The following is a 144,179-nucleotide window of genomic DNA, read 5'->3' on the forward strand; positions in this document are numbered from 1 at the left end:
TCTGTGGCCTGCAGCTGGTGCTGCTTTAAGATCCAATGACTTTGAACCTTTGCTTAGAATATAGTCCTCTTCCCCATGTTGTGGATCTCTGGGTACTTGGTAGGTCCAGATCTCTGCTGGATAGGGAAGATGGAAGATACAGTCTTGGCCTTATCTCCCCCCCCCCTTTCTGTTGGATTTTCCTTAGGCAGCGTGGGCTATATGTAAATAAAATTATTCAACTTTACAAGTTGCACCAGCTTTAGAAAGTGAACACTCTGATCATTGGCCTAGGACTTCGCTTCTCAAAGTTTTGATTTCAAATGCCTAAAACAGATCTTGGTATAAAGACACGACGCTAGATAATGCTCACTTAAAAGTTCAGAGGCAGAGAAATTGCTGTGTAAAATGTCTGATTCTTGCAAGTCTTTTGTCACTTCACTATTTGCAAAACAAAATATGCAAATAGTTAACACTGAAGAATATATCACACTAACAAAAGTGTATAACAGACTAAATTTGCAATTTATATAAGTAACAATAGTTTGGGCTGCCTAGATAATTTTATTTTTCAATTTCAGTAAACTGATGCCAATCAGTGTGTCTTGCTGAACATATTCTTTGTGATACTTTTCCTACTTAAATCCCTCCAAAAAATTTTTACTATTTAACATTCCTGTCAATAAAGGAGCCGGTGCAACTGACCGCGGCTGGTTGCACGCAATGAAAATAAAACCCCTCATATTCCCAGCAGATTGTAGCATCTATTTAAAATGGGAGCATGATGCTCTTGTTAGGTGACAGATACGCATTCCCAAAAATAAATATGAAAAATTGTCCCAAAGTTTCCTGTTTCACACCACAGTGATCCCAATTCTGCAACTCTTTCTTTTAAAAAGGTAGAATGAAGGGCTGTTTCAGGCGTACAGATAATTAAGCAAGGCTGTTGGACTGTGAAGGCTGAACTGACCACTTAGCATCAACAGCAGCTTCCATACAGCATGTCTTGGTTGGACTTCCTTTTATGCAATGTTTTAAGTTCCAGTTGAGAAAACAGCTCCTTAACCATCATACAGTTCACCTATAAAACACATTAGTTTGCCAACCAGATATTTGAAGCTGACCTGGAAGGTTGAGTGATCTGCATTCTCACTTGGAAACCAAACAGAATTCCTGTGGAGATATGGGGGGGGGGGGTTTCCCCTTTCCCCTTTCCCCCAAGGAAACAGAAAATGTCTTGTGTGGAAGGAGTAGAGATGGCTTTAGATAAACTCTTCCTATAAAAGGTGGGTTCAACTCCAAGAGGCAGAGCAGGAACAGTATATGCTTGGTGGGTGCTATAGAGAATCACAGAGAAGACCTTGGAGAAGGAATATCACAGTTAGCAAAACAGAAGGAAACTTAAAAGTGACCCCACCTTGACTCTGGTATAAGAGGAAGGGAGGGAAAATACTGATAGGCTTTCAAGAATCTTCTACTGTAGTTTACATCAGTGTTTCACAACCTTAGCAACTTTAAGATATCTGGACTTCAACTCCCAGAATTCCCCAGCCAGCATGCTGGCTGGGGAATTCTGGGAGTTGAAGTCCAGACATCTTAAAGTTGTCAAGGTTGAGAACCAGTGGTCTACGTCAATAATTCCAGTATTTGTGGAGTCTGGTTTCTGACCTGATCTACCTCAAAGGGCTGACATCTATCTAGAAAGCCTGTCACATTCCTTCTCCAAAGTCATCTTGTGGTTCTCTGCAGGCATGTGGATTAAATTTTCCTCTGTGATGGCTGCAGGTAGATGCTGAGAAGTGTCTTTACCTGCAGAGTAGGCTTTACACAGATGGCCCAACAATTCAGTATAATGCAACTTCCTAGTCAAAGTTTTTGGTGCCTTTCCAAATTTTGACTCCTTCAACTAGACTGGAATTACATTTCCCAGAATTTGCAAGTAGGAAAAGAAAGGGTTATTCCAACCTCCCCTGTATGTTGGATGAACAAAATTGAGAATATTTTCTCTAAATGCATAAGCATGGATGATGGGTTGAGATAAGCTAGGAGTGGGGCCATTGTGTTCATCTGCTTAAATATTTGCTAAAATGCCAACCTAAGGGACAAGGAAAAAATCTTGGCCTGTTCACATTCAACAGGCAAGCCATCTAGGTGAGATTTGATGACTCAAGTGAGATTTTCCACTGTTTTTTGTTCTCTCAAGGAACGACAAGGGACTTCTCACACCAACAGTGCCTACCCATCCTTAAATGTCCAGTAGTTAACTTTTGAATCTATGTCCATCCACAAAACAGAATAGGATTTTGCATAATCTAGTTACAGAGATGGGAAAATGGAGTCCTTCTCAACATAGTACATGCAGTTTTCCTTCTGTGATGCAGTTAGTAAACTTAAAGAAGCCTGGCTCAGCTCTAGTAGAGATCTTAGGATGTTAAATACTGTTTTCTTTTTACTATTGCAGCCAGAATAGTCGCAGAATAACAGTATGCTGTAACCGGAGGGTTGCCGCTAAACATGCGCTTGGTTAGACCATTGGTACTTTGCTACTTGCATTGATTTCCCTGTTCTAATCAGTAAAGTGTGTGACCTATTCAGAAAAAAAAAGTGTTCTCAAAAGGCAAGTGTGTCAGGAGCTAACAGAGCAGTATACCCACCCGGACTTACCATTACACAGACTGCAGATCCTTACTTTTGTGGATGGGCTGATCTAGTTTCCTCTTCTAATGCAAAAGCTCATACAGCCAACAGTTGAAACTGAAAAGAGAGATCAATGGAGCAAGAGCTGGTACTAAGTGGAGGGTATTGCCCACTTAATGGCACTTACATGGGTCTGAAGGTGCCAGGAGGAGTAATTACCGTTCTGTGCAATAGTGTCTGATTTGTATGGGCCTGTCTGTAGCATGTACATTCCTCCTTTATGGCAGGAGAGCAATGATCAAAGTTCTGACCACTTCAATTTTCATTCATTCTAAGTTCTGCAAGAAGAGAATAAGTTACTATGTAGTTAAAGGAAATTTAAAATGTACATGCAATAAATTCTAGCTTCAGGATAGACCATCTAGACCAGTGTTTCTCAACCTTGGCAACTTTTTGATGGGTGGACTTCAGCTCCCAGAATTCCCCAGCCAGTATGCTGGCTGGGGAATTCTGGGAGCTGAAGTCCACCTATCTTCAAGCTGCCAAGGTTGAGAAACACTGCTCTGGAGGGTCAGCAAACATTTAGTTTTCTGCAAAAGAGCCCTTCTGATAACCAAGGGTGAGGTCTTGTAAGTCTGGTTGGGAAATCTGGGTTTTTGCACATACAGTGCATTAGTGTATTTTTACAAGTGAATCCACAGCTGTACATGTTTATGCAAACTCCTACTGAAACTACACATTGCATTAAGTCTGCAGCTGCGGCTACTAAAAGATGCATTTCCTTGGATATAGAGTCTAGGAGATGAAATTAATTATATAGCTTGCTTGGAATGACTGGATTTTTCTTTCCCAAAGTCCTCAGGGAGCGGACAATCGAGATTGAGACCAAAGATAGGTGTAGAAGTCTACAAAGGTAATGTGATTCTTGTATTCAGTTGGCCCCTAAAAATAACACATCTGTGTCCTAACATGGAGCCCGGTAAGCAAATAGTCATAATCAGGTTCAATTGTTCAGTGTGTAACTTGGCTAATGACATAGTAAATCCACTTCTTCCCTGTAATGTGATATAAACCATGCAATGATCTTTCTCACCCCTGCAAGCAGTTATCATGAGCTTGGACGCTGTGGGGAGAAATCTGATCTTTTGCATTCCACAGGAGATTTCTCCCATGCTAAACATTGGGAAATTTACCTGCAGGACTGAGATGTGGAATCATTTATTTTTTCTCCAGGAAGGTGCAAGATAAACAGAAAGGTTGATAATCTGAATGGGAAAGTGCTGAGCAGAGGAATTCTAACTGCAGTTGCAGCAAATGGGATCAATTTTACAGGAATGGACCAATTTGCTCTACGGGGATCTGGCCCCACTAAGCTGTTGGTTTAAAGTAGCCCATTTCTGTTATCCAGTGCTTTTCAGTTGCTTGTAAATAAAGTAGAGTACAGAGTTCCAGGGTCTGATCACATTCCAAAAGAAATTGATCTCCAGAGAGTTTCCTTCCTCAGAAGTCGAATGCACACAACATTTTGGCCCATCTTTATAGACATGCCAGCCAGAATATGATTGAAATGACTGTGGTAGTTTTGGGGAAGCTGCTATGGTTCAGATTTTGAGGAATGGGAATTCCAAGAGTATCAGTTCTTGTAGCTATACCTCTTGGCCTGAGACTTCTGCAAAGAGTCACCTTGTGCCCAAAATGTATATGCTGAAATGCTGAATGCACTATGACTTCTGTGGATTGGCACCATTGCTGCCGAAAATTTAATTTTCCTAAGTCCTAGAAAATATACATCTCTTAAACGACTGAGTTACCACTTTTGCTGATATTGTTTCAAATAAAGCCAGTTAATGCTGCTGAGACAGGGGATCTTAATATTACAATGACCAGGCTTGTATTATAGCATCCAGGATACTGGAATAATTACCAAAGGAATGATCCATAATCCAAAACCAGAGAAAGGATAAGAATTTCCAAACTCTATTCAGATCGCCAGTACTCCTAGAAAGAAGTTGAGGTGCAGATGTATCCGTTAATTCCTGGCTGGAATGCTGGTGTGTGTACAATGCAAAGAGATGTGCTTATGTTGCGAACCTGCTCAAGACCATTTAGCTTGTAGAAAAATCCCTGGGATGGTTTTATAGGTGAATTAGAGAATATTACTAGTACAGGTGGAAAGAGGGTGATCTGAACACAGGGATGTGTGTGTGTACATGCATGTGCACAGGTGAACAGTGCACGCTTTGGAGACCTGAAAACAGTAAATTCTAGAGCTCAACTTTTAACTCATTATGGTAATCATTTACATTAAGAAAACAATATGCAACTTTAATAAAGGACATACAGTTGAAATCATGGAAAGTTGTATTGCTTGAAAGCGAAAAGCCCGTTTATATTTGGAACAGTCCCCCTGCAAGTAGCCTCAGCTGGTTCTTGGCCTCCTTCTAAATTGCTTCACCTCTGCTGGTCCTAGACAGTGGTAAATGGCCAGAAGATAGAACGTAAGACATTGGGAAGCAGAGTCACTAACCAAGTTGAGGATGAAAGAGATGCTGTGTTGGGGAGGCCAACGTTGTAGTAACAAAAATACACCAAAAGTGATGGCAGGAGAAACCAAAACTACCTGTAGGACATAATGAAGCCCACTTTAGAGAGTAAGTATTCTGTAGATTCTTACATTCTTCAAAGGATTGGACCTTTCAAATGAAAGGTCTGGCATCTGTAAGTCTAGAAAGCAAATTAAAGGAAAAAGTTGTGCTGTGGCTATAAAATAAGCTAAAAGAATCTGGGATCTACATTTGTCGGAGACCAGATGGGAAAGGGGAGGTATCCCTAACTATGACGAGTCTGTGATAGCAAACAGTTTCCAGGGTTAGTTATGTTCTACGGCCAAGTTACTGAACAGCTCTACTTATAGGCGTGTGGTGACCTGTTCCTCCTGCCCATCGTTCCATTGGTTCCTAAACATGTCACAAGCATCTCCCCATGAGTCAAAAACATCCTCCGAGGAGTCTATGAGTTTGGAATTTGAGGAACAGATGCTGGAAGCACAGTGAAGGGAGCTGGCGCAAACCACAGGGCATTGGCTCTGTCCTGTATGCCTGATATTTCTACTGTAGTCTACCTCATTGAGGCTAATTTCACTTTTGGAGCAGTTATCTCGTTCTTTTGTCATCTGAGAATATTTAATGTCTTGCCACATGTAATGCGGCTGGATGACCCCATCCGAAATGGTGTACATGGGCTCTTGACTGGGTTCTGCAAGATGACCGTTCATCCTGGAGAAGAGGAGACCCAGCCTCTTGAAGGACTCCTTTTTGGAGCTAGACAGCCTTTGGACTCTGTTCCCATTGCGAACAAAGGAGCGCTTGTTTATCCCGTTGCTTTTCGGTTTTTCATTCACTGTTTCAACGCCAGACATGGTCTTAATGAGCGCGGACACATTGAAGTCTTTCTTTTTGTTGGCAACACCAAAGGAGACACTCTTTGCTTTGGATGTTTCTCCAGTGCACTCCTCAGGGGCATCCTCCTTTTGGGAGACCTCCGTGCTGCTGGTGGAGTAACTTCTTCTCTGAGGTTTCCGGTTACCCAGGAGGTCAAGAACTTCATAGCGGAAACTGGAAATATCTTGTTTTAACTCCTAAGGTGAGAGAAGTGGCAGGAGATGATTGAGACCTTAAGGTAGGGTTCTTCAACCTCAGCAACTTTAAGATGGGTGGACTTCAACTCCCAGAATTCCCCAGCCAGCATGGGGAATTCTGGGAATTGAAGTCCACACCTCTTAAGGTTGCCAAGTTTGAGAGATGCTGCAAGAGATGGAGAGTGGCAGCTGGGTGCTAATTCCACCCCACACTCATGCTTCTAGTGTGACACACCTGTCTTTTAAGGACACTCGGGTGATCTGGGCAAGTGTAACGATTTACCGGGCAACCAAATCTTTCTGCATACATGTGCTTAGCTAAGACTGTATTTTGCTACTACCACCCCACTATAAAGAAATTGTTAAAAAATTAAACACTTAAAGTTCTGCCCACTTTGGCCATTCTGGGAGTTGAAGTCCACCCCTCTTAAAGTTGCTGAGGTTGAGGAACCCTGCTTTAAGGCACTCAGGGTGCGTTGCTTTGAACACGTTTCACAGAAGAGGACCAACGCATTGCAAGAATTGCAAATTATTTAGCACCAGAAAAAGGTTACTAATTCTAGTTCTTTTTTTATATATATAAAGTGGCAGAAAACACTGCTGGGCGGGATAGTTCTACTGAACAGACCCCCGGGAAGCAGCACACAATGGTCCTCAGCTAAACCTTTCCACAAGAAGAACTTTACACTCAAAATGTGCAGACTGGGACATGGGAAGTGCCTTAAACTTCCCCTCTCCCACAAATCAGGTACATAATGGTAATTAAATGTTTGCCCAGAAGCATAAGGAAAGAAATATCCCCAACTTTTTCCCCACCTCATTACATTGCCTATGTTTTTAGAAGAGCAGAATGGGAACTGGTATAATTTTGCACTAATCTTGATAAATAAAAAATATTTAATAGAAGTGAGATTATTCTTGGATATAGAATGGGTTCACCCGACCCACCAGCCCACCCACCCCAGCCAAAGTCATGCACATTATAATTTAGCGTGTTGTATGAAGCCAGCTAATGGTGATTTATTTAGCAAAAATATAATTAAACAATGGCTTAGCACAATGTGTGAACTATATCAATGTAATGGATAAACCATGACTTAGCTGAGTTCAACTAATTGTGGTTATCAATAAGCATGGTTAAACCCAATTATAAATAATTGGTAAGTGAACCCACTTATAAAATAATATTTTTAGTATTGGCTCAATTGGATAGAGCCCAAGATATTTTATCCAGGAGAAAACATTTGCAGGATAAGGTTTTTTTAAGTGACAGTGTTTCTCATTGGGCCCCCTTATTATAGTCAACTGCTTAATAACAAGAAAAGTGTTCTAGCTGCTAAATTCATGTAAGACAGATGCACAAATGGAGCAGGAACTGACTGTGTTTTTCATTAAGGGTCACAATCTTTTGGAGCTTATCTATTGCAGATGGTGTGAGTGGGGAGAATGAAGGAAGACATTGAAATCAGAGCTGAAAATTTGTAGGGACAACCTGCTCCCTAATACAGCATGCTTAATCTTTGATAGCCTCTTTTCTTTCTTTTTTTCTGACACCCTTGACTCTTATCTCAGCTGCAGGGAAGGGAGCGGAAGTATTTATCCCTGGAATTAGATCAAAGGATGCAAAGAACAATAACATGGAAAGTCGCCCACCCTGGGTCTAAAGTGAGGTGCAGAAATCAATGACATCCCCTTTAGGCTGAAGTACCTCAGCAGCTGCATCAGAACATGGGAGCCTCTAACTCAGTGTTACCTTTAATGATACCACCTATTTTTCCAAGGTGTTTGACAGGATTTTTACTCAACCCCAACCAAAAGACGCCAAACAACTCTCAAGAGTGGGCTTGTCCCCTTTCTCCTAGAACTATAACAACACTTCCCAAATGGAGCTATCCACCTTAAAATTTTGGTCCAAGGACAAAGAATTGCTTAATATGCTAATAAAATATATACGTATATGAAGCTCAGATGTGTGGAAGCTCTTGCTGTTTGCTGTGTTTCTCTGTCTGTCTGTCTGTCTGTCTGTCTGTCTGTCCTATCTATCTATCTATCTATCTATCTATCTATCTATCTATCTATCTATCTATCTATCTATCAAATTTGTCACCACCCATCTCGTGAAATGACTCTGGGCAGTTTACAACAAGATAAAAATCCATTAAAATAAAACAAAATTTTTAAATGACATCATTTGGACCAAATGGTGCGGATGCCATGAAGGTAAGACAGTATAAAAATCTAAGTACTAGAAAAGAGAGGAAGCCCAGATCTTCCACAAAAGCAGCATTAGTGGCAATTATAAATTAGACTTAAGGATACACTGTTTTCTACTTGATCAAAATGCTGAGGGTTATTTTGAGATGGTGAAACATCAAGGAGGTATGCAAAGGAAAAGCTCTTGTAATGATTGGGAAATTCATTTACCCTCCCATAGATGGATGCATTCGTGTTTAGGCCATGGCACATTTCTAAATACCCTTAGAACAGGAATCGGGGGGATAATCCTAATTTTAATTCTAAATAGTTACGATCTACAGCAGTGTTTCTCAACGTTGTCCATTTTAAGATGTGTGGACTTCAACTCCCAGAATTCCCCAGCCAGCATGCTGGCTGGGGAATTCTGGGAGTTCAAGTCCACACATCTTAAAATGGACAACATTGAGAAACAATGATCTAGAGCAAGATACAAGTATTGTGGAAACTAAAGGAAATAGCATTAACAGTACTATTGCATTTAGCATACATTGAAGTGGAAAACTGCCAGTTGGCTCCAACTAAGTCACTTTTAAATCAGAAGAGAAGCTTCTCAAGAATGGGAGGTGGGTGAAAAAGACATTGAAAGGAAAATTCAAAAGGGCCACATTTCTTCATAATCTCAGAAGGCTATGAAGAAAGGATTCACCAAGTCAAGAAAAAAAAAAAAACAGGGCTACTAAGTGGTGTCCAGGGAATTGTAAAAGTTAAGAAAGAACTTTTTCCTTCATTTCATTTCCTTCCAATGGAAAATTTGCCCTAATGAGAAGAAAAGAAGTAAAGAAGTAACTCCAGAAAAGATTTAAAGTGTTGATATTGTGGGAAATTTTAGGCTGATTGGCTTCAGGCTGGATCGAGTTGGGTCACAGCCTATGCAAAAGGGCAATTCTTACATTTCTAGTGAGCAGGACATAGAAGCATCAACCCCCCCGCCCCATTCAGACATTACCTTAAAGTTTTCTTCAGTTAAACCTTCATTGGTTTTTGAATTCCTTATCATTGCAGCAACATATCTCTTCACCAGATTTCTGATCACTTCCTGAAATGATAGGCAGAAGAAAGTTAACATTCTTCCAAGTCACCACAATATTCAGTCAAGGCAAGAACTACAGACCATACATGAATATTTGCTTTTCCTCTGAAATTATTTGAAAGCAAATTCTGTTATGTTAAACTGAATGAGAAAGATGGAGATATTTACCAATAAAAGAAAGAAAATGCAAGAGGCTTTTTGAGAATAGCACAACAGTGATGCCTTCTCTCTCTTTTTTTTAACGTAAAATACTACTCTATTGTAATTTGTTGTTGTTTAAAAAAGCATACTTCTTGCCACCTGACTCTTTTTGTAAGATGTACAGCTGAATCCTTAAAGGATTGTAGGCACCTCTCTAGAAACGCTTCAGGGAATGAGAGAATGCCTGGGCTGCAACATACTGAAATTATACAAATTCAGAGGGTCTAAAATAGAATTTAAAAATTGATGCATTTTACACATCTCCAGAGAGGCCATTGATTATCCTGTTAACTCGAGATATTACCAATAAATTAACTGAAAAGTTATTCAGAAGCAAAGAGTAAATTATATCTACAGAATTAATAGAATGGCTGTGAGTCAGAAACCCTGACTGATCTGGGAGCGTGCTAAGAATGCACTGAATGCAGTGGGGAAAATTAATTCCATAAGCAGAAAACAATTCTGATATTAGAGTGAATTAAGTGATTAGCTAATTAGGCATAAATGACAAATGAAACTACTCCAGTTGTATATAAAATGGATTCCTTCCTTGAAACAGGTTTACTTCATCAAATGACTCTACAACCTGAACTAAATTGTGTAATTTCCCTGATAACATTATTTACGGTGTATTAAAGCAAAGGGTTATTAAGCAAATTAAGAATGAAGCCCTCACAAAGTAGGCTTCAGGAAATCAGTGGGAATGCATGCAACAGAAAGTAAATACAGAACATAAGAATGGTGTTCCATGATTAAACTAATAGGCAGATAATCCAGCAGCAGCTGAATTGATACAAAACTCTGCATTGGTTGATATACTATGTTTGTTCATTTATACCTGTGGCTGTATAGATGTTTTTGGATTCCAGTTGGGATCCTTAACAACCTGGGATAATGGCGGTCATTCCAACAACATGTAGAAGGTTGCATGCCTCTTAAGCCTGAAATAGTGTCTAAAATGTCATCCTATGAGAGTCAATTTCATACATAAATCACTGCATGAAATTGTTCTTTCTGTTTTTGGACATAAGGACAAATTTAGTCCTAGTCTTCTTCATTGAGGAGCTGGGACATAGGGTTGAAAGTGAGGACGTTGGTTTTTCTCAAAATATTTGGAGGAACAAAATAAACCTTGGGAAGATTCCACACTTCCATTTCAGGATTCAGGGTCTGCTAGATAAACATTGCATTCCATTATCAGAATTCAGACTCCAGCATAAAAAATCAAGCTAAACTACAGAGGCCTATGCAGGCCACAGAGACTTCCCTTCCCTTCTGAACATCAATTCACCCAACTCACATCTCAGGGCTTCCAGATTGGGGCTGCAAAAATCCAGAGGCCCACTAGAAGGCAGCAGAAACGCAGAGAACCATAGTTGTCCAGTGTAATTTTTTTTTTTAATTACTTACTTTCAAAGAAAATAATCCTTTTTTTTTTTATTCTTCTTTCTGCAGATTTTAATCCAGGGAAAGTTGCTATTTGAGATTGAAATGTGATGGGAATAGAACTCCTGGTTTTGCTTCTACGGAAATTAATGCTTCATTTCTACCTCTCTGTCTCTCTCTCCCTATTCTTCACAGTTTGCTATCTGGCAAACAGATGGAGGTGTTTCCTCACAAATTATTCCTGTTTTGCTGTTTGATCAATGAACCTTTGAAATAGCATCAAACACAAGAACAGATCAAGCAAGATAATTACTCTTCTACTTTGTCCTGCTGTAAAAATCCCCGCTAGAAATGGTATTGGAGCATCTTGTATTTTGCCTTGCGGTTTTAAAGGCATTAAGATAATGCAGTGGAATTATTGGCACAGTAAATTCTTTAATCTTGGTCAATCTCTTAATTGGAAGTTAAACAGGTTGGGAATAGGACTCATGAGTTGCATGAAAATACAACAGGAGTTGTTCATCTGGTCTGAATTTTCTTACATGGGCTGGGGCTAGATGAATTCTCCTTTAGAAAAAGCACTTATAAAGTGTTGTAGGACTTGAAATGTCATTTCTGTAAACCATTGTTTCCCAGTTTCAACCACTTCAAGACGTGTTGAAGTCAACACACGAACTTGGGAAACACTGTTATAAGTTGTCTCTTAAGAGCCGTATTTCAACCCAACCCAACCAGATGTGTGTCGATGATGCTCAATAATTTAGGAATAATATGAAAACAAAAACCAGAAGTCAGAGTTTCACTTTTTTGGGCACTAGGACAATGGGTGGAATCCTCTTTCTCTGCCAAGCAAATAAGGGGTTAATGAGGCTTCCTGTGAATCACTATTTGTGAGATTTTGGCCACTCCCAAATCAGACAGCTAAAACAAGAATCAAACCACTTTATGAATAGTCCCCCCTCTTTTTTTTTTTTTTTAATGAAGCTCTGACATCAGCCTAATGGTTTAAGTGGTTAGATTGTTCTGAAGGAGAGTTTGCATTTTAATTAAAATTTGGAATATTGCATTTGATCTCGTGAGATTCAAGGGTCAGCTGCTATCATTGGGCCCTGAATAAAAACCTGTGATGGAATGGAATTATGAAGGCCAGGCTCAGGGAGATAAGCGTGTTCTTAGTTCACCGGAGGAGCGTGGGAAGTTCAAGAGGATGAGGCTGGCACCTCCTTGAGGAATTCACGGTGTTGTGGCTGGCTGGCTTGGGAACTAGGGTTCAGTCTGGGGAGATTTTCTGTCTAGAGGTTGTAGCTAATAAACACAGTAGAACTGAATTTGCATTGTCTCTTGGAGTTCTTTGGGCTAAACCTGACATAACCAGTGTGTATATTCATAATTCTTAATCCCTGTTGCACGCAACATGCTGTGTGCTAAAGCGTCAAATCCAGTTCAAGGTATAACGTGGAGGCAGCGGCATCTGCAGCAGGGACCTACGTAAAAAGGGCACAAGGCTTTGACATAAGGTTGCAGCTGCCATCTTGACTTTTTTGACAACCTCTTGTGGACACCCCTGTTTGGTATGGAGTCAAGTCATGCAGAAGTCCTTTTTTAAAATGAAGTAAGTGAGCTGAAACTAGGATGGGAAACCAGATTCACCAGAAAGGCAGATTACAAGTATATCATATAAATAGTTAATGGATCGCTTTCAAATTCAGCCCATAGCAGAGCCTTCCCCACCCAGGCGCCTTCAATGTGAAGGACTACAACTCCCATCACTCTCCAAAGCCAGTGGGGATGATGAGGATTGTAGCTTCACCTTATCAAGGGCACCAGATTAGAGAAGATTCCCACAGAAGATCCAAGGACATTTGACAAAGCTGTTTAAAGAATGAAATTGTTTACCTGGTAATGTTGATTCTGAATCAAGTTGTCCGCATGACGTTCCTGAAATGAAAAATGGAATCCATATATAGAGATGAAACACGCAGCCATTAGATTTTCAGTTCTCTCACTATAAAAAGCTGCTTATGAATAATAATTAAAAAAAAACTGTACTGCTGTCTTAGAACGGGTCATCTTGTGGAGATAAACTGCTTTTGAACCCGTCTGTGTGCACTCTCTCTTCTTCCCAAGTCACCAGATGCATCTTGTGGTGATGAATTCCATAGCCAGATAATCTGTACATTACTAGCACTTACAATCTATTAGCAAAGAGCTACAATCTAATAGATAAATAAGATTCATATTGATAATGCTCTTAACCCTTGCACTTCCCCTCACACTGGTCCAATGAACTCATAACCATAGATTCCTCCCCATCATCCTGGGATTCTGTATTGGGAATGGGTGTTCCTCTTCCATAACTTCACCCATCTTGGCTATCCATTTCCCACTTCCGTTCCCTGCCTTCAGCACACATGATGTACTTCCACATGACATCAGTTCTGATTGCCGTCAACATTCGTGAGATTTATGTCTGAACCACTTTTAACTTGTAATTCCCCTTTTGGCTCAAATGGGAAACCTGGTTAGCCTTCATGCTAGTTAGTACAGGTGGAAGTATAACTTTAAACCTCTTTCAACAGAGAAGGGAGCTTTTGTACAAGTGAAAAGAAGATGATGATGAAAGAAGGAAACATTCCTAATTGGCCAACCAAGGTTTTTAGAGAACCATTGTGATCTCTGCTTTGGGTCATGAATGCCATTCTGAAATCTGCTTTGCAAGCTTTATTCTCAGGATGGTGTGACAATTTCTGTTAAATATTTCTTGTCTGGAATTTCTGAGCTGACTTTCAGGTTAGAACTGGTGGATAAGGCTACTATTGCTGTTGTATCCTGCACCATGTGATCCTTGCTGTTCACACTTCTTAATCTCTCTCTCACACACACACACACACACCAGGAGAAGTTCCCTTGGTTTGAATGGACTCATCAGGAAAATGTCTGGAGAGGGAACCATTGAAAGAAAGACAGGATGTGACTCACACCCTTGACCACCATGCATTAAATAAGTGCAGGAGTATCACACCCACCCAGCAACATTCTTTTCTCCTTGGAAAGACATTTCAAAAGCAAATTCACTGTCATCAAATTGAATGAAGTTGGTTGGAAGAAAATGCAGAATTTTCCAGGATGGCACTAGTTAAAGTCAGATCTCCTGACTCTGCATTTCATGTGATGAGGCAGAGGAAAGGAGTCAAGCTGCTGAGCTGGCAGGACCAAAGTAGTTATGCATGATCGTTCAGTGGCTTTGCAAGCTTATGGAAATAAGCTATCAATTACAGATCTGAGTTCTTGTAAATTAGACCCTGAGATCATCTGGCAGGAGGTAGTAAGGGAGCAAAGTAATGAATTAAATGAACTGCTTAGGCGTAGTACACTCCAAATGCTTTTGATTTCCTCTGTATGATATGTACTTTGATAATGAAAAGCAACCCATTTATGCTCACCTCAGCATCACTTCGTTGTCCCCTAAGATTAGGGTACTGGACTTCTTTGATGGCATTGCTGCAATCACTGCCAGTTGATTAAGCTTCTCTGATGCTCTGTTGGACTAAGAAGCCTAGTGCCAAGCATCAGAACGCCAAGTGGGAACTGAAGATATTAGAATACCAAGTCCTACAGGCCCTGAACTTCACAACCGTGCCCACGTTTTGTCATGGAGAATTTCAAATAGTTTGAGAGTGGCTTTTTATGATGAAAACAGGCAGATGTTTATGTCAACCTATCTAGCCTATTTGGGTTTCCATATGTGGCAAGGAGAAGGAGAAGATGGAGACCTAGGATCAAGAAGGATCCTAATGCCTTCCATTCTCCTTTGATTACTGGCCATCTGATCTTGGACTGATGGGAACTGGGTCCAACGAAGATGGCAGGCCAGAGATTCACCCTGCCTTCCAAAAGCAAGAATGGGAGAGCAATCCCTGGAGTTAGTGAAAGCCACCCTGCTCCTCACCGTGAAAGTCTTCAGGTTCTCATGCTTTTGTTCATTCTCTGGGTCCCGGGATGGGCACAGACGCTTGTGGACCCACTTGCAAAGGTACCAGAATGACTTAGGGCTAGGGATAATGTTAAAAGGAGGTGGTAGTGTACCCCCTTCATCAAAGTAACTCATCCAGAGCTTTGTGCGTGCAAACTTCCATTCTATGTCAGCATGGTCCTGGAGGGGAGAGAGGGGAAAGAAAAGAACAAAAGATAAGTAATCTTTTGGCCACAGCAAACTGCCATGAAGAACATCTGTGTCTTAAAAATACTTTTGGATCATAGGGGCCATATTAAGGCAAAGGTAGGCATAATGGTTGGATAGAGTAAAACTGTTTACTGTGTCTGGAACAGAGATAAAGATACAAATCCCTAATATCCAGATTTCTGCATCTTGAGTACCCTTCAGGTGGACTACAGTTCCAGTGCTCCCCATTAGTATGACCATTGTTCATGCCCTGAGATGTTCCTGTGCTGAAGGTGGACTTGAACCCATGCTCCCCAGTTCTAATCCAGCACCTTAATTGCTACATCGCTCTGACATTTTAATTTCTAATAGGAGTGAATATGTGTAGCTCAGAGTTTTGTGGCTGCAAAACAATACCCTAATCAAGGAACTACCAGAGGAAAAAAACAAAACAAAACCCCCACCCCCATCCCCACCAACACTGGCAGGGCGTGCCCCTGTATATAAACAGAGAGCAAACCCCATTCCACTCTAGCACTGAAGATGTGACCTAGCCGGGTAATGAAACGTTTGCAAGAAAACAGCCAAACTCAGAGAACCCCAAGGACTCCACACTTTAATTTCTCCTTGTTTCTCAGAGCCTGTTTCAGCCCCCCGCCCTCTTAGCATCCCACCACCCTGAACAGTATATGAAGAACTCCCAAAGTTTGTTGAAGCCATTTATTCTCCCCACCTAGCAGCTGCAGCCTAACTCAGTTCACAGCTATCCTTTCTCTGATAGAAGAGTATTTCTTCCATTCCTTTATCCAGCCAAGCGTAAAGAAAATGAACCCAAGGATTTTTCATTTTCACTGTTTTCCGATTGTCTGGCAGATACTGCAACTATTCTAAGAATTCTGTGGAATCTACACTAGTACAGACCCTGATTAGAATTATTTAATTAATTACATTTGCATTTCTTGGCAACAAGACAAAAATGGTTCACAATTGCCTTCTTCTTGGGTTGTTTTTCAACTTCTCCATCTAGCCTACTGCCTTGGAATATCTTAGTGGTCACCTATCCAAGGTCCACTTAGATATTCAAGATTAGCCTAGATCAGCCAGGGGCTGCAAAACGTACTCTTAATCCATCACTAAGCTCCCTATGCAGTTGGCCTGACTCAAAAGAGTTGTCACAAACTGTTTCATTCATTCAATACATCAGTGTCATATGCATCAAGGACAATGCTGTGGCTGGGTTCACATGTACACCCTCCACCCCCAATGTTTACTCCAGCCAGATAAAAATGCAGCACACTATTTAGGGATCTTATGAATGAATGAAATTAAAATGGTGTGATCAATAGATAAAATCTATCAACGGTTAACGATAACAATGGTGGTGGTAACAAGAAGAATATTGTCCAGCAAGAACTTCGTCAAGTAAATATTCATCTCTCCTTTTGCAGCTGTATTCTTAAAGGAAGAAGAACGTTGGAGATACTTGGAATATTTTTTAAAAATCTGCTGAGGGCTTTGCTATGTTGACAGTCTGGATAATATGCATTGGCTAATTAAAGCCTATATTCCTTTGTGCTCAGCAGATTCTGAGTTATTTGGGTTATGCATGAAATAGCTTTCATCTCTTAAAGCCCATGAAAGAATGTCAAGGAAAATGTGGGGCCTTTCAACATTTTCTGAAGTGGAGAAAGCACAATTTCTGTTTGGTTTTAATCTTTTTTTAAAAAAAACGCCTATTTATGCAAAGACACAAATACTCAGCTCTTTACTTTGGTTTGTGCAAATCCAGTTCAGATGTGTCCTGTTTATTTAGATTTTAATACCCAGGTAAGTCAGAACATCCTGCTGGGGAGTTGAAGAAGAGTGGGAACTCCAAGGAAAAAAAATGGCGATCCATACTTTGTGTGTGGGGGGTGTCATTTTACAGAAATAATTGCTGATGTTCTAAAAGCAGGAGGAGGAAAGAGATAGGTGTAAATGGCACATTTTTAATGGCAAATTTTTGTTCCTTCTTTTGCTGCTTAACAATTCCTTATGGCAAGATGGCAGCCAATTTGTACCCTTGAACATTCTTGTCTTCAGAAATGAAGTTACTGGCCAAATTTTGCAAGCTCCGTTGATTCTTCAGGCCCGACATCATTACATTCCTGATAAGCATCATCAGTAATAGCTGATGTAGATTATGTCGCATATAAATTATTTTTAGCTTTTCTTTTAGAAGTTGGCTACCTTCCCAGGCAAGTCTTTTTAATGATGTGTGTCCAATTTGGTGGAGAGGGGGGTCAAAAGAGAAAGGGGTGACCGAAAATGGAAGAGGGATGTGTATCTTATTCTGGGTAATTAATTCAGCAGCCAGGGCTAACATAAATTGTGCTTGTTGGGTCTGAATTAAGGATGAAGGCCAGCCCAGAGCTGGCAACACCATTGCCTCTTTCAAATGATTTTGTTTCCTTTGCAAGCTACGTGCACACACACATGCGCGCACATGCAAGACTCTTGATGGTTGCAGCTGGAAAAGGAAAAAATTTCTGTCCTGTCCTTGGTTGCTGAGGAACATCTCCTGGATCCCACAGCTTCATTCCATTTTAACCTGAAGAATGTCTAGACGTAATTCTCATTCAAGTTTTGCATGCTCCACAATTTCCCCCCGCTTAACCCATAAATGCCAAATAACACTGGTCTACTCCCCCCCCCAAAAAAATAGCTTCAGCAATGCGGGTTCCATTAAGTTACCGCTTCCTGACTGGTTTTGATATATTGTTGTAGTAATTCCCCTACACCCTTCTAATGCTTCCATCCCTCCTTTGAGATTCTCATTTTTAAAATATCTTTTATACCTTCCATATTTCACACAACACACACAATGTATAAGGCTGTTATATAGCTATGATATTTTTAGGTTTCTTCTTAATGACCGTGCCCCATCCTCTTTTGCTGGTCTCTGACCTTAATAGATTGATTTGACTTGATCTGTTATACTAATATGTAGAAGTTCATGAGCACATCCCTAAAAATGCCACACACTTTTTTTTAGCAGTGTTTTATCAAAACGAATGGGAGCAACATCAAAGCAATATGAGAGCTGAGGGTCCCAGATCAGTTGAGCACATCTGGAGAGCTGCTATGAGTTTCACTAGCCTGGTGGTGCACAAAGTCTAGATGTTTAAGAAAAGGATAAGTCCCCATCACTGCTATCCCTATTGTCAGCCCCACTGAGTAAACCAGACCAGAAAATCAATGCCACAGGAAGGCTAAAATAACGTCTATTGAAAGTAGCTTTAATAACAGAATCTTGCAAGTCTGATTGTGCTGGACCTACTCCAGTGAATCAGGGCAGTGTCTGACTGAGTTTCTTCTGAATATGATCTTGTTTCTCAGAGCTTAAGAAATGTTTCAGCCCCTTTTGCAGAAGCAACAGTTCTTGCATATTTCCAGCAAGATCATCGTCCCTACTTTCTATACTACTTATTTGCTGGCTTTCTAGACACAATTGACGCCTACATCTCAGTAGAGGAAAACGAGATGTGTGGAGTGGTGCAACGTCTCTTCTCTCTCAAGGAACAAATGGGACAAGTCCAGCAACTGTTCAGCAGCCCTTTGCAAGAAAGTGGCATTTGGTCCTTCCTTGTAGCATCACTTGCTGTCATTCTCCAGCCTTCTGGTGAATGAGCAGACAGCAGCAGAGGGTTCAAGGAGGAGAAATAGGAAAGGAAGCTGGGCGAAGAGGACCATTGGAAGCAGAACAGCTTATTCTGTTACATTCACATTTTCATGGGTATTACTTGATTCATACTTTCTGAGGATATATATGAACTGAACTGCATCTGCCCTTTTCTGATGCTTGCTATGCTATTTTCTGGATCAAAATTTGCCTAGGAAAAAAACATCTGCTGGTAGAATTCCAAAAAGGACAAACTCAATTATGCAAAGGAAAACAGCACTCCAAAAGAGTGTCTGAGAAACAGAGCTGAGGACATTAAGGGAAATGTACCCAGAAATGCAAATCAATTTTCACAGCACTTGTTTTTATCATTGTAAGCTAATGAGAGACTGTTACAAAATATGGGAGGGGTGGGGTGAAGCAAAGCTGAGTAAAGCCAAACTGCAGTGATTCGTCCATCCTTACCTAGAAGCAGTGCCAAATACTAATAAAATGCTATTAATCATTTGTTGGCTTTGCAAGGAGAGAGAAAGAAAAGTTGCATATTTAATTATTCCTGAGACTTAAGCAAAACATAGCCAGAACGTAGCAGCTGGATCCATTTGAAAGCCCGGCCAACAGCTCATGAATATTAAAGCTGTAGTTCAAGTCCGCAGGTAAGTTATAATTAGGCCAAGGCTAGCAAAAAAGAAAATGGAGTTTTGCTGTCCCCAGGCATTCCTTATTTGCTTATTCTCGGAAACAATTAAACTTCCTTCCACTCCAGTGAGATTCTGTGCAAAAGTTGATTGAATGCAGTGGGTTGGGATAGAGTTTGACACATGCTAGAAGCTTTGGGTTGGTTGGGTTGGTTGGGGGTGGACGGTATCCTGCCCAAGCCAGATGCATTGAAGCTTCTGAGTTGCAATGAGCACCACGCAGAAAAATGCTCCTGCTTTTTTCTCCTATCAACCTTCTTTCATTTGATGGAAGAGCATTTATTTCTTTCTAGTCATTTTATTTGCTTTTGAAGGTTTGTTCAATGGAAAACAGCGTTTCTGTGAAATTCTCATGGGTGTAGCATGGAATGGTTCTCTCTCTATGGGCCTGCAGCTTCTTTGATTTCCCTGGCTTTTGCTAAACTCAGTCACAAGCAAATCTTTCACTCCGGAAACTATGAGCAGCCAGGGAGGTTTCAGAGAGAGTTAAAGAAAGGCCGGAGTAAGGAAGAACAGAAGTAATTTTGACTGCCACGTCAAACAAACTCATTCCCAAATCAAGAGGAACAGAAAGATATTTTGCTCCCTGAGCACAAGGTACAAGACAAAACACTTCTTTTGTAGGGGAGGAAGATACTAAGAAATTGTAAGGCAGATTTTGGTAAAGCAGAGAGAATTCAAGCCATTCAAGACAAGGTCCCCTTACATAACTCAAGGGCAGAGGGTCTGGTGAGAAAGAGGAGTTTTAGTAGGAAAGCATCTGTTATTGCCATCTTTTCCCAGTAATAATGCTACTTAACCATTACGTGGTATCTTCAAGGACTCCATACCAAAGCCTTGGAGAAAAGGGCTGTTTTGTTGTCTCCAACTGGCAAGCTCATGGTAGAGTTGAAGTTCGAATCCAGGGCTTCACATCCTGACCAAGGCTGTCTCATTTTTAATGCTACTCCATAATCATGTTAGAGGATAGGTGAGGTGGTAAGGCCAGTTCTGTCCAAAACTCTCTTTTGTATCCTAGATAATCTAATCTATGCCCCATTTAAAGACAACTCAAGGTGTCCATCAGCAGGCAAGTAGGTCCCTTGTTCATTGTCCTCCCTGCTTGTGTGAAATGAGGATACTCATACACATTTGCAAGTATGAAACACATTTGTACCTCCTCTTGGTTATGCATTTCAATTTGGGGGATACTGGAAATGCTGAAATTCCTGTCAGCTGCCTTTCAGAAATCCCCACAAATTTTCCAAAAAGAGGTTGTCTTAAAAAGAAAAAGTCCACATCATAGCTACTATGTTTATATAATCTACTAAATCCTGGTTACCAAAACAGAACACACTCTGCTTGAGCCAGTAAACCATAGTATTGTCTAACACGATTGTCTTGGTATAAGAACCAGATTTGGCTGAGTTTCCCATGACACACTGAACCACAGACTACCAAGACCATTTTAGCTTGAAGGTGTGCAAAATCAGCTCCTGATCCCAGTCTACCACCATTCATACTTACAGTTCTTAGTGAAATGAGTACGGTACGTCCTACAGGGCTACAGCTTTCTTTTTCCACTAAAAAACAAAACAGTAGACCATCTCTATTTGATATATAGCACAGTTTCTCGTGGTGCATCCAAGAAAGTCAGTTTTCTGAGTAGAATGCCATGCTTACTATACTGAAACTTTCTAAAACCATTAAAAACTCAGAAAACCAAAATAATAAAAGTGATGATAAACCAATAAGTATGACATGAAATGATATAAAGCACATACACAACTCAGTGAAGCTAGTGGCCCATCTAGGTCACCAACCATGTGCCTTCAGAAAACTCAGGAACTATGACAAGAGGGAGGCATCTCTCTTCCACTGTTGCTCGGTATTCAGATGATGCTACCTCTGATTCTTGAAGAAGCACAAATGTATCAAGACTAGTAGCCATGCGAAGCATGATCTCCCATGAATTTGTCCAATCCCTTTTTAAAAATTATAAATTGATGGCTACCGCCTCCTCTAAAATTCACTATTCCAGTGTACATCAAGTAGCTTAAATTAAGCTGAGTACAAATTATAGAAACATATAGCCTGTGCGAGCTGGGCAAAGCATCATTCTTCTGCAGGAAACCAAACTGGGCATTTTAAAACTTGCCTGATTTCCTGATGCCATGGCAGACTCATCTCTTTTCCCTCCAAATGGCCAAAAAAAAAAAAACCCTCCAGAAGGCCCATGTCATTATAAAATTGCTCAAGTAATGACAAAGGGAGAAATTGGCAAATTGGCAAGAGGGGTCAACATCATGACCAACACTGTGGCTTTAAGCCACTGATGAGCATTGCTCAGCCTTGGCCTCATGGAGATGGATCAGCTGCCCATTTTAGTCATGATGCCATATTCCATCTGCATTCATAAAGCCAAGATATTTCTGTGGCATTTTGAATGATAACTAGATGAGGAAATCTATCCAGGCAGAAAGCCCCACTGAGCAAATGTTCAGGGAAGTATATTATATGACATAATCTCTACTGATGGTCTAAGCAGAGTCTGTTGACATTTTGAACTGAATTGGTAGTGAGTTTCTGACTGTTAGTTGGATGCCCTGATTCTGAAGATAGAAGGTTATCTCTATATGGGCACCGTAAGAGATTCCAAAATGCAAGTTAATGCAACAGACAGTCTATCATATAATGCCTGGAAATGTCCTGCAGAAGTAGAAGTAGGCAGAATAAAACACCATTTCAGTACCTTGGAAGAGTCATGCAGGAAGTAACAAGTTGCAAACTCTCAGCAGTGATCATTCTCACAACCCCTGACTGAGCTCAACTGAGGCCTTAAAAAGGCTGAAGAGTCAGATAATTCCTTACCTCCACCCCTGATGGTTGCTAACTCTGGACTTAAAGTGCCCCATGCTCTTTGGGATGCCTTCCACACCTGAATAGTTGACAAATTGCAGAATCTACAGATCCCAACCTGAGCTTTCAGTTGATGGAGGCTTACATACTCAGGTTGTAAAAAGAGGTGCTAAGAGTTGAAGTAAGGTGTCCTGAGCTTCATTGTCCTCTGCATCCTCAGCAGAAACCTGCCGGGCTCCTGACCCTGGACACTTCCTTAGGACAAGAAAGCATTACAATGAGCCCAACAATTCACAGTATGGCTGATGTCCAAACGATAAAGAAGCAGAGAAGGCAGCTGATCCTGTGCTGCAAAAGGCCATCATGGACCCACCAAGGTTACCGTGAAAGAAAGAGCCATGCAGGCAGTGCTGAACCTCCCTAGCGGCCAACTCTCTCTGATGAAGACTCGCTTTCCTTTTTTCAAAGCTACTTTAGAAACTCTCTGTAAGATTGAAATCCTTTAGAATCGGTCTGTACATCAACCTCCTGGGTTCAATAAACCAAAGAAAGATGCTTTTTCCAGCATGAACAGAGGGAGAGAAGGAATGTTCTCGCTCTTGCTTTTCTTGAAGTCTTACCAAACACCCAAGGATACCACGAGGCTGAAAGGTCATGTCAAACTATATTTAGGCATTCAAGCAAGCAGACTGGGACTAAAACAGGCACAGAGTTTGAAGGCACATTGCGCTCAATAATTCCCTAACTGGTTTCTTTTCTCTTCAGTTTCCATTGAACTTCCTTGGGGACTGTCATGAAAGACTTACTTACCCTTATCTATCTGATGTATTTTTACTTTAAATAGCTCCCACAGAACAATTGTAAGACAACTCCTGAGCTTAAGTTCTACAAGACGTGACACAGAAGAAAAGGAGTTAAGGGCACAACAGACGCCAGGTCAAGCACCAGGCCCTAAAGTTATAGCTTGCATCATAGTCCATTTGGCTGTGAATAGTTCCTGTGGCCCGATGAAATAGTTGCAAGCTAAGAGTCAACTGGGGCAAGCCAAAAGGCCACTTCTCTTCCAGCAGGGATGATAGAATAACGCGGCTTCTCCTCTTTTCACTGTTCCACAGTCTGATAGAATCAAAGTCCTATTTATTATAATAGACTAGGTGTGAAATATAGCTAAAAACAGATTTTAAGATAGCATTTTAGAGCACAGAAACTGCTCCGATCAATCTCAGCAATCCTTACAATCCAATCATGCAGATACTGTAGGTCTGCATTATTAATCCCATATTGTAGATGGGAAGACTGGAGCTCATCTCCAGTCTAAAGACCATCTAAAGATCATCTCATATGACCAGAACCAAGTGAAAATATGGCCATGCTCAAGTGAGATGGTCTTAAGCAAACCTCACCCATGTAAGGTGGTATAGTGGTGAAGTAGTTGGGCTAGGTCATAGGAGACCCAAGTTCATGTCCATTCTCAGCCTGGAATCTAGGGCCAGTTTCTTTCTCTCAGTGCTACCTACCTCACTGAGCTGTTTTCATGGAAATAAAATGAAAGATGATACCTATGTAGTTTCTTTGAGATCCTGGGAAAAGGCAGGATAGAAATCTGAACAGCTTAATCCCCTTGTCATTGCACTGCATTTGTTCTTCAACTGAGCAAGGAGATTGGAAAATATGAAAACCCATTTACAGGAAGAAGGAAGAATCAGCGTAATTCAATGCAAGTTATTAGATTCAGATAAGAGAGCCAGGTTTAACTCTATGCTCATCGGGTGATTTGGAACTGGTCACTATATTTTAGCTTCATCTTCCCCACTGTTCAGGTGGGGATATTGATGGAGGATGGCATATGAGGAGGGTCATCATGAACTCTATAGCTATAGCTCCCCCAATTCCATCACTTCAATTTCCATAATTTCCATCTCCATCTATTTATCCCTAGGATTGAATCCCAAAAAGCAATATTTCCACATTACTCCAAGGCGGTAGGAGAAACTAACTGCAAACTGCAATGACTGGATGGCTTCCTGTGATGTCACCAAGAAATACACACATACATACATACCTATACATACACACATATACTGAAACTGGAGTTTTCAAAATGTAATGAAATCCTTTTTCTTTTCTTAACTTAATAAAGTGATAAATGAATGGCAAACATTCATTTTGGTACTTTTAAAAAGGAGCCAACTGTATGAAACAAGGGTAGGTTCTAGAGGAAGCACTTTTTAATTTCATTTTATTGTCATTTCCAGTTTTGTTATTCCCCAATTTTTCAGTAGGTTTGTTTTGGGGTAAGTAGAAAGGTACATTGAAGCTTAACTCTATTTTACCTCTCCCTAAAAAAGCTTGAGAAACTGCACCCCTGAAAAGCATCAATTTGCCAGTAAATTTTACGTATAAATTTTATGTATAATCTTGGGAGGCTCTGGAGTCTGCAAAATATTGGTGGAATTTGTATGCAGACTTTTTTTTTTTTTTTTTTGCGCCTTCGAGTCAGCTTTTGACTTCTGATGACTGCCTGGACAAGTCCATGCAGTTTTCTTGGCAAGGTTTTTCAGAAATGGTTTGCCCTGGCCTTCTCCTTCCTAGGGCTAAGAGAGAAGAACTAGCCCAAGGTCACCCAGCTGGCTTCCTGCCTAAGGTGGGACTAGAACTCAAAGTCTCCTGGTTTCTAACCTGAAGCTTAACCACTACACCAAACTGTCTCTCTGTATGCAAACTATTGGTCCACAAAATGCCCATAAACATAGCAGAGGACAAGACTTCCTGGCAGATATTTGAGGTCTATAGCATGCCTTGATTTAGTGGTGGATTTAGTGTTTTGCAATATACAGTCCCATCAGGGTAAGATGCCCTAATGGATGATGCAATGGTCTCAAGGTTAAAGTTCTTCTTTTTCTCCCTTGTGGGCCAAAATCAGGTTCAGTATCACAGGAAGCTTCATGCTTAATTAAAACACCCACCACACAGCTATAAATATATAAAAGAGCAGAAACATTAAACAGGGGAGAAGAAGCATATTGGGCATTCCTAGAGTTGTTTTTGTATGGTGTGGCCTGGTGACTCTACGTGTGCCAAGGTGGAGGGATCTGCAGTTGGAGACCAGCAAGAGCAAGCAGGATCCGAGAGAAGTCCACTGGTGGAAAAGGCAACAGTTTTTGGAGAACAGATCAGGGGCCACCGAGGACAGCTGGAGCAAGGAGCTGGAATCCAAGAAACTTCCAGAAACAAGTTATTTTTCCCTCTTCTTGCTCTCCTGCCTGGGAGAGAATTCAGCCCAGAAGTGAAAGAACAGAAAGATGCTATGTGAGTGACAGAGAGAAGGAGGGAGGGCAACAGGTAAGATGCTATAAAAAGCTCCATTTGAAAGTGTATGTATAGAATTGTATATAAAGTTTGTTAATATCCCTGTAAACACAGAAGAACTCTCTTTCTGTGTGTGTGTGTGTGTGTAAAGTTCCTGTCCCATTTCCCCGCCCTCCGGCCCTGACCACAAATTGTCAGCCATATTACCATCGTTAAGTAGTCTTAACAACCAGTACCACCTGAGAACTCAAATTTGCTGCATAGATAGACATGTCTACTAGCTCCAGACACACATCTAACTGAATGCATAATTCAAAGGCAAGGGGAAGGGACACCAATATGTTAACTCACTGCTATCAGCTGGTAGGAATTGTTCATCATTGCAATGAGCATATTTAGCAAAACCACCAGGGAGATGACATTGTACGTGCCAAACATGGTAGCCCCAACAAATTCTGTGAATTCATGCCTGGCTTTGACATTCGTGACGTAGAGATTCAGCAGACCAAACACGGACCAGAAGAGAGACTGAAGAGTTTCAAAGAGTCTGTAAAAAAAAAGAAAAAAGATAAATGATTTTTTAATTGATTGGATTGGATCTAGGAGAACAGATACACCCTTTGTCTTTCTCACTGAGATGGTGCTTCCAAAGGTTTTGGACCTCCGTCTTCTCACTTCCCAGCCAGTACGTCTTCCTGTATGCTGTCAGTTCATCACTGATGTTTTGGGTAGTGTGAGATTTCTCCCTTAGCTTGGCACTTGGAAAACCAGGACACAAATCAAGAGACGCTACTGAGCATTTAGCCCATGTGAATACATTTCTGAAAATCTATAGTAGGAAGTCTACATCTGCTAAGCTGGCAGAGAATCCAAACTTGCAGGAGAGGGGAGGAAAACCAGTATCAAACAGCAGCTGCTTTCTAAAGATATCTTTCGACAGCATAGCTGTTTCTACTTTCTAGTGTCTGCAACAAAATCCATCCCAGATATCATTCAAGAATCACTAGATAAGATGACAGAATTTCTGTTCCCATGACAGGAATGACACTACAAAAATCAAGGGGGAGGGAGAGAGGAGAGAATGGGAAGTGTGGATCTGAGAAGTGTGTTCTGCTTTCCACATGCAAACAATTCTAGAAAAGGGGAGTAATTTTTCCAAGTAGGAGATGCTTGTCCATGCTTGCTCATTTTTGTATCATCTACAGTCTGATTCCTGTCCATTCATAAATATTATTCAACCAATCTCCACCAGTTGGTGCCCTCTAGTGTGCTTGGACTACAATCCCCATGTTGTCTGGGACTGATTTAGCAGCATCCCTAAAGTGACAATGACGATATTCTCCTGGATAATCTGTCAATCCAAATAAATGAACTACAAGTATGGAGGCCTCCATTTGATATAATGTATTGGCAACCTAGACCTCTGGGTTTTAAAAAAATGATCTCCCACCATCTACTAACTCATTGGAGAGTTTTTGCACCTGAGAATTGTCTAGATACCCACTCCCTGCCTTTGCTCTTGAGAATGAATTCCCAAAAATTATTTTTGGGCCTTGTAATTAGGCCAAGCTTAGACACAGAAATAAGGCCTTCTTGCATATGGTTATCTGTGGAAAAGACATTCTTAGCCAAGAAACTGCAGTCTGAACATCTCTCCAAGATTCATTCTTTTATCATCCCTGTCAACCAAGGACATGATAAGAAGGACTGACTCAGATTGGTTAGCAATTACCAACACCAACTAGTGAAAAATGAAATCACTTCTCTTTTGATTGTGGATGTGTAAGGACAAAGAACGGGCTGGTTGTCACAGATTCAGCCTACAGAGAGAACCCTAATGAAGTCCTTACTAGAGTGTTCTCCAACAGAAAACATTGTGTAAGTCCAAAGTAGAAGATAAAAAGAATGCCTTAAAAACTATTCGGCAACAACTGATAACAGCAGTGAGAATTAATGAGTCTGCAGGGTTTTGGAGATTATCTGCACTATGACTGAATCTTGAGCTGTCTCCTCTTGTTGGCAACATCACAGGTTTTCGCAGACTTTATTTGGAAGAAAAAAAAATCATTCTTCCTCTTGGGAGACAGACACAGACTGTCTGCCTATCTGGTCTTCTGTTTTGAGGGCTGAGACATTAAATTGATCAACCAGCTAAGAAGTAGAGAATTGGAAAGACATTTAGCTATGACTCTATTCACCCTTGATTGCTGGGTGCCCGTACTGGCTACGCTTTACATCCACATTGACCAAGCTTCCCCAATCTCTAAAGAGTGGGTCTAGCCATTATAAAACCCACTTTAAGAATAGTAGGAAGGAACATTCAATCACTTTCTTAATCTTTATTAGCTTTCTACCTGGCATTTCTACTGCAAATTGGTTGGCTGATGAACAAGTTGGCTTTGCACTCAGATGTTTGATACTGGACCAGGATTTGGTCTTTGGTAAAGAAATATATACATAAACCAGAATCAGTCCTATTTGCAGCATCTACGGATTTCAAGCAGGCCTTTGATTCAGTCTCCAGGGAGAATCTTTGGCAGAAGTTTAAGACCACCCTCTTTGATAGACCATCAAATGCTTATCTTCATAAATAAACTACACACTACATATCAGACAGGAAGACATAAGAGGAACACCTCTTGGAAGCCATACAAAATAACAGGGTAAAGCTAGAGTATATTCTTCTCCCTGCTGCTATTTTAATTATTACATACTACATCAATTCCATACTGAGATATTTCGATAAACTAGAGTGCCTTTCCCCAGTGAAAAACACAGAGTTGTTGATACAGTCATTCTGGCATAGCTTCCAAGGGGGTTAAGGAGAACATTGAACACATTCTTCCTCTGATGCAAAGATCACTTGCTGCAGCTTAGCTCTGATCAAGACCATGACGTCTGGGAGATCAAATATATTAGTCAGGAGCATTGATAAGCATAAAACTGAGCAAGTGCTGCTTTAAATACTAGACGGCTTTGCCACAGATTTGCAGCACCCATACATCTCAGGACTCTTAGAATGACCAAAGGAAGGAAGGAAGGAAGGAAGGAAGGAAGGAAGGAAGGAAGGAAGGAAGGAAGGAAGGCAGGCAGGAAGGAAGGAAGGAAGGAAGGAAGGGAAGGAAGGAAGGAAGGAAGGAAGGAAGGAAGGAAGGAAGGAAGGGAAGGAAGGAAGGCAGGCAGGCAGAGAGAGGGAAGGAAGGAAGGAAGGAAGGAAGGAAGGAAGGAAGGAAGGAAGGAATGGAAGGAAGGAAAGGAAGGAATGGAATGGAATGGAAGGAAGGAAGGAAGGAAAGGAATGGAATGGAATGGAATGGAATGGAATGGAATGGAATGGAATGGAATGGAATGGAATGGAACGCAATGGAATGGAATCTTCCGGAATGGAATGGAATGGAATGGAATGAATGGAATGAATGAATGGAATGGAATGGAATGGAATGGAATGGAATGAAGGAAGGACTGGAATGGAATGGAATGGAATGGAATGGAATGGAATGGAATGGACTGGAATGGAATGGAATGGAATGGAATGGAATGGAATGGAATGGAATGGAATGGAATGGAATGGAATGGAATGGAATGGAAGAGATGGAATGGAATGGAATGGAATGGAATGGAATGGAATGGAATGGAATGGAATGGAATGGAATACTAAGAAGAGGAATGGAATGGAATGGAACGCAATGGAATGGAATCTTCCGGAATGGAATGGAATGAAATGGAATGGAAGGGAATGGAATGGAATGGAATGAAATCAACCCGAGTGGAATGGAACGGAATGGAATGGAATGGAAACGAATGAATGGAATGGAATGGTATGGAATGGAATGGAATGGAATAGAATGGAAACTACAGGAATGGAATGGAAATAAACCGAGTGGAATGGAATGCAATGGAATGGAATGGAATGGAATGGAATGGAATGGAATAGAATGGAATGGAACGAAATGGAATGGCATGGAATGGAATGGAATGGAATGGAATGGAATGGAATGAAATGAATGAATGAATGGAATGGAATGGAATGGAATGGAATGGAATACATGGAATGGATTGGAAAGGACTGGAATGGAATGGAATGGAATGGAATCAACTCGATTGTAATGGAATGGAATGGAATGGAATGGAAAGGAAAGGAATGGAATGTAATGGAATGCAATGGTATGGAATGGAATGGAATGGAATGGAATGGAATGGAATGGAATGAATGAATGGAATGAATGAATGGAATGGAATGGAATGGAATGGAATGGAATGGAATGGAATGGAATGGAATGGAATGAATGAATGGAATGGAATGGAATGGAATGGAATGGAATGGAATGGAATGGAATGGAATGGAATGGAATGGAATGGAATGGAATGGAATGGAATGGAATGGAATGGAATGGAATGGAATGGAATGGAATGGAATGGAATGGAATGGAATGGAATGGAATGGAATGGAATGGAATGGAATGGAATGGAATGGAATGGAATGGAATGGAATGGAATGGAATGGAATGGAATGGAATGGAATGGAATGGAATGGAATGGAATGGAATGGAATGGAATGGAATGGAATGGAATGGAATGGAATGGAATGGAATGGAATGGAATGGAATGGAATGGAATGGAATGGAATGGAATGGAATGGAATGGAATGGAATGGAATGGAATGGAATGGAATGGAATGGAATGGAACGGAACGGAATGGAATGGATTGGAATGGAATGGAATGGAATGGAATGGAACGGAAAGGAATGGAATGAAATGGAATGGAATGGAATGGAATGGAATGAACATACAGATATACAAGATGGAATGGAATGGAATGAATGAATGGAATGGAATGGAATGGAATGGAATGGAATGGAATGGAATGGAATGGAATGGAATGGAATGGAATGGAATGGAATGGAATGGAATGGAATGGAATATAATGGAATGGAATGGAATGAAATGAATGTTATACATACATACAGAATGGAATGGAATGGAATTGAATGGAATGGAATGGAATGGAATGGAATGGAATGGAATGGATTGGAATGGAATGGAATGGAATGGAATGCAATGGAATGGAATGGAATCAACTCGATTGCAATCGAATGGAATGGAATGAAATTAACCTGAATAGAATGGAATGGAATGGAATGGAACGGAACGGAATGGACTGGAATGGAATGGAATGGAATGGAATGGAATGGAATGGAATGGAATGGAATGGAATGGAATGGAAGGAAGGAAGGAAGGAAGGAAGGAAGGAAGGAAGGAAGGAAGGAAAGGAAGGAAGGAAGGCAGGCAGGCAGGCAGGCAGGCTGGCTGGCTGGCTGGCTGGCTGGCTGGCTGCTACAGGAGCTAAATATGTCATCTCTTGATAAAGCTCTTTGTGGCCAAAGAGTGGTTTCAATACAGGATCTACCTAAGTCTAGGCACCCATCTTACTAGGAGGCCATTTAATCTAAATTTTGGGGGGAAACCGCTGCAGTTACACCTCCAGGGTATATAACGTGGCTGTCTTCTTTTAATTTTTATTACAAAAGATTTTTAAAAATTTATTACAAAGATTTTTAAAAACAATAGAAACATAGAAGAAATAGACAAAGAAAGAGATTATAAAAGGGTAAAAGAAAAAGTGAAGAATAACAAAAAAGCAAGAAAAAGATATCTAAAGAAGTGACTTCCAATCTTTTTTGTAGCACTTACAGACGTAGTAATTACCATTTCCACCCTCCCATATTGCATATCATAGTTCCCTTCTTCCCTTAAGCAAACCTTTTTAATCAATAAATCCTCAGATCAGCAGTTCATTTTTATCATTTCAGCAAAAAGTCTATAAAGGGTTTCCAGTCTTTTATAAAAATAATTGTAGTTCCCTCCTTGATCAAAGAAGTCAATTTAGAATGTGGCTGTCTACACTGAGGTGGGGCTTGACCCAGGCTGAGATGAGGACATGGCTTATAATTTTTATATTTGGTTAATCTTATTTTTCACCCACAAAGGTTGGGCCCTTAATCTTGGCAGGTTAGACTCTGCTTAGATGTGGAGAGCTGAAGATCCTGTGGGCCCTCTCTTGAGGCACTGCTGAGTGATGATCAGGCTTAGGAAGACTTAAACACAGGGAACCAGCTGAATGGTCCAAACCAGCTAAGTCCCTGGATCAACTTCTTTTAAAATTTGTTTGTGTTGGTATCAAGCTTCAATATTTAACCCCCAAGAGTTCTCAAAGGTCAATTTAGCATGATTTCTGATGCCCTAAAATTATGCTCTGATAGTAATGGAGCAGTTGCATCACTGGGCTGTATTTTATTCTACCAATGTTTCTATAGAAACTCATTCCCACGCCTCTTCATTACCCTTCCCCCTCCCCCCCGGGGAAATCAGAAAAATTTTACGTACATCATATTTTTCTCCAACTGAGATGACCACTGAGTCTATTGCAATCAACTTCTAACAGCCCTCAGAACGACACCTAAACCGGACTCTTCTTGCAAACTGTTTATTTGGCTGGACCAGAAGATCACCAGGATATTTTAAGTTGCAAAAGGTAAACTGACTTGTAGCCTATTGCTTATGCCCTAACTTGTGCCAGTACATCTCTGTAATTATTTTCTGTAATGTTGGTCAGTGACCATAATAATAAAATATTTGTAATTCAAATACCTCTGGAGGACTCCAGATTGCAAATGGCTATATTAAGCAATGGCCAATTCTTTCATCTCCTCGCAGCACCCTGCAGCTACTGCTGATTGCCAACGGATGCTAAAGCCACACGTCGGGGTGGGGGCCAGCGGGGGAACTCAGATGTGACATGAATATTTCTGGCAAGCCTCCAGATCTGTTGACTGTTTCCCCCCTGTGACTCCCCTGTAAAAATATTTTCCAGATAGGACATCCACGGCAAAGATGGTTTGCCAAGAACAGGGAGAGAAAGCATTAGAAAATGAATTATTAACAGATTGACCCTTCACTTGTCAGTAAAGTATATGGCTGTTCAAGGAGCTGGACTTTTTCAGAAAAAAAGATGAAGGCTAACCTTGAGATGGAATAAGGAACAGCATGTAAGTGCTGTATTTTAAGCAACCCTCAGCACATCCACAGGAATGCAGTCCAGAGGCCTTAGCTCTGATCAGGCTGCTGCTTTTCTGAGATGTTTTTAATGACAGGAAAAAAACAGAAGCATTGCTCTCTCTTAAGGGTGACTTCAGCGTAGCAAGCTCAAAATGGCATTTGGGGGCTGGCGGCAACTTGAATGTGATGCCGGTCCTTCTCCCCGGCCCACAGACATAATTTCTTGTTTTGCAGGTAGCCCATTCTTAGCACGTCATTCATGCTGCGTGTCTGTTCAAAGTGCAAAATGTCACTTGGAACCAGGGGTGTTAATCATGACTGTTTCAGCTTTCAAGGCAGTTAGAAAGAACTTCAGAAATGAAAATGCCATTGCTGTGCATTTGCTCTGCCTTCAAACGGGCCCCTGCTGCTTCTTTGTTTCCTATAATACTTCCCCCCCTTCCAATGTTAAGCCCCCTCACATTGCATTGTATATGACAGGGTTGGTTCCCCCTCTGCACTGATGAAGTTTTACCTGTGCTCATGTTCAAACACTGGTCAGATCACTGAATGCCACAGCTGCCAAGAGTCCCCCCCCCCCAATCATTGGGCATCACCAAGACACTGATTTTAACTGCAGTTATGACAACGGTTGGGTTCTGGTTGCACAATGACAGTCGGAGATGAGCTTCAGGGTGAGATCTGCAAAGCTGCCACTGTTTTCTCTCCAGCTACAGCTCTCCTCTCTGTGAAAGAAACGGGAGCTGTTTCTGTTCTTCCTTTCCCCAAGGAAGGCCACCTGAGGAATTAGATGTTTCAGCCAGAGATCAGACCATGCAGTTTATGAGTGCGTAAACTGTGAAGGTGACGTCCTTCATTAAACTCTAACTCAGGGGTGACTTTAGGTGAGCTGCTATCGACCATCCCAGCTTCAGTCTGGAATAGGAAGATAAAGCTGCTTGCCTGACATTCAGAGGTTGGGTGACCCAATTATTCTGGATGGGTTTATTCTACAGTTTTGCCTGACAAGCATGAGACGTGACAAGGGATTTAATCAAAGGATGGGCTGTTCCTGAGTCTTGAGTCTTTGAAACATGAGATCCCTTCTGCATCTGGATAGGTGACAGCACCTAGTTAATCTCATCTAAGCTTGGAAGCTAAGCTGGGCTGGACCTGGTTAGTTCTCAGATAGGAGGCACCATGAAATCCCTGGGACCAGATTGGGAGTTGATTTTTTTTAAAGATCATAGAATGAAGCAAGAGGAAATTGCTTGTGTATTACTGACAAGAAAGCAAGACGGATGTGTCCATCTAATAGAAGCAGGGAAATAAGTAGTGGAATTGGAGTGAGTTTATTAGAATTTACATGGAGGAAATAAGAGGGAACCAGCAGTGTTGTAGAAAGGGGTCAAAACTGGCAAGTTGGACATCACTGGAGAAAGCAAGCATTTACTAAGAAAGGGCTTAGGCTAGGAAAACATGGCACCACGTCCATATAACATGTACAGGGCAAAGTACGTGCACTAATACAAATGATAATTTTAACAGAAACATCATTCATTCCACCACCCTGCTCAGTCCGGTATCCAAATGTCGTTGATTGCAATGGCAAACCCTTATTTTCACTTCTTGCAGTTCTTGATCAACTAGGTAGACTTGGATTATACAACCCTTCAAAGAAGAAGACATTTTTAGAGAAAAGACTACTACTTCTGACAAGCCTTCTAATGGAGGACTGCCTTCTATAAAACAGGTCACATAGCCACATTATCTTAAATAACACTGAAAGTGTTTGTTTAGAATGTGCTAACATTTGGGGAAGATTATGTAGAATTAGTTGCTTGCTTTTAGGAGCAATTAATTCCCGTCGCCTCTGCTTTTTGGTCTGCAAGTTCACAGAGGTTTCAAAGAAATGAAAGCTTCTCCTTTCACCCAATGCAGGAAACCAATCCTGCTTTTCACATCGCCAAAGGAAGTGCATAAACATATTTTACAAGGCTATGGAGTTCCACTGAATGTGATTCAATGATGGAACGTTACAGACAAAATATGGGCCTGTACAATTTCATACTTAATCTTCCTTAATCCTGATATTCTTCAGATGTATTGACCAGTTCCTGTAATACACCCACACCCTGCAAAGTCTTTGGCCATGCTGGCTACTATTATGGAACTCAAAGCCAATAGACCCAAAAGACTGTTCCAAGAAACAGTGTCCTGCAGCACCAGCTCCTTCCATTCCTAACTATCTGATATTCAATTTTGATAAAAGTCTTAAATATTCGAAATATGGTTATTCTTTTTAAATCAAAATTGGCAGTCATTGTTTCAGATCTTAAATGCTCCTGATTTAAAATAACATCAGAACGCAACACAGACCATTCTATTGAAATCTTTCTTCCTATTCACTTAAAAATGACTCCGTGGCCATCTGTCCAATTCATCAAGTTAACATCTGCCTTTTCTTTGTTATATAAAAAAAGAACAATTCAAGGATAAGAGTTTTTGATATTAAAGGTTACATATTAAATGTGTGTATCCATGTCTATAAATCAAAGAAGAAACTCATTTTCTAGGCACGGGAAAGCTCTCTTGTCAATTTTTGTTCCTGAAGTTTTGGGAAATAAGCTGGAATGTATATAGCCATTCATTTATTTTGGGGCAGGGGGAAGGGAAGAGGTCTCTAAAGATGGCAGAAGGGCAAATATTGGTGAAAATCAGATTAGGAAGGTGTTTAACCCTCCCATAGGCATTCAAGCAAGTTTTTGAAGCCAGGATGATGATGAGAGAAACATCTAGTGAACATGGGGCTTTACCAACATGTAAAGTTCAGGATTATATTCACATAATCCTCCACATCACAAAAACAAACAACAAATAAAATATCCTCGAGCCCCTCCCCATTTCAAAAAGAGTAGAAAACTCTTCAACTTTTTCTGAAGCTAATAGACAAGGCCCAACACTTATCTTTCAGGTGAGCGCTCAGCACATTTCACTTGCGCTGGATTCTTACGATTTGAATGGTCAGATGTTTGGGGTCAGGATTATGACTGTGCATATTTAGAGATTAGCCTGCCCCAACCTGGAACTTTCCAGACGATTTGGTGCACTCATCCCAATACAACACAAGGGTATTCTTTTAGAAAAAAGATGCTGTAGTTCTGAAGTAGTCAACCCTGCAGATGTCTTTACAACTACTCCCAGAATTGCTTGCTGTTGGCTAGGCCAGCTGGCTGATAGCAGTTGAAGTCTACATCACCTAGAAGACATTAGGTTGCCTGTCCCACTTATAGATAAACCAGAGAGGTAGAAACTAAGACTTGAAATTGTCCCTCTTGCCTGGGGGCTGAGATCCCATAATCTTGACCTAAGCTAGTCCATCCTGTAATGTAAGATCTGCAATTTAATTGCCACCACTATGGTTGGTGAACTTATACTCCATCTGTAAGAGGCCTACTTCCCTACACATTTTTTCCCTACTGCTGCTACTGAGATAATGGCCAGAAGTCAAATTAATACAATTATTTGCGAACAGAAAAGACAGCAACATATTGTCAACCCCACTAGGTAGACCAGACCAGGAAATCAACTCCACAGGAAGGCTAAGATTGCTTTTATTGAGTTTGGCTCTAATAACAGCATCTTGCAAGTCTGACTGTTCTGTACTTCCTCCCCCTTCTTATACTCCAGTGAATTAGGGAGGGGTCTGTCTGAGCCACTTCTGAATGTTATCTCCTTGCTCTGGACTTAAAAAATGTTTCAGCCCCTTTTGCCTGGGTAACGGTTCTTGCATCTTTCTGTCAAGGTCATTTTCCTTACTCTCTACACCCATAAAACACATTTTTAAAAATTCTATTGACTGTTTCTCCTGTAACTGAACTCTTAATACCAACTCTACAATGCAGAAAAAGAATATCTGTAGTCCTGTTCCTTCATTTTGTTCTGTGATTGGATCTGCATATTGTGTTAAGTCATGGTTTGTTGACTGAGCCTCAGATAGTTGGATTCAACAACATGCTAAACCAAAAACTAAATCTCCTTGTGAAGATCCACATGAAACTATTTCCCACGTTTGATTTAATTATACTCGGTTAATCCAATTAACTTTCTGGATCTGCCTGTTGCACTGACCCTTTCTAACATGCTTAACTGATTTAGAGATAATGTGCCATGTGATCAGATAAACCCAGTCTTGAGAGGGGAGAGGTTAGAGGTAGTAGTTTTAGCACCAAACAGTTGGGATTATTTTGTAATGAAAGTAAAATCATTCTGGTTAGGAGTATCAGTTGACTGACAGAAGAATCACTCCTATCCAATTGACAAACAGAAACAAAGTCCTAGAATGGCCCAAAGAATATAATAGCTCCAGTCATTCTGCCTCTATGTCTTTTCTACTCCCCACTGACCCCATGGTTACACAGGTATGCTGACAAAAAGCAGAAAGAGTTAGGATGGGTAAACCCTCCTCAAACCTGACTTATGGTAGTCTTGACTCTGACTGGGCCACTACGAAGTTTAAACATTTTATTTCACTCTGGGAGGGGGAAAAAGTCAGGTGTCCCCTTGGCTGAGAGGATAATCAAAAGCAACTGATTATGGGCACTGCCGGTGCATGGAGTGGGGTGTAAGTCACTTGCCCAATCATGGTATGCAAACAGAGCCCCGAATCTTAAACTAATCACACCAGCTTTGCTCATGCAACTTGCCAGAGTAAGCCTAAATATGGAGCAGTCCACGCAATCTATTGAGAGCAGCAGGAATAGAGTGGTGCTTGCTTAGCTATGGACATGGAGGTGTATTTAGGTTGGATTTGCTTTGTCTGAGACTTCTCCCCCATGTCACTATAATCTGCCAGTCCTCTGACTTGGCTCCTTTCCATTTCATTTTCCTGATCCTTCGGCTTTGAGAATGATCTCCAGTCAGGTCAATATTCCCTCCTCCGATGCTTTCAAAACAATTAACGCAAAGGGTCAATGCAAACCCTGCAGGCAGTAACTGCTACCCTGTTTCAGATCTCAGCACTTGTTCAGGTTGGTCGTCCTGCTCAAAACTGGACCCAGAGAATGACTCCTCCCTGAGGTTTGGCCAGCACAGCAGAACTCCATTTCCAGGCCAACCTTCTCATCGACATCTTAGAGAGCTGTTCTGCCAGCCAACTCAGCAAGCGATGCTAAGATTAGTATTACAACCCACAGGGGAGAATCTCTCTTCTCTAGGCCTAGCATGCAGAAGAACACAAATACTCTAAATACTCCACTTCAGCATCCAATGAGTCTCAGCACCAAAGCATCGGACTACGGAGATATGGCTAACATCTGAAGAGTCTGGAATCCTGCTGTAATGTTTGTCTTGTCTGATTAGAGACAGTAACTACTTTTATTAGTGACTGGAAATCCTTTATGGACTTTTTGCTGGGAAAAAAATCCGAACTTGTGATTTATGGGTTTGATGATTAGAAAGGGTAGGCTGACTATGGAAAGAAGGAAATTACGCTAAAGAAATTTGCCTTTAGAGGGAGAGGGTAAAATATAAATGTAGTTGTAACTGCTGTTAAGAAGATTGGAAGCTGATTCTTTATAACTTTTCCCTTCCCTTCCCTTCCCTTCCCTTCCCTTCCCTTCCCTTCCCTTCCCTTCCCTTCCCTTCCCTTCCCTTCCCTTCCCTTCCCTTTTCTCCCTTCCTTCCTTCCTTCCTTCCTTCCTTCCTTCCTTCCTTCCTTCCTTCCTTCCTCCCTTCCTCCCTTCCTCCCTTCCTCCCTTCCTCCCTTCCTTCCTCTGCACCATCCTTTCCTTTCCTTTCCTTTCCTTTCCTTTCCTTTCCTTTCCTTTCCTTTCCTTTCCTTTCCTTTCCTTTCCTTTCCTTTCCTTTCCTTTCCTTTTTTTTAATCTGCACTCAGTCGTTACCGACTCTGCAGTGACTGCTTTTGGATGAGTCCTTTGCAGTTTTCAAGGCAAGGTGTTTGGGAAGTGGTTTGCCAGAGCCTCCTTCCTAGAGCAGAACCCAACTGGCGAGCGCAGGAGGCGGGGTTTCCGTTGCTTTGTGCCTTTTTCGGGCGAGCGTGGCTTCCGCGCTACCGGCAACTGCTCCTGACTCCTTTTGCAAGGCACCGCCAGCATTTTTCCTCCCACCGGAGTGAGAGTCCCCATTTATCTACTCATGTAAGTTTTCAAACTGTTGGGTTGACAGGAAGTGGGGGAGGGAGCAGGAACTCACTCTGCTGCGCGAAGGCTGGACTCGAACCGCTGAAGTGTCGACCATTTCTGGCCAGCAACTTTCAGCGTCATAACCCTAACCCTAACCCTAACTCTTTATACATTTTTAAACCTACTTATTACTTTTTCTTTATTTTCTTTATTTTTTTCTTTCAAAATTTGTATTGTTTTTATTCTCTTAAAATTTTTCTTTAATAGAAATGATATATAATGAAAAGGAAACCTGCTGTAATATTAATTATTGTCTGTATGGATGTGTGTGTGTGTCCATGCGCATAGGGGGAGAGAAAGAGAGAGAAAATGCCACATGGACAACCTATCTGGAAACGGAACTAAGGGGCTATACCATCTCACCATCTATGATAGGATATTGAAAGGCCAAAGAAGTTAGCAACTGGTGTGACCTTTCCTAAAATCTCTGCCCTGGCTTCTTAGCTTTTTAGTGATCTTCCCCCACTCAAGATACCAGCATGCCTTTTTACTCGCCCAACTAACACGCCACCTTCTGCCAGGGTAAATTTGCAGATGTCCCATATTCAGAATGGCGACATCCTTATCCTTCAGGGTCTCTTGAGTCAATGTTTGGTTTTTTTTGCTTGTTTCTTTTTATAAGCATTCCCAGAATCTACTAATAACCCCTCTTTTAAATAAGTATCCAAGTAGATGAGACACACTTTACATCACTCTCCTCTCTTCTGACTCAAATCCAGAGATTACCTTTAAGGCCATTCCTTTTTGGGACCGTGCTTCCTACGAAACAAATGGTATCACAGGTGATATAAAGCTTGCCCCATACTATAATCTACATGTTAAATTGTATAGTTTCTTTTATGCATTTCACTGTTGTGGTGTTTGTACTGTTTTCTTTTTATTCCCTCCCCCCCCCCGCCACACACACAAATATTCCTCCAATGCTAACATGTTTGAATTGGTGGTTGTTGTTGTGAGTCTATTGAAGTTACTTGCTTTTTTCTTGCTGACTTTCAGTGGAAATTTCCAGGGATGTCATGAAGTTTTGTTTTATTTCAATTGCAGTTAGCTCTGAGTTTGATTCTTATGCTGGTTAAGTGTGCTGATCTTTATTTTCATTCCCTCCCCTCCCCCTCCCCCTTCCCTTCCCTTCCGTTCCCTTCCCACCCCACCCCACTTCACCCCACTTCACCCCACTTCACCCCACTTCACCCCACCCCACCCCACCCTACCCTACCCTACCCTACCCTACCCTACCCTACTCAATCCATTCCCATCCCATCCTATCCCAATAGAGAATTGTTAGAATATTATCACTCATTTCCCTCTATAACCTGTTTCTTCTTGTGCACTGATTTTTGGTCTCTGACTGGAAATTAATAAAGTTGAAGTTAAACCTAAAAGAGGGAGAGATCATATGATGACCCCCCCCCAATAATTAGTTCGCCTTTCAATCAGGGAGACAGGGTGGCCAAGAACCCCATTTAACGTTTCTGTAGCAAGGGAAGGGTGAAAAGTGAGTGGGGCTACTTCCGACACATGAGCAAGGCCAGGATATTCTGTTCTCCCCTTGATTTAGGGGAAACCATTTTTCTTCTTTGTTCAGTTAACTATGTTGCCCTAATTTATGGCTCTATTTTCTGCCTCAGAACAACAGGGAGGTGTTCCATCAGTTTTTAGCAGTCGTGGCCCAGAAGTCTTAGGATCTGCAAAAAGGAGTCTTGGGAACTACAGGTGGTCCTGGGATCACAGCTTTCCCACCATCTGCTGTCCCTGCCAAACAAACAAACAAACAAACAAACAAACAAAAATGCAGAGTGTCTGCAGAGTATGGTCCAAAAAATGAAGATGGTGGCCATGATGGTGTCATCAGAGCTTCACCCGCTTTCTCGGTGTGATGTGCATAAAAGGCAGCACTTCAACAGCACTGTTGTGGCCACCATCTTGACATTTTGGACCATACCCTGCGGACAGCCCTGAAGGAATGGTAGAAATAAAGTGGTTCATGTCAGGTTCAGCCCAAGAACAGCAACGGGGCAATCCAGTCCAGTCCAGTTCCTTCATTAGCTGGCACCTAATAGACAGAATCTCGCCAGACTCAACCTATGCTAAAGCGGCTAATGGCTATACCCCGTGAGACTCTAAGGAGGGGCCAGCCTCATCCTCTTCGTCTTCCCACACTCTTGTTGTGGGCTGAGGAGGCGCTTGCTCTGGAATGCCTCTCCCCCTCCTGACAACCTTGAACTTCCATTCCAGAATCTTCCCCGCTCATGCCATCCATTACAGTTCATTTAAGTCAGGGTCCCTCAACCTCAGCAACTTTAAGATGGGTGGACTTCAACTCCCAGAATTCCCAGCCAGCATGGCTGGCTGGGGAATTCTGGGAATTGAAGTCCACCCATCTTAAAGTTGCTGAGGTTGAGGGACCCTGATCTAAGTAATCACTCTGTCCCTTTTTCAAGTAGGGGTTAGGGATGAGGTCTGAGTTTTGCAGACAAAGGAGAACATTTCTCATTTTTCGTTTTGGAAAGATGTTATGGGTTCACAAGGAACTTTACTTAGACCTAGCAGGATCTTGCTTCTTATCAGTACATTATAAAATCTAGCTTTAAAACACACACATACACATACACACTGAGCTAGAAAAAACAGAGCCACAGGATCCCTGGTAAGAAAACAGAGGCTGTGTTTCTTAAATGGCAACTTCTGCTGAGCTTCTAAGCCTTTCTGCATTTTGGATGGGTTTGGGGTTTTATTTTGGCACGGTCCAGTCACAGAAGCATTTCTTGTTTCTAGGGCTCTAACCTCAGTGAAGAGCTGCCCTGAAAACAGCCAGCTTAGGACAGTCCGTTCTTTGAGACCAACTCCTTTTTTTTTTAAGTCTAATAACTGGAATGCCAGAATGTCTAGCTGTTGTCAAATGCTGGAGTTCAGCTTTGCCCTTTGCAATATGTTCGTCTGAGATAACTCACACCTTGACAATTGAGACTGACACTCACCTAGGGACAAAATAAGGCATGTTTGCTCTCCCTGGTGCTGTGGCAACATGTCAGGACTATGCAAGAGAGACAGACAGACAGACAGACAGACATTCAACATTCAAGGGTTGGATGCAACAAGGAAATCCAGATGAGGGAGCCTTACGTGGAAAAGGCGTTGTTTTGCTTCTCACAACGGATCCCTTTGCAATGGTTGGGTTCTTCAGAGGCACTCGTCTCATAATAGAAATAAAGCTGGTTGAGTCCATTGGCAAAAGCTAGGAGCACCAGGCAGTAAATAAAGAGGAATTTGAGGATGTCTAGCAGCATACGTCCCAGAGAGATCTGCAGGGGTCCCAGGTGAGAGTTTGCTGTAAACAGGGAGATGAGACGCAAGGAGCTTAAAATGTTTGAAATGGCAAAGAGGGCTTCTGCTATGAGGGTTGGGTGCCACATTTCCCATTCCTCCCTCGGACGAGAACCATTGTACTGCAAGAAATAATAGGGGAAGGGGGAAAGGAATACAGGTGAATGCTTGCTGGTCAACTTATTAAGAGACATCATTTCGCGTCGCTAAAGCCTTCCGCTCATCCACGCTCTGTCTCTCTCACACACGAGTGCGCACGCACAGGCAGACCAGACAATTACATGAAAATGGAAGGGGGCCATTGCAGGACAGGGGAATTTATCTCCCGCTAGTTCCCTCCTTCCCCCGACGTTCCACCATACTTGATTCCCAACGTAAGCACGTAGCACACTGAAAGAACCAGGAGAATGTGGCTTATTCCTCCCTTCCATTAGAACACAGTCCTGATGACCAGACTGGATAAACTATCCTGTGATTAAAGAACAAAGCAAAGGTGCACCTCCACCAGTAATTAGGAGTGTGCATGAACTAGGAAAGGCATCTTATTTCAAGCGCAGAACAAAACCGTCCCGTCAAAATGTCAGTTTGGAACAATTGAGTTGGCTGGGTTCCACTGGAACAAATCTCAGACGAGCTGAAGCATTTTATTTCAACCTGAACCTCAAAAGATAATTGTCAGAGCGCATAAGTTTTGTTCTGAGCTCAGCACACTTAAAAGAGCCACGGTGATCTCAAAGCATTTTGAACTTGAAGTGAGCTTGTGTCTGAATTTTGCTTGCATGTCCAAGAAAAGCTAATGGGGGCACTCAAGTGGGAGAGTTTTCTCAAATATTCTCCAAAGGGAATTCAACAGGGATTTTTTTGGGGGGTGGGAAGTCTAATTAACAGTTGCAAGAGATACTTCGCACTGTATTCTTTGGGGATAATTGAAAGATAACAACTCAGATATTTTCCATGGGAGGAAATAATTCTTTTCTGCAAAATTTTGGTTATGTGCTGCAGCAAATCTTCTATTGGAGGAGCGGGGTAGACAGATCATCTCAAGTAAACTAATGTGATTTTTGGTTTCCTCCTCAAAGAAACTATCTGAGGAGCTTCTGGAGGATACTAGAACATCTCATCTCATTTCTCTGGATAGTTCCAACAGACCAACACCCATTTTTACAAAGAATGAAATCTGAGGTGAATTTGGAGATTTCTTCCTCTTTGGTCCTGTATTTATATTCATATGCAAAATTGGGAAACATTTGTGCACTGCACCTTCCTCAACTGAGATACCTAATTTCTAGAGACTGAGAAAATGTGGTAAAAGCAGACAAACATTTACACTGAGGTACATGAACCATGGGGTCAGCAACACAGCCCTTGTAGGCCCCTGAGGGCCAAATGCCTTCTGAAAAGGTGGTCATCCATTCCCAGAATCAAATCGAATCACACCATAAGTTTTAGAAAGAATGGAATTCAGAGCTGTCCCATGAGATCTCAGAGTATGATTCCCAACATCGCATCAGATTTAAGAATCTCATGAAGGCCATTTTTTTTAATCTGAATGTGCGTTTAGTGTGTTTACAAGCCCAGAAGTCACTGAATGCTTAAACCGATTCAAAGGCACCCAATTTAGTTCGGCATGCCTCTTTTCTCCCCACACCATTTTTCACAGCAGTGCTATGTTGTATAGGAGAACTGAGCAGGATCTGGCCTCAGGATTGCACAAATCTTCCAAGTTCCTTTTTGGTGGTCTTCAGAGGTCCCCTGGCTAGGCTGACTAAAAACAGATAATTTGGTTTTCTGCCATTTTGCAATGGGGCACAGATGACAATTATAATGTCAAGCCTTATATGACTGGCCCCAATCACTCTGCAGCCAGTTTCCTCCAAAGGATCATTCTTGGCCTTTGGCTAGCAAAACATTGCAGACATTTGGTGTAAAGGAATGTCCTACTGAAAGCTGAGCCAACAGATAGCAGTATATTTCAAGAGAAAGCAAAAATGGCTGCCATCAATATGGCTGTTTCCCTGGTAAACTCTCAAAAAGGAAATTATTTTATTCTAGAACTAAAGAGCAAATATTTTGCTTGCTTTTTAAGGTCAGATATTTTATTTTCCTCTCCCTCTTCCCACCTTGGGGGAAATATAAATGGATTTGTCTTGCTGCTGACAAACACATAAATTCAGTTGAGCTATAGGAACGGGGAATTCTTAAACTTCTTTAAAAAATAAAAGCAATTCTTTTCAAGCACAGAGGAACTAAAATTGTGTACAAACATATTTCTACATGACTTCTAATTGTTTCTGACAGTTCAAACTGTTCTCTACATCTGTGAATGTCATGGATAGAACTTGATTTGTAGAAGGCCCTTAGAAAACTCGCTTTTAACTCTTCACTCGGTCTTTATCTGGAATTTACAAGAAGAGAGTGAAATGGTGCTTTAAAACAGAGGCCAAGAGGGTTCTAGGATACTAAATATGTCTTGCGATCCCTGACAAATTTCTCCCCAATGTGCCTGGCTCGTGGTCAATGTGTCTGCCGGATCCCACAGAGACAGAACCTGATGAAATCATTTGCTTACCCAGATATTTTGGGTAAGGGGGAGGGGGGAACAAACTGAAGGACAAACTCTAATGAGCTCATTTTAATAAAAGAAAAATGTCAGTGACACACCTTTCTCTCATCCTGCATAGCTTTTGGCCCTTTCTTGCCAAAATCCTCAAGGCAACATTCCAAATCCTAGTGAATGTCAAAGAGACCTGGACATCACTTCTATGAAGATGGATGCTCCTCCCTTATTTCAGATGCGTGAATGTACTCCTCACTTGCAGTTAATGGCATGGACCAACTGGCCTTATCTGAACTTCTGTGCATGGCTGGTCGCTAACTGGCTTATTAGTTATTATTAGTTAGAGGAAAGGCCTATTGTTGGGTAATTGAAATTTCAAATATTTAGGAATGAAGCTGATTTCAACAAAATAACAGTTGATTTCACTGGCCACAATTCAGCTGTGGATGCAAGTAAATTATTGCATAGTAGGATGTTTAGCAGATGTGTGATGGAAGGGAATTATGAAGGCCAGGCTCAGGGAGATAAGCGTGTTCTTAGTTCGCCAGAGGAACGTGGGAAGTTCAAGAAGATGAGGCTGGCACCTCCCTAAGGAATTCACAGTGTTGTGGCTGGCTGGCTTGGGAGCTAGGGTTCAGTCTGGGGAGATTTCTGTCTAGAGGTTGTAGCTAATAAACGCAGCAGAACTGAATTTGCATTGTCTCTTGGAGTTCTTTGGGCTAAACCTGACAGATGTTAGTTACAGAGGAAATTTGCTTATTCTGCAAGTACAATTTGTCCTCATGCTTCATTGTAAATTACAAAGATTATTATTATTTTTAAAATCCTGATTAGTTAAACAAGTGATAATTGGCTAACTTCACACATCATACTCAGGTATAACCACAAAAATCTTGGGTGCAATGCCCAGAATTCCTCTACTACCATTTGAATTTTAGATGACAGAATAGGGTATTATTAAATAAATGGGGAGCAATAATGCTAACAGTATTTAATCAGTTTAATAGTTGGAGTCACATTTATGTTAATGTGAAGCCAAGCAAAGTCTAAAGGTCTTCCTTGTAGCAGGCCTATGAGGAGGTTTAAGCTGAGACCCAGTGGCTGATTATCCAATTAGAGCTTCACAACTGAGCAAGGACTGGAACACTGAGTTAGACACACTTTAGAGGTTCTGGGACTTCAACTCCCAAAATTCCCAACTCAGATGGCCAACATGAATTCTGGAAGACGTAGTCCCAACATTTCTGCTTGGCACCAAAAGATAATGAGAAGATCATCTGATGTACTACACCATATTGAAAAGGTTGTAAGCAGTAGGGCGAGAGCAGTAGGGTGGAAAAATAATAGTATAAAAAGGAAAAACAGACTACAAAGAAGAAGGGAGGCAAGCTTCTGGTTCTCGGAGATGATATTATTTGAAGTATGCAATTTTTTTCTGATGTCAAAATATTCCAACCTCAGAACATCCATTCTATCCTTGAAACAGGTCATTCTGAGTACACTGGAAGAGTTCCAGTTGTAAAAACAGTTGTTCCAACCTCCGTTCTGAAATCAGAATAGCTCATTTCAAGGCCAGATCACTTCTGCTACATTCCAAGTGATCCATTTCAAGTTTGGAACACTTCTACCTTGAAACATGTTGCATACCTTTAAACGTGATTGAATTTCGATCTCTGATCACAGAAGGTACCAAATATGCTCAATGTGCGAGAAAGAATGCTTTGGTGATCTAAGTCCAACCGCAAGACAAAACAGTAAAGAACTGTGTGGCTAGGGCTTACTTCTAGAGCTAAGCAAGAACAGGACAAACAGAGCCCCTTGAAATAATCCTGATGGATATAAAAATCCTAAAAAGTTTTAAAGCACACAAATAATTAGAATCAAGCTGGGAGGTAGGGGAAGCAAACCAAATCAGATAAGATTCAGGGTAAAACTGTGGAGTCCTCGGGTTTCCTTGGCAGCAAACCCCATTCCATTCGAGCACTGAAGATGTTACCTAGCCGGGTAACGAAATGTTTGCACGAAAAGAACCAAGCTCAGAGAACCCCGAGGACTCCACAGTTCAACCCTGAGCTACACATGTTCGCTTCTATTGGTATTCAGGGTAAAAGCCTGCTAAAATAAAATAGTGTTGATTCTGTAGAGGGCTCTCAGGGGCAGAGAATTCCAATGGCTGAATGCCAACGTTGGAGAAAGCCCTACTGGAAATGGTAAAATTGCCATTTTCTCCTGGTTTCAACTCTTGCCCAGGGAAAAGTCTCCAAGGGAAAGACAAATCCAACAAAAAGCGTCTATCGCTGCAAGTTGTTCTCATTTTGGTTACCAGCATCCAGCCTGTGATGGAAAGACAATTTGCTCACATTCTCCCTTTTTCCATTGTCATTCATTTTGTGCTATTAGTGACAGCAGGTCTTTCTAACACTGGCAAGTACCTAACATTTTTGAGTTCTGTGCACAAGAGTAGAACCAGAGCATTCATTCTGCTATCATAGCCCTCTCTGTTCTCTCTTTGGAAAATGCCTGAAATACCCACCACCATCAACTAAGCTTTGCAAGAAACTTTTCTGTGGAACAAAGATGCAGTTGGCCTCCAGTGAACACACTGATCAAGGTACATGTATGACCACTATTCATACATGCAGAGCTATTTCACAATGGATGAGTCCCTTTAGGATTAGTGAATGATGTGTTATATATTCATCTGTCAGAAGAGACTTTGCCCATAAAGACCAGGTGCAAACTTTTGGCTTTTAAACAGGCAAAATATTATTGTAGAAAAAGGGGGATGAAATGCTTTCTGTGGGGCACAGTAGTGGCAACTGGTAAGCTCAGGTGGTGGTTTTTGGGGTGAGAAAAAGGGGTTGATGAGTATCACATGTCTTCAAGTCACCATGGTTGAAAAACACTGGTCTAGACAAACACAAACTTTCTAGGGATGAAAATAGGGCTTCCTTGGGGACTCCAGTTAGAAGTCAGTGATTATGGAACAATTGGACCTCCATCATGGCACTTAGACTTTGGAACTTTCTGCCCCCTAAGATACAGAAAGGAAAGAAAAAAAGCAAAATTTACTGCCTCTCAGTTTAATGAAGGCCAGTTTGAACTTTCTGAATCTATCTAACTGCTGGAATATACTTGCAGGCTGATATCTGCATTGGCCTAAATGTGGTGATGCACTTTTTAGCTCAACCCATTTGTACCAAAGTGAGAAATGTGTGTTAGGTGAGCTTATATAGTATGTTATATTAGGGGAAACAGCTCTTCCCAAAAGTGTACTCTAAGACCCAAAATACCTATATTAAGAGAAATTGACAGCAAAAATGCTTATAGATTTTTGTGCTAATCTTTTAATGCAAACTGGTGCTGAAACAGTAGGAAAAAAAGGTAAGGTTGGGGGGAAATGAGAAATCAAATTCAATCAGATTTGATTCACTATGCTTTGCTGAATAAATCACAAACAGCTGGGTTCACACCATGCACTAAGCCAAAAGCCTAACAAAGTGTTTTATGGTTTAGGGCGATGCATGAACCCAAAATGCCTTGTTTTTCTTTGGGAAGCCAGTTTGGTCTAGTGGTGAAGGCACCAGGCTAGAAACCAGGAGACGGTGAGTTCTAGTCCCACCTTGGGCATGAAAGCCGGTGATGACTTTGAGCCAGTCCCTCTCTCTCAGCCCCCAACGTCAGGCTCAGGTGACATGCCAGTCAGTCAATTCCTGTCACAACCAACAGATCAACATTTGGTTGATCTGAAAAAAAAGTGGACCCTGCAACCGCAGGAAAAATTCCAGGAAGAAAGAAAAAATCATAGGAAGTAGGAATAGAGCACGTTGGGCAGAAAAAAATGTCTCCCCAACTCAGTATTGTCCATCAGAGCAGTGCAGTGCTTCGATTTAATCTCCCAATGGTGCTTCCCCATGTGCCAATACCCTTTCAGAATTGAATTGGAGCATTGCACAGCCCTATTGTCTAATCAGACTGGTCTCCCTGCATTAGGTGAAGAGCTCTTCCATCTTTCACTCACTGATTTGTATCTCGAATTTCTGCTCCTTCTACATGCAAGGCATGCCTAATTCTCACTAAACAATCGTGCTTGAGATACCAAGGCCCAAACAGTAAGCTAAGCTCACAAGAGTACAATGAAAACCAGAGCTGGACACCACTATTGGTCACACCTTTTCCTCTGCTCTTCCTTATCCTTTGGCCCCAAGGAAGGAAAAGAAAGAACTGAGATGGATTTTGGAGGACCAAACAAGGTTTCTTCACCCTAATGCAGTGTTGTCCAAACCTGGCCACTTTAAGATGAGTGGACTTCAACTCCCAGAATTCCCCAGCCAGCCATGGGAGTTGAAGTCCACTCATCTTAAAGTGGCCAAGTTTGGACAACACTGCCCTAATGCAAAGGCAGTCAACCTTTTGTGATCAGGACCCATGCTGAACATTGGAGGAGCCAATGTTACCATGGGTGGGGTGATGATGCAAAATAGATGAAACTTGTCTCCAATGTGGGGAAAAATAGGATTATTTTTCTTTCTTGGGGGCTGAGGCATTGGTTTTGACAACAATGTTCTCCCTATTTTAGGGTTTACTCTATTGTTTTCATGCATCTTCTGTTTCAAAATGGCAGAAAACTGTGCCACTGATTTTTAATATAGTTATAGTAGTCCAAGAGACCCAGTTTGGTGTAGTGATTATGGCACTGGGCTAGAAATGGGGAGACTGTGAGTTCTAGTCCCACCTTAGGCACGAAGCCATCTGGATGACCCTGGGCCAGTCATTCTCCCTCAGCCCTAGGAAGGAGGCAAGGGCAAGCCACTTCCGAAAAACCTTGTCAAGAAAACTTCAACAACTGGTCCAGGCAGTTGCCAGGAGTCAAAACTAACAAAGGTGCACGTGCACACACACACACACACAGAGATGCCAAGAGAACTGGGAAAGCACTTTACATTCCCTGCCTGGGTGCCTGCCAAATATTACATATGGACAAAGTATTGGAACTTCTTGGGCACCCATGTTCTTCCTGCATCAGAATAATTTCACGGATTCAAAATCATTATGCCTCGTTGTTGTTTTTTAAAAAAATTCAAAGTGCTTCACAAATTAAGGTAATAAAACAAAAGAAAAATAATATTTTCCTCCGGCCTTGGTTTTATAGCAATAACTCAAGTTGATAGCACATCGCCAGGGTTGAGATACTAAATCATGACATTTGCTGATGTAATAATGGATGGGAAATAACAACTTTGGCTAATCACTGCCTACTGTAGGAATAACCACCCCCTCCCAAAGTTTTGGAATACATTTTATAGGGAAGCAGACTTGGCCTTTGTTTTACTGTCTTTTGGGCACCAAAGATGCTTTGACATTTTAATTTTTATTCCCTTTCACGTTGCAATGCGGCCTTCATTTAATTTGATTTCTGCTTATTTAGTTTCTGTGGTCCAGCAGCTGTTTACAGTATATTGATTGTTCTAATTCTTTCACTGGCTGTTGTTCTGGGTTTCAGACATGAGTTTGATATGCTTTTGCACACTAATTGTAAGCAGGCTTCCAAAACTTATTTCAAGAAGAAGCATTCACATTCTTAAATACCTAAACCGGTGAACAACACCACAACATCTGAACTTGGTGCAAGCCACAGAGCCCATCCTCATCAGCATCTGCAGTCATGGTTTATTTGAAGAACTATTCCTAAACCAGGGTAACCTTGGGGTCGTAACAATGAACCAAGATGCAACACAGAATGAAGTTGAGACTAAGAAAAGGTCGGGATCTGCATCAGAAAGAGAAGGAGAGTGACGGAAGAATTTGCAGGGATTTTCTGCAACAAACTATGTCCTTTAAGGGTCACTGAGATGCAACAGGGCCATAGAAGCCATTCACACTTGCTTATTCATAGTACAACTGTCCAAAAACCATCTTCCTATTTCCCTCCTGTTTATTTCCTCTGCCAACGGAGCTTCCATTTTTTGTCCTCTTGTTCTCAGCTTGCCTTAAAATATATTTATCATCTCTTTTTGTGGGCTGTTTGATCTTATTTTATTGCTATGAGCTACCCTTCCGTGCTGTCACTGTTTTCTGTTATACTTCCCTTGGGTTTTAATGGAAGTCGGGGAAACTAAGCAAACAGCAGACCACTTGAGAGATGACTGTACAGTGAAAGACAACACACACACAGACACACACACACATCTAAGAGCGAAGCTAAATGCCAGAATCCCTAGGATTTTGCAGAAATTTCCTTCTGTTTTTTTGGAGGGGAAAAAAACCAAAAGCAATTTCCTTGTCATCTAACCGAAGAATTATAAAAAGTAATGCAGAAGAAATATGTGCACTGCACTAATTGATGGTACCTTGACATATGCGACAATTTTCAGAGAAATGGTTGCTAAGTAGAGAGAGTTCATTGCAAAATCCATCAGGTTCCACCAGTCGTGCACGTATTCGTTGAAGCCTCCGTCCCACATTTCTTTGATTTCTCCCCAAATAAAGCCTGTAAAGGGGGGGAGGGGGTGAAAAAAGAACTTTCATTTCTTTTAAGTCACTGTTATTGGGTATCAAAGCAGAACACACTGGAAAAGTTAATTAAAACATAACAGCTGGGAAACACCAGATTCCATCCTGTTTTCTCTCCCTCGTCCTATTTTTCTGTCAAACACAGCAGTGCGGTTTTCGAAACAGATGTTTACAAGGACGTAAAGTATGGCTTGAAATGGAAGGGACAGCACCAATGTCTATATCCTAACTGTGCTATGCCTTCAGACAGAAAAGATGGAAAGTCACTGGATATGAACTCTTCTGTATCAGGGCGAAAGTTCAAAGAGGAACCTCGGGATTTGCTTGCAGGAGGCCCGTGCAACTTTTCAGAGAGAGAAATCTTTTTCTCTAATAAGTGATTCATCTTAGAGACAGTTCATTCAGGCTTCTCCATCTCCATGCAACTATAACTTTTGATTGTTCGTTTTGACTAACAAGACCTGCTACCATAGGATGGTGGAACAATCTGGGTTGAAAACATGTTAGTCTGGGGTTGAATTTCATCCCTCTGCTGGATTTCTGTGGCTAAGCACAGTCCTTGGAGAGGACTATGGGTAACATGGAGCAACAGTTGTCCAGATGGTCCAACTCAACAGACCAGTGTTTCTCAACCTTGGCAACTTTTAAGATGTGTGGCCTTCAGCTCCCAGAATTCTCCAACTAGCATGGCTGGCTGGAGAACTCTGGGAGTTGAAGTCCATGCATCTTAATGCTACCAAGGTTGAGAAACACTGCAATAGACAGTGGAGTTCTAAATACAACCCTTCTAAATACAACTCTACATAGAAAACAGAACCCCCCCACTTTTTATCCCATAACTGTTTGATTGTTTTTACCTCTGTAATTGCTGCAATTTTTGTTTTGAATCACTCTGATTGGTTTAATGACTGTGATTGTTTGGGCTGCTGCTCAATTCTTCTTCTTTTTAATTACTATTTGCTACTTTTAATGTTTTTTCTCAATGTTACATGCACGGGTCCCCAAGAAGATTTAGACAAAAAAAAAACAAAAAACAAAAACCACAGGAATGGACAAAATAAAGAGGAAATCAGTATAAAAATGTGTAAAGGCTCTCCAAGATCTTCATATCTTCTCTTTCCCCTGCCCCACCCATTTCTAACCATTGATCAACTCTGTACTAATACAAATTGGCTTGTATCTCATCACTGTCTCATTTTTTAATTTATTTTATGGGCTGTGCAAATGTTTAGTAGCCTTGGACTGGAAAGTTTCAGTCATAAAACAGAGGATTCCTGGCTCTTGCCACCCAGGGACAGGATCTGCTTTATCCCCCTACCTGAATCCCCTTTCAATTGATGAAAGAAAATTGGCTTCTTTTAGCAAATAAAAGTCATTTCAGTGAAATTCTCCGGGGTGGGAGGTGCTGTTGTGCACCTATCTAGTGATGAGGTGGTCAAGACCTGCAGCTTTTCCAACAGAGGAATGGGAGCAGCCTGGGTGGATTCAGAATAGAGGAAACATTAGCAACCAGTAGTAGCCCTCCCACATCGAAGCATTTGGTTGAATTCTCAATTCCTTTCTTCTGCTTCTGTCTCCTTGGAATTGCAGTTGAGAGGCTGGCTTCATGCTACCAGAAGCAACCAACGTTTCCCTTTCTATCCCTGATTTCTTGCCTGCACAACTGAAGTGGTAGAGGATCTTTTGATGTAGAAACCCTTGAGTTACAGTTATTGTGAGTAATCATAGCATTGTTACTATAGTTACTGTCCTGCTGTCTGTAGAGAAGATGACAGTGCCTTCCACAGCTCTTTCTTTCTAATCAAGAGGGGACATTTTGTAAAATGTTCCCCCTTCCAATTAACTTATTTGTAGGGAATTGTACTCTAACTCTCCGGTGTAATCAATAATTTCAAAATATTATTATTTAGGTGAGACAAACACTTTTTAAAAAGGGTTTTAGAAAGCAGACTGGAACTGTGAGATCATCATCAGCCTCTTGTGTGCAGCCTGACTCCCGATGTATATGTGTGTGTGTACAGATAGAGGTTTTTTCCTTCTCAAAAGCAGAAAAAAAAAGAGAAAACAGAGCTGGGAGCATATTGAATAAAGGAAGCTTGTTGGCCAGCACGCAAGGCATCAACTTTCTTTCGGCGAAGTTCCACTTCAAAGTTACAATATGAAGAATCCGTTCAGTCCGATTCATTTTTAATAGCTGTCGAAGTGAAGAATTACAGTGTTCAATTTCACTTCATTTCCTTATTTAAAATCCCCTCACATATCCACTCCAAACTTCCTTTTTTTTAAAAAAAAATAGATTCTATGAAAGTAAATCAAATGGAAAAGGAACCATATTATTAGTTCAAGGATAATCAGAGGCTGTAAAAAAAGGGGGAAAAGGAGAAGGTTCTTCCATTCAGAATGAATCTTTGCCATCACTCAGGGTTGTCTTTATATAGACACAAAGTCAAATTAATTGGCTAAAACACCATGTTCTACATTGCACTGTGCTTTTGACATTTATTGAATATATTCTCCCTTGCTTAGGTCTTCCCTTTCTACACACAAGGTATGTGTGGTTGTTTTTATTAATGTTTCCTATATGGACTGTTTTTTTCAACTATATTTTTCACTGAACTCTGTTTACAGTATCTTACATTTTATTTTATTCTGCATGCCCTTTCACAATTATTTTAATGAATGGTTCAGAAATACACTAAAATTAGAGGGAAATACTGTGATATCACCATTCTGCCAACTCGACCTTCAGCTAGCTTTGATAATGCAACAAGCCACAGGAGAGAAATATAAATATAAGTATAAATATAAATATAGTCATGTGAATTGATGATAGCGCAATGAACAACAGCTACATGGTACAAAAATGGCAAAGTTATCATGTCTGTAACAATTTCTACCCTGACATTTCATACTAAAACAGGCCGATAAAAATCAACTCAGCATTTTAAGCACACCATTATTTAGCAACTGACTGTTGAAGGACCAGGTTGGGAACAGGTCATTCTGGAAAAAAAATCTATGTAGTTGCTAGGAGTTGATACCAACCCGATGGCATATAATCAATCAATTTAGCAACTGTAGGGTGCTTTTAGACTGTAGGTCAGTGTTGTCCAAACTTGGCCACTTTAAGATGAGTGGACTTCAATTCCCAGAATTCTGGGAGTTGAAGTCCACTCATCTTAAAGTGGCCAAGTTTGGACAACACTGGTGTAGGTTATCTATAGTTACTTTTACCTCTTACCAAGAACTTTGCATTCAAGAATAGTCCCTAAAATTTGCCCAATTGTATTATTGGGATCCACATCTGAGCTGTTGGTTAGCTTACATTAACTACAATGCAGCTTGAATAATGGGTTGCACACCACCTCTGTAACATTACTTGACTTTGTGTAGCATAGGAACGATGACGCTGAGCTAAACAGCAGAAACCTCCAGGTTTCTACTTCATCTGTACCATGGATTCAGTGGTCACGTAAACATAACTGGAGGAGGTTCACCAGGCATGGATTAGGAAGCCATGGTGAAATCTATAGCTGTTCACCTCTTCCCCTTGGATTTCTTTGATCATGTGTTAGTTTCCAGCATGACCATCTTAACTGCAATAAGCTGAAGTATTCTATTACATTAGAATGAAGTCACTTTGACTTAACATCAAGAGGGAAGAAAAGTAAAATCTTTGAGAATCAACTGCTAGGGATTTCATAACAGGCCCCCGGAGTTCTCTAGGCAGGGATATGGAAGGGATTTGCTGCTGCCATCTCCCAGGAATTTTTTCCCCCCAACTTCCTTGCTAATTTACAACTCTAGGATTTTTTGATAGTCTCCCATCCCACTACTAACCAGGTCCAACCCTGTTTAAATTTGTGATGTTTTCTAGTCCTTTTATCTAGCTGGGTAATATCAAGAAAGAAAGCATATAATGCTAAGAAACAAACTAAATCAGGGGAAAAAAAGTTCCCTATATACGTATTAGTTGTCAATTGTAATTTTGTTTTATTGTTGTTTGCCACCCAGAGTCACATTCTGTGAGTTGGGTGGTCAAATCACTCATTCAGTCAGTCAATTAAATGTATGCATTTACTGAACATTTGTTCATATATTTCATTAAAATGTCATGAGCATCAAGAATATGGTACAGAGGTGAGGAACCAGTCATCCTTCCTGTGTCATTTGATCTCCAGATCTGTGAAGGTCCAACCATCATGATCATTAATAATGATTGTAGTCCAACATTTAAAAAAATCACAGGCCCCTCTCTTTAGTATAAATTGCAACATAAGATATGCTAAGAAATAAGAATGTAACTATAAGATTCCTGGGTGGATATTACTAGACATAATATCTACCTTCACCATCTTAATCCCATCCTACAATTCAATCAAGAATCCTCTAAATTAGATCCAAGGACATCTAAGTCAAGGGTCTTGTTCCTGTTTCAAACACTATTCTGCCTGGATGTTTCAGGAAGTCTAAACAACAGGGCAGGAAATCAATATTCATTCTAGCTGTCCCTTCCCACCCCTACATCTGTTTCCAGAACGGGAGTTTGCATTCTACTATCAGGAACGTCAGTCTTCAATTCACCTGAGTTCTCTCTCAGCTTGTGAGATCGATCCTCTTGTTTCAATAACTGTCTAAGTCAACTGCTGTCCGTATAGCTTATCCATGGTACCTTCCAAACTAGACCCTCAAAGATATGTTAGAACTGCTACTCCCCTACTTCCCAGGACATTCCTGGGGATTCTGGATGTGGTCATCTTAGCACATCTGGAGGATACCAGGGGAATGTGGCTTACAGAATTGTGCAGAGAAGCATCTTGCTGGTCTTGCAACTCATGTGTCCCAATTCAGCGTCCAACGGTGTTTAGACTGAGATATGCTAAAGGTTTTGACGTCAGAACATCCATACTCTGAAATCTCCATGGAACAGGATGTTCTGTATTTGGATGCTTCGAGAGCCACAAGACTCACAAGCAACACCAGGAGACCCTGGTCAAAATGTATGTTTATCTAACCCTATTTTGGCCATTCTGAAACCTTTCCCATAAGTTCCTACATGGACTTAGAGTTCCCCGGGACTGAATTTAGGGACCTCCGCATACAAAACAGGTCTAGATTTATTCAGTTAGAGAACCTCACTGCGCGATGTCCCAGTGCTCTCTCTTGCAATGCAGCTGAACCTGGATTGTTCTCCATAACTGCCAATTGCTTTTGCTGGTGTCTCCATAGGTACTGCTCCCTACAGCAACCAACCATGTGGGTTCTTCCACAATCTGGTTAGCCGTATTCCCCAGCCACAGGATAGGATGGGGTGGGAAGGGATGGGAAAGGAAGTCCTTTCCACCAGTTCCAAAATTGCCACAGACAGTAAGGCTAAATGTGGGGAAGGATGTGGCTTTTTCTTCTCCTAGAAGAGACAGCAGCTGTTGGTCCTGAAGTGTCTTGTTTGCCAAACTTATTTACATGGAAATAACAACATCCCAAGCAAAATTAATCTGCAAGCAATTCTCATTAACCCTCAGTGCCTTCATTGACTTACCTAAAACCCAGGGGAGGATCATCCATTCCACCACAGTAGGAGGAGGTCCTTGCATGTGCAGGTCTGTCCTGACAATGTGCTGGGATGCAAGCAGTAGCATGAAGAGGAAGGTAAGGTAGGAGCCCGTGTGGCAGATAAACTTGATAAATGGCTTTTTAATGAACAGTCCCAGCCTGCTTTTAGGTGCGATCAAATAGGCCACAGAAAGCACTGGAAACAGCAGTCCGATAGTGACACAGGTCAAAAGCTTGACCGCCCAATGCTTCCGCCGCCATCCGGGGAAGCCATCGTACCAGAGCGTTGCTAGTAGTTGCTGGCAGTTGGGCTGAGCCACAAACTGGAGCGAGAGAAAGACAGAGAAGGAGAGATGAGTACATTTGCAACAAGTGACAGCAGTGGCAATTGGAAGAACAAAAGGAGGGATCTGCTGCATTTATCCTGGGGGAGGGGGGAAGGGGGGGTCATCTATGGTCCATGAGAAATATGCAGCCCTTAATCTGCTTTACAGCCCTCAGAGTTCCCCTGGAACTTTTTTATTACCCATCACCAAAATTCTGGGGCGAATAAATAAAACAAGGTGGGAGCTGTTTCTCATATGCATTGCTGGGACTTAGATTTCCTTAGCTGCAAGCTTTTTTCCCCATAATGCACTCATTCTTTAAGACACACACCCTACAATATGCACCTATGTTTTTGCTGGTGCTGTTTATTTGTTTGGAAAAAGATTAAATTTGGCCTGTTCAGGCTCATTGGACTTATTTGCCTAAAACTGGTTTATCTGCATTATTTGCATTATTAAATTCACACTCTGCCTTTTTGCTTATAAAAGTCCTCCCAGTTTGTTTGTCTAAAAATTCCCATGCCACAAACTTCTCATTCCTTCTCAGGGCCAAAGAAAGTGGGTCACAACCTAAATCTAAGCTGTCCTGGGCTCACTTGCACCAGTGCATTTAAGAAGGCTCCCTCCTCCAGCTATAAAACATATCATTAATGGAATTGATCAGCCTGTTCTCAGACCAGCACCATAGGTAAGAACGGTAGAAGGATAGGGAAAGATTTTCATCCCTTCTGTCAGAAGACACATTCATTTTTCTCCTGCAACTCCAGCTGGGTCTGTGCCTGAAATGATTTCATTTTGCAAATCTGCCATTGCTATTAAAAATTAAGAGGGTTCATATTTCATTCAAAAGGTTCTTTCGAGAAGAGGAAGAAAAGGCAAGGGGGGGATCACAGTTCCATTAAGGAGGAGGAGGAGGAGGAGGAGGAGGAGGAGGAGGAGGAGGAGGAGGAGGAGGAAAGAAAAGCTCAATTTGAAACAGGGATAGGATCTTCTAATCAAGTCTGCCTTGTAGCTGTGGGGAGGGAATTGATGAACTGCTAACTTCCACCCTGAATCTGATTGGGGGCCAAGCTGAAGGCCATGGCCAAATGTTTTTGCTTACAGCTCCTAAACACCTTGATGTGCTTAAGCTGAAGGTCACAGGCAGAAGACAAGGAACCCAGTAAAGCTATCTAAGATTGAGTTAAGTCATCCACCTGGTACCCTGCAGCCAGACAATTTCCCACAATGGCTGATGTAGGAAGGAAAAGGGGTTAGGAAGAAAAAGAAAATATAACCCAGGCATGACTGATTAGAATTTTATGATGCCTTCAGTACCTGGTTATGGTGGAAATAAGATCTATCCATGAGAATTACAATCCCATACTGTAATGATATGTGGAAATGACCTTGGGAGACTGGGCCCAGAGACACTGCCTAGGGAACGGTCAGATAAGAGAGGGCATAGCCCGCAGCTGTAAAATGGGTGGAGAAAGAGGCTCAGAAGGGACCCTCCCTAAGTTCTCAGGATGTAAAGGAGATGGCAGGAGAAATGTACTTTCAGACTTGCAAGATTCTGTTAACACAGCCTTACAATAAAATAGAATTAGCTCATCTGGCCGGGTTTCCTGTCTGGTCTACCTGGATACATACCTAGAATAAACTCTGCTTTATTTCAGTTAAATATTGCCATCCTGTGGGACTGAGGAAGTGTGCCATGGAACAGCATCCCCCCCACCCCCAGAGATACAGACGGTACCTTCTTTCCTGGGGTTCCAAAAAGTGCTTAAGACTGGCTCTGTTCATGAGTTTGCTGATGTATTGATGGACCCCTGTCATATTTTTGTAGAGTTTATTGTTCTGGTTGCTTTAGTTCAGGCTCCCTGTTTATGTGGGTTTGTTTTTATTGTTTTCTGCATTTTGTAAGCTACCCAGAGTCCAATGGAAGAGTCAGCTATAACACATTTAATAAACTAAATTAAATTAAATTAAACAAATTTTCTGCTGAGAAGCCTCTGAACATTTGCAAAGCAACTTTGCTCATTGTCAAGGGTTCTGGGTGTGTATTCCAAAGCACATCTTCCATTTATAGAGTATTGGGTATGTTTGTTCATCCTTACAGTTAGCCTACAAAAACAGGAAAAAATCTAACTCTGCCTATGTAATGGTATGTGGGAAAGACCTTGGGAGACAGGAGGAAGAGCTGTAGACTGGACAACCAGCATGGAAAAGAAGTCTCAGCCCTCAGAAGGAGGGAGGGTGCAGGAAGTGTTTCAGAAGGGACCCTCCCTAGTTTTCTGGAGAGTAAAAGGAGAGGACGGGAGAAGTACTTTCAGACTTGCAAGATTCTGTTCATGTCACCTTACAATAAAGATAGAGCTAGTACTCCTGGTCTGGACTACCTCAAAGGGCCTTGCAGTATGATGTACAGAATGGGGAACTTAGCTTAGTGGTACAAAACTTATTTGGCATGTACAATTTCCAGGTTCATTCATGGGCAGCTCTGGGTCAAAAAATTGAGCAGCAACATTGGGAGAGGGAATTCCATGGACAGCAGATTCACCGCTTGAAGGAGAAGAAGTTGTCCACCCCCTTCCCCAGTGCTCCCCGCCTTCCCCTCCCCAAAAGCAGAGGCACTGTATCACCATTTACCAGTTGGCTGGGCAGCTGACCAGTTGCCCTGTGAACATCACTTCAAGTGAAGCCCCCCCTCCCTCCTGATTTGACAACTAAAGGTAACATGCCATCCTATTGCAGAAGCACCTGTTAGAATCCATGGTCATAATAGTCTGATGTTTGTGGTGTGAGTTTTAGGAAGTTGTGCTCACTTAAAGTTCTAACCAATGCATTCAAACCACGGTGCACCCATTTGGAGTATTGAAATGACTTCTCAACTCAGCACTAGGCCAAGCATTCTGGAATCTGGCCACCTGGGGACCTCATCACCAAATAGACTCATTGTGCCTTTCAAAGTCATGCATTTATTATTTAGTTATTAATGAAACATATTGTTTACCCTGCCACAATTCGAAAACACTTTATCTATTTAATTCTTCAAGGAATAATACGGTACCAAGAACAAACAAGAAGAATCACATCTTCCACTGGTGTTCTTTTGAAATTTGAGTTCCAGCTGGGAACCTGGAAATTATCCAAGTAATGTTGTAAGATATCATCTGTGCCCAGCGAGGTGGTTTTTTGCAAATCCACAGCTGATATAGCCAACATATTTAGTTCTGGTAAACATTTGTTTAATTTGTTATTCTGCCTAATTCACCAATAACTATTGGGACAACTTTGCAGGATCTTTTCCATAATCTAGCCATTTCAGTTGTTAGTTCTTCATATTCTGTAATTTTTTCCTATTATTTTTCCTCAAACCTGCTGTTTCTGAATATTGCTGCATCTACATTTTTTTTCTTTTCAGTTATTTGTTGAATCTGGTGTGTTATGTTCTAGATGGCCATCTTTGTATCTAAAAATCCCATTAAAATTTAACGTGATTATTTTCAACAACTTCTTCAGTTTTGTGATGATACAGTAGCACATTCGGGAAGCTCAAAACTTGTAATTTTTGCACAGATACCAAAGGACCACATTGACTCTTCTGTCATAAAGTTGTATATACTGTAGTCAGTCTGAGCGATTTTGTTGCATCCGCTAATTCCATAATCTATAGTTTCTTTTCTTTATACAATCTGCATTTCCTGCCGTTCAATCCATGTTGAATCCCTGATTTCATCACATTTATTTGTAATGCTTGTTCTTGAACTGCAAAAAATTAATCCTTCTACTTCCTTCTTGTGGGTGTCAGCTTTATTTTATTTTCTCTTTATTTTATTTTCTCTTTATTTATTTCCTCTTTATTTTCCGTGTTCTTGTATGGCATGGCCGTGCAATAGTTTACATCTCCAATTTTCTAAAAGGTTTTCCAACAATTTACTTTTATGGGTCATTTTGTGCTTCTGCTATTTTCAGGATATTTTATTTGCAAATTGAGATGAGTATTTTCTGTTTGCTTGCCTTGATGTAATTATTTAATCCATGTTTTTCTCCTTCAACTTGCAGTAAACCATGTATTAATTTCTTTGTATTAATTATACTCAATCAACCTCATTTCATGGGTGCAGTGCATGAAGTATTTTCATCAGTTTTTCGGGTTTTCTGATCTAAATGGTCTAATTCAGCTGTCTTCAGTTTAATTATCTGATACCGGGAGCAGATATGTGTTAAAACCACGAACACATGTTGATGTATTTCTACAATTCAACTTTGAATTTAGAATTTTTTGCACTAAATATTCCAAACTGTTTTTTTTTTTACTTCATTATACAAAATGTTATCTTATTTGAGTATTCCTAGATATTTGTATCTTTCTACGGAGAAAGATTTTATGACATTCCTATTTTTGAATGAACCTTCATTTTGTTCAGTTTTTCCTTTCTTTATGCTGAGTGTTACACATTTGTCAAATCCAAATTCCATTTTAATATCCTCAGTATATATCCTTACTGTACTAAGTAAAGATTCAATTTCAGGTTTTGATTTTCTATATAGCTTCATATCATCTATGTATAACAGGTAGGATATTTTTCCAGTATCTTGACAGTTCATATCTTTCTTTTATTTAGGATATGAGTGAGGAGTGTCATTGAGATAATAAAAAGCAACGAAGACAATGAATCTCCTTGAAGAATTCCTCTCCTGATACTACATTTCCAATTTCCAATTTCTTTACCATTTTCCATCAAAATTGTTTTCCAAACCATTTATGAGTTGGTTCGTCTTCATTTGGATAATCTTTTGTCCCTTGTGAATTTCAGCTTCACCTTTTCGTTGAGGTGCATGCAATGAATTTTTGTATATGTAACTTGAAATCACAGTTGCAAATATATCAGTTAGCAGCTTGAACATTGGTAGCAATCAAGTAATTGGTCTGTGATTGCTTGCAACTACTTTCCTGTCTGTCTTTTATTATGAAAAATGTTGGACCAGTTGTTATCCATTCTTCAACATTTCCAATTTGTAAGCTTTCATTAAACTGAGTAACCAGTCTTACAGAGAGAATAGTCAGATGTTAGATCTATATACTGGTGCAATCCAGTTTTTTAATCATTTCTAGTGTTATGACTGTATCATCCATTTTTACTGACACAATGTTCTTCTCAATAGTTCATTCATTTTGCATGTTTATTATGTTCTTTTGGGTTATCTCAAAAGCCACTCCGAACTTATTTCATTTTTATTAGGGCAAGCGTCTATATTTGTAGTATTTCTCAGCAATGCTTTATAAAACAAGTGATGGTTTACCTGAAACTGCAGATTTTCTTGAAATTGCTTTATCCTACCTTCACATAGTTCACTTTTCTTTAACAAAGCTGTGATTCATTGCTTTAATTCTTCTGAGACTTTTTATTATCTTAGTGCCAAGATTATAGCTTTTCTATAAGCTTTCCTTGATTGTATGATTTTTCAAATTCTTTCCTTCAAGGAGGAGGAGAAGGAGAAGGAGAAGGAGAAGGAGAAGGAGAAGGAGAAGGAGAAGGAGAAGGAGAAGGAGAAGGAGAAGGAGAAGGAAACTGAATCAATCCACTGAAAGATGAAGGCTTCTTCATTGAAGATGTGGATTATAATCTACCATACTCATCTGGTGTGGGTTGGTAGGAAGATATGTTTTGACTTCCCACTTTAGGGATGAGAAGAGGAAGCATGCCCTCAAAATGTCAAAAGTGCCCAAGAAGATGAGGATCCCTGCTTTAAGACCACACTTTATGCTATCATAAATATAATGCAGCAACAACAAAAACGAAAAACTTGTCTACAAGCGCAAAGTTCAATTTTTAAAAAAATACTTTCTGCATTTGTAGGAAATAGTCAAATCTGTTGTTTTCTTTCTTCTTAAGGTTTTTAAAGTTTATTAACACATGCCAGAGTTATTTTGTTTTCCTAACACATTGTAATTTTGCACACAACTTTCCTAATATATGTAACCTCTATAAATATCACACAAAGCTTTTTTAATACAAATTTCCCCCATGCTCTTCTTTCTTATAGACATGTCCCCAGTGCAGAACCTTTTAAATATATAGATCAATTGTTGCGACTCTTTTTTTCAAAAACCAAGAAGCACAGACAAGCTACCCCATTACCTGAATACCATTTTCAGCAATCTTTTTTTTTTCAGATACTCCTCTTACAAACAAACAGGGCCTGTTATGGTTGCATGACCAGAGAAGTGCAGATTGTGGCAGAGTCCATGTTAACAGATCTTACAAATGAGATCTTGTCGGTCAAAAAATTAGTCGGTGCAAGCAAAACAGATTTACTGTGGCGTACGCTTCCATGTATTTCAGCACATCTATCAGCTGCCTGCAGTGTTAGGCTGACTTACAAGCGCATACATATAGAACATTTGGCTGGTGGTGTGGAGAGAATGTAACTGTAAACAGCAAGAAGGAAGTTAATGTAGGAAGCACAGACAGTGATAATTACTTTCTGAAGTGTAGACATTCACAAAACAGTTGCTGGGTAATAACAAAGACATCTGTGCGTTGGTGAGCCAACTAATTCACATAAGTGGGTTCAAGCCACAGGATGGAGAGTTGCAGTAAGTATTATGATGAATGGGAATCTGAATGGTCTTACCAGGGAATACAAGTGTTCATTTCTTTGAGAATGGCCAGTCCTCTATTCCAGTTAGCTTTCTTTCAATCCTGCATTTTCAGATGTTAAATCTGTAGCATTCACAGAGGTTTCTACATTTGTTTAACTTCCAATGACAACCGAGCTGTGATGCGAGCAATGCCCTACCTAAGGGTATCTGTGGGATGTTTGTGTCTGTGTGTCAAAAAAGTCACACAAAAAAGATGGTGCCACACCTGCACCATTGAAGCCTGATCCCTGCATGAATGTAAAAGGGGCAGGGCTTCAATCACAGAATCATTGCCATCCTCTTGACTTTTCTGATAGCTCTGGAGTAGGTAAGACACTGCCACCTTTTTTTGATTCTTCAAGTTGAAATTCAGTCCCCAAATTAGGATAATACAATTTTTCACTTCACAATATTTTAAAAAGTAGCAATAAAGAAAGCATTTTAAGGTCAGTGATCCTTATGGTGCTTCTATATGGATATTCGTCACAGTGAACCAGCAGCAAATGATACGTGATACCTTTCAAATACAAAAGTCTCTGAAGGTTGTCCCTTCCTGTAACTTAAAAAAAAATCTTTGGGTGAAAAAAAAAATCCATCATGGCCCATTCAGTATTGGCACCACTGCAGAATGGAGGGTAGAAGATTACCTACCCCCTCTTGGTATCTACTTCTCCATGGATTTTCACTTCCATATTTAATGTCCCTCAGCCACCAAGCTGAGGACATGTTCCATCAGAGGGTCCTGGGTATTAGTGCTCAAGCTGACACAGAGACACTTGCTGACATCACATCTTTAAAAGGGCTGGCCTAGAACAAAAAATCTTTGCAACTAGAAAAATATCTAACTATGACACTGGGCCAAAGAACCACCCTAACCAGAGCAAGATTTGAGCTCCTGGATTCTATGGTAAAATATGGTGATTTCATCAAGTACCTTGTCCAGAGAGAATATGTTTATGTGGCATGCCATGAAGAGAAGCCTCTTTGACTGCCAACCATATGCTTCAGCCAGAGCACAGCATTTAAAGTCACGAATTGACAGGCTATCTCACCTCCTCCAAAATACAAACACGTGGGCCGTAAGAAAGACTGCAATTTATAGCAAAAGCCATCCAACTGAGAACTTCCTATCTAGATCAGAATGGGGTCAACTGCCAAGGGGACGATCTTTTCTGATTATTTCATTGAATTGTTATATATTTCTATATGCTGTATTATTTCACCCTCTTTTATTTGATAGGGTCCATAATCAATAAACTAAACGACTTCTGTTTAACTATCACAAGAGTTGGAACGTGAGGCAGGAAGGAAAAGTAGAAAGATTAGAGAAAGGAGATTATTGAGAATAGTCCCATCCATGTCTGTTACTGACAGCAGGAAGAGTGGCTAATTCCTTTCTTTCACATTTGCATGAGAATTGATGGGGCACTTAGCTTAACCTAATCAATCTCCCCTACACTTAGTTCTGACTAAGAACTGACTAACATCCAGTTCTGAGTTACGATGCTTGTATGGCCTGCTAACCATCCCCTTAACCCACTTCAGCAAACTTTCAGATGTGCAGCTGAACAACCCTGAACGTGATTTTCATTCTATCCTTTTTTTTTTTTAAGATAATTATTTGCCTGGGGAAAGAAAGATGGGATGAAATATCACATTTATGGCATGTCAGGCATGACCGTATGAGGTGAACGTTTCTGCTCTGCAAAAATAAGGTCGATCTCGCAAGCACTAACAAATGCCGAATTGGCTATATTTTCTATTTTCCCCACTAATCACTCTTTAAGCAAATGACATTCTTTTATAGCTGCCATTACATTTGCATCTCTGGCCTTTTTTTTTAAAGCAATGGTGAAATTACAATGTATTAATTATACATGCTCAATAACAGAGAGAAGATAATGTACTTTCTCACTGTACCAGAGCAACAGCTGCCTCCATATTTTCTTAGTATCAGGGTGAAGTTGGAAAATTAGGGAGAATGATTAATCCACAGCGTTTGGAGTCTGGGAAATAATTGGAATACACTCATTTTCAATAAGTCCTTTTGCAGCCAAACTAAAAGGATCAAGTTAGCTAAGCCATGTCATCAAAGGAACCTACAAGGAGAAACGTACGCTGGTGGGGTGAGAAGAGGAACTCTTATTAAGGGAAGGAAACGAAACCAAGATACACCTGGTTATCCTCAAGTTTTGCTTATGTGTTTGTTTTAAATAGAAGGACCAATTTTGATGACTCAGGAAATTCTGAAGTCACCCATGATAGCCTGTTCTATCTTCTTGCAAATACAATACTCACAAACCCAACAAATTACTGCTCTCTTTCCTCCTTCAACGTTCACCCAGAGGATCCTACTTTCTGGTCTTGGGGAATTGGAGCTCAGATCAGTGTAACCTGATAAGAAAGTTCTGGGTGGCTTCATCTGTCCAAGCATGTAGAATTCAGCCAATCAGTCCTTTATTACAGTCAAAGACCAGTATTCCATTTCAAAAGCATAAAGGTGAAAACTGACCAGATAAAAGGAAACAAAGTGTGATAAAATAAAAATTGGTAAAAATAAAATAATACGAGAGAAACAGCCATGTCTAAATGATCAGTGTAACTGATGGTGATAAACTTTAAAGACAATGAAGCAAAATCTGGTTACATTCAAAGGACCTAAATCATACTGGCCAGCTATCGTACATAAAATAAATGTGTACAACCTGGAAATTTAATTAATAAAGGAATATGAAATGTAACCATGCATCTTTATAGAATGAACAATTAAGCAATGCATGTGTTGTATCTTCTACCACCCCATCCCCACTATAGCAAAACCTTGAAGATAGGGGATTTTTCTAAATTTTCTTTCAATAAAGTGGTTGGCAGTGCATTAAAACAAGCTAAGGTTAACACTGGTGACTTTGGGCCAGTCTCTCTCTCTCAATCCAACTTATCTCACAGGGTTGTTGTTGTGGGGAAAATAGGAGGAGGAAGGAGTATGAGGTATGTTTGCTGCCTTGAGTTATTTAAAAAAAATAATAAAGGTGGGATAAAAAAAAATCTAAAAAAAAACACTTCTAAATTTGGGAATAGTTTTCTGATTTAGATAACTTGCTGTTCTAGAATAAGATTGGCTCCTCCAAAACACATCTCTAGAAAGAGCTGACAAACCTAGTTGCCTTTCAATAGCCAACACATGTTGTATAGAATTCTACTAACAATGTGCAAAATATTTTGAACTTAATTTCCAGGCCAGATTAGCAATTCCAAGCTCTGAAAAAGTTCCAGAATTTTCTCCTTGGTTCAGGACAGAATTCTATACATTGTGAACAATAGGATGTGAAGTAGGGCCTTGCCCGCTCCTTTGCCATCCTTGAGCCAGAGTAGATGGCTGTAGCTCATACTGAGTGCTATCCAATATCCAGTCTACAGGAAAATAGACCAACCCACCATTTAAGAAAATTAAAATTCCTATCGCTAACAATCAAAACAGCAGTTAAATGTATTTTGTGCCATCGGTCTGCCCAATTGTTACTATTTTTAAAAATCATTCTCTTGGATATTTTTTTTATAAGTTGGGTGAAAGTACAATATCTCCCTGTATTTATTTGTTTATTTATTTAAAATACTTTTCTAGCCCCCCTCCCATCCTATGTATGATAACCTTAGGTAGCTTACAGAACAACAATAAAAACCATAAGAAAAGCTCCTGGCACCCCAAAAAGGTTTTGTGAACCTAGGACTAAAACCATGATAGCAAGGGGCTTTTTTTTGAGTTCCCATTGTTACCTATGTTTGGTCACATAAAATATTTTGTTCTGTTGGAACATAACCTACTCAAAAAAATAATGATGGAATATGCTGAGTAAGACTGGTTTGTTTTGATTCTGGAACAATTTTTATTAGTAGTAGTAGTAGTATATATTCCTACTTCCTATTAGAGTAGGGGTTTTTTGTGGGGTGGGCTTCAAGTCAGTTTTTGACTCCTAGCAACTGCCTGGACAAGTTTCTGTAACTTTCTTGGCAAAGTTTTTTGGGAGTAGTTTGCCCTTGCCTTCTCCTTCCTAGGGCTGAGAGAGAGGGACTGGCCCAAGGTCACCAGCTGGCTTTGTGCCCAAGGCAGGACTAGAACTCATGGTCTCCTGGTTTCTAGCCTGATGCCTTAACCACTACACCAAACTGGCTCTCTAATTGGACTAGTACCTTTGTCAAAAAGAGCAAGGATGAAAATACAGAGCTATTGTTAAAGGATGCTTATTCTGCAATGTCTCACCAGAGATGGTTAATCTATAGCCTTAGAATCCTATATTGCTGGTGTATAGCCCCAATAGATTCATAGAATCATAGAATCTAGCGAAGGGGAAGCCAGTAACACTCTGGGAAACTGGATCCATTATCAAACTGCCCATCCTGTTAAGCAGAATCTACCTTCTTGTAATTTAAATCCATTACTCCATGTCCTGCACTCTAAAATGACAGAGAACAAGATTTGACCTTATCCTGAAGGAATAAATCTTCTATATGGAAAAAAAATTATTCTTTGTCATTCCATGTTAAATCACACAAAGTAAAATCACATTCGTTTTTCATCATTGCCTCTGCTGATGTTATCCTTTCCTTTTACTTCCTGCTTGGGTTAGTCAAAAGCCAGATGCCAACCCATCAAGGATGACCCTATAAAAGTAATTTCAGAACATACATAGCCATTCTGATTTAGGTTACGGTAACTAAGGGCAGCTGGAAACTAGAGTAGATGAATGAACAGAATATTCCCATTATCTGGAATATTGAACAAATGATAGGAAGAAGCATTTCCTTATGCAGTTGCAAATGCTAACCAACACCAGATATTTCAGCTAATCTCCACTATAGCTACCAAGGGTATTGCATAACATTTGTCATTTTTAGGGCTCCCTTTATGATCTCTCATTCCATCGATGTATTTAATTACACAAATTTCCTAATTACTGAACTTTGTGGTATTTCCCTCTTTGTCATTCCAAATGCAGATAAATGCTCATTCTTCATCTCCATATTTTTCAGGCTTAGCCATTATGTGTGAGTGTCCATGAGTCCATCTGGATAATTAAACTCAAGGCTCCATCAATGGTGTAAGTATTAATTCACCTTGGTCCTTCACACCTCACCACGTTTGGCAATGTGCTAAATTCTGTTCTCGAGAGAAAAGATGATCAAGGGTAATGAAGTCTATAAAATACTTCATGGGCATAAACTATGCAGAAGGGAAGTGTGAATCAGATCTGAAAATCAATCCAATCTTATTCTAACATTCAAAACTATTTCGGAAAACCAATTTAATTTGGACATCTGAATTGATTCAGACCAAATCCCTGAAGTGGTCTTAATCTGATTAGTGTTGAACCGCTGCAAGCTGGAAGTCTTTGAATAGGTTTACAGTTGTTTCATTACATTCATCAATGTAATTTTATACTCTACATTAGCCCAAATCAATTCAGAGCATCATTTTTTTGTGGAAGCCTGCTATGGAACAGAAAAGTAGTGGAAGACAAAGATGCTGTTAGGTAATTTTAGATTCTAAACTTTCATGGTCTAATGCCCGCCTCAAGTTGGCAATGTGCATGGTAATATTAATTTCATTTGTGGGCTTTCTTATTCACTTCCTTCGTTGTGTTGAGCCCTGAACTTCTCCCCTGAAAATCTAACCCAGTGTTTCTCAACTTTAAGATGTGTGGAGGTCAACTCCCATAATTCCCCAGCCATAAGTGTCCTATAACAATAGCTCTGTATTTTCATCCTTGAAGTCCACATATCTTAAAGTTGCCACATTTGAGAAACACTGATCTAACCTAACGCTACCACTGTTTAAGGAGGTGAGATGATGTGGAAGTCTATGACATTCTTCCTCTGTGCTTTTCAACTATAACAGGCAAAGAAATTCTCCTGGATTTTTTCTACTAATTCTCATTCAATTTGATAATACAGCAAGAAGTTGCTTTCAGAATTTGTTTCAAAGGAGAAGAGAATTTTGAGGAAATGCTCACTGGTGGATCCTCTCATCATGTGAAATGTTGCAGCTGGTCCTAGGTGCATTTAAATTGTCTTACAATGTTGCAGGTGATGTTCTCAAACTGATTTATTTATTGATTTGGATAATTTATATGGTGGTATATAAAGATTAAAAACTCCACAGTTAAAAACAATGAGCTGTGACATCTGAGGTCAACGATACTTTCCAATCCTAAAATCCCATCCACAAAGAATTTGCTGAACTTCCTGACCCAAATACCTGAACACTAATTCCACACAAGAACCTTACATCTTATTAATTTATCTCCTGTTAATTAAGCCAAAGCCCATAAAAGTTATTGCATGAGAAAAGAAATTTATCATGGAATTTAGCCTTCTGGGCAACAAAGGAACCATTTTACAAAAAAAGTTATTTTCTTTCCATTACTATTACAAGTTTTATCTTTGCTCAACTAGTCTAAGAATGGGCATTTATGTTGTAATTTAAATATTACAATGTAATATAAAAGCCCAGCTGAGTGCAAGAAATGCCTGACTTGATCCTTTTATGAAAATGCATGAGCCTACAAATTCCCAAACTGAGATTTAATCACAGCTAAAGGATCAGGAAAAAAAAAATGCATCAAATTTGCATTTTAATGGGAAGTTAGACAACTTGCATTTAAAAATGGTCTGAAATTCAGTTGGTTATACATCTAAATCTGCTTTTCTCCAAATTTGCACAGCAACTTGGAAAATGCATCACAAGATCTCAGACTAGAGAGAAATAGGCCCCAAAGTATGTCTGTCTGTCTGTCTGTCTATCATCTATCTACCTACCTACCTACCTACCTACGAAGAATGTGTGTAAAACATATTAGGGAAATAACAAGCAGAGAAAAATGATCTACTTTCTAATGCGCATAATCAAGAAATGTGAATATCATGCATGCATACTAGATTTTTCTTTAAAAAAAATATGAACGGATGTTGAAATATTTTAATTTGCAACATGGAAGAGATGCTCTAATTTGTATCTGGGATCTCTCTCTCATTTTCTCCTCTCCCAATTATAATACCAGCAACCACACTGGACCTAGAGAACTGGTTAGGGTTAGGGTTAGAGTTAGGGCTATTATTGGCAGATAACTTCAAACCTCTTGGGAAATAGCTACTCAAAACAAACTGAGGGTTTGTGGTTTCTCCAATGATGCCATCTTAACCTTAGAGTCAGATCAAGCTAGATCAATATTAAGGCAAAGGATCTTAGGGACAGAAGCCCAAACAGAAACTGCTGCATTTTCTCATACTATAATTGCTAATAACCAAATCTTAGCGCCTAAGCCAGCTCCGTATTTATATCATATTAGAGTCCCCAAATTCAGGAGACCCTTCTCTCTAGCCCAATTTAATGTCCTTCCAAAGCTGTTTTGGAAGGGAAATACAGGAAAAGCTGTATATGGAACCCAATATTGCCTGTGACACAGATGCCATAGAAGCCACAGCCCGTGCTCTTTTGCACTGGGTTTTTTGTTTCCAAGGGCTCTCTCATTTTGCCTTATAACTATGACAGACTGCAGGAGTCTTCATCAATGCTGGGAATCATGTTTTTTTTTTCCCCAGTGTCCCTGATGTAACCACATTGCAGGTAGTTAAAGAAATCGAAATGTTTGTAAAGACATGGGGACTTCAACTCTTCTTCTCTCCCCCCACACCCTGGTGAGATTGTCCTCGTCACTGTTAAGCTTCTGGAGGTCTCTCAAGACCTGGTTATGCCAGCAAGCTTGGGAACCCCAGGGGACAGGGGACTAATGAGGTGGCTCCATTATTTTTAAGATCCCTTTGTCAATTATTTTTTGTTTTGCTCTTTGTTTTTATCTCTTTTAATGGATTGATTGATTGTTCTAGTCCTGTTGTATGCTGCCCAGAGTCGCTTGCTTGTGAGATGTATAAATAAATAAGACAAATAAACCCCCAGAATTCCCCAGCCAGCATATATCCAGTGAATTAGAGCTCCCACCTCTCTGGATTAAGGCTTTCTCCATCAATCATGCTGTTACTGGTTTTTCCTAATCATAACTGGAATCTGCTTTCCTATCACCCGAATCCATTATTCCATGCCTGGAGCTCTCGAACAAAAGAGAACAGGTCTTGACCTTCTATATCACACCCTTTCAAGGATGGAAGAGTAATATCATCTCTCTCCCCATCTTCTCAAAGTTTAATATTTCCAGGTCAATCAATCTGTCTTCATAGGATGTAGTGTCTATTCCTGTGATAATCTTCCCTGTACTTCTCTGAAACTGGTGTCATTTCTCTGAATCCTTCTTAAATAGTGGGACCAGAACTGGCTGTAGGACTCAAGGTGAAGTCGGACCGAAGCAGAATCAAGAGTAATTAATATGTCCCATGATTTCCAAATTACAGTATATTTCTGTTCATGAAGCCTAAAATTGCATTTGCCTTTAGGGACCCAAAAGAGGAAATGGCTCAGTGAAAAAAGCATATAGTTTATATGCCAAAGGTCCCAGATTTCATTCCTGCCATCTATTTTGGTTTTAAAAAGAAAATCTTAATTCAGTGCTGAGAATCAGTTCCTAAACTCCATCAAATCCAGCTGACCTTGTTGTTCCATGCATAAATTTCCATAAGTGAAATGAACCAATAAAAGAGCTAACATTAAGGCATTAAAATAAATGATAAGGATAATGCCATTGTGCTCATATTTAGATACCATTTACTTTCTTCCTGGGCTTACAAGGCAAGACCCAGACAATTGCATCTGGTTCATAAGGAAGGATAAAAGAATATAAGGGAAAGAATTCTGCCTTCTGCTTATCAGCTATTATGAAAAACCTTTTAAAAAATAAGGAAAAGAACCAATAGGATTATGCAAATATATAAATGAGAGCCTTTCCTGGGCCCTATTCTTAAATTCATCATAACTTTCTTCCTTAGGGCCTTGCTTTTCCTTAGCATTTATTCTTAATAACTTAAACTCTTTTATTATAAAAATAAAAAGACTCATATTTATAAAGTAAGTCTAGCTATATTTGGGCAATGCTACTACTTTAGCACAGAACCTGTCCGTCAATGAGATCAGTTTCTTTTAAGTCTTACAAGACAGATCTGATTGAGCTTTAATAAACCTGGCCTAGAAGTGCTCCAGGTCCAAGGCTGTAACCCTTGGACAGCACCTCCCAGTTAAGACTGGCAATGATGTGGGCAATGGTGTAGACTCAGATTCAATGGCTATGTTCACACAACATGCTCAACTAGCTTGATGAAAGTTCTAATGGCTGTATTAATGCAAAAATCTATACTGAATTGGTTTTAACCTTGGTTAGTTTTTTTTGGGGGGGGGGTGACTTAAATGGAAGATGGTATCTGGCACCCTCAGCTCAAATGATGCTTTACTTTTAAAATAAAGTTCTCATGGATATTATATGAGGGAATAAATAATGACAGGATCATTGAGAATCACTGAGATTCATTCCTCACAATGAAAGATTCAGACCATGTTCATTAATTTTATGCTTTGATCACTCTGGGAATCTCCGTGCTACAGACCTAAGATGAAAATTATGGGGAGGGGCAGTTCTGAGGATACTTTGAAGGGCTAATTTGGCCTACAACATGAAGCTGTGCTGTTCCTCACCTCACCAAAAATGACAAGAAAGTATATATAAATGGACAGGTGTGGGTAGAAAGAGAGACAGAGGTGAGGTCAATGTTTGACTCAGTGCAGTGGGATTAAATACAATAAATGCACTTACTTCTCGTGCATTTAATAACTTCTCAGTCACATGAAAAATTACACTTCTTTGATAATTTTTTTAGTTTGCATTGAAAGCACATTGAACAGATGCTGGTAGAACAGCCTGTCTTCCCCCCTGCAGGGTGCATCAGTGCTTCCTCAACATTTAATTCTGAATCTGAAACTTCATTTCAGCAGTGTACTCCAGCCCTTTCAAGAGTGTCATGCCTTCTTCTTCTTCTTCTTCTTCTTCTTCTTCTTCTTCTTCTTCTTCTTCTTCTTCTTCTTCTTCTTCTTCTTCTTCTTCTTCTTCTTCTTCTTCTCAAATTTATTCAATCAATGATCAAAACAGCAAGAGTTGGACAGCAAAATTGCATTACAGTAATACAGCATAATAAAAACCAACTTAAAACTGTATGTAAAATTCTAATGACATGACATACAGTATAATTCATCCTGACATAATATTTATTCTTTGTCATACCAGGTCTAATTCTGTAGTAATTTGTTTGTGTGCTTTAATAGCTGTGACACAAAATTTAGCTATGTTATATGTGATGTTTTTAGGTTTATTGTCTGATAAGAGAAGAGCAAGATAAAACTTATCTGATCTGTGGAGTCCTTGGGGTTCTCTGAGCTTGGTTCTTTTCTTGCAAACATTTCATTACCCGGTGTCAGGGCTAGCCCAAGGAACTCCAAGAGACCATGTAAATTCAGTCCAGCAATGTTTATTAGCTACAACCTCTAGCAAGAATCTTCCCAGACTGAAACCCCAGTTCCCAAGTAATGCTAGCCACAACATTGTGAATTCCTCAGGGAGGTGCCAGTCTCATCCTCTTATCTGTCCCTCTCGCCTCAGGCGATGAAAGAAAATGTTTTTCTCCCTGAGTCTGGCCTTCATAATTCCATTCCATCACACCCGGCTAGGCAACATCTTCAGTGCTAAAATGGGATGGGGTTTGCTCACTATTTATGGCAGCACATAAATAGAGAGCAAACCCCATCCCATTTTAGCACTGAAGAGGTTATCTAGCTGGGTAATGAAACGTTTGCAAGAAAAGAACCAAGTTCAGAGAACCCCAAGGACTCCACAGTTCAACCCTGAGCTACACATATTCACTTATCTGATCATCCTGGCATACACACCCTAATCACTACACAACACTCTCTGCATGGAGCTGCATCTGAAGATGACTTGGAAGCTTCAATTGGTAAAAAAAATGTAGAAGCCAGGTTATGTTCAGCTTAAAGTTACCTCTGGGCCCAGCTCAAAATGCTGCTTATTACCTATTAAGCTCAGTACAATGCAGTACTGGGATTATCGGGGATATATTAGAGAGGGACAGCTGAGAATCTTGCCTCTGTGTGAGGTAAAGAGGATGTGAGGTATCAATAGAAGAGAATCTCTGTAGCTCAGGGTTGAACTATGGAGTCCTTGGGGTTCTCGGAGCATGGTTGTTTTAGATGGGTAAGAAAACATCTGCAAGAAAACGACCAAGCTCAGAGAACCCCAAGGACTCCACAGATGTGAGATATTCTTTGTAACAGCCCCACATCTTCCTTACATTCTGGAAGGCCCTGCTGATCTTTGGTGTGATTGTGGGCTATTGTTGGTTCAGGATGATGATCATGGCTGTATTTACTAGAGATTGTAATATGTCCTTCCTCCCTAGTTTTTCTGGGGGGAGGGGGAGTGCCTTGCGACTGGGGCTACATAGAAAAACTATAAAATGAATCAACCCATCAATGGGCTTCACGTTTCTCACACTTTTTTATTGCAAAGTTTTAACTCCTTGATGGCTTATGCCTTAGAGACACTTGTGAAAAAAATATGCTAATTCTTTAAATTGTGCATTGAAAGACTGAAATATTTTTCTCTGTAACAACCTAGGACACAGAAAGTAGTCAACACAGCTTTTTCATTTCTAGCGGGCCATAATAAAGATTTCCAGCGACCCTACCTAACACACAGCAGGTGTTAGTAGTGATGAGTAAAATTCATTTCCCTTTCCTGGGCTAATATGGCTAAGATTAACCTATGCCAATCACTTATTTCCAGCTCCAATCACCCCAAAGCATTTAGTTGCTTGCTGCTCATTTCCTAATGTGGTAGTGCTCTGATGCTTAGCTTTTCAGACTTAATTTGGAGATCTAAACCAGAATACCAACACATTCACAGCAACTAATATGCAGCCACATTCCACTTCACAACATTGCTTACAAAGGCACCCCTCCTAAGAACCTTCTCTTGAGTTTAGAACTCCTCTGGACTCCTTCAAACGAAACGCTTATAGATATTTCAATGCACCTTAATTCTTCAAAGATATTATGACATAAATGGGAAAAACAAAAGCCCCTTCAGGGGATTTTTAGAAGAGATATATTAGCCCTGCATAAATACTTCTCTTTATTTATTAAACACATTTATATGGCTGCCCATCTTAACCGGTGGAACTCTGGGCAGATTAAAAACACACTAAACAAACAGAACTTATTTAAAAAAAAAAACAGTCAAGCCCCGTAAAAATTTCTCTAACAGCATAAATAGACATATGCATGCCAGGTTCCATCAACATCTGTCCACAATGCCTAGGGGAAAACCCAGATCTTCAAGACCTTCTGGAAGGGCTTAATTGTTAACCACCAATGGGCAGTTTAGAAGACTAGCTGTGACTATGGATGAATAGGCAGTCCTAAAAAATCTTCCCCCAAATCTTTTTCTTAGAGCTCTTCACAGGAGGAGTAGAGAAAGATTTATATGTATAGATTCGAGTTCAGAAACAGAGTCTTATTTAAACAAATAATATTTAAAAGTTAAAGAGGTATACAGCATATCTCAGCCGCCTGGAGAATGCAAAGACCAGCAGTCCGATGAAGTATTCAAACTATTAATGGACCACTTCGAGTTCCTGTTTCCTTTCCTATATTTTTTAAAAACTTTAAAACCAGACTAGGCCTGGATTGGTTGGCTTCTCAAGTAAAATCTTTTTCAGATAAAAAACACTCTGCTCCAACGGTCATTCTAAGGTTGATCTGTTCTCCATAAAACAGGACATCCTAGTTCATCCCAGAGGTGTCATTGCCTCTGGGCGTTAAGCAGCTTGCACCACCGAGTCTCCAGATTCTGCAAGTGCTAAAGATGGGGCTTATTGATGCCATGATGAAACTGCAATGAACTTTGAAGTTCTGGTAAATGTTATGCTTGCTAAAAGAGGAATGCTTTGTTCTGTAACCACGATGGTTGCATGTTTTAACCAATCTGCTGAAGAAATAATTTTGACTGAAGATTAAAATATTCCCCCCTGTGAGCTGACAGGAAGAAAATGTTCTAGATCTCAGAGTTTCTGAAGGGGCCCCAAATTCATCCCCTCCCTCTTCTCTGAGTCAAGAAGGATGAGGGAAAAAACCCATGAATTAATACTGACATTTCTTCCTGTTTTTTTCCCCCAAGTTCGACATTTTAAAGAAAGAGAAGAGACCAGCACAAGTAAAAGACAAGTAAAAAGAACTAAGAGAGGAAAATACAAATGTGTAAACAAAGGATCTCAATCTGTTATTTCTTCCTGCTTTCCCAGCGTAGGAGCCAGATTGCCATCCACAATGCAAATCAGCTGGTGTCCTTCAAGAATTACAGGCCACTGACATGAGTTGCAGAGGAAGAAAGTCCCTGTATCTCTGAAAGGCCTCGAATGTCTTTATTTTCAAAGCCATTATAGCTTGGGTAATATAACAGCCACCAAGGAAATACTATTTTGCCTAAAGCGATTGAAAAGAAAAATTGAAATTGAAATTAGTATGCTAGAGAACAGACGGTAGCTTTTGCATCTGAACTGATTAACGTGTTTCATAAGGTGACTGTTTGGGGGGGTGGGAAGATCTAGAGCAGGTACACATACTGAGATACAAGGTTCAACTTCCTCTCATGTTGGCTATTTGGGTTATGCCTGGGTTTCTCATTCCTCGGTTAATGCATTGCTTGGGGTGAACTAGTATACTACATTATCCAATTTAAGAATGTCCAAGTTCTTTACAATGGCATTCAGAATAAGAAAAATAAGAATTCAGGCCCATGGTGTATATGAAGATGAACTAAAATGGGATGATCTGAGAAAGTGAGAGGCAAAGACTTGAGGGAATCAGAGGAATCACTTTGAAATATTCCAGGCATTGCTAGGAGAGGAAGGGCAATAGTTCTCACTTGCAGCTGCTTTAATTCAGAACAGGGAAATAACACGGCTTCTAACAATGTGGATGGAGTGGAACATTCTTTTGCTGAATTCCCAAAAGAGAGATTAGGTCTTTATCCAGTCAAGGATAATTTAGGACAATAGTTTCTTAGCATGATGGAGGCTGAAACCCACAAGCCGAAAGGTGTTACAAAATGTGACAGACGTTTGAGACGACACTTCGAGGAAGAGCCATTGAAGGAAGGAGAAACTTGCAACCCTGTTCTTTAGGTTACAGTCCAAAAATAGCAGCAGGGCCACGTGGTGGTGAGAAGAACATTCACTTTATACTCTCCTCAATGAGCAACGTGGAGCGATCCCAGCCAGCCACAGAACACAAAAGTGAACGAGAATCATGCTGCAGTGCTACAAAAATCTGTCTTCATAGCTGAAGACAAATATATTTGAGATGGTAGGTAGACCTAACAAGCAAAATCATTCTCAAGTAGCAATCACAGCTGGCAGAAGAGGAAGCATTTTCGATCCTGAACTTGCTCCCTCAAAGCGTGGGTACTTTTCACTCTGTTATTCTGGTTTTGCAGACTGTGCAGAGTTATGAAATATCTGATCAAGCAAAACATCTGGTCTTTTGGTGTTCCCCTGTGCCTTCTTCACCATTCACCATGAAGAGTGTCTCACGTTAATGCTGGAATGGGCTTATGGACACTGTGGTACAGCTACCTCTTCCATTTGTTCTCCTCATTTATCTCTGCATGTTATCAATGGACCCAACTGAGCACCAACCATGAGCGAAGCAAAATTATTATATGGGATTTAATGGCTTAATGTTTTCTTCAGCTCTTCCATCTGCCCACTGTCAAGTAGGGATCCTAGAGGAATTTTATCAGTGCAAATTTTGGTAGGTAGTTGATGTACGTAGCCCAGAATTTATGAATGGGAACTTAGTTCTTTTCTTCATTTGAACCTCTGAAATATTCTTCTCTCCTTTTTAAAAAAAATAATGAAATGCTGGGACAGCATCTCTGATGCTATGAGATTGAAAATCCGAGTTCTGACAGACAGAGTTTTGACTTCAAAAGGAGGAATCTGCAAAGCTGGTTCTTTCCAAAGTTAGAAATCTCAATTTCAGAAAGCCCAAAATGAGAAAAGTATGGGATGAGGGAAGAAGGCAGGCTGGAAGACCAAGGAGTCTATAAATTACCAACTTTGTGTACTGTATAGTCATATGCCATTTTCAGCAATAGTCTATATATTTTCCCTTCAGCTGTATTTAGTTGGGAAGACTTTTATTTCCACTGGTACCAACATAGCATTAGTATTGCTTGGTCCCCAAAAGCCATTTTGAGAGAAAATTTATTTACAAATATATTAGTTTAAAAGGTGTTTTATGCCATGTTTGGGGTGGGGGAGAGTGTCTGTGGCAATGGGGTGGGATAGGCCTGTGGGTAAATATGTAAAAAAAAAAGTGTGGTGGCCTTGGAAAACAAGTGATCAATGTGGATCATTGTCTATGGTCTGCAACCTCTCTGAAGTGCAGAAATCTAAATTGAAAAGTTGATTCCTATCACATCCCTATTCCTATAACTCCATGTACAAGAATAAGGTTAATCTAAACCCTCATATTCAAAGAGAAATAGGATCCCCAGGCAGGAATCCATTTTTTAAAATGCACGGTAAATCCAAAATCATTTCAGTCAAACTGGAGTAAATATAGCAAGGAAGAAACCTGGACATATAATTGCCTGCAAATCACAAATATGTATTTGTGGTTCTGTCCAGAGAGCATTAAATACTTTCCATGGGCAGCCAATTTATGGTGTTCAGTTTAGCAGATAGAGGTGAACACAATTCTCAGAAATCAAAAGCCACTAAAAATAGGATACTGTAGATTAGGGAGATCTTGACCATCCTCCTTCTTGCTCCTCCTCATTTTCAAGAATTGCTTTAAACATTGGAGCATCAATTGCAGAATGATCACTTGTGCATCATAAAACGGGGTGGAGCAGCTAAGTTTATCATCCTATTCATAATATTTGTGTTTTGGTAAATGCTGTTTTAACTGCTTTTTACAGTTTTGCCCAAGGATCTTTGCCTACAGAATCATGCACCCATTTACCTTCATGCCTGAACGAACTTCCCCAGATTTCTTGCTTCTGCCTGATATCTGGCTCTAGAGAGTTTACAAGCTTTTAAAAGAATCTTCACTGGAACTTTGAGAAAATGTAAGGAAAGTTTTTCCTGGAGGACAAAGGAACCTTTCCCAAATCCTTTGGGCTTTGCCAAATCATTAAGTAGGAAATCATAAGCTACAATAAAAATGTGCTTAATACATTTATTCAAATGGTTATGGATCCTTCTCCTAAGTGGTATCTTGAGATCAGTAGCTGTGATGCATGAAATTGATTCCTGTTAGATTTGGGATAAAGAAAGGATATTTTGACACAGCGATTGAGTTTACACAGTCTTAACCTGGGTTAACAACACCTAACTCCTGTATTCATGTGATGCTCAAACAAATACATTTTTTATGAGTTATGTGATCCTAAGAAAATGGCTGGGTTTCTACTACTTGGACCTTTCCACCCCATTTCAGCCTAATGTAGGGTATTGTGTGAATACAACCAATGTGTATTCATGTTAGGAATTCAGTTCTGTACTCTTAGATAAGCCTTCTGCAATCTCATCTCATTCCTGTTAGGCTTCTTGAAGATTCTGAGAACTGAAATCTGGGAGACGCTTAGATGTTGCACTCCTTCATCCACAGCAGATGCTCTTAAGCCTGTGGCCACCTAATGAGGCTGGACAACCTGTAGCCATCTAATGAGGCTGGATTGTTGGAGGCCCATCCACAATAGATCGTGTAAAAGCCCAAAGCAGAGGTCCCCAGTCTACGTGTGGTAAGCATGTTTGAATTTTGAGAGCATTTTATGTGTACTCTTGTCTAAATGATTCTATGCCCCTGTCTAATCACAAAACATCCATAAAATAGAAAGCCAACTGGTGAAACTACCCCCCCCCCACATTACTGCCTCTACCCTTGTTACTCTTAACTATACTTCCAAACAAAGAACTTTACTGAAGCGTTCTGTCATCTTTATTTTATAAACATGTTGGAAAATGTTGTTTCTTTTACCAAAAATGTGTGAAAAGTTCTGTTGCAAAAACAAAATATACGAGAAGCGAATGCCTTGCCTTGCACTATGCCAGATTTCAATTTAAAAAAAAAGAATTTAGAAAAAATAAAATCACTGAGTATGGAGCTTGGTAGACCCCAAGAAAGGGGTTTGCTGAAACACCAGCATTCACAGCATTTGCAGCTCTATGAAAACTCCTATCAAGACTTATGTTCCAACCAAATCTAGAATGTATGGTGGACCTCTTTATCTAGATCCACCTCTTGCCAAAATGAATGGACCCTGACATGCACTTCACGCCAAAACTACATAGATAGATTTTCCATATTTTAACAATTAGTTTGATCTCAAGAGAGATCAGGACTTATTGGAAGTTTCACGAACTTAAAAACTTATAAAGGTGTGGAGACAACTGGGTTCCTTTTCACATTTCATCAGTTATGATTAAGTGAAAAAGCCTCCCTACACCAAGAGGAAGACTTGGCTTGTGGACCACAAGACTATCTAGATGGCTACTGTACAGAAGAGGATGTTGGACAGAATAGACCAAGTCATTTATTCAGAAGCCAGTCCTACAAATCAGAGTGATCACTTCTAAACTGAATGATCGATGGGATTTCAGGAGAGAGATTACTGATTCGACCAACAAAGGAGTCTCCAATCAATTTAATTCCTGCTGGGTTATAACAAGAGTTATATTGGTGTTTATCCCCTCCCAGATGGACCTACCTGGACACCCATACTCCTTTTCCCTTTCTAGTAAGCATCGTTACATAAAGGGGAAAAAAAAGAGAGTAAGAAATGGTCAGGAAAGAATTGGAGGTAAAAGATAAAAGGAATGGAGATCTAACTAGTATCTATTCATGATACATCTCCATATCTTTCTAGCCTTTCATCACATCCATCTACTGCTTCGTACATTGCCTTTTTCCCTTAAACTTTTCGCCATTTTTTTAAAAAAGATTTCATCAACTGCATCAAACCATGACTTTCTCAGTCTTCCCCCTCCTTCTGAGCTGTTCACTCTTCCTTCACACATGTGCTTTGCAATTCAATCCTGATTCAGGTTGTGTTTGGAAGGATATTTTAAACCAGTTCAAGAGATCTTTTAAATCTCCATGGGTCTGAAGACATGGATAGAAGACCCAACTATAACCCTTCCTGGAGGGCCAGCTGAGCTCTTCCCATGATGCTCCTGCTTTTAATGCTGAACTTTTTGACATTTTGAAGAACTGGCTATGAAGGGGAGCAGGAGAATAGGAGGGGTTTCCAATGATAGATTTCATCTTTCCTCTCCAATCTCAGCAGGAAATGTAAATTAAGTTTAAAAAAAATTGCAATTGTAGAATTGCAGTTACAAATAAAGATGAAACTTCCCTCAAGTTGAACTTGAATCTTAATGACCACGTGGACACTTTCATGTAGCTTTTTTTGAAATACAGATAGTCCTCACTTAACGACCACAATTAACAGACCACGAGCTCTGTTGGCAAGCGATGCAGTTGTAAAGCACAATGTCATGAGACTGTGACTGACTTATGACTTCACTTCCGCTGAGGTCGTTAAGCGAGACATCACATGACTGCAACTTGCGATTTTACTGCCAGCTTTTCCATTGACTCTGCTTGTTGTGTGCAATGTGACCATGGGGACGCTGCAACCAGTATAAATACCCGCTGGTTGCAAAGCCCCTGAATCTCGACGTTTTGTAAAAGACTGGAAACCCATTATAGACTTTTTGCTGAAAATGAGCAAAAATGAACTGCTGATTTTGGGCTTTATTGATTAAAAAGGTTTGTTTATGGGAAGAAGGAAACTATGATACGCTTAAGGGAGGGCAGAGATGGTAATTGCTATATTTCTAACTGCTGCAAAGAAGATTGGAAGAAGCTTCTTCAGATATCTTTCTTTTTCTTGCTTTTTTGCTATTCTTCACTTTCTTTTACCCTTTTATAATCTCTTTCTTTTTCTATTTCTCCTTCTATGTTTCTGTGGTTGTTTAAATCTTTGCAAAATCTTCTTTTAATAAAAATTATTCATTTAAAAAAAAAGTTGAACTGAGAATCCACAATAAGCTAAATCTGAAACTATGTTTTTTTCCTGCAAGGAATATGTCAGCAAGGATTACCTGGAGATCTCTCCCCCCCAATTAAGTGCAAGCCAAGCTCATTTAGTGATTTATGATTCAACCATGAAGTTTAAATGTATGGTCCAAACACAGCCTCTGAGTTGGCAGGAACTCCAGATTTTGGGCCCTAATTCTCCCAGCGCCATCCTTTCCCCCCACCCAGACTTCACCAAGCCCACCCCACCATCTCCCTTCCAGATCCTTCCCCTCCAACCTCTCCCTGCATTAGGGCAGCCCCATATGCTGCTAGTGAAAGGTTGCAGCAGGTGCGTAGTGCTGCGGAAGAACGTTACTCTGTTTTCACAGCAGCACACTGCCATGAATAAACTGTAAGTGTGACCAGGAAATGCCATCTGCCACCCTTCTGGAGATGCATTTGAATGGTTCCCACACATTTTCAGAGCTGACTAGAGTTCAAACAATTTATGCTAATTGGGTACGAGTGGGAGGATGTGGAACTAGGCAGAAATCTTGGGCAATCTGGCAATTTTGTTTCCACGCTGGAGAGCCAGTGGTGTTTATCCCAAGATGGCCATATTGAGAAGGAACTATCTAGTGATGAACACCTCCCCCAACGGGAATCCTTTGCAGAACAGCTGAGATTTCTCTATAGAGTCCCATATTCCGTCCACTCACCAACTCTTCAATGCACTTCCATAACTAACCTAGATGGACAGGAGTAAAGGCCAATGTTTTCTGATATTTTTAGGTTTATTTGCAGGTTGCCTGTTGGGAAAACCTACAAACGAGGCTTAAAGAAAGGATCCTGCAGAAAGTGGCTCTCCAACTTTTAGCATTCAGAGATAAACTATTTTTGAATATGGATCCTCTGTTTAATTGGCTTTTCCTAACAGTATATTCTTGTGGAGCTGTTTGACCTTTTTTTTAAAAAAAAAAAAAAAAAAAACAGTGAGCAGCTAACACTATAAGCTGATGTAGCAAAGTCCAGGGATTAGGAAAATCATTAGCAAAAATCACCGACCCAGGAGCTTTTTAAAAATTATTTATTTACTTAGTCATCCAATGTATATGGCTGTCCATCTCACGAAAAAGTGACTCTGGGCAGTGTACAGTAAGACTATAAATCAGTTAACATAGAAAAAACATTATTTTTTAAAAAGTTTTAAAAATCACAAAGGCTAAGAGTGGACAACAGATGTTAACAACAATGGAGCCACCTCAGTACCTCACTGATCTGGTAACCTGCATAACCCGGTTTAGAGGGACTTCTGGAAAATTAACAGGGATGGAGCCATCCTCACTTCGGAGGGTAGGATGTTCCAGAAGGTGGGTGGCACCTTATGGAACATAAGGTGGCACCCCAGAGAACATAAGGTGGAACGTAAGGTGCCACCACAGAGGAGGCCCACCTCCTGGAACCTGCCACGTATAGCTCCCTAGCAGACAGGACTCGTAGCATGCCTCTTCTGCCAGATCTGATGGGACAGGCAGATATAATTGGGGAGAGGCGGTCGCTCAGATAACCCAGCTCCATGCCATGGAGGGCTTTAAAGGTCAAAATCAGCACCTTGAATTGGACCTGGAAGCAGACTGGCAACCAATGCAGCTCGTGGAGCAGAGCATGTGCTGTTCTAGCGACACACAGAACTGCCCGTGCTGCTGCATTTTGCACCAGCTGAAGCTTCCTGATATTCTTCAAGGCAGCCCCATGTAGAGTGCCTTACAGTAGTCCAATCGGGAGGTGACTAAGGCATGAGTGACCGTGAGCAGAGCCCCCTGATCTAGGAATGGGCACAACTGGTGCACAATACAAAGTTGTACAAAGCTCTCCAAGCCATGACTACTGCCACCTGTTCTTCAAGCAGGACTCAACCAGGAGAACCCCCAGGTTGCACACTGGGTATGTTTGGAGCAGTGTGACCCCATCCAACACCAAAGATGGCATAGTCCTAGAACCATAGTCCAAAACCCAAAGCCACTCAGTTTTGCCAGGGTTCAGTGAAGCCTGTTGTTTCCCATCCAGACCCTCATAGCTTCCAGACACTGGGGTGAGACATCCACAGCATTGCTTAATTTGTTAGGGGCAGAGATGTATAATTGGGTATCATCAGCATACTAATAATATCTCATCCCATGGTGACGGATGAGCTGACCCAGCTGCCTCATCTAGATATTGAATAGGAGTGGAGAGAGCACCAAATCCCACATCTTAGGAGCCGAGGGTGGGATCTCTCCCCCCCTCCCCCCAGTCATCACCAACTGGAACTGACCCCGGAGAAAGGAGGCGAACCAGCACGACACAGCGCCACCCACCCCCAATCCTCTGAGCCAACCCAGAAGGATACCAGGGTCAGTGGTATCGAAAGCCACATAGAGGTCAAGTAGGGCAAGGATGGATGCACAAACCCCATCCCGCCCTCACCAGAGATCATTCAAAAGTGTGACCAATGCTGTTTCCACCCCATACGCAGTTCCTGATTGAAAAAGATCCAGATAATCCGCTTCATCCAAGGTCGTCTGAAGCTATTGCGCAACTCCTCCTCAAGCACCTTCCCCAAAAAGGGGAGGTTAGATACTGGACAAATATTGTCCAGTATAGTGGGGTCCAGCAATGACTTCTTGAGGAGGGGGTGAGCCAAGGCCTCCTTAAGAGGTAAAGGAACAGCCCCCTCACTCAAATAAGAATTCACTACTGCTAAAACCTACTCACACAACACCCCCAGGGCCACCTTAACAAGCCAGGAGGGGTGTGGATCTAAAGAGCAGGTGCCTGAGCTCGCAGTCCTAAGGAACCTGTCCACTTCCTCAGGCCCAACAGGTTCACACCCAGATTCCCAGATAATCAGGCAAAGCTCCTCCCCAGGCATCTCTCCCGGACCTGCAACAAGGCCAACATCAAACTGCGAGTGAATTCGAGTGACTTTGCCCAACAGTTGCTGAACAAATTCCTGTGCATGCCCTTGCAAGGGGTTCTCTGAGCCCCTTCTACCCAAGAGGGCATGTGTCACCTGAAATAGGGCTGTAGGATGGCTATCCACAAAGGCAATGAGGGCAGAGAAGTACGGACATTTCACTGCCCTTACTGCCACAAGGTAGGCCTTAATAACAGCTCTAACCCATGTTTGCTCAAGTTTGTCTCCTGTTGACTGCCAGTGGCACTCTAGATGTCTCTTCTCTCATTTCATCTCCCTCAGCTCTTCCATGAACTACAGAGAGTGATGGGATCCACAAGAGGGGAGAGGTCACATAGGCGCAGTCCAATCCAGAACCTCAGCCACCCCCTATTCCGAGTGGCAAGCAAGTCTTCAGATGGACCGTGCAGCAGACCAGCAGGAAAAGCCCCCATCTCCTTCTGAAACTCACCTGGGTCCATCAGTCACTGCGGGTGGACCGATCTAATGGGTCCAGCCCCCCTGCAGTGGATAATGGCACTAGAGAATCCCATGGTAATCAAGGCATGATTTGACCGTGTCAAGGGAGACACCAAGAAGTCCCCAATTTCAGATCACACAGCCATTGCTTCGACAGGAACACCTGATCTGGTGTATGACTACTGTCCCATGTCAGGCTCTGGATGACCTGGGATAGGCCTATGACCATCATGGAGGCAATGAACTACGCTGCTTCAAACCCCACTCCTAGAGAAGGCAGATTGAAGTCCCCCAAGACCATAAGTCTGGGGAACTCCACTGCCAACCCAGAGATGGCATCAAGGAGCTCAGGCAGGGAGGTTGCTATGCAGCAGGGAGGCTGGTACAACAGCAACAGTCCCAGTGATCCCTAGAGCCCAACTTAATGAACAGGGTCTCACATCTGGTAACATGTGGTGCAGTACCTCTGAAAGCTGTAAGAGATTCCTGGATGATGATCACCACACCTCCATCCCTGCCCCAGGGTCTCAGCTGATGCCACACCCAAAACCCAGCTGAGCCTATCTCTGAAAGGCCACTCTCCCCTCCCTTCCAGACCCAGCCAGGTCTCTGTAATACATGCCAGGTCAGCCCTCTCTTTGACAATTAAATCGCAAATGAGGGAGGCCTTATTGACCTGACCTGGCATTTAGAAGCAGCAGCCAAAAGCCGGGGCCTCTGAAGGTCTCTGACTGGGCACAGGGGCTGAGACCAAGGAGGTGGAACACGAAACCAGTATAAGATATTGGCCCCGTGTTTCCCGAGAACGGTTCTCTCCCTATCTCCCACCGTATCTCCCCTTGCCTGTCACCACCATACTACTTTGGCCTTTTTAGAGCACACTTGGCCATTTGAGGTTACAGTTTGGCAGTTTCCAGACATAAATTCTCTGAATCAAAAACTTTTTGAGGCATTCTAGACCTGGCATTTCAGAAAGGTCCAGAATACATCCTGCAGGTTAGCTCACTTCCTCTTCAATGGGTGGCTGTGCCCATTACAACAGCCATTTGGTGAATGTGCCTGCCCCATGCTTTCCAATATTTCAAATGTCCTTCCAAAAGAGACATTTATACCCTTGGAATAGGCATTGTTTTTGTTGTATTTACGTTACCCACTGTGGTCAAAGCACTGGTTTGATTCCTTTGTAGTACTGTAGAGTACCACAGGAAACGGAACATAGCAGTTACTAAAACATGAATTAAGCAGGCGTTAGAAAGAAACTTACGGTGAGCCCACCTTGACTCTCTTTGGTATGAGAGGGAGGGAGGAAAATACTATCAGGCTTTCAAGATTTTGCTAGTATAGTCGATTTCAATAAAGTAGAGGCCCAGTCAACCCTGTGGAGACTGTTTTCGGATAGGGCCTACCTCAAAGTGTCAACAAGTATGCAAGACGTTACTCAGCGGAAAATCAACCTTTATCAGAAAGCAGAAAAACTAGCAAAACTGCCTGAAAGGAAGCATTTTAATCTGAACCGGAGAAGCATCTCAATTCTAGTTCCTTCCGATGCTGCTGGAGATGAGAAGATCTGCAATCAGAGAAAGGCATGAAGGCCCAGGACTCTCTCACACACAAAAACAGAGGAAGAAATAAGAAGCCTTACCTCTTTCTGATGATACTTTATTGCTACCTTTAGCTTGGCCAAATCATGGCACTTCTGGGGATCTAACTCCTCGCTCTGATCATCCCTGTGATTCAAGATGATCTCCAGTTCCCGGGAGCTGCGTGCCTGATCCAGAAGGTCTTTTGCAAACCGCTTACACTGCTGTGAAAGCTCCTCGTATTCCGCCTTGAACTCGTTCTCCACCTTGCTGAGTTCCTTCAGCTCCCAACCCAGCCGAAAGGCTGTCAGGATTGGATCCTCGCTAGATAAGGCGATGAGTGAAGGACTGGCCAAAGCTTTATAAATGTTCAGCCTTGATCGGGAATGCCTCAGGCTATCCACTTCGGAGCTGGAGACGCATTCCACGCAGTTGCATCGGATCTGGTGTGGCCGTGGGATGGTGACCCGTCTTTGGACAAGCAGCTTTATGATCTCGTAGTTGTTAGTATGAGCAGCCAACATGATAGGGGTGATGTCGGGGGTGAATTCCGAAAACTGGGTGTCCATCATTAACGTGGGAACCTATGCAAAATCAGTCAGGCTGTTAAAATCTTTCCTGCACAAGTGCTCTAAAACCACGGCATGTCAACAGGAATGTTCCTATGGATCATACAACATCTGTTTCACCTCACTAACAGTGAAATAGCGTTTAAAAATATACCCCATAAGACTCCTATGAATCCCAGATTGGAAAATTGGTTAAACATTCCAAAAGATGACCAACTGTTGCCATACCGTTGCCAAGAAAACTACACGGACTGTTCATGAAATCATCCAGAATCAAGCTTGACTTGAGGAAGTAGTCTTTTTGTCCTCAGCAGCTGGCAGTAAGTAGCTGACCTTGGCTGATCTCAAACAGCTAATCAGAGGCAAACCTGGTTAGTATTTGGAAGGCAAACCATCAGCAAATCCCCGGATTGCAGGCTAGGTGGGAAAGTTAAATTTAAACTTAAATTTAAAGTTTAAAAAAAAGATCTTGGAAGAAAACAACAACCCACTGCTTCTATACTTGGGCTAAGAAAACAACATTGACATGGATGTGGAGTCACAAAAAAACACACTCAACTCCGATGATACTTTGCCTTAGAACAGGCAGTTCTGAGTGGTACCTAAAAGAAGGGGACCAATCTGCCTCATCCCATGACCCACCTTTCAGAGAACAATCCTCCTTTTGGAGGCATTTACCCAGTCCAGGTTTGGTTCCAAGAACCCCAAAATAGGACAACACAACCTTTGAGGTTGACATCAACATTTATCACTTGGACAACAGGATGAACAAATGGTACCATTGTGCACCTGGTCAGAATCCACCTTGCTTTAGTAAAGCAAATTATGCATTTAAATTAAATTTATTAATTCTAAATTCACAGCTGTTCATCTAGAGTGAGGTATTCAAGCTGTATGCAAATCTGGGTCCTATTTTGTTCCCAGTAAAGCACAGACTAGTTCACCAAGCATCTGGGTAGAATCCAAATGAGGAAACCTTTACGAGAGATTTCTCTACCAAAAGTAATCCTTTTTGCATTTCTTTTCTCTTCCATCAGCTTCCTCCATCTCCAAAGACTTTCACAAGGCCTTAGTGAAACCCTACAGAATATTCACTAACCCAGTTCAATCAGTATGAAGCTAATTTGCTCAAAGTCAGAAAGTGATGCTTCAAGCTTAAGGAATTATGAGACTTTTGGGGACCTAGCAGCTCAACGTTCAGAGAGTGGGACGAGGAAGGGACAACGTGAGAATCCCAGGTTCATAATGTGAATGTAGAGGTGGTGTCAACAAGCTGCTGCACCTCTGATGACAGCCTGCGTTGAGGTTCAGTTCCTCCCCCCCTCCCCTCCCCCTCCCCCTCCCCTGAGGATATATTTGCCACACTTTTATTATCATCCTTGGGATACTGTAACAGAGAGATCTTTAAAGTGTCCTTAACAGAAGACAAAGCAGAAACCATGGGGAGAAAGCAAATATCTATAGATTTCCAATCTGTGATGAGAAAGTATCATCTCTGTACTTTGCCATTAGGGATATACCGAGCAGAAGAAATCTACTTTACTAACTACATTGGGAGGTCAGCATTTCACTCTGGATCAGGGGGCGGGGGGGGGGGGGAGCCTGTAAATAGATTTGCAATTTACATTCACAACTTCTGAAATGCAGCACCTTTGTATCCTTATCACCTTTGTATCCTTATTGTATGTTATGCAGAGGGTCCAAACATTTTTGGACCAGTAGATGCTTTTGGAATTTTGAGGGTATTATATATGCCCTTACACCATGCATGACAAAGGATATTGTAGTGGCTTTGATCAGTCATCAGAAAAGACAAGCAGATGGAGTTGACCACAATTACTTCCTCTAGTCCTTGATAATGATGTTGATGATGGTTGTGCCTTCAAGTCAGTGTTGACTCCTGTTGACTGCCTGAACAATTCCTTGCAGTTTTCTTGGAAGGTTTCGGAAGTGGTTTGCCATTGCTCCTTCCCAGGGCTGAGAGGAGTGACTGGCCTAAGGTCATCCAGCTGGCTTTGTGCCTAAGACAGGATTAGAAATCAGAGTCTCCCAGCTTCTAGCCTGGTGCTTTAAGCACTACACCAAACTGGCTCTTAGACCTTGGTTAGCCTGATTATTTTTGTTTTTAAATGTGGAGAAAAAAACCATCGTTCTTCCTAAGAATGCAGGGCCAAGCACTGCTCCTGGGAATAAAGATGATGCCTAGTTTTCTATTTTTAAAAAAATAATTTTCAAATCCAGGTAAAAAATGAAGACTGGTTGGGGCACATCAGCATTAATAGGAGGAGGTGTTAATGCAAATTTCCTCCTTTAAGTACAGTTCCTAGATGTTATTCTTATTATGTTAATGTCTCTTACCTACTGTAGGTCTTTAAAAAATACATTTCTTTAAAGTAATATCTTTTTTTTAAAAAAATGTAACCACAGCTGTCTGTCCATCACTTCCAGAAGCATAACCTATTCTTTGATGCATCTTTTGCAGACTTTTGACAAGAAAAAATGGTTGCAGATAGATACAATTTAACACTATGGCCCTGTAAAGTATATTTGGGAAGGATTATGCCAATCTAGTCTCAACCAACATTTATTTTTGTTGAAAAAAATTAACCCCTCCATTTTAAGCACAAAAGAGGGAAAAAATCAAGCCATTGCATAAACATTCCCACATTGGAAAACAGAATTATTCAAGGCCTCCTGCTAAACACAGTTCACCGTTCACACCATCTGAATGTATAATTCTGTGTAAACTCACCTTGGACACAAAAGAGGAAGAAAGAGAAATGAGCAATAAAACTGATTAAATACTTCTGGAAGTTAGATATTGTAAGTCGCACAGTACATGACATGAATGGTGGATTAAAGGTCTGCCCATTCCTTTATATTCCTTTTTTCCCCTCTCAATCTTACGTTCAAGCTGTTGTTCAGAAGGAATTGTTGTTCAAACACCCCTACTTTAAAGGAAAGGGGAGATACGTGCAGCAGAACACTTCAAAGAGAGATGTAAATAGCCTGGAAGCTGCCAGCCCCACAGCAGTGTGCTATTAAATGATCAGCACACCTCACAGTTAAAGCTAATGTGCACCCCCATTGTGGGTTATTATTGACATCTGCTGTTCAGAAGGCTGAAACCTACAAGCACAGCGACCTTTGCAAACAATTCCTTTTTGGAACATGGCCTATTCTGTTTGCTGCTGGCATGGTCAACTCGCCATGGCGCTCGGCGCTTTGCATGGTTCTCCAACCAGCCAGCCCCTCCGCCCATGAGCATGACTAATCCCAGGTGAACAATTGCAGCCCATTTGCCTTAAGACCATCCGTGGTCCTCCAGGCAAAGACATAGTCAAAAGATCTCCAGGGTATTTTGCAGTCTGAAATTGATAGGAGGGTTGGTTTGAAATCAGAGGTGTGGGATTCTTTCACAGAAAGTCTAAATGCCGCGCATAGGTTGCCGTAAGAATTGGAAGAAAAGAGAGCCCCAAACGGTCCTACTCAATGAAGGTGAGCTCCTAACATGGATCTGTTGAATTTAGGGTCAGGTTTTTTGGGAAGCTACCTCAACTGAATGTAATTCTGGATTTCTTGGTGCTGTCTCGTCTGCTTGCAGACTTTTCATTACCCCACTAGGGAACATCATCAGTGCAATGAACTGTGTAATGAACCATAACTCCCCAGTTCAACCCTGAGCTACAGATATTCTCTTCTGTTGGAAAGTAATTTTTCCAAACAAGATTCTCACAGGTACTTCTTTAACAAGAGTTACTGAGATGAAAGGGATAAACTTGCAAGAATTTCAGCAATAGAGTTACTTCCAATTTAGAACCAGTTGTCTCCCATTAGAGAGGAAGCTGTTTAGGTTTTTTAATGGCTTTCCTGTGGACTACTGAGGAGGCAGCTTTTTAAATTATTGATACCTGATGAACTTGCAAGTGGCTGTTTACAAAACCATCTCCTGCATCTTTATCAGTCTGTGAACTAACCATTATAATTATGGAACACGGGTGGAATTCTGGAAGTTGCAGGAGAGAGCCGATGTCTCTTGGCGTTATCCCTACATAATGGCTGTGCTCACACAAAATGCTATTCTAAGCTAAAGTGGGGTTGGATAATTTGTGGTTCAGCATTTTGTGGGAACCTAGCCATGCTCTTGGTACGCTGTGTGAACCAGGCCATCACTTTAAGTCATCATTTGATTTATTTGGGCACAGCAGAAGAATTGTGTTCCATTAAGCCAGGTTTAGATTTCTGTATGGTTTGTGAATAACTATCTTAGTCCAGCACCTGGTTTCTCTGTGGCCAACCAGATACCTCTGAGGTGCTCACAAGCAGGAGATGGAAGCATACCTCTCATATCATTGTTCCCTGGCAGCTGGTATTTAGAGATAAGCTATTCCCTAACTCATAAATAGCACTGTGTATTGAAGACAACTAGTCCTTGAAAGACCTGCACTCCATGAATTTATCCTATTCCTTTTTAAGGCCCTCCAAATAAGTGGCCATCACCACAGCTTGTGGTAACAAATTCCACAGATTAATTACAGACTGTGCCAAGAACTAATTTATTTTGCTTGTTCTAAATCTCCCTCCAATCTCTTCATTAGGTGACCCCTGGGCTGGTTCTTTGAAAACGAACTTCTAATAAATCCCAGGGTCACACACACTATCTGTTCTTCCAACATAGAAAAGCCCTCCCCCTTTTTATTATGTGGGAATGATACTTAGCCTTTTCAAATGATCCAGCAAAGCTCTGTTTATGCTCACCCTACAGATTGATTTGAATTTGACAACCAAACACGATTTGCATACTGGCATGAAACTGTAAACCACTTCTCAGAACATGAGAAAGAAACTCACTGACCCCATTCTCATAATACACTCAGGTTGGTCACAGAGTTAATCCATTTTCTGGCTTCAGCCAATTCATTGAATCATAACACAACTCAACTGGGTCGGGTTGGAACAACATGCTAAGCCATTAAAAACTCTTTCCAAGTTTCAAAGTAGGTCAAATTAAGTAAGTTGTGCAAAGTTGATGTGCACAGGGAGATCAGGATTGTGTGAAACTCTATTCCCATGAACCCAGTGGACATCCGTCTGTCTGTCTGTCTGTCTGTCTGTCTGTCTGTCTGTCTATCTATCTATCTATCTATCTATCTATCTATCTATCTATCTATCTATCTATCTATCTATCTATCTATCTTAGTTTGTATTTATGATTTTAAATATTGTACGTTTTAAAAACAAATCCACAAGCTTGGTGCCCATTATAGCATTCCAGAAAGCTCTTCGTTAACAAACCTACTGTCCTGCTTTTGATCATTTCCTGTTATATCCTGCCGTCATCTTTTCATATCTCACAATACAGGGGTTTGCAGATTTGTGGAATTACAGCTTCCCATTGCACAACTCCAAAAAAACATGGCTAATAATCAAACAGGCAGATGGGGCCAGCAATACCTGCAGAGAAATGGAGGTTGCCAATCCTTGCTAGATACATCATCGTTCCAAGCATGGTCATTTTTAGCCTGAACATGCCGATTGGTGAGATCACTGAGCTTTAAACTTCATAGCTTGAAAGGATCCCTTCTGCCTCAATTAAACTATTTAGGAGTCTCTGCATATTTGTTCTGCATTCCAGGATGTTTTTAAATTTGGTTTATATCTACTCATTCTATTAAAATTGAAATTTACTTTGTTCCAAAGATGAGATAACTGTGGTCTCACGCCTCAGGGCAGGAGGCCAGAATAGGACATGCAGGGTGAGCTACTTGTCACACATAGCTTAGTCCACCAACAAAGGGAAAGGCAAAAGGCTCAACAGGAACAACTACACTGCACTGTTACCATCACCCCAAGCTACTGCTTGGGAGTATTTTTTAGGCTGCTTAATGCCCGGCTTCCATTAGCTCAAGGAACATACCAAGTTTCTTACATCCTGTTGATGGATGACCTCCAAAAGTGGATGGGGCCAGTGTGCCTTCAACCCCTGCAAGGATAAAGGAGTCCTCAAATCTTCAAAAAGATGTTTTAAATATTCTGAAAATGTGGGATCCAAGTGCTAGAGGCTCACATGTTTCCCTTAATGGTAGGGCCGATACTGTCTGCATCAGGCCAGCATTTACTTTAAAGCATAGAGAGGATTCAATTCTCGTATAGCAAGTCCAGCAGAATGGGATACACAGCCCTTAAGCTGTCAGAGCAGAGACAAACGGATGTTACATTAGGGCAGCTCCCCATGTATGAGGTTTTACATGACTTCCACAGGTCACAAATATGAGGAGATGCCCTAATGTAACATCTGTATCTCTCTGCTCTGAGAGCTTCAGGGAAAGCGGACTGTATCTACCATTCTGTAGATTCTGTGTGTCCTTCCTGCAACACAACTTGAGCACCAGCACCTAGGTAGCTTCTAAAGTTAATCCACGGTATATAGTCATCTAAAATGCAGTGATCCATGAGTTCAGTTTCCAGTAGAGGGCTTGAACCCCATAGAAAGATCTGGCTGTACAGTATATATCTGAAAAGTCCTCATATAGGACAAAACTGGTCCCCACCCTGTCTCCTGGTGGGCAATACCAACAAAGAGGTGATCTACAAAGAAAGTTCTTTATCTTTGCAAAGGGGTTAAGAGCCAAGATGCCAAATTGGCTTGCTGAGAATAAATGTTTACTGCATAACCCAACCCACATTCAGTTTCTTTTTACCCAGCAGATGCCCATGGGTTATGCAGTCACAATTGGACCAACAACTACATTGTAATCAACTTATTCATTCATTCATTCATTCATTCATTCATTCATTCATTCATTCATTCATTCTTAAATTTGTATTCTGCCTATCTCCCCCAACGGGTGACTCCAGTTTGACTGGGTGGGGTGCAAAATCAGAACTGAGATGGCATTTTTTTCCCCTATTTCTTGATCCTCAAGTCATTCACCAGTATGGTCTTACATCTCACCTGTGTAATGATTCCAGATTCCAGGCAAAGCAGCAATACATGGTACAATACTAAAACCACTTAAAATGCAGATTCAAACAGGAGTCTCCCGTGTAAACTCTTTAGGGCACCAACTATTGATGGCAATACCAGTGAGAAACAAGACAAACCTTCTGAAGGATCCTGGAAAACAGAGATTTGGCACTTCATACTGCCTCATCTACTTAAGATATAAAACACAGGGTAAGGATCCTCTTGGACAGAGAAGCTATATACAGAGGGCAACAAACAGCAGAATTACAACTCAACAGCTCCTGCCTTCTTCACTCGCCCATTAAAACATAATAATTGGAACTGCATTAACTGTCAAATATGTTACACCATTTCATTGCTCAGGTAATAATGTTTTTTCTCTACTGCTTCAATTACACACCCATAGAAGGTTCTAAATTGGATATTTACACCCAAGAGCATTGGTGGCATCATTGAAAGGCCTCCTTAGGCAGCATTCAGCATAGCAGCTGTCAAGAACGCAGCCATGTTGTCAGAAGAGAGGAGTGGGGTTGGAAGGAGGTTGTAATGGTCTTCTCCAAGCCGCGACTGCCAGGTGTTTTGGACTACAGCTCCCAGCATCCATATTAGCAATGATGAGTGGGAACGTTTGGAAGTAAATGAACAGAGTGCACTGTGCAGAGAAAGGGTAGCTGAGAATCCCTCTAAATCCCTCTTGAAGTGATCTATGTCCTCAGGTGGAACTGAGGACATGACAATGAATGGAGGGTAGTGTATTTTCTTTGGTTGGGGAGTGGAAATTATTGCCAGTAGCATGTTTTCTTCATGCCCACCCCCCGCAACCTCAGTGCATATAAAAGTGGGGAGATTTAAATGAATTAGGCTGTACATGTTGATTATGTACTTCAGGAGGCACCACAGATCTAGTTATGGGGTGAATATATGTAACACAAGACAATGTCCTAGTTCAAGCATTGCATTTTGTGAGGACCAACAAAAATGACAACCCGGCATAGCTGTTTATTGGACCGACCAGCTCCACAGTTTTCAGCAAAGCAGCTCTAGACACAGCAGAAAAGCTTAAGGTGCCGCATAAGCTCCGAGAACTTTCTGACCCTTTGTATGATGGCCAACTTCTGGCCATGTTTGGAGAACCAGCCACAACCCTTTTTGGCAACTGAGGTTATGAAGTTCCGAGTGCCTCTGATGCATGAAGAATGCTCTCTAACACACTGTGCTAAGCCATGTTTAATCATGGTAGGCCCAACACGCTAAGCTGTAAACCAGGGTTTACAATCCAGAAAGTCTGGATTCAGATACTTTCCTAAAGTAAAATCAAACAAATCATGGCTTAGTCCAGTCTGTGAAGCTAATCAGTAGCTGGATTTCCACCATATGCTATGCTAGACTAGGCTAAAATAGGGTGGGGTAATTTGGGGCTTTGCCTATTGTTTCAAACCATAGAAATTGCATTAAGCCATCATGGGGCTCATTGGCTTGGCCACTGCATCTTATATGAACACAGCAACTATATTCTGTTAGTCAGGAACTTGGGTTTAGCATGTTGTGTGAATCCAGCTTATGAAACAGATGAACCACTGATCCAATACAATTTGTGATGTTCCTTCTTACTCTCCCACCTACTGTAACTACTAGTAGTAGTAATTTCCATATTCAGCTTGATGCATCTAAAATCTGTGAGCCATGTAGCAGGACAGAAGATAGAGAATCTACTGTGAAGATATGATACATAATTATACCATTTTTTTTATCTAGCCCTTTCTCTACAGCAGTGTTTCTCAACACTGGGAGCTTGAAGATGTGTGGACTTCAACTCCCAGAATGCTGGCTGGGGAATTCTGGGAGTTGAAGTCTACACATCTTCAAGCTGCCAACAATGAGAAACACTGCTCTACAGAGTTCAGGAAGAATATGTTATATCAGGTCACTGAAAGACTTTACAACAATGCTCACCCAACATCTTAAGATTGGTTACTTTTAACCTTAATTTGTTTTTTTGCATGAACTCAGCCCTAGTGAACTTACAATTCAATTCATGGGACAAACCCAGCCCATGAGTTGTTAAGAGAGTACTGTAGCTGAATGGCAAGGCAACCATATATTCCTTCCAGAGAGCACTTTTCTGTTGGAAACATTTCCTGCACCACCCAACTCTATTTTAAAAATAAAGAATTTCCCCACAAGAGAGCCTGGAGGTCTTCTGATTGCCTGCCAGATGTTATCCCAGCAAACTTGTACATTAGGTTGCTCCAGGATCCCCAGATGACTCTGGCTTCCAAGGGGCCAATACTGTCAAGGAACATATTTGGACAATGAAGTTCCAGTGCTCTTGCTATGACCATTTCTGAACTGGTTGAAGCAGCCAACCTTTTGGCATTATCTATGCCAGCAAGCCACAACACCAAACGACAATGTGCATACAGTGACATCATTGTGCAATTGTCACCCTTACATACTTATGGATTTGCATCAAACTTGGGATCCAAGTTGCAATGTTTGTATGATGATATTGTCAAGCAAATGTCATACATTTGCTTCTTCCTTCCAGGGATGCTTAGTGATGGTTTGTTTTCACCACAGTCACTCCTGTCTTGGCTACATCCAGACTTGACTACTGCAATGCACTCAATATGGGGTGGCCCTTACAAAGTGTATGCATGCATCAGTTGGGCCCAAAATATGGCAATTATGCCCTGGTTAAAAGAGCTGCATTGGTTAATGATGGAATTCTAGGCCTGCTTGAATCTTTAAATCCTAAACGAGTTGACACAACCGTCTCAGGATTGAACTAACTGGATGCTAAGATCATCAGGAAAGACTGTCTGAAATATGTCTTCACTCAGGTATGTCTGTTGAAGACACAGGATCAGACCCTTTTCTATATTATTCCCAAACTACAGAATGCACTCTGAATTACACACCCCAACTCCAATCATCTTCAATCTGAATTTAATAATGAATTTTAATTTTTTTAGAACTTATATGTTGATTTGCCCATTGGGCAGAAAGACAGAATATGAATTGTTAACCCAAACACAAACACAAACACAAACACAAACACAAACCAAACCAAACCAAACCAAACCAAGCCAAATAGCTGGACACCAGTTTGAACAGGTATTCCTAGTGAAAGTCTTTTTCACTAAGGTGAAATATATTGTATTTCTTCTACTTATACCAGAGTGCATATATTTAATAGAGTTTCCTCTATACATATACATTAACCATGTGCATCTTCTACAAATCTGTCCCCTTTTTGGATGATCTGTCTGTGTGGCACAGCAAATGAGAATTTGTAATCCTGAATTTAGATCTTTGGCATCTATTGAACCCTCCCTCCATTACACTTTAATCTCTTCCACAGAGTTTTCTGAGGATTTCCGAAGGAGTAAAGGGGATGACTGGGAGGCTTCGTGCCATTTTCCATGTAAATTCCACATCCATCCTGACATTTTAAAGAGGAAAATTTCTGTTTACAACTTCTCCTTTCAGTGACTAAAGCAAACACACCAGGGAAGTTTATTATAATGATGGATCGGGTGCTTTCTGATGTTGTTCCTCCAGTTATTAAAACTTCCTGCTATATTTCATTTGTGCAATATTAAGATAACTGGAAGAATTAATATAAATTGGTGCCGCAGATAGTCTTCATCATGGACAGAAGCATAAATGCACCACAAATAGCTTTCAGACCTTACTGCAAAGAGATACTCCAGAAAGGGATACTTAGCATATTTACAATTTGATCTCTTGAACTAGACATGCTTCCCTGTTTCAGCAGCTCGTGCAGTTTTAACACCTCTCTTCTGCATACCGGTTCTGAACAGCCATGCAGAAGAAGAAATTACTAGAAGCCCCCTAAGTTTGCAGAAATGCAAGTGGAGAAAGCAGTCTGCAGACATGCAAAGCCCCCCAGAGCAAGCTAGGGAGAGCTTAAGTAGCCACACTTTCTCTGAAGAGCAAGGGTCAAAGAAAACTAAAGCACAACAAGCCCCTTTGGTTGATATCTATACCCAGCAACAATCTGTCCCAAAATTCTCCACTTGGAGTCCTTGGTGCTCTCTGAGCTTGGTGGTTTGCTTGCAGACGTTTTACGGCCTAACTAGGGAACATCATCAGTGCGAGGGAGGGTGGGGTTTGCTGCCTGTTTATATGCAGTAGCTTGCCCTGCCAGTTTGGGTGGGAGTATGACTCGCTCCTTGGTGCTTCCTTGATTAGAGTATTGTTTTCTGCCTGAATGTTTGTCTGGTGTTAATCTCTGCTTATCTGGATGTTGGCTACTGGAGAGGACTACTGGAGAGGACTTACTTGCACTGATGATATTACCTAGATGGGTCATGAAACATCTCAAGCAAACCAACAAGCTCAGAGAACATCAAGGACTCCACAGTTCAACCCTGAGCTACAGATATTCTCTTCTACCGGATCTTACATTTGCATTAGCAGCAATTCTATATCCCTTAGACCTTGTCAGCTCCAGCAAGAGTGTTTGTGGCATGTTTCCAACAGGTGGAATTCACTTGGTCTCTCCTTCCCCACTGAAGCTGCTTTCAGTACTTCCATTCTTGCCAATTTCTTTTGCCTTGTTCTCTTTCAAAGTTCAGATCCCAGCCTTCACCAACCTCAGTGGATCTCAGAAAGTTAAGGTGGATGGGACTTGGTTGGTACTTGAATGAAAAGCCCTGGGAAATCCCAAAGCTTTGGCTAGATAGGGCTGTTGAAAAATCGTCCCAGAAAAAGCAGGGACAAACCACTTACGTCTTTGTGGCAACAAAAAAGGGTTCCATGCACTCATGTTCATGAAGTCATTATGAGTCAAGCTTGACTCAGGAAGAACTGGCTTTTTGTTACATCCACTATCGGCAGGCACACGCTTTCCCACCCCTTTCATCCAGCACATCTAATTACACTAATGGAAGCTTTTTCCAAGCTTAATTATAATGCAGAGGGAGCAATCTCAGAGGGAGGGCTGTAATAGTTGGGGAGGGCAGGGTTTTAGACACTATCCATTTCCCCAAAGCATTCGCTGGGCCTCCTTTCCTGGTGACAGTGCAGCAGAACTACGTTCCTAACACTGATGACAAAGGAGCCAATGAACATTTTAAAGATATAAAGCAGTCTACCTGTACTTCACTATCCAACACCCCACCGCCCTCCACCTCAGCACTCACTGATCCAGATTAAGAGCTATTTAAATGTTGGAAATCAGCATGCTGGTGATAAGAGTGACAGAAAGATCAATGGTTCGTTTTTGAAAAAAAAAAAAAGACTGGAAATTAATTCGGCTAAAGAGCTTACCCACTTAAATTGTTTTAATACCAAGTATAGCCGCATTGCACACTATGAACATTTTGCAGATAAGCCACTTTGAAATGGGAGGAGGAGGAGGAGGAGGAGGAGGAGGAGGAGAAGGAGAAGGAGAAGGAGAAGGAGAAGGAGAAGGAGAAGGAGAAGGAGAAGGAGAAGGAGAAGGAGAAGGAGAAGGAGAAGGAGAAGGAACATGCTCAACTGAGGAATCCTCGAGATGCAATTGTAATCATTAACACACCATCTGGCTGGAGTTTTACTCAGCTTTCTTTGTGGAAAACCGGGAAGGGGGAAGAAGTTTTCAGCTTCTTAAAACCATTTCCGTTTTGCTGACCTGTCCATGTGCCAGTCAAATGGAGGCTGCTCTGTTCCATTAGCAAGCAAGAACAGGGCTGGGTGATCTGGCAGTTGTTTCTGCAGTCCAAGCAGGTGGAATGGGAGGGGAAGCGAATGTGCAGAAGAGGAGTTATGTTTGAGCCTCTTTTCACCAATTCTTTTCTAGTGACCCTGCAAACGTGCAGCTGGGAAAGCCACCTTAGGGCAGGGAGAAAGTGGGGTAGGCAGAATTTACAACAGTAAACATGTAAGCGAGGTAGGTTTGAGATACCACTGCTCTGTTTGGGTCAAAATGAAACAGCCAGGAGTATCCAAACTACTTAACCCTAAACCACACTGTGGCAATCCCACAACAGGGCTGCCATAGTAGAGATGGTCAGTCATAAAATACCCTCTGAGCACAAGGTGAAGCTGTGAAGGTGGTACCTACCCCTTTGTTTAGCCCATATAGATTCACCTTCTTACTCCAGCTTAGTTTTGTCTTTCTTCTAGAGAGGTTGGCTGGGGCTATCCTATCCTCTAGGGCAGTGTTTCGTGTGGATGCTGGCTGGGGAATTCTGGGAGTTGAAGTCCACACATCTTAAAGCTGCCAAGGTTGAGGAACACTGCTCTAGGGTTACACAAATATGGACAACCAACTAGATGGCAGTCATGAGTTTTATGGGTCACTCTGCTGCTATCTAGTGGTCATCCAGAATCATGAGGCCCACATCTGGAAGCCTTACTATTTCTGCTTCTCATTTTTTAAGAATGCCAAAGAACTCCAAAGCTATTCTCAGAAGTAATTATGATGCCAGAGACTAGAATTTTGCTTTGCTTCATGCCACCTTTCCATTTACCTATGTAAAAGGCCTTCTTTGTAACATAAAAGATGGAGCATAGTGAACAATGAAAGAAGTGTCTGTAAGTACATCAGTGTCCATGAGCACCACCTAGTCCTTTGCCAGAATAGAGAATAGTGAATGGTCAATGGGGTCAACTCTGTATAACCCAACTTCCTATGCATCTGTATGATTCTCCTCTAATTCTGTCCTCTCTTCATCTTTCTGCAGAGAAGAAATGTTTTTACAGAAATGTCACTTCTGCTTTTACAGCTAAAAGTATAATTTGGCCTTGAAGCATGAACAGGAACTGGAGTCATGGTACTATACCTCAATTCTCATAGAACTGTAGCTACATCTTTGGAAACCACATCATCACACAAAGGATCATGTGTGCAGACCAAGACCCAATTAAAGAAAAACTAGTCAGTTCACCACTTAGACAATTACAAACAGTGTAGATAAATCCAGTTGAGAAGATGAATTAAGAAATAAAATGAAAAAAGACATGCCAATACAATTAGAATTAAAATGAACAATTGACAAGGAACCCAAACATTTAAAAAGAAAAAGGCACGTATACTTTGCTTTTGAGTTCAGTCCTAGAGTCTCTGAAAGAGTGAGCTGGAGGCACTCTAGATATCTATACCATCTTTGGAAGTATATGTGTTTGGCCAATAGAACTCTTCTGTCAGAACCTGCATCACCCTACTATTGTTGTTTTACATTGTATTGCATTCGATGGGAGTTGGATTGATTTGGTTCTGCCAATTGTAACTAAGGGGGGGGGGCGTTGCAATTAAAGGTTGTAATAGGAGTAGTAACGGGTGGTGGGATGGTGCTTAACCATATATGGGCAATTTAGACTGGCCTGATTGCCGGCAAGGCAGCTGGGGCCCAAAGAGCCAGGAAGGAGCTCGGGGAGGAGGGGGAGGAAGGAGAGAGGTCAACACCAGGTGAAGAGGAATCTAGACGCCAGGCAATAAGGGGAGGGGGGATAAATAGAGGGAAGTTTTACCCAAGGCTTTAGTAGGGTACATGTAGCATGTTTGCAAGCTACATGTACCCCTTAATAAAGAAGTATTTTTCTGAACCAAGCCTGGTTGCGTGAGAATGCTTCTGAATTGGGTTTTGGACATTGTGGACTTGACATCTTCACTGTGGCCACTCCTCTATCAGTGGAACTCTTACAACAGAGGAGGCTGAAAAGAAGGAACAGATTGATGAAAATTTGTAACCTGGTACCCTCCGGACATGTTAGGTCAACTGTCCTGAAATTGCTCCTAGCCATCTTGGTTAGGAATTCTGGAACATAGCGGGAGAATGCCAGGTTCAAGAACAAAGATCTTGTATGAACCCAGCCAATATGAGTAGGGAAAAGATGCTGGCTGTGGAATTTTTCATTCTTGCAGAAAATAATGAGGAAAGAAAATGGATCAACTGCAATGGAAAAATGAGTACGTGTCCTACAGGTGAACACATACTTGGGCTGTGTTCATGCTATATGCTAAACTTGTGTTAACAAAACACAGATCTTTCATTCACCAACAAATAAATCCAATGATGGCTTTACATAGCAGGCTAAGAAAATTGTTGTATTCCTACAACCTGAACTGCAACCTCCCTAAATGCATTTTAATCTAGCATATTATATGATCTGAGCCCTGGTCTTGATTACTTCTGCTGTCATGGAACGTCTTTTTTTGTGTGTGCATCATAAAAAGGTTATTTGTTTGGATCAGTCATGTAGCCTATCCCCAATTATTTGAAAATGTTGAGGGCTCCAACAGAAAACTTTCAGAAGGCTAAATGTAATAGGCCACCACCTGCAAAGGGATTCTCCAGGATTTGCAGTACCACTAGAGAGGTGTTTCAGTGCAAGCTGTGACCCCCCAAATTAAACGCAGTCACCAGGTTTTTGTTATGGCTTACTAGGCACTCAACAAAAAAGAGATCCATTGGACTATGGATGAATCTCTGTAGGAGGTGCGCTTTATGATCTCTAAACCGTGTAGTTCTCCTCTGACTTGAATTGGGTTTCCTTCACTCCCAGCTTTTCTCGGGCTTTGCAAATTGAGTTTCCCAGCTCCATCAGTGATTATTACAGTGGCTTTTTTATTTTTTTGTTAGTTAATTGGATGTAATCCATTAGTGACAAAGGCCTATTACCAGCTGAAGTCATGAGTTATTACTGCATCAGTAAAAAAATAATGAGAAGTTTAGATGCCGGTGCTACTGTTTGGAAACTGAACTGATGGATAGCTCTCCTTCTCAACTGCGGTATAAACAAGAAATGGCGGGGGGGGGGGTGAAAGAAAAAATTGCAAAATTTGCTTCCGGGTCCAAGTCAAGGTGTTGGTTATCACCTTTAAAGCCCTTCATGGCATGGGACCAGGTTATCTGAGGAACCGCCTCGCCCCGGCTATTTCACCCCACCCCACTCGGTCCAGCAGAAGGGGCAGGTTGCAGACCCCACCGGTCAGGGAATTTCGACTGGGGGGGTCTAGGCAGAGGGCCTTTTCTGCTGTGGCTCCCGCCCTATGGACCATCCTGCCTCCCGAGGTCCGGTGCGCCCCCTCCCTCGTGGCCTTCAGGAAAGGTATTAAATCCTGGCTTTGCCAGAAGGCCTGGGGGCCGGAGGGGGCCCGCACCTGTGGAGATGGCTGGTGGGATGATGGGTTGCCCCCCCCCCCAGCATCTTACAGATTTTTATAGGGCCAAAATTAGAGGAGGTTTTTTACGGTATTTTAATATGTTTTTAAATTATTTATAGTTTTTAGCCATCTTGGAGAGAATTGTATTTCTTCGTTTTTATTGTGAGCCGCCCAGAGTCACCCGTGGGGGAGATGGGCGGCATACAAGCCGAATAAATAAATAAATAAATAAATAAATAGTAGGAGAACTTTCAAAACAGGCAAGGTTTTTCCCCCCCGCAGTAGGCATATGCCCTACAATGGGAGAGGCAAAACAGTGCCTATAACATCAATGGAGATCTATTTTGGAGATCTGTAATTTCACTCCCCCATCCAACTTTTTAAAGCTCTTTTAACTCTGATGGTTGGTACCTTGCTAACGAATGTGCAAGCCTCTCACTTCGTTATTTGCAAGAATGCTTCTTGGCCCCATGTAAGCTCCATAATGACGCTTGGGAAATGAAAAGACGGGTGGCTACATTACAGTAATAAACTAGTGTTTCTCAAGCTTGGCAACTTTAAGATACACGGACTTCCAATTACAAAGTCACACTGAAAACAGTGACTTACAACTGGACCGTCACAGGGTCCCCGCAGTCACATGATCCAAATTTGGGCGCTTGGCGACCAGCATGTATTTCTGGGTTCCAGCATCCCAGAGTCACAGGACTGCCATTGCGACCTTCCCAGAGGGCTTCCAACAACCAAAGTCAACGGGAGGGAGACAGATTGGCTTAATGACTGCAGTGTTTTGCTTAACCACCAGAGCAGAAAAGGTCATAAAAGCAGGGGTGACTCACTTAACGACCACATCACTTAGCAACAGAAATTCCGATCCCAATTAAGGTCATAAGTCGATGACTGCCTGTATCTTGTAGTTTCTGTCCTTACCCAGATTAGCATTCAGGAGACCTTCCTGAAACCTGGGTACTTCTTGCTTCCTTGATCATGCCCAGCAATGTAGGGTCTGACAATTACTTTTTCAACACGATATTGTAAGCAGTGAAGCTATTCAGATTCAATGGGGGGAAAGCATGATGGCAGACATGTTGTCCTGGTTAGCTTGCCTTAAATGGCACCCAAGCTCAGAAAAAGACACAGCATCCACTTTGAGTCCTGATTGCTGCACAGCCACAGTCATCCATCAGTGTCATTTCAGTTCTGAAACACGGGAAGCTCCATTTGCTCCTTCATTTCCCCAAATTTTCAAGCTACACTAGATTACATCCCAGCCAAGCTCCAACACCTCCCAGGTCCACTACCCTGAAAGATGGAAAGATACAAATAGTTGTGAAGAAAAGGATAGGATTTGTGTAACTGGCTAGCAATGGCCATAAAAGTGACAGAAGAAAGCTCGCTTCTCAGGCTGATTTACGATAGTTTTTCTTTATGTAGTCTTTTAGAGAAGAGTCATTAGAAGAGTCCCCGACTTTCAGGACTTCTCAATTTTTCACCTCTGTTTCATTGCAGGAAACCAGCTCAGGAGAAGCAAGCAGAGCAACATGCAAGAAAATATACTGAGCGTGCAGTAATAAAGGTTCATTGCCAATAAGCTTCTCAGAAACAAATGGTTGGATTTATGGGATCCAACACTAGAGCAATGGAAATGTCTTGTACTAAGCAGCAGAGGATTAGCAGGATGGCTGCAAAAGATCATATTCTTATTGTATTTTTTGCAGAAAAACATATTGCCTTAGCTTGCAACATGATCTCTCCCTAGAACACACAAGGACAGATGTCTCTTGAGCATTAGACGCCAGGTTCATGGGGTTTACTGACATTTCAAGCAATTATATTACAGAACTGCGGAAGAGCATATGGGTAACCACTGAGCTTCTGCGAGCAGCTGAGGACACTTGGAGCACTGAGGAGAACCTCAACTTATACTATCAAAGGTTTCCTCTCCTGAGTATATGAAGAGCTCATATGCTTAACAGCCATGGGAATACTGACATGAGGACCTCAAATGGAAGTTGTTTTTTTACATTTTCTTTATCCCGCCTTTATTATTTTTATAAATAACTCAAGGCAGTGAACATATCTAGTATTCCTTCCTCCTCCTATTTTCCCCACAACAACAACCCCATGAGGTGAGTTGGGCTGAGAGAAAGCGACTGGCCCAAAGTCATCCAACCAGCTTTCATGCCTAAGGCAAGACTAGAACTCACCGTCTGTTGGTTTCTAGCCTGGTGCCTTCACCACTAGACCAAACTGGCTCTCAGTTTTCTTAACAAGGAAAGCTGTTCTTTCCTTCTCAATCAACAGGGAGCAATAGCCAATAACACTGAACATTAGGAGGGGAGGAGGATGCAAGACACAGGGTATAAAAGAAAAGATAAAAGGAAAGACACAGGAGATTCCAGATCTGATGCGACATTGTCACAGCCCACAGTTTCACATAGGCACATGTTCTGCTAAGAAGTTCAGCTTTACCAAATGAGCTGTGTTTTGATTTTGCCTCGGTAGCATGAGCTCCCTCCTTCCTTTGACCTATTGCCATGCTCTTTCAGATTTTGCAGCTAAGTTAGCACAAAGCCATGAAGAAGATAGCTAACAGCAGTTCACAAGCAAGTTGACACAAGATGCTGATGAGAAGAGAACACTTGGAAAAAGAGGACAAGGTCATGCCATATGCAGGAAACGGGGAAAGAACATTGAGAGGAATGGGCCAGTGACGTGTCATATCCTAAGTTTGAAAGCAGGGAGACATCACAGGAGAAGAAAGAAGATTCTGGACTTTGCCTTCTGGGAAAAACTAGCCCTTTGGTTCCCATTGTCCCAGCACCCCTTTCACCAGATCCTGTCTTGGAGAGATTGATGAAGTACTTAATGACTCTACCGTGGATATTGGGAAAGCTTGAATCCACCAAGAAGACCTTAAGTAGACGTGCCCTACTCCCCACTCTCCTCCTCCTCCTCCTTTCTTTTCCTCTTCCCTTAGATTAAGATACTGAACTTTATAATTTGCCAAATTTTAGGTACTCAATTCTGTAACCATTTCAATGAGCTCCAGATAGAAGCACAGAATCTAACCTTTTAGAATCACTCACTCAGCTTTCAGTAAAGAAATAGTAAAGAACAAATTTAATCTGATTATTAACCTCATGTGTACAGCTCACTCAAAGAATGCAAAGGAATGTAAATTGAATGTTGTGCACAATTGTGCCTGGGAGACTAGAACGTGTGATTGAATTAGAAATATAAGGCTTTTAGGGGCCAATCTGGCAAGTGTCACTGGAGCAAGACTTGGTAGAAATATCCAAACTAATACAGGGAACTTTAGGAGTCTATCTAATATGGATATTGCTGATATAAACTGGGCCAGTCATGGTAGAGGTTTTCCCTAGAGGATGGGCTGACTTATGAGCTCAAACTCCTAATGTGGAACATTTATGAAGGCTGTTCCAAAGTGCTGGATTTACTGAGAGTCACAACGTGACCTCACAAAGAAAAAGGAAAAGTGGTGAAAAAGTCCCAATATGGACCCACAAAGTGTTGTGTGAATGAAGTGGGGAAAAAAATACATACAGTTGACATACAGAGTTGTTGTGAGGAAAACATGAGGTGGAAGCATTATGTATGCTGCCTTGAGTTGGACAACAGGAGGAGGAGGAGGAGGAGGAGGAAGGTGTATCTGCAAATACATACTTACACAGAAGTAGAAGAACCAAATACCCCGTTGGGAGCTAGTTCTTGATTAGTGTCATTGTGTACACATTTGATGGTTGCTAAAATTATAGGTCAAAAAGGGGTTTTAGCCCTCCAAGAGAGGGAGGTAAAGAAGACATTTCATAAAGAGCTTCTCCAACCTCAGTGCTCAAAGTATTATGGCTCCAATTCTGCCCCCAGGATTGGCCTCCATTTTCATTTTTGTGCCAGTTCTGGCAGAAATATCTTTACCCCCTCAGGTGATAAGCAGAAGCCCTCTCAAAGCAGCCTTCAAGAAGATCCAACCCCTTGATGACTTGAGAAGGCCCTTTTGAATGGTTCACACCCCTTGGGAGAGGGTTTCTTAAGATAGACAACAGAAGGCAAGGAAGCAGCTATATAGTAACCTCTTCATCTGTCCTCCTGCCTTGCTGCTACAAAAGGCAAATGAGATTAAAAACAAAATATCCTCGAACGTGCCCATATTTGCATTTTAAAATATCACCAGTCAGAGAACTGTAACTGTTTTTTTTTTAACCACTTCTTATTGAAATTGATGAAAGAACTTGCTCCTGGAATTGATTTCAGAAAGAAGAGCACATTGAGAAATTCTTATGGGTAGTATCTGTCATTTTGACATTTCTTTAATGATGAATTAACCAAGGAGAGCACATGTGAATGTCTTGTCTTCATTCAACTTCTCACCAGTGGCCTGCACCCTCTCTGCGTTCCCCTGCTTCAATGAAACCCCAAAGGTAGACTTTACAAGGGGGCTCCCTCTTGCCATGAGGGAATCCCTCTCATGGCCTTGAGGAGAAAACCCACTCTTGAAAAATAGTGGGTGAATTCCTCCTTCCCTGATTAAATTGTCCAACCAATTCTGCCACCCAGAAATTTGGTGGAGAAGATCCAAAGGCTATCTATGCCCACCAATTACAGTTTACTTCTCTTTCTTAAAGCTAAACTTGTTTGTTACTTCCAAAAGAGACACCCCTCCTGTTGTGTGCTGATAAATAGCCTTCTACAGGGAGGCCATCTTGAGAATGGCTTCCCGCACAGACCTTAATGTCTGGAAAAAGTCATTATGGGAGAGGTGGTCTTTCAGGGAGTCAGACCCTCAGCTGTTTTAGGGCTAGAACATTAACATCTTAAATGGAAAAGAATTTGGAACTGATTTGTTTGAAGAGCTGATGTTCTACCCCTAACCTTGGTGATAAAATCAGCATGATAGGAAGGTCCCAGCTCAACCCCTGGAATTTTTCCCCATGGATCCACTGTTTCTTCGTGTGTGTGTGTGTGTATTTTAAGAGTACCAGGAGGGAATTCAGATCTTTCAACTTCTCACATACTCTAACTTGGCCCATGAACCTTTACTCAGAGGTTAAAAATCAATCTATTCTCTCCAGTCTGAATGTGGTGAACACTTTTGCAAAACGCCTTCCCCTCAGGTGGCTTTCTTTCGCTTTCAGGTTTCTTAAGCTATTGAGGTACACAAAATCTCTTTGCTTTCTTGCCAGGCACCTCTAATTCAAGCAAAGTGGTGAGCTGGGTTGTTATAGTTACTGCCCTGTGAATCATCTCAGCATTTTTGCAATAACATTTCCAGGGAATGGCATTTCACGTGCTGACACAGAAAACTTTTATTGAGGATTGGGATGAGGTCAGACAGACGGATGATCCGTGGAGTTACATGCCTGCTTTTATCTTCTAATCATAATCATGAAATTAGAAACTCTTTTTCTACACCATTTTTCCCCTTCCATTTTTGGAATGATTCTTAACAATGGCACTGAAGATGGGGAGGAAGGCAGAGCTGAAAACCCCATAATCATCAACTAATCAACAGTGAAGAGACGTCTAACATGCTAAAGGCTGCATTCATATGTCATGTAACCTAACTATCACATTTAATTGCTTTCTGGATTTGCACAACAAATTGGTCACTTGACGGTTCAAACAGGTTTGGTTCATACAATGCATTAAGCTTCTGTCTACCCTAGGTAGACCAGACCAGGCAATCAACTCCACAGGAAGGCTAAAACTATTTGTGTTGAGATTGACTATTTATTTTTATTTATTTATTTAATTTATATAGTCGTCCATCCCACAGAAGTGACTCTGGGCAGCTCACAAAATAAAAATTAACAACATTGCAAGTCTGATGGCTCTGTGCTTCCACCTCCCTCTTCTACTTCAGTGAATTAGGGAGGCATCTGCCTCAGCCACTTCTAAATGTTATCTTGTTGCTCTGGACTTGAAAAAGGTTTCAGCCCCTTTGCCCAGGGAACAGTTCCTGCATATCTCCATCAAAGTCTCCTTCCTTACTCTCTACAGCCACTACTCCCTCACCCTAATTTTAACAAAGCACGGGAAGCATTAAGACGATCACTTTGGAGTTCCTTCCAACCCCTTTACCAGCGGTGGAACTGTCTTCTGTGTTATGTCTCTATATTTGGGTTCTTGTCTTATATTGCATTGGCGCATATGTTTGGGTCACATGACAAGGCAGGAGGCAGGTTTAGAATGGAAGAGACCTCAACGTTTCAATTCACGGCCCCTTTTGCACAGATGCTCTGGGGAATCTTTTCCTGGAGTTCTCTCCTTTGCAGCCTCCAGCTGGATTTATCCTATTTTCACAATCACTCTTGGGCTGGTTTCTCCCGAATAAATTTGGTCCCGTTCGGTTCAGTTTTCAGAGCATTATGGTGCAGACAGGCAGAGTTGCAACTCTTTTTACTTAATTTCTTTCCAACATTCCACTGGGATGAAAGAAGAAAAAGTAGGAAGTATTATATTCCATCGGCAGGTAGGAAGATCTGGGTAGGCGTGTCTAGCAAAATGTAAACAGCAGGGCCAGATGCAGCCTGCCAAGATCCATGGTGGTGTGGTTTGCCTTACATTCAGAGTAGCTATTTTCCCCTGCCCTCCGTCCACTCCGTGTCAGTACTCAGGAGATTTCAACCTGTTGAAGCAGGAGGCAGACAAGGACTTTTCTGATGTGTAATCTGGAGCCCCTTCAAAAAGATTCAGTGAACTGGCATGTGTTCTCCTTGTTTGTTTGGGATTATGTGCTACTATTGTCAAAAGCATTGCCTGCCTGAATAATCCCTTCTGTTGGCAAAATAATGTTTTTGCCACAACAATGAACATGCTCCAGTCAATTCCAAGACAAAAAAAGCCCCTGAGCACTGGGAGGAAAACATATTTAACAGGCTGATCCACAGAGAGACATAATTTGATTAGTGTATTAGTTTATTACCAATCCTGCAATCTAGATGGGGGTGGGGAATTATAATGATCCATAGGCAAGCTTAAGCAGCTAAAGGAGAAAGGGAAAAAAATAGAATTAGGCCTAAAGGCCTGCTTTTCTCTCCCCACATTTACACTAACTGAATTTAGCATGTCCTAAGATTACAGCTGCTCGGTCTTTAACTGAGTTAGTTAACATGTTGCATGAACACATCATTGAGCCACATTCTAGCCCACCTCAATTTAGCCTGGTAAATTGGTTCAAATGCAGCTCTTTATGGTTCATTATAACAATGAACTTAGAAGACTGGGCTGAGTAAACCATGGTTCAGATGAACACAGTAAGCAGAGTCCATAAACATAGCCAATGTGCTAGTGGACAAAGCCATTCATCCATTTTTCCAAATCTTCCTTTGGCCTTTTAAGCTATTCTTGACAGAAAGAGGAATGTTTTATCCTATTTAAATGCAGGAATGGTGACCATCTAAAGGGGATTCCCAAGCCAACCTTGGGACAAAATATTTTTACCAACTTACACAGGAATCAACCATCTTTTAAGGCTAGCTACCATCCTCCAACATTATGCCATTAATCTTCCAAGAAGGTCCAAATTAGGCAGTTTGAAGGCTGTGGCATCATTGGGGATGGTAGGCAGGCAAGACCGATTCCCTGGCACCAGGCTGCCAATCACTGGCTGAAGGAATGCTGTTTTGGGGGGTGTTCTTGCTATTTGAATTTGTTTTATCATGGTGGTTGTCACCCTTTATCTGATTCCAGAGCATTCTTCCATTCAAGGGAATTGGTTGGCCCAGGAGTCAGCAAGCTTTGGGGGCAGTAAGCATCATCAAAGTTATTATTCATGATGCTACACCATCCTAAATATATTTGTATGTGTATTTATATTCAAATGTCAGAAATCTGATAAAGTCTCCTGAAAAAACACAGAGATTTTGCAAGACCTGGCCAAAATTCTTGCAAGTTAGCTATTGTTTTAAAAAGTTCATTTTTATTTCTTGAAATGCCTTCTTGTAGTCTCATAGGCCCCTTGATCCTGACCCTTGACTTTGAACCCTGCTTGTTTCTATTCATAGGCCAGACCATTCCCCATGCAGTCATTGTCCGGTTACTAGATGATATTCTGAAGCTTTCCCTAAAGGAAAATCTACTTGATTGGGGTAATAGCATCTCCTGACACTTAAACTAAGGTAGAAATGCATTTCTCCCCCGAGCTGGCTCAAGGTATTTTGTTACCTAGGCGAGGGGGAAGAAAAACACATGGATGCAGATTAGTGTTGACATATACCAGGGGAAGTGGGGGAAATAATGTATAAATAAAGAGTTTTAAATTTGCAGTTTAGACAACAAAGCATCTCTAGTCCCCTTGGTTTTGTAAATCAGTGCATTAAAAGAAATGCCTGTATCTATTTTTTCCCTTTGGAATGTAGTTGATTCAACAATTATTTCTCTGCAATCCAATAACAGTTGAATGAGGAAAAATGAAGACCACCCAGCTAGCCAGTATCTGCCTTTAAGAGAAAATTGAAGTATGCAAACTTTTGGAAGCTCGGAGACTAGCTTATACTGATGATGATTGGGAGAACTCAGTAGATACAACCAAAGTGGCAGGACCCCACACAGGTACAGGTAGTCTTTGTTTAGTGAGTGCCTCACTTAACAACCATTCACAGTTACGACGGTGATGAAAAAGTAACTTTTTGACCAATCCTCACGTTTACGACCTTCACAGGTCTGTAAAGCAAAGGAAAGCTAAAGTCAGATCAAAACCACAGTCGCAGTTTCACTTAGTGATCGCTTCACTTAATGGCCAAGCTGCCAGTCCCAATTGTGGTCACTAAACGAGGACTATCTGTCATGAGCCAGAGCAAAGATTTGCCTTCTTTCATGAATAGTTTGGGCATTTAAAAAAAAGTGTGTTTAGCCAGTCTGATGGTTTATATTACAGGCTTCCAATATTTGATGATATGATATCAGCAACATGGTCCCTGGGGGTTCTAAAGATTACGGAATGTGTGTGTGTGTGTGTGTGTGTGCACGTGCATATGTGTGTATTTGCACATGAATATGTATATGTGTGTGTGGATGGATGGATGGATGGATGGATGGACAGACAGACAGACAGACAGACAGACAGATTTTCCCCCAGGAGTTGCAGCCTGTTCATATATGATTTGAAATTTACAGTTTCATTTTTTTTTCAAGTCCTACATAGTTTTCTCTGTATCATCTCCTGCAAGTCAATCCTCTGCAGAGAAAGCTATATAAGATTGCCATGTTAGTTGTCTCTAAAAAAACAAATATAGCCCACTGATCTTTTCAGACCTTTGATCATTCTGATTCCCTTTACTTTCCCTTTTTCCAGTTCTATAGTAACCTTTGAGGGGCAAGGAACCCAAAATGTAGCATTGTGATTACCTGTTATTATAATTTATGTACTACCAGCACAGCAATTCTCAAGAGTTCTTGCCTTGAGGCATTTACAGACTAAAACTTGACAGAGGAGAAATGAGGGCTTTAAATAATTCAAGCCGCAGCATAATGATTGATTCAATTGTTAGCAAAGCTCATTCCAAAACTACCTTAAAAAGGGCAGTTGAAGATTGATTGATTGATTGATTGATTGATTGATTGATTTTTGTGCATTTTCAAATGCCAATTTGTTTATTTCTTTATTAAATGTATTTGACTATCCACTTGCCAAGTGATTCCAGACAGCTAACAAGGATGAAAAGCAATAATGCAGAAAAATGATAAAAAAGTAAAACATAAAGGAAAGCATAATGCACTGGGGATTACATATAGAGGTTATAGCAAGCTCAGGGCCTTTTTAAAGCTGCAGGATTAGGGCTTACTGAATTTGGGGGGGGGGGGGTTTGCTGTTCCATAGGGCAGGCACTCTGATAGAGAAGACATGTCTCCTGGGTCCAGTAAGATGGCACTGTTTAATAGATGGGACCGTGGACCAAGCAAAGATAATCGGAGATAAGCATTCCCACAAATATCCAGGCCCTGTGCCATGAAGGACTTCAAAGGTCACCACCACACTTTGAATTGTACTGGTAACCAGGGCAATTCATGCAGTAGTGGTGTCACATGGGGACACTCCCATAACTACTCACACTTCCACAGTCTGGACCAGCTATATTTTCCAGCTGTTTTTCAAGGGCACCTAATGTAGAGCATGGTGCAATTGTCCAAATGAGAAGTAGGTAGGGTGTGAATGGCTCTCAGGAGGGCCTCCTGATCCAGGAATGGGTGCATCTTGGTGCACAAGATGGATTTGGGCAAAGCCACAGCTGCCACCTGCTCTTCCAGCAGAAGCCAGGAGTCAAGGAGGACCTCCAAACTGTATACCAGTTCCGTCTAGAGTAGTACAACTTCATCTAGAACTAATGGTAGAAGATCTCCAGAGTTGGGTGGTCCCTAAATCCACAGTCCCTTGGTATTGCTATGGTTGACTCTAAACCTGTTCATCTACTTCCAGACTCCCTCCACACATGGGATAAAACCTTCACAGCATCACCTGGACAGCCCAGGGTTGAGATATACAGCTGGGTATCATCAGTGTACTTATGATACTTAACTCAGTGCTACTGGATGACTTCACTCACTGCCTTCATGTAGATCTTAAAAAGGAAGAGAGACCATCAAATCCTGAGACACATTACATAACAGAGATCTAGAGCTAGATCTCTTCTTCATCCAGCACCAACTGAAATTGGCCCTGGAGGAAGAGATCCACCACATGTCCCTCCCCCCCCCAACTTCCAGTGCCCTGAGTTGGTCTGAAAAGATACCATGATTAATGGTATTGGAAGCTGCTGAGAGATCAAGGAGGGCCAAAACAGATGCACTATCCCCATTCACAACCCCGTGTGATCAATGCTTTCTCAGTACTATGCCCAGGTCTGAAACCTGACTGGAAGGAATCCAGATAATCTGCTTCCTCCACAGCCCTCTGAAGCTTCAGACCAACACCTTCTCTAAACCCTTCCCCAGGAAGAAAGGTTGGAAACCAGTCAGAAAATATTCACAAAGTTTGGTCCAGGAATGATTTCTTTAAGAGGGATTTTATTAAGTACTGAGTGAAGTACATCCCTTCACTCGAGGATGAATTCACCACCTCTTGGTTCCAACTACACATCATCTCCCAGGAGACTTTGACTAACCAGGATCTAATCAACAGATGGCTGCATTCACAGCCTCAAGGATCCTATGCACTTTCTCAAGATTCAGACATTCAAGCTCATTCCAGATAACCAAGCCAAAACATGCTTCAGTCACCTCAGCAGGACCCGCACAATCACAGAATCCAGCTTAAAGCAGATCCAAGCAACTTTATCCATCAGATATCATGAATAATCCTCACAATGGCCCTGCAGATATTCCTCTTACCCTTCTGTCCCTAGTAGGGACTGGGTCACACTAAACAGGGCTATCAACCAGCACTGTGTGGATGCAATATGAGCAAAAAAAAAATAGGAGCTGAATCTTTCTCCATCACTGGTGATGGGTCAATTGTTGACACCATATTTAATAATGTTAGCATATTACTCTTAGTGTTTTAATTAAGTAAGATTTTGATTGATGTTGTATACATTCATTATTGTGTGGATTTTTGTGTTGGGTTTTATACACAGGTTCTGTGGGCTACCTAGAGTATATCTGGTTTCAGGTGGTAGACAAATCTCATAAACAAACAAACAAGCAAACAAACAAAGGGACATCATCTTCTACTCCAGCTGAAGACAGCAAAGGAGCTTCAGAGGCATGAGAGAAGCTGCATGGAACATAACTCTCAATCCAAATCTCTCCTGTCTAAAAATTGCCATGCATCAGGGCTTCATTCATCTAAACGATACAACTGATATGGTTTGCTGCCCATTTCACCCTGCAAGTAGAGCAAAGAAACTCCCAATGTTCATGCTTTGCATATTCCAAATGCACCATGTGTCAGGTTATCCTGGTGTCCCCCACTGTATCCCATGTAAACAGAAGCAACCCCAGGAGGGCTTTGCAAACTTAGATGTTGAGATTTGATTCAAAGGCAATTCATTCAAATTCCAAATTGGTTTTCTAAATCAGATCAACCCGAGGATTCAAACCAAGAAAGCAAAATGTTGAATGGGTTCACCCTATCCCCATTTTCCACGTTCACAATATTGCATATGCAAATCTCTTGGATATGATCACCCCTCCCATTGAGATTAAAAAAAACCCAGCATTTTGATTCATTCTTGACATACCTGTTTCTCCCCACTTCGCTTCCTGTAATTCAGAAGCAGTTCCACAGCCCCCACCACTTCCTTCCGTATTGCATACAGGAGCGCATCTCCCACATAGACACTGTGGCTCAATAACAACTCCATAATCTCTAAGTTTTCGTTCTCTATGGCTATTAGAAGGGCACTGCGGCCAAGAGGGTCCATGCAGTTGATGTTGATGTTGTAGTAGATCTCCGCCTCCTCTAAGGAATGTTTCACGCTGGCATAGTCCCCCTTCTCCACAGCACTGAGGTAGGCCTTCTCCTCCGAGGACAGCTCCACTTCTGCCCGTACAATTTGCAGCGGGATCCGATCTCTATAGGGGGAGTAATTTACTTTTTTGTAATACAGCTGAGCCATTTTTCATAGCGACTGGGTGGCCTGTTTGGAAAACAAAGAAAGCAGGGTTTTATAAGAGACAGCTCCAAAATTCGTTATTGGGAAAGACTACATGCAGAACATTCCACATCAACTTTTCCTGAACCTAAAGTCCTCCAGATTTATGGGACTAGCTCTCCTGATTCCCAGCTAACATGTCCTTTATGTAAATACCATAGAAATCATACGCCCCTTAGGACTTTTGTTGACCCCTTGATTATCACTAGAGGGGGAAGATCATTTTCCATATTCTTTTATATTTGTCATTGTAGTGTGTTGCCTGGAGTATAGGATGAAACCTGAGAAGAATCAAACCAGGATTTCAGTTGGATCATAACACTTTCTAGAAGATTCATGGCCTGTCACTGCCTAAACCAAATATCCTCAACCAAATGCCCTCCAGACGTGTAAATTCCTATAATTTGCCCAACTTGCCCAACGAATGCCAGGGCACCAGCTTATCTGCCTTACTGAGTTGCTACAAAGGTAGGCATTATTGTCAGGATCAGGTCAGAGTTGGTGGGTTACCTCAAGCAATTCAGAGGAAGGATGGAATAGGAAATAATGTAGTGGCCAATACAACAAATAGCCATATGAAATGTTTACTACACAAAGTCAGTTGTAGTGTAATGGTTGAAGTATGGGTCTTGGATCAGAGAGATCAGATTCAAGTCCCAACTTAACCTCAGAGCTTCCTGGGTGATTTTGGGCCAGGCATTCTCTCTGAACTCAACCTATTCAAAAGGCTGTTGTATAAGCCACTTTGAATTCTCATAGAAAAGGGAGAATAGAAATGCAAGCTATAAAGAAAAGAACTCTCTCTCTACCCAGCCCTGAATCAGCTCTACTTAGATTAGGTGCAACTCCTCAAGGAGGTAAAGCACTGGTACCATTAGAGAAGACTTCAGTATAGTCCAATCAGCAGGAGGTCCTCCGAACACAGCTTATGCATTGCCACTTAAGGAGAAGGCTTACCTGAAACCACTAACCCCAGACTTTATCAACATCACTTACTAAAGATCTCTACCAGCCTAATTACTACACAATAATTCACCTACTACCTAGTGCTGAACTGAAATTTTCTATTCCTTTTTTCCAGCCAATTCTTAGACTGGTGAAATAGAATTTGCTTTAGAAATTCCTTTCGTGGGAGAAGAAAAAAAATCAGTGAAATTTTCACGGCCAGACTGTGGCATTTTCACTTAGTTACCAGATGCCCAAAGGGTGTCTTCCCTTGAACAGTCCTATCACTGGTGGTCTCCAGCCTTCCTGCATTTTCTTTAAATCCCAAGGGAAGTCACCTGGAAGGAGTTCCTCTCTGGATCTTGTTCAGACTGAGAAGAGCATTTGGCCAAGGAGGCTTTTGAGTGACATAAAGATCTGCCATAGAAAACCACATCGTCAGCAGTAGCACCCTCAGCCCACCCCAGAAATGAAGTAACATCATATATGCTACCCAGAATTAGACAGCTTGAAAAAGGAGCCTTTTGTAGAACTTGAATTCCAAGGCAGATTCAAGACCAGCATTCCTTTGCATTGAAGATGCCCAGATTTCAGGCTAGAACTTTCTGCATACAAAACACGTGCACTAAAATGCATAGAAACGATGGCAAATGCATGGAGGTCTAGAAACAGATAGGAAAGGTCAGAGGTTGCTGCCAAATCAATCTGAATGTATGCATAAGCTGAACACTATTTGATTTATAACCACGGGGCAGAGATCCTCAATACGTGTGAACTAACTGCAGTCACTGGAACATTAATGAAGTACTGACATATTTGAAGTGACACCTTCTTACAGTGTCTCACTAATGAGCGAGCATCTTTTCTATTACCTTTTCAGTCTTCTGATGTTCTTCCCAAGCACTCTCTGTGTGACCTTGCGGTAGTTTTATTTACATTCTGACACATTTAATTATTTTTAGGGCAACCTCCTCTCTTTTCACAACTTATAAATAAATCTTGATGAGGATTTCAGGGTACCGAAGGGCATGTTGATTTCTTTCGGTCCATTGAAGCCATCTTCAAGTGCAAGACAGTTTCCTCTTGAGCAAAAACTGAAAATTGAACACGAGTTCTTTCTAGCCATTAAACCTCCAGGGCATGTGGTCTCTAATCCCAAAGAGGAAGATAGAATAAACTGGGTCTGGAGGGTGATGATGGAAAAACTACCACTAGGGATTTTTAAGGTAAGTCCATACGTGCTGGAATTTTCTTTAAACTGCTTCCAGTGGGGCAGATAATTTAACATTGCACTAAAAACTACTTGTTTGGGTCTAAATAAAAGAACTAGAATAAATCAAAAGTTAAGCGTTCATTAAATAGCTGTCACTCTGTCGCCATCTTGAATCCCTCCAGCTTGACATTTCTAGAGAAATGCATTTGTTAGCAAAGCAAAAGGATGTTTCAATGCACTTGCAATTGTGTGATTCTGGGCAATGAAGGGAGATAGAAAATTTCTGGCGATGAATGTGCACCCCCAACATTCTGGAGATATGGCTATTCCTATGAACTAATATCAACCTGTGGTGTTGTCGTAGCAGGTGATACCTAACAACGAATCAGCGTTCGCTTACTTATTGTATTCATAGCCTGCCTACTGTCCAAGAATTTAAAGAATGCCACCATCCAGTTAGAGTAACCCTCCCAGTTCTCCACTTTCAAGGTCAGGCTTCTTCACAGCTTGAAAGTGATTGTATTTCCAAGCAAGGTTTTCACAGAGTTCTCTTGAGCAAGATTTATTGAGACAAAAAGGATGGGGTTACATGAATTCCAGCAACTGAAGTATTTCTCATTTAGAACCAATTTATCTCCATGTACAGTTGGGCAGAAAACTTTTTGATTGTCTTTCTAACCATCTTCCTATGATCCAGTGAGCAGTTAGGTCTCTTCACTAGTACCAGGGAAACTTGCACCTAGTTGTTTACATAACAATCTCCAAAACCTTTATTAGTCTGGGAATCAACTCTTATATTCTGGATTAGAACATGTTAGCAAACCTTCCTTGAAGTACAGTGGTGCTGCGGCTGATTCTAATGTTGAAAGATGATGAGAAAGCAAGAACAATGTTGCACAGCAGTTTATGATGCTGGACTTGACCTGGGGACATCCAGAGACAAATTTCCACTCAGGGGCAGAGTTCATTGGATCTCTTCACACCCTCTTTCAGCCCCACCTATCTCACAGGAATTTTGCAGGGGGAATAACATTGGAGGGGTGGCCCACTTTTCCCACGTGCCCCTGCCTGATTTGCAAAGAAAAAATGGGATATACATTCAGTAATAGATAAAGTAGGTAATTCTGCACATTCCCCATTGTTGCCTGAATTTGCTGTCCCATTATAGTTTTACATGTCCTTCTGGCCATTACAACTGGCCCTACCACAAGCTGCAGCAACTTTCCCCCTGCCCCATCTCCCCAAAATTATATAATTAAATAATTCCCTGAACTTTAGAGGGACTGGTTGGAGCCTTTAAACTTGCACAGCCTCCTGAAGGTCTTCCCTGACCTCTCCACCTGGTCTGAGTCAACGTGCTGGGTTTTAAACTGATGTAACAGTTCCAGAGGGCACAAATCAAGACCGGTTGGCACTTCAGCTTAAGTGGGTTATGCTTGTTTCTGAGGCAACCAACCACTGTTCTTCCAACTGAACAAGAAGAAAACACACTGTGCTTCATGTCAACTATTTTTCATGACTGATGTTTTGTAGACATACCCAAAGCCAGCTCAGAATTGGAAGGTGGGAAAAATCACTTGATCCCGTGTGGTGTTCTGGAGAATGTCTCTTTTGACATGTCTTCCTTTTTCACCTACATACCTATTTCCAAAATTCCTGGTGGTGGGTGGAGGGTGAGGAGGGCGGCCAGAGATTCAAATGCAAATGGCAAAAATAAAATAGGATAAAATGCTATTATTAGATGTGAAGATCTGGATCAGGACCAATCTTTAGAGGAGGATAGATCTCATCAACAGGATGGAACCTCAATATTTCTTTCAGTACAGAGAGTCAACAATAAAGACAAGCACTTGCAGATATGCCAAATTTCTCATGACCTTCCCAGGAATATATAGCTGTGGACAATTTGATCCAGCAGAGACCAGACAGACCCCAACCACTCTGCCTCCTTGCTTAACTGAAAGCAGGGCAGGAATCTCCCCAGATCAGCCAAGTTCAGTTTGCCCAACAATTTCTTCACCAATACGTCATCGTTCACCTCTCTTTTGTGGCCACCAATTCTCCGGTTCCCAGAAGCGGAGATGCTGGCAGGTGGGATAACTGCCTGCCGTAGTGAAGTGATTATGTTTCCAACAAGTTTTCATATTAGGGAAAATTAGCTGCTAGTTGACTCTTGGGGCGTTGATGGTATTGAGCTGTTCTAAATGGAAGGATGCAAGATGGTATAAAGACATTTTCTTTTCATTTATGCCACCCTGCCACTAAAATCACAACGCAACACGTCCACGTCTAATGAGTTGCCATCAGCAGAGAAAAGGGGAATGGAACATGGGCTGCTCTGCTGCATCTGGCATGCCCATGTGAGAAAAAAGGGCTAAATTATTAATTTAATCCAACCGAGTTCATCTAAATTGTGAAAATTAAGAGACAATATTCTCTTACCCTCTCTTAAAAGTGCACATATACAAGTCACCAGGGCTGTGTAACACTCCAGATCTGAAGCCAGAACAGTGCTTCAGGGCATCCCTGAGCATGCACCAAACAGGCCTTTTTCCTCAATTGTGGGCAGTTGCAAAGGATAGTTGGAAGGTCCTGGAAAAGACACACCTGCTTTATGGAGCTGTAGACTCAGTGCTATGTTTGCAAGCTTTGTAGCCTCATTTTGCTGTTGTAATTGGAAGTACTGCACAGCCCTAGTGGACACACCAGATTGAGCTCTGGATCTTTATCTGGAGAGAAGAATTCAAGGGGAAAAGATCCCATTCTTTCTCATCTGTAGATGCGTTCCTACCTTGCGGCTTTCCTTTACATATTTTACAGAGTGCCTCTGAGCTGAATGAAACACATTCAGTCCAGTCCGTATGCTACACTAGGATGCATTAGATGTGCAGCTTTGGAGCCATGCCGTGTTGTCTCCCCCACCTGACTTTTTAGGTAAAGAGCTTCAGTGGGAAGCTGGCTTAGTGGAAAGCAAACACACTCTGCCATCATCTTTATTTGCAAGTAAAGGCAAAAAAGGGGAGAAGTGCTTCAGACGTCCAAGATTCTGTTACTGTAACTTTATAATAATGGTAGTGTTAGTAGGCATGGTTGTGCTTCTTGTCTGGACTACCTCAAAGGGTTGACATCAATCTTGCAAATCTGAAACCGTTTCTCCCCTCCTTTACTTTCCAGAAAACTAAGAAGGGTTCCTTCTAAGAGGCTTTCCAAAATCCTTTTGCTTCCATGGGCTGAGATACCTTTTGTGTGACAGTTGTCTAGTCTGTGGCTCTTCCTCCTGTCTCCCAAGGTCATTCCCTCATACCATTATAGTCACCTTATGAGAGTATCTACAGCATGATCTCAACATGTCCCTTACACCAACTGCCCCTCCAAGAAGGTTGTCTATCCATGTTCAAGGACAGCCTCCCCAAACCTCAGCACCCACCAACTGTGTGGATTTCAGCTTCCAGAATCGTCACCATGCTGACTGAAGTCCATACTCAGAAAAGCACCCAGTGTGGAAAAAGGCTGTTCCCAGGCCCAGCTTTCTAAACAGCCACTTGCAACTTCCACTATTATCAGCGAGGAGACCTACTGGTTCACAGAAAGCAGTAAGAAAAGGAAAATGAGAAAAGCCCCACCCCAATGACCTTTGGGATATTTTGGCTGAAAATGGGAAATGGTTCAGTTGCTGAAGTTCTTGTATGCCTATCCCTTTGTTCTTAATAAAGATGCTCTGACAATCATGCCTAGAAAATAATTCCAGTTTAGACAGATATCTTTGATCCTGAACTAGAAGCATCCTGTAAAGCAGTGTTTCTCAAACTTAGCAACTTTAAGCTACAGTAAGTGGGTTTCAACTCCCAGAATTCCCCAGCCAGCATGAGAATTCTGAGAGTTGAAGTCCACACAGCTTCACGTTCCTGAGGTTGAGAGACATTGCTGTAAAGGATGTAAATCTGTGACAGATAAGCCCTCCTGGAGAACTCCCAAGTTCCCGACCCTGGAATTCGACTTCAGCTTGGCTTCCAAGCCACAAGAGTATCTACACCACAAGAGTGTCAAAATCACAAGAATGTCAAGAACCAAAGGACAGAAAGGTGAAGTGATAGATTCATTAGAACATTGCCTAAGGAACTGGGAGTAGTAGTTTACTCAGGAATAGATTAATACTCTGAGGACTCCAGTTTCTTCCATTAGGTCTGATTGATATCCATGTATCTGGACGGAGGCTATGAATCTCCAGTATATAAGCTTCAGACTGAGTGGTCAAATGATAGAAGAACTTCTGTGGCAGCCTGACCGTGTGCCTTGATCCTAGCCTTTGACTCTTTTCTGATGACCTCAATCCCTGAATGGACCAAATACCGCGAGAATAAACTCCACTCATGAGAATATCTCCTTTGAAAGAAAAAGCAAAGCAAAGCAAATTCTTTTCTTAGGAAATTGAATGAGAACGAGTTGAAAAACTGCAGAATTTTGCTTCCTGCACAGCAGTAACCAAATAATAACCAGATATTATTATGCTACAGACTACCATGACACTCAAAGTCATAAATCTGGGCCACTCTCCAGATGGAGGGAGACAAGTCCCATTATTGGAACTACAGTATCTGACACCATAACCTTTTCTTCTTCATATATGAAAATTGCTGCGCCAAAACAGGGGAACCGTTTTCATGCCCCTGTGCCAATCTGTATCAAATTCTGCAGACGAGCACCCTGTTTTATCTTGTTCATCGGCTCCTTTAGTTCCTAACTGATAACCGGTAGCATTTATCAGCATTTATCTTAATAACGTGGGGGATACATCTCTATAATGTGTTTTTGATTCAGAAAGGCATTGCTCATACAATGATGCTAAATGTCTACTTCACCAAAGAAAAATCAGAATCTGCTACACAAGTATTTTTTGTGGAGTTTTTTTCCACCACTAGCCTATTGGGATCCTGAGTGAGCAGCAAAGCTGAAATAAACAGACTAGAGCAGATATCAGAATGAACCATCTGCCAGCTCACAGACAGCACATTGGGCTATTCAATAAATTCACTTGGGAGGCTACAACTGGGTATCGTTACTTTAAATATTGCCAGTATCTCCTATAGCTTTCTGCCACATTGTCAAGCGACTGATGCATCTCTTTCTTTGTCTTCCGCAGTGCTAGGATGCTACAGATTCATAACAGCCTTTTCAAGCGTACTACGTTAGAATGGAAGTATTTCTGATACCATCCCATCTCTACACTCCAAAAACAGAATTCCAGTAGAAGCGAATATGTGTAGCTCAGGGTTGAACTGTGGAGTCCTTGGGGTTCTCTGAGCTTGGTTGTTTGCTCGCAGACGTTTCGTTACCCGGCTAGGTGACATCTTCAGTGCTCTAATGGAGTGGAGTTTGCTCTAACACTGAAGATGTCACCTAGCCGGGTAACAAAATGTTTGCAAGCAAACAACCAAGCTCAGAGAACCCCAAGGACTCTGCAGAATTCCAGGTTGCATCCTTTGGGGTTCTCCAGTGTAAGAGAGATCTCAGGGGCTATGGAAAAAGGGGGCATCTTTCAAATGAGGAGTTATTCCTTCAGTCTTGCATTCTAGGAAAAAGGAGGTCTTAAGAGGTCTCAGAGACACTGTTTTAAGGAATTTGCTAATAAATGAGGGTTATTCACTTGCCAACTTTCTGTATATTAACCCCTTACTGCTTGATTACAAACTTAACTAATGTGTGTGTGTGTGTGTGTGTGTGTGTGTGTGTATGTATGTGTATATACATAGTTGTTTGAAGCTTGACAATCTGTGCTGACCCGCTGAAATTTGCCCGATGTTGTAAGGCAGTGTTTCTCAATCTCAGCAACTTTAAGATGTGTGGACGTCAACTCCCAGAAGTCCCTAGCCAGCATGCTTTTTTGTTTTCAAACTCACTAAGAATGTGTGTACTTTTGAAATACAAGAATTCATCTATGAGGCTTATGATTTTGGGAGGGTGTTTTGTCCAACTGAGGTAGACAAACACTCATGAAATTAATTGTTCTTTCCCACCAATCTGCTTTGGAGACTCACCATTTAGATATTAAAATTAGTACTGTGCATTCTTTTCTATCAATTCTCATCCACAGTGAATTTAATAATTGCAGTCTCTTTCTATACATTCCAAACCAGTGTTTCTCAACCTCAGCTGCTTGAAGATGTGTGGACTTCAACTCCCAGAATTCCCCAGCCAGGTTGAGAAACACTGTTCCAAACTGATTCCCTCCTTGAACTGTGATATACATACATACAAACATACCAATAAGGAATATCTTTAAATTTTCTCCTATGTGAGGCAGGATGAGGGTCAAACTATTAAAACAGCAATAAATGACATTTAGTGTGACATCTGTGTCTTTGGTAAACTAAGAATGTTCTTGTTCTGAACAAAGGGGCACTAAAATTCCTTTTGCAACTCCATCTGCATTTTCCTTATCAAGTGGTAAACAGGCAATGCTTGTATTCCAATTCTCTGCAAACCTCTATAGCAGTGTTTCTCAACCTTTGCACCTTTAAGATGTGTGGACTTCAAGTCCCAGAATTCCCCAGCCAGCATGCTGGCTGGGGAATTCTGGGAGTTGAAGTCCACATATCTTAAAATTGCTGAGGTTGATCAACACTGCTCTATAGGATCTATGCTGACCACTCTCTGGACTTAGTTCTTGCTGGATGGGAGCCCCCAATTACTGGGACCTGCTAATTTGGTGAAGAAACCAGTTTGGACCTCTCCAATCACTTAATTCCTTAATTCCCCCCACAAAGACCAGTGGCTCCAGCATGGGTACAAGACGCTGACCATTTCTCAGGAACAGGAACACCTGATGTTGCTTTCTCCTTACAACAGTCCACTAGGAAATGAACCTCCACCCATTTTTTCTGCTACAAGCAAAAAATAATGTCTCCTGTCTTGTGGAAGCTCAAACAGTCTGTCCACTTTCTCCTTCTAGCAACAGAACAAAAGGCAATACAGGGACATTTTCTTTTTTATTGGTGCTGGAGGGGTAAATAAGTAGGAAAATCCACCAGCCAAGGTCCATGGTCAATGAGACCCAGACAGGCCATCAAGCTATCACCAAAATGTAGTATGTTGTACACAAGCCAAGCTAAGACATTTAGAGTATGGTTTTGGAAGAAAAAGAGATTAAAAAAACCCAATTTAAATGATTTAAATAGAAATGAGCAGTAATTGTAGATGTGTAAAGCATAGTATAAGAATATTTAAGTAGTAGTTAGTGGTTGGGAAAAGAAGAAAGGGAAAAAGGGAAAAAAAATTAAAGGGGGGGCTACTTGAGTGCTGTTTTTCCTCTAATGTCCTTTAATTTTTTTGAATTTTGTTTTAACTTGTTTTATTTTAATCCCTGTATCAAATCTCATTCTTTCGATTTTTATTTCAGCCTTCACCTTACTTCAATGCTTACTGAGCAGGGATAATAACAACAATTTAAAAAAGAAAAAATAAACAACATAGATGAATTAGGGATTACAACATCATGTGTGTATTTTTATGGACGTATATGTATTCCTTTCCTTTTTTAAAATGTTTGCTTTTCCTATTGTTTTTCTACTAAATTAATAAAAATGTTTAAAAAGGCCGTCACCAGTGGAAGAAGGGGTTGAAGTTTAGAAAGGGATTTAGATTCCAGAGAGACAAACATCTTAAGGTTGCAGCGAAGAGAAGCCTCCAGCAGTAGCATGTGCATCCTATGTGAAACTTGGTTAGTTTTAACCTTGGTTAGTTTCTCATGTCTTGTGCAGACTCAGCCCTTTTCAGGTTCTTGATGATTTGCTTGGGCATGAAGCTGAAAAGTAGTTAAGTCGCTGAGTTAAGAATTTTCTGCATGCTCAGCCATTATATATGCTTGTATCAAGATTTATTTCATGGATTCCTTCTGCGGATGGGGTGCACAAAATCTTTTGCTAATACGCACACCTGATCCTCCCAGGTATCTATCAGAAACTACAATCCTACTATGCTTATCTGGATGTCATTGCACATGATATGAATCATATATTTGGCATCATCTGCGTTATGAAGTTATGATGCCCATGATATGAGATACAGGTAGTCCTCAGTTTAAGAACGAGTTCCATTCCCAAGGTCTGTCCTTACGTAGAATTTGTATATAAGCCAGAACGGTATTACTATATGATACTGTATAAGTAGCATTGTGTAATGAACTTGAACCATTGTGTATTTAACTTGAATCATTGTGCATTTAACTTGAATTTTGCTACAATAGGCTCCGTTCATAACTCTGGGTCATCTGTGACCCAGGTGTTCTTAACCCGAGGACTACTTGTACCTCCCCCTGCTGACATGATTTTTTACCCAGGTAAATCCTGTCCCAAACTCTTCCTGCATTGTTTCCTCAAGGCATAGGGATGACTGATTCCATATACAAACTCTACCCCTCAAAAGAGAGAGATTTATTCCCCATTTAGAATGAAATTAAGAAATAAAAATGGAACAATTGAGAATGCCTAATATATCATTTCTATTTTCAAACCAAAAGCAGGTAATTCAGAACTCTATAAATTAAAGAAGAAATGTGAATGATTAAAAAAAAAATCCTTGCTATTCAGAATACAGCAAATGTCCACCGATGACAATACAAACCACTTGCAAACCAAGTTCCCTGCTTCTTTGTGTTATGTTGGTTGAACCTACTGGACATTTGATTGGCACAGCCTATATTTATCTGCCACCGAATGTTCTACCTTTATGAACTGTAGTCTGAAAGGTTTTCAATGAAGTGGCAGTCTCATAAAATCAGACCAGACAACCTGATTTCGCCCCTGTCCTTTTCTTTGAAAACTCATACAAAAGATTAACACAAGAGAAACACACATTCAACTGTAGCAATTTGTGTCAAAGTTATAATATATAAGCAGGGAAATCTAGTGTAAAGAAAGAATAAACCATCTGAACTCGGATAGTTCTTCTAATGTGAAACAAAGAGCCACTTTGTGTGAGATGGGCAGCTATATAAATACGAAAAATGAAAAAGAAATGAATAAACCGATAAAGCATTCATCCAGTTTTCTCCAAATAGCTAGTGTCTTCTACAATGAAGCCACCTGTTGCATGGTGTATGTTGGTTTCAAATGGGGGAAAACCTGCTTTAACCCCAAATCTGTATATATGGTCAGGGGTTCTGAAAATGCACAGGAAAAACGAAGGGCAGGGAGAGCTCATGCCGCTACTTAGAACAATAAAACAGATATATCAAGACTATAAATTTCAACCATCAAATTAAATACCATTCTAGAGACAAGAAGCAGCAGAACGATAAGTTAATAAGTCCCCTGTTTAATAAAGCTGCCTAGAAGCTGGAAAATTGATCTAGCCCAGAGACATGCTTCTGTTAATAATTTGCAATTTGTGTCCTCAAATAAGTTCTCTGGCGCTTTCGCCGCCAAATGGAAAAGGCAGTAAAAGTGGGAAGCTCCGTGTGAAAAACAGCCACAGTGTTCACATCATCACTTAAATCCTTGCATGTTCATAACAGCACTCGGTGTGTAATGAATCAGGGAGAAAACATGGGCACTCACTTGTGGGGGGGGGCAGAAATAGAATAAGGAATATTAATATAATCCATTATAGTATAGATCCTAAAGCATGTTATCAGAACCCCAGAGGTGATAAGAGAAAAATGAGAGATGAAATCAGCATCCAACTGAAATGTTTTGGGGGGGGGGGGAGGTGAAGTTTTCCCAGGAATTCTCCCACACTAATAAATAAAATGTATTTATTTTTATTTTATTTATTTATTTACAGGACTTATATGGCCGCCTATCTCATATCATGATTTGGGGCGGTTCACAACAATTCTTTTTTTAAAAAAGATGTGTATAGCCACTCATCTCAGGTAGCATACCCCTGGGCAGCTCAAAAAAGTAATAAAATAAAAACAATAAAAAGCATAGGAACTAACGAAAACAGAACATACCTGCTGTACACACGCACATACATATCATAGCTGGAGAGCTTCCCTGGGCTCCAGTCTCACATCACCTCAAGGCTTGTGGGAAAAGCCAGGTCATTACAGGTAGTCCTCACCTAACAACCACAACTGGGATTAGAATCTCAGTCACTGAGTGAAGCGGTCGTTAAACGAGATGCCCACGTGACTGCTTTGCTCAATGACTGCAATCTGTGCACTCCCAGTTGCGGTCATTAAGCAATCTCCCAGGTCATTAAGCAGACAGAGCAAAAGAGCTGTCTGCTGAAGGATTCAGCTCATCACGGAGCTGAAATCCTCCCGGCAGGAAGCCCTCTTGCTCTCAAACATTTCTAAAGCCCGCCGAAGGGATTGCCCTCCCCTCCATGGATGGAGGGGAAATCCTTCCTGGGGCTGAAGGAACAGAGAGCTCAAATCTTCAAGATTTAAGCTCCGTTCCTGCACACCGCTGAGGCAATTGTTAAGCGAAGACTACCTGTACAGCTTTTTAGAAGGTCATGAAGATAGGGGCCTGCCTGTTCATAGGGAGACTCTGCTCTTTGTTGAGTCAGGTCATGAGTCCACTTAGCCTAGAATTGTTAGGTTTCTGCAGAAGGAAGAGGAAATGGCCTTGAGGGAAAGGAAGAAGAGCCACTACCGAGACAACAGTCAGTTCAAAGAAACCTGAGTCCAGGACAGGAATGTAACCTGAATAAATGCCTCAGACAAGACTGTCCCTAGTTCTCATGAAGATAAAGAGGGGGAGGCAGAAATGCATTCAAACGTGCATGATTCTGTTACTACGGCTTTACAATAAAAGTAATACTGACCAACATAACATTGGTCAGTATTACTTTTGAAGAGCTGACAGCTCCAGGCAAGAAATTTCTCAGCCCTTTTTGGAAATTGAATCTAGGACCTTCTGCATATTATCCACATGGAAATGAACAATCTCTATTCCTAAGAAGGCAATGAAAGAGCTCCTGGGTGGAATTTCACCAGAGATGAACTCATGGCCTTTTTCTATTACTTTTGGGCAATTTTATAGGTAGGAGTGGCCCTTCTCTTAAGCAGAGTAAAGAAGCTGCCTCAGGTAGCCTAGAAAAAGGGGTTACTGTTGAACAGCTGGAGAATATGGAGCTAAATATGCACTGTTTTCTCAAAACTGAAGACAATTGTTACAAAGCAGTACCATAGTTGGGGAAACACTTTTCATTTAAGATCAATGGCTCCCTTGGGAGACTCAGGGGAAAATTGGGGAGCAGAAAACAGCAAGAATATATCCTGGAATGTTACAAATGCCTCCGCTGGAGAATCAGTTTCTTTTGTGCCTCCCCCCCCCCCCCCCCCAAGTTTGGAAGTTGTAAGAGATGTTTTCCAGACTGATAAAGATTTGGGAGGCAGTTAGGTAACAAGACAGCTGCGCACTTCCCCAATATCAGCAAAAAAAAACAACAACCCACACCTCCTTACCAAATCACATGAAGGCTATTTGAAATAAATTCAGAAAGTCCTGACCCTAACATACTTGGGGATATATTAGTTTTAAATGTGTTGCTGGAATTCTTGCAACCTCAATTCTTTCATTTCAATCAATCTTGCTAAAGAGAACTCCAAGAGAATCTTGCTGGGGCAAAAAAAAAGCCCCCACTTCTTATGGGCCTCATCTCATTTTTAGAGATTGCTCCTCTTCACAAGCTATTCAAAAGCCAAGTTTAGTCCCCCCCCCCCAGCCCAGCCCAGCCCAGCCCAGCCCAGCCCAGCCCAGCCCAGCCAAGAGCTTTACCCAACTACACTACAGCATATCTTGAATTTTTTTAAGCTGAAAGACACCTGACCCAGAGCAGGTTAGTGTTCTCTTATGAGCAACCCAAAGAGAGAACTGCAAGAAAATTGGTTGCATCAGAAATTTCTTTTTATGAATAGTTGGCCACTGCAAATACTTTGGTATTGCCTGGCTTCCAGAAAACCTCCTAAGCCACTTATCTGACCAAATGAATGACTTACTCTGAGATAAGAGAGGTTTATAAAATTGTGCAAAGTCCAGCCAAAGTGGATCAAAACTTCGGTACTTGCTCTCTGTCTTTTTTTTCTTCCAAGACACTCTTTGAAATGAATAATCATAAATTCAAGGAAGGTCAAAGACATTTGACCTCACAAGAAACATTAACTGGCTCTTGAAACTTATTTCTTAAAAATGATGTTAGCCCAGTGTTTACTTAAAGACAACATTATTGACTGGAGCCAGATTAGTAATTGTGCATCATATTCCAGTATTACAACATCGCAGTTACCCAGACATCATGTAACTAGATTTGCAGTCTGAAACAGTTCTTAAAGTGGGAACTGAACTAGACACTACAGTGGTGCCATTAAGATGTGTTTTTTGATAAATTTGAGATGAGCGCCCACATACATCTTAGTGAGCAATTGCTTTCCCCATCACTAGCATCTTATGAAACCCATTTTTAACCAGTGCTATCCTGATGGTGGAGCAAAAAAAAAAAAGGGGGGGGCTCCTTTGGGACTTCCTGGATGATCCACACCTGGCATGATTTTGAAAGGACAAGCACTCTTGGAAAGACTGCCTTTTTCCAAGAATATGTGGATTGGGACATAGCAAAGCTTTAGGAAAAAAGTTTGTCAGCTCTTCTGGGCTGATGGATAAAGTATGTTTAAAGACTTTTTAAAAAGTCATTTGAGCAGGCTTGACCTGCCTTAAGAATTTATGTGGTGAAGAATCAAAGTTTCTGAGATTTATATAGGACAGAGCTGGCCGAAATCAACTCTGGTCATGAAATATAGTACTTCCACAACTGGCCCTAATGATCACTTTAATTTGATTGAATTAGGGAATGATTACTTTTGTCATACAGGCACATCTCACATTGAATGACCTGTTATGAAACAAAACCAGCATAAAACTTTGTCGTTATCTATATATTAATGGAATCCATATGAAGCTTTGAAACACTCAGCGACACTGTAATGCAAGAATTCAGGAGTCTGGTAGCATCTTCCCAAGCTAAAACATTTTTATTAATTTATTATAAATTATTTGTGTGTGTATAATTTATTAATACAATTTGTTAGCCTAAAAAGGTGCTATCAGACTCCTCCTTAATTTTGGCGCCCATAGACTGGCATGGTTCTCTTCCGATATTGCCTGAAAAATTCAGAAAATTCACACAAGGGCAAATGTTCCCAACAGAGATATATACATACACAGAGAGAGACGGAGAACATATACATGCTTATCTATACACATGCTCCAGAAGTATGTGAAAACATCAGGTGCTTCCAGTCAAATTTGATTCCTGGGGACTATGTCTTCTCATCCTGACCTGCACCTACTACTAACTCATGGCTCTTCCAAAGATAAACTAGTAATACTTTTAATCCCATCCATCACCGTCACTTGCTTTCTCCTTTTTTCTGCATCTTTGACAAACTTAGTGATATCTAACCTATCTTTACCCACTTTGCCTAATTGCCCCCACCCCATCCACCTCAAAAATGTTCAGGGCGGCCTCTCACCATTAAAAGTCTGCTCATCCCTCGTTTTATAATGAAAGATGAGTGAAAATATATCCCATAAGTAAGTCAGAACATATCACCATGAATTAAACCAACCTGGATGACCATAGCAACCTTGCTTTGTTAGAAATGTGAGTTTAATAGCATTGACTCTACAACCTCTCACTACCTACTGACTACAGGGGGTGTTGGGGTACAGGTAGAGAATTAGAAATGTCCTTTGCATTTCCCTTGATCTCTTTCTCTACTTGTTCTTTGTCTTTGAGATTGCTGATCTCAGGATCCTTCCATCCTGAAAGTCTTCCCAGTGCTTTCTTCATGCCCTCTGGTGAGAAGATATAGTTCACTAGACATTAGGATCTTCATGTTTTCTTGGAATAAATTGTTCTGTAAAAATTACAAAGAGCTGTTTCATTTGTCCTTATATTAGTTAGATCAGTGTTTCTCAACCTCAACATGGCTGGCTGGGGAATTCTGGGAGTTGATGTCCACCCATCTTAAAGTTGCTGAGGTTGAGAAACACTGAGAGATTCTTGCTGTCCAGAACACAATCAAATCAATTCCTCCAAGATCCTTTTCGTCCAAAAATTCATTTCATTCGTTGTACTAATCCTAGGTTTGCTAAACCATTGCTTGTTGCATAAGCCCCAATAGCTGGGTTTAGTGCCAAGCTTTAAACCTTAGCTTACAAACCATGGCAGCTGGGCTTACACAACGTGGTAAACAACATGGTAGTTTTGCTCAGTTTGGGTACTGTGTCACAAGAACCCCATTGTAGTTAAAAAGCCACTATCTCATAGCTGAAAATATGACTTTGTAGTTAATCTGACTATGACACTAGCTAACATTCTTAAAAAGTTCGTATCCTCAAAATGCCATGCTTCTAAATCCCTACTTCTAATTTGCTAATGCAGTTTTCAATTTGAATATTCTAAATTATGCTACAAAGAACCATACTGCTTAAAACACTAACATTTAACACACAGTTTGTAGATTTTCCAGCACAGAATCTATTTTGATTAACTGTGCCTATTATTCACCTTCCTCCTCCGCTTCTACAAGCTTGCATTACTTGACTACTAAAAGGCTTTACTGTTACCTTCCCTCTAGGACTCAAAGCAAAGGACAGATGAGAAATTCATCCCATAAAGATTTTATATATAAATAATGGATTTCAGAAGTCCTGGCTATTCAAAAGCATCCAAAATCACAATGCGTATTAAAAAGCTTTGGAATTTGGCAGTGGAATTCACAATTCAGTGAATTACAGGCAGAAACAGCTCACAAAGTACACACACACACACAAAGGAAAACCCAGTTAGCCATGAAATGCATGCACTGAAAGTGTACACAAATATGCACACAATTTTTCACCCTAACTTCATCTGCCAGGGTCATAAGCAGCAAAGCCACATTTTGTTTTCTAACAGTAAAATGAGAATTCTATACAAAATGTGAAAGACGTGCCTCACTCACCCCTATTCTAGTGGTCCTTCATTAATGGTTTAAGATATTGTATAAACTCAGAGTGTGACTTATTGAGTAAATCATGTTAGCAAGCCATGACTGAGCCCAAAGTTCATAGGAAGGCTAAATACAACTGCTACCAGATTCAAGGCTAACTTTCAAGGATAAGGCATGGAAAGTTGGAAGGTCATTGCTTCTAGGCAAGCCATCCTCAAACTTCTTACATGGTGCTCAGAGTCATCTATAATCACAGCTGGTAAAAATCCACAAATGGTTTTTAACATGCTGAGGCAGAAAACAGACAGTTGTGTAAAATCCTAAATCTTCTACCCCCTCCCACCAATAGAGAAAACACCAAATCTCTTAATCCCAACTGAGTACATTATAAGATCCTTGTCAGCCTTTCAGCATCAGCCATGAAAGCTTTGGAAAATATACTCAGATGCTATGATGTGTCTATACCTACAAAGGTCAGAATCATACAAACAATGCTATTCCTTGTGACACTCTAGGGAAGTGAAATAGACAAGAAGAAAGAATATTGACACTTTTGAATGTGGGTGTTGGAGAGGACTCCTGGAAATACCATGGACAACCAAGAAAATCAACACATGAATTATCAAACAAATCAACCCAGAGTCCAGGCACAAACCACCAGACTCAAATTATACTACTTTGGACACATTATGTGAAGACCCAGCTCTCTGGAGAAGGGTCTAATGCTGGGAAAAATAGAAGGAAAGAGAAGAAGAGGATAACTAGCAGCAGGATGGATGGACTCGGTTACAGTGGCAATGGGTGCATCATTGGAAGACCTGAAGGACCAGGTTAGGGGCAGATCATCCTAGAGTAAAACTATCTATGTGGTTGCCAAACGTTGACACCAACTTGATGGCACATAATCAACCAATCGACTTTGCAATATTGTTCCCCCAAATGCATCCTGCCTATTAAAGTTTGTCCTCACTTACCTTAAAGAAAAGGCAAACCAAGGTTGCCTGGATTGCTCAGCAGGTTCAGCTGCTAGCCCTTAGAGACTAATGGGCCAGAAGGCAAGAACCCATAAGCCAAGATTCAATCTCATGTAAGAGTGCAACCTGGAACATGTGCTTCCCTATCAGCAAACCCTGTTATGCTTGACAGTCAGTCAACTGACTCCAACAATATTTTGCGTTCCTAAAGATTCCATAGGCTCTTTTCCTAGGCTGGAGTTGGATGACTTCCTCATCACTAGAAAAAGGATTCCCCAGTGTCATTTCCTTTGACAAAGTTGGCAAATTCTGTATCTGAAACTCTACTTCATGTTCAAAAAAGGATTCTTCCTGATCATAACAAGTACAGTTAGAACAGGAGCCTTGATGAAGACCTTAAATTTCTACTACCCCTTCTTGAATTTGGGGTCCTCCAAATGAGTTTGACTACGGCTTTCCTTGAAAATTGTACTGCCCCACATCTCAAGAACTTCAGTTTGGGAAAGGTAGACTTACTTTAAAAAGAGAGAGAGAGAGAGAGAATGATGAGGCATAGTTCTTTGCAGGAAGATGAGAAAATGACAAACAGCTTAAGCAGCAGCCTCAATAAACACTCAGGTTGTCCATTCCCACATAATATGGACAAATGCTACATTGAGATTATGTGGGAATGGACATCCTGTTTATGCTACATAATGTCAATCTTCTCTTGGTCTTCCCTCAGGAAATATATATCAGAAACATGGCTTTTATTCAACAGGGTGATTTATTGCATTGTTTAAAACACTGGGAAGAATAAATGTGATTAATGGACTAATTAACTTAAGGAAATATTTGAAGGGAAAGCTGAGATGGATCTTGTACTTTGCATGCCTTAGATCCTAGTCTTGTCCTTAGAGCACCTGCAAAGTCTAGGAAGCTGCAGAACGAGATGTACCGTCCTTGCCACAGTCCTATTTTGGAGTAGCATTACTCACCACAAAACTGCTTGTTGTCTGGACTAGTAAGAAGCCACCAAATAGCCTGTTAAGGGCACAAGTCCACTCTGCCTGCATCAAAGGTTAACACACACAGCTTACCCAAAGCTGCCATGCCATGATCACTATGTGATCCCTGATTGGTTGGGAGATATCTGTAATTATTCCAGCAAAGACAAAGGAAGCTGGAGAAAATTGTGCGACCTATTATGAACCTACTGAATCCACAAGTGGATTTCTGATGTTTAATTATGCTGAAACTTCAAATATTTCAAATACAAAGTGCTCCACTTTACTTAAAAACTATCCAGACGAAAATGGGAGGAAATATATAAACATAAGGCTGGACTTTGCGACACTTTGCCATCTGCTGGCAAGTAAAAATCTTTACCTGTTTCTTAACTGCTTTTTACAGCTTCAAATCTGTGTCAAATCCACCCCACTTGTCTTACTCAGGATCGGGGAGGGGGGGGCAATCTCATTTTATCTTCACCGCAATCTGACTAGTTTTGAGGGGGCTGAGCCTATAAACTTATGATGGTGGCCTGCTGGAAGTTGATATGGTTTGGGAGTTGGTCCGATTGCAAACTTCTCCCCCTAAAATTAGAAGTAGATAAAGTAGCTTAACTTTCCTCTTTCTTATAGGTCTTTGAAAATCATTCAATGTTATATTCACCTATCAGCTGGGAGGAGAACGCTGATTCTGAGAAAAATCTTGGAGAATTTGAAGGAGATGATAGTGCTAAGATTCATACCTCTTGATAAACACTTCTTCGAATCTTGACAAATCCAGACACTGTGCTTTGTAAATCATGATTTAAAGCTTAGTTCAATGAGTGAACCAAATCATTTGCTGCTTATTCAGTAATCCACCCCCTTCATGGATCACTGCCTTGTCGTGGCAAAGGGGCTTGCGTAACTCAGTGAAGCCATGAGCTATACCGTGCAGGGCCACCCAAGATGGACAGGTCATGACAGAGAGTTCTGACAAAACGTGGTCCACTGGAGAAGGAAATGGCAACCCACTCCAGTATCCTTGCCAAGAAAACCCCATGGACAATGTTAAAAGGCTAAAAGATATGATGCCGGAAGATGAGCCCCTCAGGTCGGAAGGTGTCCAATATGCTACTGGGGAAGAGCGGAGGGCATTTCCAAGTAGCTCCAGAAAGAGTGAAGCGGCTGGGCCAAAGCCGAAAGGACGTTCAGCTGTGGATGTATCTGGAAGCGAAAAGAAGGTCCGATGCTGTAAAGAACAATATTGTATAGGTACCTGGAATGTAAGATCTATGAACCAAGGCAAGCTGGATGTGGTCAAACATGAGATGACAAGATTGAACGTCGACATCTTGGGAATCAGCGAACTGAAATGGACGGGAATGGGTGAATTTAATTCGGGTGACCATTATATCTACTACTGTGGGCAAGAAACCCTTAGAAGAAATGGAGTTGCACTCATAGTGAATAAGAGAGTGGGAAAGGCAGTAATGGGGTACAACCTCAAAAACGACAGAATGATCTCAGTGCGTATCCAAGGCAAACCATTCAATATCACAGTCATCCAAGTCTATGCCCCAACCACTGATGCTGAAGAAGCTGAAGTTGACCGCTTCTATGAAGACCTACAACACCTTCTAGAACTAGCACCAAAAAGATGTCCTTTTCATCATAGGGGATTGGAATGCTAAAGTAGGAAGTCAAGGAGTAATCGGAATAACAGGCAAATTTGGCCTTGGAGTACAAAATGAAGCAGGGCAAAGGCTAATAGAGTTCTGTCAAGAGAACAAGCTAGTCATAGCAAACACTCTTTTCCAACAACACAAGAGACGACTCTACACATGGACATCACCAGATGGTCAATACCGAAACCAGATTGATTATATACTTTGCAGCCAAAGATGGAGAAGCTCTATACAGACAGCAAAAACAAGACCAGGAGCTGACTGTGGCTCAGATCATGAGCTTCTTACTGCAAAATTTAGGCTTAAATTGAAGAATGTAGGGAAAACCACTAGACCACTCAGGTATGACTTAGATCATATTCCTTGTGAGTACACAGTGAAGGTGATGAATAGATTTAGAGGATTAGATTTGGTAGACAGAGTGCCTGAAGAACTATGGACGGAGGTCCGTAACATTGTACAGGAGGCAGCAACTAAAACCATCCCAAAGAAAAAGAAATGCAAGAAAGCAAAATGGCTGTCTGATGAGGCTTTACAAATAGCTGTGGAAAGAAGGAATGCAAAAGCAAGGGTGAAAGGGAAAGATATAAGCAACTGAATGCAGATTTCCAGAGAATAGCCAGGAGAGATAAGAAGGCCTTCTTAAATGAACAATGCAAAGAAATTGAGGAAAACAATAGAATGGGGAAGACTAGAGATCTCTTCAAGAAAATTGGAGATATGAAAGGAACGTTTAGTGCAAAGATGGGCATGATAAAGGACAAAAAAGGCAGGGACCTAACAGAAGCAGAAGAGATTAAGAAGAGGTGGCAAGAATACACAGAAGAACTATACAAGAAAGATCTTAATGTCCCTGATGTCCACGCTGGTGTGATCACTGACCTTGAGCCAGACATCCTAGAGAGTGAAGTCAAGTGGGCCTTAGGAAGCATTGCTAACAACAAAGCTAGTGGAGATGACAGGATTCCAGCTGAGTTATTTAAAATACTAAAAGATGATGGTGTTAAAGTGCTGCACTCAATATGCCAGCAAGTTTGGAAAACGCAACAGTGGCCACGGGATTGGAAAAGGTCAGTTTACGGTCCAATTCCAAAGAAGGGCAACGCCAAAGAATGCTCAAACTATCGCACAATTGCACTCATTTCACATGCTAGCAAGGTTATGCTCAAAATCCTACAAGCTAGGCTTCAGCAATATATGAACCGAGAACTACCGGATGTACAAGCTGGGTTTCGAAGAGGCAGAGGAACTAGAGATCAAATCGCCAACATTCGCTGGATCATGGAGAAAGCACGAGAGTTCCAGAAAAATATCTACTTCTGCTTCATTGACTATGCAAAAGCCTTTGATTGTGTGGATCACAACAAACTGTGGCAAATTCTTAAAGAGATGGGAATACCAGACCACCTTACCTGTCTCCTGAGAAATCTGTATGCGGGCCAAGAAGCAACAGTTAGAACCGGTCATGGAACAACCGATTGGTTCAAAATAGGGAAAGGTGTACGACAAGGCTGTATACTGTCACCCTGCTTATTTAACCTATATGCAGAGTACATCATGAGAAATGCCAGGCTGGAAGAATCACAAGCCGGAATTAAGATTGCAGGGAGAATCATCAACAACCTCAGATATGCGGACGATACCACCCTAATGGCAGAAAGTGAAGAAGAACTAAAGAGCCTCTTGATGAGGGTGAAAGAGGAGAGTGCAAAAGCTGGCTTGAAACTCAACATTAAAAAAACTAAGATCATGGCATCTGGACCCATCAATTCCTGGCAAATAGAAGGGGTAGAAATGGAAGCAGTAACAGACTTCATTTATTTGGGCTCCAAGATCACCGCAGACGGAGACTGCAGCCATGAAATTAAAAGACGCTTGCTCCTTGGGAGGAAAGCTATGGCAAGCCTAGATAGCATATTAAAAAGCAGAGACGTCACCTTGCCGACAAAGATCCGCATAGTCAAAGCTATGGTTTTTCCAGTAGTAATGTATGGCTGTGAGAGCTGGACCATAAAAAAGGCCGAGCGCCGAAGAATTGATGCCTTTGAACTGTGGTGCTGGAGAAGACTCTTAAGAGTCCCCTGGATGGCTAGGAGGTCAAACGAGTCAATCTTAAAGGAAATCAACCCTGATTGCTCATTGGAAGGATCGATAATGAAGCTCAAGCTCAGATATTTTGGCCACCTAATGCGAAGAGAGATCTCTTTGGAGAAGACCCTGATGCTGGGAAAGATTGAAGGCAAAAGGAGAAGAGGACGGCAGAGGATGAGATGGTTAGATAGCATCACTGAAGCAATGAGCATGAAACTGAGCAAACTCAGGGAGGCAGTGAAGGACAGGAAGGCCTGGCGCAATATGGTTCATGGGGTCACGAAGAGTCGGACACGACTTAACGACTAAACAACAACAACAGTAATCCACTGTTAACCAAAACATGGCTTAACACAGTAAATGAATTTTGACACCGATTTCTGGTCAACTTTGAGATTTGGCAACCTTAGGTGGACCATGAGCTGTTTTAAAAATAAAACTAAGTATCATGTGCTTTGTTTGCATTCGTTTAGCCTGATCTATAAAGTTAGAAACTCAAGCTGAGAATTACCAGACTATCATAGCTTGTTCAAGAAATCATGATTAAAACATCTCAGGCTAGAGATATGTGTGAACCAGGTTCACAAAGTTAGCCAGTTCTCTGGAAACTCCTTTGAAATAAAAATAGTGTTGTCTCAAGGTGACCACTGTACATTGCTAGGGACAATTAGATGAGCTGCAGAAATTCAGCTAACCAGAAGGTGGCAGCAAAGAGCTGCAGAAAACTGGCTTGCCGGTGCCATCTTGTGGTCATCCGGTGTTTTAGAGCCCATATCCAGTAGCCCTAACATTGCTTCCATCCAAAATAGGACAAAAGACAGCAAAAGATTTCCCCAAAAGTATGTATGCATATATACATATGTGTAGACACACATTTTTAAATAATTTCTATAATTTGAATAGAAATAGAGGTTCATCCTTTACCTGCTGGCCACAGCAAATAATCTCTTGTTATTTTTTAGTTCTCTACTACAGAAGGATCTAAAATGATTGCCTTGAAACAGTTTGTAGAATAACAACAGTCTAAAATGCATTAGACAGTTTTCTGTGTGGCAAGAACTTTGATCTGAATTCACAAAGATAAACACATTATCTTTAAACTGGGCCATCAGGAATAATGAGGAGGGTATGTGCATCTCTGAGCAGTTGATGCTCTCTCTTCCTAAAAGGAAGCTGATGTTTTCGTCTGTTAAAAGCAATTTCCATCATCAAAGGTGATTTCCCTCCATCTACAAAGGCTGTAACTGCCAGGGAAGTGTCAAGTTGTGACTTAGATTTCTGGGGTAAATGGATGTTCTGACCCCATCCCCACCCAAGGCTAAGAAAAACGTGAAGCTTTCGTGAGTGGATCCAAGTTCTTGCAGGTATCTTAGTGAAAATGTGATCAAGGGATAGGTATGGAAGTCTTAACTTTCAGTGTGTGATCATTTCTCCAACTTTCTGCTGACCTTCTGGCTGCCCATGTTTCTAACAAATCCAGAGGAGGCCATTAGGAGAAAATTCCTTCTATGAAGAAGGCTGCAGTTTTTTGAAGTCTCCCCCTTAAATAATAATAGTATTTTCTACAATGCCCTGAAGACATTTTAAAATGCACTGTGAATGGGGCAGAAAAGCAGAAGTCTGTTTTTCAAGGGAAGGCAGCTTTGGGAACCCTGGAACATGGATTTTGATCCAACACTAATTTCCTATTTCTCCTTTACCATTCCTGTCCCAACCTCAGGAACTGATATTTACTTCTAAATCTGTATTCTACTCCATTTCAGATGGAGAAGACACATTTTACAAGTCAGTTAAGCCTGCTAAAAATGTATAGGCAGAAATACCAGAGAGGGAGGGAAGAGTCCATTAAATTTATGTAGTGGTAAAAAAAAATACTAACTATTGGAAAGGGAGGGTGAGAATTAGGTGTTGCTGTAGAATAATTTATCTGTAAGATTTTGTTGTTATTTCCAGTGTTCAGATGGTGAATGTCATACACTACCATCAACACATATGCGGGTGATATCATCTGGCACGAAGGAACTGCAAGGTTTGCAGTACATTTAGAGGGAGAGAAAGCAATGCAAAAATTGTCTGTTATTGGGGATGGGGTGGAAAAAATATGGGAAGATACTAGATAATGGAAGATACTGAAATAAAATACAATTGCTAGGCAGAAACCCACTCCACTTCATATTTAGTTGCAAATCCCACCTAGATTCCCAACAATGGCACAAGTAAGCATTCAAAACTTCAAGTTCTCCAGAACTCTTTCATCAGACATACCAACCCCAGGTTGTATTTATTTTTAATAACATGTTACCTGATCAAGAAATGTGAAGAAACTGAAGTATTTGGTTTGGTTTCCCCTATGAATGCCTTTATTCAATTATGGATTTTGAATTTGACCCTTCCCATGAATAATCTGTTCCCTCCTTAAAGGACCCATCCAAGATCCAACAGTCTTGGACAATTATCCTCCAATATCCAAGCTCGGCTTTATAGAGAAGTTGCTGAGATAGTGGTAAGGAGGCAATTATAGAGGACCCTGGAAAAAGCTGATTATCTGAACCCTTGGCAGTCAGGATTCGGGATTGGGCATGAAATTGAATGAGCATGGGTTGGATAGCACCATGGGTCACTCTCATGGATGATTTTGGGAGGGCATGGAAGAAGGGTGTGCAACTACCTTGTCCTGTTAGACTTCTTGGTGGCCTTCAGTAATATTGACCACAGTCTCTGAGGATTGGCATTGGAGGTACCATAGTGCAGGAGTCCCACTCCAGTTGGTAGTTGTGAAGGATGGGGAGAGGTCAAGCCTAATGTGGAGTTCCCAGGGCTCATTTCTTTCCCTTACTTAAACCTCTGCATGAAGCTGTTGGGAGAGGTCATCTGCTGGCACGGGATGAGATATTATTTATATGTCTATTTGTTTATTCATATGTTTTATAAGGCCACCCATCTCATAACGGTGACTCTATTGTGAGTGTAAATCTATGATACCTAGTCATACATCTCTGTCCTGGACTAAACGAGAAAGGATGTAGAAGCCTTCACCTGGTAGCTTGGATGGAGAGACACAGGCTTGACTCATCCCAAGCAAGATGGAGTGGCTGTTGTTCCAGAAGCCATCTAGTTCTGCAGTGAGAGCAACTTTAGCCCTTGATGAGGTTATGCTCCTCCTGAAAAAAGCAGGCCTGAAATCTGGGGAGTCCTCCTGAACTCATAGCTTCTGCTGCTCTTCTGGAAGGCTTTCAAAGATTAAGAACCCTAGTAAAATCTGTACCTCTGGTGGTATTTTTTAATTGCCATTATTATTGTTTGGTATATATGATATATGATTATTGTATTGTATTCTGGTCTTATTTGGAAGATCATCTAGAGCCTCTGGAGTGATGTGGTTTATAAATCTTATCAATCAATAATAAATATTAGAGCTATGATTGCAATTGATGCACTGAGTTTTCCAAATTCCTGGACAACAGAACGTGCACTCTTGTTTCTGCCACAGAATCTGCAAATCAAGTAAATTATTACATCTTCCTAGAGAATGGTGGGTGGTGGTGATCTGTGTCAATGTATACACTACTGACTTTGGATTTTTATTTTTTTTTTAACATAAATTGAGTTATATGGACAAGGAGAACAGAGGTTTCAGATTGCAGATAGAATTCCACTCAGGGGCTCTGCTGCAGCCCTATCGACCAATTGCTGAATAAACCAGTTTCCTAGTGTTTCCCTTTGCATTACCCCAGTGCAACCAAAATACACCCTTGAGGTTGGGAAAAAAAAATGTAGAGTTGGTTTTATCTGAGTTCCAAAAAAGGCCACATCAACATGAGACTAAATACAAGTTTGCACATGTTCCAACAGAGAATTCTGTTCAATAAAGCATTTTAAGTGAATTTGACATCCTGTTCCTGCTTTGCTTTTCCTTGGTGTCCTTTTAATGCTCCTTCGACTGGATCGGTTTCTTAACATGCTTCATGGTAAGCCATGCCTAGCCAGCTGTGCAGATGCACTCCTTGATGGAGGAGAGAAAGAAAGGAAGGCATTTTTAACCCCGTGTACATTTGAACAAG

The 144,179-nt window shown here is 41.2% G+C and overlaps 1 protein-coding gene across 1 annotated transcript; it reads right to left on the reverse strand.

Annotated features, from left to right (window-relative positions):
* Positions 1–5,009: 5,009 nt before the first annotated feature.
* Positions 5,010–117,259, reverse strand: TRPC5 (transient receptor potential cation channel subfamily C member 5). The gene is made up of 10 exons (XM_088129173.1): positions 116,882–117,259; positions 88,090–88,611; positions 56,966–57,302; positions 51,264–51,403; positions 42,156–42,478; positions 26,146–26,341; positions 15,076–15,279; positions 13,023–13,064; positions 9,456–9,545; positions 5,010–6,253 (listed from the first exon to the last, which is right to left on the reverse strand). Exons 1-10 carry the CDS (start codon positions 117,257–117,259, stop codon positions 5,525–5,527), a joined length of 2,961 nt encoding a protein of 986 aa, XP_087985299.1. The 3' UTR covers positions 5,010–5,524.
* Positions 117,260–144,179: the final 26,920 nt, after the last annotated feature.

The sequence above is a fragment of the Python bivittatus genome, unplaced genomic scaffold, assembly GCF_059951505.1.
Source record: "Python bivittatus isolate LINGU-HERP-01145 unplaced genomic scaffold, Pbiv_v1 ctg000790_np1212, whole genome shotgun sequence".
Lineage (NCBI taxonomy): Eukaryota > Metazoa > Chordata > Lepidosauria > Squamata > Pythonidae > Python > Python bivittatus.

Coding starts and splice junctions, on each gene's coding strand:
- TRPC5 (XM_088129173.1), bottom strand. CDS start 117,259: ATGGCTCAGCTGTATTACAAAAAAGTAAATTACTCCCCCTATAGAGAT. Junction 51,404..56,965: donor GATCCTCCCCTGGGTTTTAG/GTAAGTCAATGA, acceptor CCCCCTTTACAG/GCTTTATTTGGGGAGAAATC. Junction 6,254..9,455: donor TAACTGAAGAAAACTTTAAG/GTAATGTCTGAA, acceptor CTCTCACCTTAG/GAGTTAAAACAAGATATTTC.